The sequence below is a fragment of the Papio anubis genome, chromosome 3 (assembly GCF_008728515.1).
Source record: "Papio anubis isolate 15944 chromosome 3, Panubis1.0, whole genome shotgun sequence".
In the NCBI taxonomy this organism is placed as follows: Eukaryota; Metazoa; Chordata; class Mammalia; order Primates; family Cercopithecidae; genus Papio; species Papio anubis.
In genome coordinates, this window is record NC_044978.1 from 9,625,751 (window position 1) to 9,769,929 (window position 144,179).

Sequence of the window (144,179 nt, forward strand, 5' to 3'; positions counted from 1 at the left end):
CTTCGCGCATAAACCCAGTCTCTTTTAAGATTTAGCATTTTATTTTAGGTTCCTATCTTAGTTTGGACCACTTGTACACAGTACTCTACCTAATATAGACTATTTAACTCATTTTTTTGGTCATTTTATTTTTGACATGAAGTCTTGCTCTGTCACCCAGGTTGGAGTGCAGTGGCATGATCCCGGCTTACTGCAACCTCTGCCTCCTGGGTTCGAGCGATTCTTTTGCCACAGCCTTCTGAGTAGTTGGGATTACAGGTGTGCACCATCACCCCCAGGAATTTTTGTATTTTTTAGTAGAGAGGGGGTTTTGCCACATTGGCCAGGCTGGTCTCGAACTCCTGACTTCAAGTGATCTGCCCACCTCTGCCTCCCAAAGTGCTGGGATTACAAGTGTGAGCCACTGCACCCGGCTTAAATCGGTTTTAACTGAAGACTTCTAAGAATGAGGGTGTACATTTTAGGGAGAAGACTACATGTTCTCCAGCTGCAGGTATTCTTCAATGAGAAGCAGTGATAATGCACACTTTTACAAAGGAATGGTGATCAGTGTCAAAAGTGCTCGTGAGCACGTGAGGTAAGGTAGTGCATGATTATTCCGATTTTACAACAAAGAAAACTGGATGAAGCTGAGAAGTGATTCGGGTCTTCCAAAACCTACTATAGCACTTTCTACCACAGTGTATTCAGTGGTTACTCTATGAGCCTAATTTCAGAGTCTCAAATGACGTTGAAATAAAGGACAGGAAATCAAGAAATTCATCTTTGAGAACAGATAGCCTCTGAGACTCATCTTTGTGTCTTAAACTTTTCATTGTTACCTTTTCATTTCTACTGCTTGATATTTGTCAGTTTCCCCTAGCTATATACATCAAATGCTCGTACTTTTTTTTTTTTTTAAGAAAGACAAATACTGCTGGCGTGAAGCTAAAACTCATGCCTTAATAACTGAAACACATTTTGCAGATCTGCCAACTAAATCTCCTCACTAATTGCATGCCTTCTATAATAAGAGCCAAATTTAAAAAAAAAAAATCTCATTGTAAATAACCCTAGTTCTGAATAAGGCCATTAACCTCCTTTAGACTTTAGATAGCATGAAACATCTCAGTAAGAATTACAAAGGAAGTCTTAGCTATTTTTTATCCTTCATTGTGTTGTTTATTTAAATGAAGATTTTTTCTGAGTTTGTAAATTATGTAAATTTTCTTTTTAAAAATCTATTGTTATCATCATGCATATGGAACACTATAATGTCTTTTAACATTAAACCCAAAAATAACAGTTACTGATCTAAAAATTATAATTTATCTTCTAATAAGCCATTCATTTATTCACTAAGTTTAGGCATTTAAAATGGTTAATCCTAAGGTTAAGATTTTTCTCTTTAGAAAAACCACCTAAATTATTCTACAAATTATCTGCCAAGCAGAGCAAATCGGAATTTAAAAAAGGTAACGTCAAAAAAAATGTTAAATACTTGCACTCAAATGGAGGGGGAAAAAAAAAAAAAAAGCTTGTTTTGATGGAGCAAACACCACAATGAAATATCTTATATATTAACACCACTAGAGGGCTTGATACATTTTGCTTCATAAAAGCATTTCTTACACCAGGGCTTTTTTTTTTGGTATAAATAAAGTTCTATATGCTTATCATTCTAATCATGGTTATTTTTTAAAAAGACACACACTTACATGTGTACACAGATAAAAAATGTTCGCTTAAGTGATTGTATCAAAGGGAACTTGTATAAAGTGAACCCTGTTTTAAGCAACTTAAATAAACTGGATGGTTTCAAATATCACGTAGTCTTACATTTCATTGAAAAGTATTTCTGCAAATCTGCATTTAACAACATGGTTCTGATAAATGGCCTAACCCATGTTAGAAGAAAATTATGTTTTAAGTAACATGAAAATTCCCTTCTGTTGCAAATTACCAATGATATTAATTAAAAATAATTTCACTTCATTTAAAATCATCTCTATGATATAGGAATGTTTACCTTCAAGGAAATTTCTCTATGAATCTAACCTAGATAAATTATATTTAAAAACACATATTAAATTTTATCATCTCTCAATTTCTTTTTATGTAGGGCAAGTAACACACTTAGTAGGTTTGATTTTTGTCTTGATTGCTAACTTGACTTTAAGTCAATTTCGTTATTCAGCCGTATTGCGAATACATATTTTTATGGGACTATGAAAGAGTAAGAATTACGACTCAGGTAAAGCAAGCACATCTTACAACTTTTTCAGAAAATGTTATTTGTCCAGTCAAAATATGAATTAGATCCACCACCTGTTTTGGATGTAGGTACAATGTTACTACAAATAAAAATTTCAAAATCTGAAGTGTAAAGTGGAAGTTATTGTTACATTCTAGAAAATAAAATAACTCTAGTTTTACAAATACAAAACAAAATTTTAATTGTTTCCTTCTCAGAGACTTTTCCAAATTATATGTTCAGTTTTGGGGGAAAAAGGTAATATGATATTTAAAAAAGAGCTTTCATTATGTAAGTAATTTCTTTGGGTAATAAGTCCAAGTTAGTAAGATAATAAATAAGTTAAGAAGTCAAAATATAAAACATATTTGACATTTGAACCTTTGTACACATATTCATATTTGAACGTGTATTGTGGTGACAGACAACATATGTAGCCATCTGTACAGCACAGGTATGACCAACACGAATGCCTTACTGGTATGTTCTAGTTGACTGTCAGCTAAGATGTCTACATATGATTTCAAAATCTAAAGAAACTCCAGTTGTCTGGAGGCTTTTCTATCAAATACCTTCTCTGAATTTCCCCCTGAGGTTGTATGTTTCCTTGTCATTCACAGCATCAAAGACATTGTAACCTAAGAGATATAATAGGCCATCGTTAGTCTAACAGTGAAATGGCTATCAAATTCAACCTCTTCACCAAGGGTAATAGCACTTAGCCCAGAATTACATTAGAGTGCTGCGGGATGTTAAATTGGAAGCCTATTTCTTCATTTATATGATCGGATGAAGCCCTCAGGCCAGTTTATAAGATTTTTTTTTTCTGTTTATGAATGCAATGGTTTTGTATGATAAAATTATAGATGCATGAGTAAAGAGTACTTGATAACTTCATTAGATACAGATTGAACATTCTATTAATTGAAGTTGGTGCTATAATTTTTGGAATTTCTACAGATTCTAAAACGTCACCAAAATTTAAATAGCCTGGCTTGTAGAAGCTTCTCATTCTGTTATTTTTTGAATCCCGTAACTCATAACACATTTCTTACTCATAGCAAGATTATGATTCTTCTCAGCAAAGCTTTACAATTATTTTACTTCCTCATCAGAAAGCTGTCACATTCTCAAGAATATTCTAGCAAAGATCACTTTGACATCATAAATAATTATCATTTTGTCCTTCACTTTTGTTTATATCAAATATTTACTCGTTATAAGGGATTCTATAACCAGAATAATTTTCCCCTTCCGTGTTGCTATCCCTGCTACTTAGTATTTTAGTTTTTAGTGTTCTGCCCATTACTGCTACAATACTACATCCATTATTCTTAAATTCTGTGAAAGTGTACAACATTTGATGTTATCCAGCAACAAGAAAATAAACATTCTAAGTTCATTAGAAAATACTTACAGTGACACACGTCTATTAGCTGTCCTAATGCTTCATCCAGAATAAAGATCACGTGAGAGGAATATCCAGAGGTGATTTTTAATCTCCTTTCTCTAGTTTACATGATCACTGCATTCAAGTCTGAAAAATAAAAATTGTAGGCATCTTACTATCAAATAATTATGTCCAGTTCTATGTAATCTGTAAAACAACAAGAAAATGTTTGGCATTTCAGAGAGCACAATAAATTTCTAAATACTGAGTGAATAAATGATTCAGAATTTTAAAAACTAAATGTATATATGTAGCAAAAAACCATCAGGCCAAGAAAAATTATATTAAAATAGGCATTAAGCAGTTGAAATATCACCCCTTTTACTCCCCAAATAAGTTGGGAAATGAATCTCCACACACTCAGGGTGATCTTAATCACATTTATTCTTGTAAGTATATTTAGGATAATAAGAATGATAGGAAATATACATTATATATTTTTATATATAAAAATATATATTACATATATTATATATATTTTTATATATTTATAAATATATATTTTATATATATATATATAATTTCTCCTAGTAAGTGACTCTTGTAAACCAACACTGACTATTTGAATGAGTGAATAAATTAATTTCTAGTATACGTGCAGCCATGGAAAAGTCCATCTATCCTTCTATATCCAGTAAGCTATGTATATCCATATTATGTTTTAAAAAGAGAGCATTTTGGAGGCCGAGACGGGCGGATCACGAGGGCAGGAGATCGAGACCATCCTGGCTAACACGGTGAAACCCCGTCTCTACTAAAAAATACAAAAAACTAGCCGGGCGAGGTGGCGGCGCCTGTAGTCCCAGCTACTCGGGAGGCTGAGGCAGGAGAATGGCGGGAACCCGGGAGGCGGAGCTTGCAGTGAGCTGAGATCGCGCCACTGCACTCCAGCCTGGGCGACAGAGCAAGACTCCGTCTCAAAAAAAAAAAAAAAAGAAAAAGAGAGAACATTTATCTAAATATAGTGAGAGATTCATTAAATAAAATTATTAAAAGAAAGTATGAATTTTTCAATAAGCTGGCCATGGAGAAGACGAACATCTGAAAGTATCTTTAAATTTGGTGACCTCCCATCTGCAAAGGGAAAGGAATGTGCCTTCTTTTTGCCTCTAGTTTAGTTATTATTTGAACTCAGACCAATGACGTTAATGGAAAATACTTCCAGTGGAGTTGGTCTTTATGGTTGCTGATCCGTATTACACTGTTTCAATAAGAATCTGTTTAATATCTTCTAGTAATATCTACAAAGTTTTAAGATATGGTTGCTTTATTAAAAAACAAAAACAAAACTTTTGAGTGAAAATGCTATAACACCTTACTCCCACCTCCCAAAGTCAGAATTTAGTGGATTCGTTTCATGTGAGCCTTGAAGATTGTCACAGAGAATAACAGTAGCTGAAGTTACCCAATGTAACCTTTGTAATCTCACTCACTGTGAGAGGAGGATGCGGAAAGAATAAATAACTTGATAAAAACCCACCTCTACAAAACAAAGTCTCTACCTCTCGGTGCAATTACTAAATGTCAGTCAGCAGTAGCATTGAAGGCGTATAACCCACTTCCTTTCTGATTGGTTGCTATGCCCATTCTGATTTTTAATGTCACCCTTGCCTCTGGCCCATGACTTTTTATTTCCTTCTTGATCATATAATTGTTAGTACTTGCTGTTCAAGAATTTGAAAAGATAATTATACATTGATAATAATTGTACATAAAAATTTCAAAGTAAAGAATTGATCACAGTTTCAATTTCATATTTTCTTCAGTTATAACTTCAATTTTCCTTTTTTGTTCACTTTCTTTCTCTTCAAAGTCCAATATTATATGTAAGTTATCTTTTGCCTTCCTTTTAAATATATCATATCCTTTCTAATGACTTCTATATTTGATCCTTTGATATTTTCCACAGCTGTTATTCTACTGACGCTTTCGCATAAGTAATTGTTAAGAGGGTTAATGGAAGGGAATGATTGTTGTTTGCCAGTAGGCATACACTGCCAATCTTTTCTCCCTATTTGATTTATTCAAAAAATTATTTTTAAATGACTTGACTTGATTGGCCAATATTTAGCCTGGCTTGCTATTTAATTTTAGTGTTTTTTATTTATGAAGTAATATAGATGGCTATAGCTTAGTGGAACCCAGTGATATTTTTTCTGTGTTAAATTTTCTAAAGTTAATATCCATACTATATTAAGAAATCTGTAATTTGAGGGAAAATACATTTTTTCATAGATTTTCAAAATTCAAAATCTGCATACCATAATCCAGGAAATCCACAACTAAGAAGGAGGTCAGCACATATTTGCAAGCTGTTGATATTTAGGCATAGTATATTAGCTCTGTAACGTTTTCAATGGTATTTAAAAATCTCAGAATAGTCAACTAAAATAGCTACGTGTTGGCTTCATAATATTTTGGTAAGCATGTCTGGGAACCAAGCCACCACTCAAAACACAGTAATGGTCAGAAAGGAACACCGCATTCTGACTTCCAGTTTGAGATTCAGCATGCAGAGGCTCCTGTCCATTTCCCCTTAGCATCCTATTCACTCTTCATCAGAAGTCACTGCTCCCTTGAAAAGTGTTTACCTCCCTCTCACACACTTAAATCTACAACAGAAGTGCTTAAATACTTGGCTAAAACAGAAAAGAATTTGCATGATTATGATAACAATAACAACAAAATAACAGTAAATAGGATCTATGAATGGTGACTCTGTGTCAGGTTGACATTTTATGTGGCTTTTTTTTCATTTGTATATGAAATAAGTACTGTGATTATCATCTTCACACTGCATATCAGTAAAGTGATGCCAAGAAAAGCTAACTAATTTTCTTAGGGTCATGCACCTAGCTAGCAAGGAGTCAAACCTGTTTCATGACAAGGTTGATCCCATGTTCCTTTTATTAAATCATGTCATTTTGTGACTAAAATATTTGTGATAGAAAATAAAGTTTTTACATTAACCAAGTAATTAATGTCATAATATATAATACATTACTGGCAAAACTTCAATTTTAAAACTATATAATGTAAACATGTGATTTTTTTAAATGATAAGAAAAAATGCTGAACATGATAAGAACTGAATCTTCTGAAGTATCATAGTCACATTAAATTAAATAATAAGGATACGAATGTCAACATGCTAAAATGCTGAATTTCAGAGCTAAGTCACTGTAGAATATATATGGGAAATAAAAAGAAAATATTTAGGTGTCTTTCAGAAATATATAGTTCAAATGTATCCTGCGTTTTTTAAGTTTCCACAAATATAAATAATCATATATACCTGATTTTCCAACATTAAGGAAGATTTAAAACAAAATGTAAAAGATGTAAACATGTCTATACATTGAGCCATTTAAGTTAATACAATATTTAAGTAATAAGATTCAATCCAATCCTGTGTCATTTACATTAAAATAAGTGAAATATTGAGTCTCCAATCACAACCCTGCTAACCCATATAAAAGAAGTTCATATTTTTGACAGAAAATGTTTGAAGGCTAACAGATTTATTCTTTCAAAATAAACCAGATATGAAAAGAAAGTAGGGAGGCTGGTGTAGAAAGAATTTTAAATAAATTAAATTACAACTTCATCCTATATGCATTACTTTCTCATCAGTAGTTCACATTAAAAAATCTATATAGTATATACCTTAAATGACAATGACAATTTTAATTAGGAAGAGTTCTTTTTTTAGCTTTTTGCTATAGTTTCTTGTTTGTACATTTGCTTTATAATTCCATGCTAGCTCCTTCAATGACTAAAGAAACTCTTGGCTTTCACAAAACCCAGTATGCGAGTTGATGTAGAGATTTGCTGATGAACTTCAGGAGAAACATTAAAAATACATATCTCCGTGATTTGCAGGGTCAAATCAAGCTAATAGGCTACGAAATTGAAAGAATGCACAAATTATAACCTCAAGAAGTATGTCATTTCCTCATTAAAAGTCTTTAAAGTTAATTGTAATTCATATAAATTTTTCTTTTTTAAAGATCTTCCATGCTGAATGGTAGTTTTAATATGTAAGATTACATCTAATCTTTTTTAGGTCAGCAATTGATAAAACCTTTGTAAATGAAAAAAAAAAAAACAAAAAAAACTTGACATTTACTGTTCAATAATCCAAACAAGGACAAAGAATTTGTCTTCTAAGTATCAGCTTGGAAGGGCACAGCACTTACAGGATGAAGAATGGTGGGGGAAAGGCCAAATGCACATTGGTCCAAAATGATAAAGCTGTCAAAATGTGGAACTGGTGGGAGGTGAATTATCCTCAAAGAAAACAATTCCTTTAGTTAGAATAGTAATTGTTTTTAAAAGTTACCTAAACATTACTGGCTAATCATTATTTTAAATTGCACAGATAACATCATTATTATATTCGGAATTTCACTAGTTCTTTTTTAAAGGTATGGATCACTGTTGCAAATCTTCCTAATCAATTACTAGAAATATTAATTTTCTTCCATTTTATAATGTAACCATTTTATGTTGTGAACAATTTGTTTTGACTGATTCGTGTTTCTGAAATGATAGGAAAGTAACAAAAAATAAAATGACATTTATGATTAGAACATTTATATTTCTAACCCTTTAAAATACAAAAAAAGAACATTGTCAGGCAACTTTTTATACAACGATATAAAAGGCAGAAGATATACATTTAGAGATTTTGTCATCTCATTGAGGAAGAGAAACACACACACACAACTCACACAAAAGAACACACACAAAAGAAAACACACACACAAAAGAAAAGGCTGTTTTTTCTTAAACCAAGTCAAACTGGTCCTTGCACCCCTACACAAGAGTCGTAAAACACTTGGCAAGGTCAAAGTCTTTTCTGTACTGTTCAACCAGTTGTCCATTCTGAGTCCTCATTGGATGCAAATACTGGTAGCATCTGACCCATTGAATTAGTGGCTTCTGAATCTATCCGGAAATGGTTTATTTACTTGCCACCTCTTTCCCACCTGGCTTGTCAGGCTCCTTGGCTAGTTCTTCCTCATTTCCAGATCTAAGGCCTGCTCAGTCTTCAACTTACTCTGTCCCCTTTTTAGTCTCATGCTTATATCTGCATTGTCCAATACGCTAAAACTCACCACGTGTGGTTATCTAAATGTAAATTTAAAAGAATTAGAGTTGAATTACATTAAAATATATGGCCATTCAGGCCAAAATCTTGTTTACTCTTGTCTTTTATCTTCTATATCTAAATAGTCAGCAATCCATATGGACTCCACATTCAAAATATTTCTATCAAGAATATACAACGATTTTTTAGTCTGGGTGCAGTGGCTCACACCTGTAATCCCAGAACTTTGGGAGGCTCATGAGGGCGGATCGCCTGAGCTCAGTAGTTCAAGAGTAGCCTGGGCAACATGGCGAAACCCCGTCCCTACAAAAATGCAAACATTAGCTGGGCATGGCAGTGAGTGTTTGTGGTCCCGGCTACTCCGGAGGCTCAGGTGGGAGAATTGCTTGAGCCTGAGAGGCAGAGGTTGCAGAGAGCCGAGATCATACCACTGTACTCCAGCCCTGTCTCAAACAAACAAACAAACAAACAACAACAAAATAATGTCCAGTGTTTCTCAAAAGAAGATGATAAAAAAGCAAGTTGGGAAGCAATAGAAAATCTGAGACTATAGACAGAAATCAAAATCTGGAAGTAAATTTGTCAATATCTATCAAAGTTACATTTGCATGTACCTTTTGACTCAGCAATCCCACTTCTAGGAAATCTATTCCAAAGACACGATAGCAAAAATAGGAAAAAATACAAGCACAAGGCTATTCATTGCAGCACTATTGGTAATGGTAGAGTGGAAAGAACCTAAACGTCCATCAACAGGGGACTGGTTAATAATCTAGGACCTCCACATAATGAAGAATTTTGAGGCTACAAAATGGAACGAGGTATATCTCCATATATTACGAAGGAGCAATCTCTGGGATGTTTTGTAAATGAAAAAAAGCACCGTAAAGAAAAATGTGTATGAAATGAAAACTAAATGCATATGAAATGAAATCTATGTTTTTGTATCATATTATTTACAGTATATAAAATACATATGAAATTTAGACATAGATATAGATATATTTCCAGACCTTTTCACTTCTAATCACTCCTGAAACTATCACCCAGGCATAAGCCACCATTTTCTTGGGCCTGGATCACTAAAATGGTTTTTTAAAGACAGTAGGGTCTGCTTCCATTCTTGCCTCTAAGTCCATTCTTAAGACACAGTGACTCTTAAGAGTAGGTTGGAGTAAGATAAGCTCCTGCAAAATCCATCTAATGGCTTCCAATCCCCTTCCTATAGCTTTGCAGATGTCATTTTATCTGCTCTAGCCTCTCCCTCTCATGAACTCTGTTTCTTAGTGTACTTGAACCACAGCAGCCATGTTTCTGCCTCAGGGCCTTCACACCTGCTTCCTGCTTTCTACAGTCTTTCCTGCACCCATCATCATGCCTTTGTCACTCACTTTCCTTTAGTCTTTCGTCAAATATTCTTCTAGCTCCGGGACTTCATCACACTATAGAAATATGATCTTTCTCCCTCACATGTATCACCTTGATTTATAATTGGAATAAAGGAATTCCCTCCTGTCTTTTCGTAATTTATATGTTGATTAATTTCCAGATATATTCTCTATCATAGATAATCATACTAATATGCTTCCTTTAAAAATGCAACCACTCTATTTCATAATGTGCCTTTTTATACTACTAAATATAGCAAGGCCATAATTCCAAGTTAATAAATGTTGAATGATATAATTCATTTGAATAATATTATGATTGTTTTTGCATGTATATTCCATCAAATAGTAATAGTAGGTAAGTTTTTATCTGATTTATGAATATTAAAAACAGAACTGCAATGAACATCCTGGTGTATGGGTCTTTGAACACTGATCCAATATTGCACTAATTTCAAATCCAAATACTAGAATTGATTTGACAAATGATATGGATATTTTTGATTTGGATCAAGTATTATACAATTAAACCATTTTAGACAGTAAACACAATTTTATCTTTTCAATCATTACTAATGATGATTTTTTAAATTTAATGTTCTTGAGATTGAATATTTTAGCTGATACGGTCCTTTTTTTTTCAGTTTATTACTCAATACCCTATTCCTCTACTCATTTTTCTAATGAGCTGTTGAGTATTTTTCATTGCATTGCATAAGCTGTTTGTATATTTAGGTCTATTAACATGTTTTCTTGCTATTACACATATGCAGAGATATATACATATATCTATATATACACATTTACATAAATATCATGTCTACACATGTAATTTCATTGTCTTTCAAATATATTTGGGAAATGTACTACTTTGCCATTCAGAAGTTTCCATTTTAATTAGTCAAGTCCATTGTTTTAATTTTAAGCTCATAATTTCTGAATTTTGCTATAAGCACTGTTTTTTACTGGATATTTACCTAAATTTTTTTCTTTGCATATGTTTGCACTCTGGTTTATGAATAATATAAACATAGCATGCACTTAACACTCAAGTTATCTGGAATTAGGTTGCTATTTGGAGATTCCACATTGTGCACTTCATTTCCCATACCCTTCCCCCCAGTGAATAGACAACTGATTTTAAAGATATATTGAATATTAACTAGAGCCAGTTTCTTAGCTTTCTGGGCTTTTTTTCTTTTTTGTTACTAATTTGCCTCTCTTTTCCCATCAGATTTTTCCTTTCTATTCCTAAATGTTTACATTTCCAGACCAGTAGTTCTTAGTGGTATGTGGATACTGAGAGTAATATAATCACTTGCTGAGTTGAAAGAAGCTTCTGGAAATTACACATGCTCCTTAGAGTTTCTGATATCATTTTTAGAATAACTTTTGGAAGTAAGTTTGAAGTTACTGATCTCTAGAGGCCTATTAGTTCTTTTTTGAGTAAATTACAAAGTTTAACAACATGATGCAGATTTAAGATCCATTAATAAGGAAGTGTTCAATGTTTTTCCATAGTTTTGAAAATATAATCTCCATTCAGAAGGGTATTCCATATATATTGCGCATAGATGAAGTTTTCTCCCTTTCTTAAAAAAGTCATGTTACATGGTGATTAATCAAGTTTTTATCTCTCCTTTTTTTTTTTTTTTTTTCTTTTGAGACAGGGTCTAGCTCTGTCACACAGGCTGGAGTGTAGTGGTGCAATCATGGCTCAGTGCAGCCTTGACCTCCTGGGCTCAAGTGATTCTCTCACTCAGCCTCCAAAAGCACTAGTACCACAGATGTGAGCCATGGTGCCCAGACTTTGTCGCCTCATTGATTTTTAATCTTACCTTTATTGATTTTGTCTTTTCATTCCATTGAACTAATTTATTGCCTTACTTTTACCAAACTCATTTATTCTTGTTGATGATGATACCAGGGTTAAGTATGTAATGTGCCAACTTTACAAATATAGCCACCTAAATAACTAGGGGTACTAGAATACTCAGGGAGGTAAAAATAACAAATATGCATCTTATATTTGGGATGGGTAAAAATTACTTCATTATATAAATATAGAAAATGAAGCTCAACAAAATCTTTAGTTGTTGGGAGGGACAAGCAAAGATACCTTGATTTTCAACCAGGCTTTTTCACCACAGAGCAACATGCCATACAGTGTGGCATGCATAACTGCTTATGTTTATCAAAGTGTAACATAGACCTTATGTCTGGAGAAGCACTCACTTAAAGCAAAGCATTTCTTCTCTGGATATTTAGATCTTTTCCATAACCATGTATCTGTGTGTAAACATATATTTATACATACATATGAAGCATTCCAGAAATTGCAGGAATAAAAGTTCATGTCTCCCCAAAAATTCTTATGTTGAAGCCTAATCACCAGTGTGATAGGATGAGAAGGTGGGGCCTTTGGGGGGTGATTACATTGTGAAGGTGCAGGCCCCATGACTGGGATTAGTGCCCTTATAAAACAGGCCCCAGAGGCTTTGTTCCTTCCATCATGTGAACACACAGCCAGAAGACGCCATTTAAGAATCAGGAAACATGCCCTCACCAGGAACTGAATCAACTGGTACTTTTATCTTGGACTTCTCAGCCTCCAGAACTAGGAGAAATAAATTTCTATTGTTTAGAATCTACACAGGCTATGGTATTTTGTTATAGCAAATGCATGGCAAAGGCAAATTATAAATCATTAAAGAATTTCAAATAAATACATTTGATTATGTCAATATAAGATTTTCATAGTAAGTGTTGTTAACTATAAGACAGAGAAGTTTCATTTAATATAATTAACACAAATCCTATAACATAAAAAATAAAAAGCCTTGCTTTGTCCATATAAACTCAAGTAACACAAATATTACACCATTACTGTCATGAACAGGTTCAAAACAGGCAGCAAGAATTAAAAGTGAGAATAAATGCTATATACAGAGAACATAGTACATACAGTGTAACCATTTAGTATGTTTCTCAACTTACATTTTTCGTTTCTACGAAGCTTTGAAGCATTAACACATATACAGAATACATGTGAATATATTGGGTATAGTACAATTAAACTAATGTAAAGTTCTATCAAGGTAATTCTTATTTTACCCTTCTTAATTCTGCTATGTCTTATAATGGCACCTCTCTATGTCTGAATATTATATAATATAATGCTCCATTTTTTAAAATGTGGATATCTTATGTATTTTTGTTTGTTTCTTTTGATAACTGCTATATATTTCATCATTTTATTTTTCATTCATGAATGCAAAATGTTGTAGTTACACATAAATGTAAACAGTTAAACTATGAGGTTTGGTGTAGTGGTAGAAAATTATTTAAAATCATCTCAACAATATGTAACTGTTATAAAAATAATCATGTACAAACTCTAATTTATTAAATATTAAGTTGAATAAAAATTATATTCACATTATAATTAAAAACACATTAAAATTACCTACAAATAAAATAAGGAATAAAAGGAAAATGAAAATAAGAAAGTTAAGTCACTAAGAGATGAGAATGTGGGAATTTTTTTTGTCATTTTTATTATTTCCTATAATATTTGATTGCTATTTGTATAACGACAAAAATTTTGAAAATTATATTTAGAACTGGATTCCCAAAACATGTTGGCATTGGGTTTTTATTTCTGTGAACTTGTTGACAAAACTTCCAAAGCTATTGTTTGTAACACCCCATCCCTGGACACACACACAGTCACAGAGAGGCCCAAAGTATCACCATGAAGTATAACCCGAAGAAACAATTGAAAGTAATAGCTATTATCTTTACACAAACTACAGATGTGTACAGATGCACACAAAAGAATTTGAAAACCACAACAACAAGATCAAATTGTTACATCAAATACTCATTATGTCTTTTTTACAGGCCAGATGTATTTTAAGCTGGTACATACCTAATTAAACCTACAAGAAAGGCTTAATTAAGACTATTTGAATTCATTTCATTCTGCTAGTGTTGCATCTGTCGGTAAGATCAAAGCAAGAGTGGCAATTTTCTTTCTACTGACAGAATATACGTGTGTGTGTGTGTGTGTGTGTGTGCGCGTGTACATATATATTTTACAATACAAGTACTGAATTAATGTATATATTTCAATTTAAGTGTTCACTTAAAGTAAACACGGTTCTGTGTTTCTGGAAATTATTATATGCATAGCATGTGTAAACCTTGGAATTTCTAACAAATATTTAAATATTTTATATATCATAAATAATAAAAACAAGACAAAAGTAATATGGACAATCTAGGCCTTTTCCTTAAAACATAGCTCTTTTTTTCTATTATTCCTAAAAGTCTTCATATCCTAATAAATCTATGATTGATTTATTTTATTAATAATGCCATTTTTCTCTTACTGGTTCACTCTATGCTAATTCAAGTTTCAATAATATAATTCTAAATGGAATCTGTTTCACAAAATCAGAGTCCATTCTCTACCTAAAATTCTGTTCATGACAACCTTTCCCTGGGGAGAAAAAAATCTAGTAGTAATAATTCATTTTATAATGATTTCTTTATTTTCATGATTTTTATTTTCTTCAAAGTAATATGCAAACTTCCTACATCCCACATTCTTCATACTTAGAAACAGGATGTTACTATATAGTGAAATATTTTAGAATATATTTCATGTTGTCTCCAGTCTTGACTACAGAGGGTAAAGTGATCATACAATTACTTGCTATCAAACTGTACCTTCATTATTACCTATCTATTTATAACAACCTCAGCAAAACTATAATAGCTTTAGGTAAGCAGCATTCATTCTGGATGAAAAGTTTCCAGCTTCAGTATGGTGGGTTTCATTTGGAACATCATGGGTTCTGAACACACACATAACTACAATTTTTTAAATCTAAGACCAATATTTCTTTTCATTTTAACATGCCTTAAATTAGTATGCATACTACAATGGATTCCAAAGAAACCTGCTGGCCATTTCTGTCTTTCTCCCAGGAAAGTTGATATTAAATCAATGGTATCTTTTACACATATTGACACCTTAGAACTGAGAAAATAGAGTAAAAGCTAAGGATCTCCAAATGAGGCTTATACTAGCAATAGCATAACAGTATATTAACTCTACTACCACTGATCATTTTATTTTCTTGAATGTGTCTATATTAAGGATCGTTCAAACATTTATAATATGGGTTACTTCACCAGGAATTGTTATTTTTTTTAAGACATATCTCTTATCAACTGTAGTTAGTGGAAGATTATCAAAACAATTACCTCCCAAAGCAAATGTTATCTTAACGCAAAGTATCCACATAATGAATCAACAAACTTTGCATAACAAAACTGCTTTAGATATCGGAAACTTAAACGGATTCCAGGATTATATATATTACTTGTTTTTAATTGCTTACGCTAAAAGCTAGTAACATTTCCAGCTTTACTTTCAAATTGGATCTGGTGTTAAAGCACACATATTAGCTTATTTACATCTCAAATCTGAATTATACTAGCAAATACATCACACTCATCAAACCAGTTACACAAAGAAAAATATATTAGCGCTGTATCAGTTAGGTGGTAGAATTAATTTAAAAGAATAACCAAAGGAATGAAAGTCTTAAGAGTGATTGAAAAATATGCAAGAAAATATACATAGCTGAGTTAATACATGATACAACCTACCACTTTTTAAAAAGTAAACTATCCAGAACTTAACTGAAATAGCTATAATTTTATTAATAAAATATTCATTACCAAAATCGTTGCTCATTTAGAGAATGTTTTTGCTATTTATCCTCATAGCTTTTTAAAAATACATTAACATGCCTAACTGATAATTTTAATGGCAGGTGTGTTGGATCACAATTTATTTTTAAACTTACTATATCCAAAGTAGTTTTTGTTTTTATCCTATACTGCTTGTTTCTTTACCTCTGAATGAGCATGGGAAGCATGTGGACAGGAAGTCTGCTCAATGAGCCAGTTTTTTGGCATGATATCAGGCATTTATAAATTTTAAAAATGAACACTAAAAGTAAAAAATAAAAAAATAAAGAAAAATCAGCACTAATTTAAAATATGCATAAAATTAATAACAGTTTTAGTACAGTATTTGAAAGATGTCCAGACTAACATCCAACAAGCATATCTATTACTTTTTAATTTTTGTTACAAAGCAATTGCTACCATCAGGTCCACAGTGACATGGTGCTACTGTGTAACGAAGGTGGGCTCTGGCTTCCTGTAATTCCTGTGGACATGCATATTGCAAAACTCTGCTCTTCACTAGCACCTCTTTGGTCCTCTTATCACTGTTGCATTCCAAATAATTGTTGTTTAAGGTCACAATCACAACCTCTTTCGAATTCAGGAAACATTTCTACTTCCCTTTCTTCCATGGATGGGATTCAATGGTGACTTTATTTGTGAATATATTTTATCATACATTTTTACGGTAGAAGTCGAATTATGTCAGAAATGGAAATAAAAACAAGATTTCCAGTCTCTGCATCCAATAGACTAAATTATGTTTTCCTCTTTCCATAAGTTTAGCATTTTCTGGAAGATTTAAGGGGAAATAGTTTTTAAACAAGGAACTATTTAAAACTATGTTTAAAAAATTTTTAAGTATCCGTGTGTCATAATTTTCAGTGGAGCTCACACAATCTATCCAAAGACTGTACAGTGGAAATAAATGATATAATTTGAATCTCTCTACTTGAGCAGGGTAAAATGGAAGTCATAGTGAAGTTAGAAAGAAATTCTCCCTTCAGTAAAGAATATTGGGATTGCTACTAGAAAAAGTACTATAACATAAAAGATAAATAAAACCTAAGCAAGGCAGTGGTGGCAGGGAGAAACTAGGCATATTAATACAAAGATCAAAATAAATTATATGTGCATAAAATTTAAAACAAATAATGGGGTAAATCCTATAGATTACTAGGATTATTTTTACAATCAATGTTTATTGAAGAGATACCCAATTCAAGCAATATTGTAAGTGATTAGTTACTTACAATAGTATACAATGCACAGTTCTGTTCTCTAAGCATATAGTCATGTGAGAAGGTTAAGGAAAATCTATCTATATATCATCTATCTATGTATCTATCTTTTTATCTATCTATGTACCTATGTATCCATCCATCTATCTATCTATCTATCCATCTATCCATCTAATCTATCTATACACATAACTGCAATATGAAGCACTTGTTTAGAAAGTAAGTTTAAAAATATTATATTTGTTAACTCTGGGTGCAAACAAAAAAATCAGCCATAAAATTCTTCACAATTACACCAGGTCTACATAATTCTCTTAGGTAAAACAAGTCTTCTTCAACATTGTCAGCTGTCATTATCTTTTTCAGTACTTCTGAAATCCTACAAACACTCTTGCTTTGTTTAAAGCCATGATCAAATAATGTTCTTCTGTAACTGGGCCACACACTTCAATACATTGTCTATTAACAGCAACAACAAAACTCTTCAAAATGTATACATATATACCTTTGAATTCTGCAATTTAAAGTCTAAAGTTATTGCCTTTCTGTGATGTTTTTTATACATCTTCTTGCAAAATAAAGCCCTGATGTGTATCTTGAATGTACTTGCAAGTATCATGTTATAAAACTCAGTATTCCCTGCTTTTCATTTTCTTCAAATCCTTATCATTCAGTAAATCACATGACAGTCAAAATTTCAACACCAACTAAACAATAATATCCACATTTTTGCCCATGAATACCAGCACAAATACAGTATAAGTTGGACTTCACTGGATCGAAGGCATAATAAAATGAAGATAAAATATGATCACTCCTGAGATATGAGGAAATGAACCATGGAAATGATCATGTGGAGGGAAATTTAGTTGCATGCTTAGGCATGTGTGAAATTTGTCAGCAAGTATGTACCATGGTCAGCATTTAGTAAATTCTCAGAAAATAAGGTACATGGCATGTGTGAAAGGACAATCCATTAACAGGACAACCTTAAAAACACAAATATAACTACTTGCTGTTCTCTACTAGCACAAGAAGTGACTGGTGGTTCTGGCAACCATCTGTGAAAGGGTCACTGAGGAAAGGAAAGGGCTGCTGACAATGGTCTGCAGTGCTTTTGTTTCCTTGCTTCCATGGACGACAGGTTGAGTGGGGTGGCAACAGTATGAAAGCATTTCGAGTGTGATAGACTCTTGATCAGTCTCCTCCTTTTACCCTATCAGGAGTAACTTTACAGATATACATAAATCAGAGTACAACAGGGAGTCCTTGTTCGCCAAGCATGTTGAGTGCTCCCGGGGTGACATGCTGTGGAGGACTTGCTCCAACTCAGACTGCTTCCGTCTGATAGAGAGATTTATTTCCTGACAGCTGACAGAGTGCCCTGCAATCGCTGACAATCCCTGGTGTGGCTGGATCAGTAGCTCCGGGAAGAAGTTCTCTGAACTCTCTGAAGTTGTGAGTCTTGCTTTTACGTAAAAAATGACTATTTCAGTACTTTGAAAGATCTAAGTGGCTTATTCTTTTATGTTTTAGAAATTCAAACCACTCCTCTTTACCTTTAAGCATAAAACTTCCCTCATAGCTGTGTTCCTTATGTCTTTTTAACCTGCTGTTTTCTTTTGTGCCGGAATCTGTTTCACTGAAAAAAAGCTAATGTCAAGCTAGGCATTCCCATTCAGGATTGTAATTCTAAGGTGATCTTCCAGTATAGTGTGAAAGAGCTGATCAAAGTCTGGACTAGACAATTTTGCAAATGAATTCTTACTCAATAGCTTATTTGGAGAGATGTAAACTTGTTCAAAAGAAATATCCAGCTGAATCCCTTAATTACGAAGTATTAACATATAAGCTAAAAGACTGATGTCATATCTAAAATCATTTCGTAAAATTTAACAATTTAAAAAAACTCTAAATTTTTCTTTTTATCTGAATGAACCTAATTGTACTGCAAAACACACAGAAATTTTGGATGCTGTATCTTTAGTGAATTAGAAACAGTTGTGGTCATATTTCTTTATTGAGGAAGCTTTGATGTAAATGAATTTCAGATTTTATTGTTATTTTTAAATCTTTACTTCTCTAGAAATACAAGTGATAGTAAAAACAAAAGCTAATGTCATCTCTTCTAGTCATTTTAAACTGTGATATATTTATTATTATAATAATTACATTAAAATACATCTTCATTGAATGAGAATTACACTTTTAAAGATGTTTGTATTCCACGTTAGAAAGAAAAAAAGTAACATAGGGATATGTTAGTGCCTTAAAAGGGTCATACAATTTTAGATTTCAAACAATATTTTGAGACTTTTTTGTTTCATCTTCCATAAACAGTGAGAGTGCTGGGTGCAGGTATCAGTGATTGCCCAGTGCAACACCAGATTTTAGTGCTCAAACTGAGATGTAAATTCTAGTCTACTGACCTGTGCTTTTTTTCTGTTTTAAATATTTCATCTACAAAAGACATATTTGTTAAACTTAAACCTGGACTATTGTCTGTTTCAAACATCTGATTACTACTGTTAAGTAAATGGAGTCGCTGTATTGCGGCTCACTTTGAGGAAAAGCATAAGCGAAGGATACCTCCTACTCCAGACATCTGCCGCTAACTCTGGTCGAATTAGTGGAGCCGGTTTTGTCTTATCTTTCCCGTACTGATTACATATTGATTACATGCTGTTTGGTCTTCTATAGTGTTTCTTTTTTTAATATCATAATTGGTTTTTATTCCACTTTTTTTATTACTGACCACAGATTATAATAGTCAATATAATGATATGTTGTATTGTTAGAATCTTTATAGCCATGCAAAGAAAACCATTGTTAGACAAGACATGTGCATATTTAATACAAAATACTGATGAAAATAATAAACTACTGCTATTGCTGCTCCCACTCTCTATCTTGTTGGGAGTGTCTTGTGAGCCAATTCATAGGAAACACTTCGGAGATAGCCCTTCAGAAAACAACGTTTTCACTCTAATTTGCTACCGATATTTATTTTGTCTTATGACACAACAGTCACATCGTCATGATAAAAATCTCAACTAGTGTCTATTTTGCATCCTGATAGCTAGGATACTTTCGTATTGGAATAAGAAAAGAAAATGGTGACAATGAATAGAAAATGAAAAAAGATCTATCAGATATCCTAATTAGAAATAGTAGAGTTGAAAAATCTGAAAATGCGTGCATATATATATATATATACACACACACACACACACACGACCCATTTGATATACTGTATTTCCTCAGTATTTCTTAATTAAATAGGGTCTTGATTCTCTTTGAGAATGTTATATAAAGGCTTGTGTCTGTGCACGCATGTGTGTGTGTGTATGTTCACACATTTTCTTTCCAAGATATGTACTCCCATGTTGGGACTTCTACACATTTGCAGTTATAATTTACATAAAATTTTCCTTTTCATTTGCTATTTCAATTTACATAGAATGAAAATGAAATAAATCTAGACTTACATAATTAGAAAGCTATTTCTTCACATGATCAAAATTCATAATATTAGTATTTTTATATCTTTTTCTTTTTGTATTTTCATGTAGTTATTTATTTCTTCCAAAAAAAAGAAGAAAATTCTAAATTTTGCAAAAAAGCACTAAATAAATCCTACAAATTTTATCTCTGCACAAAAGTAGATTGCTTTGTTATCTTAAAAGGAAGCTGAAAACTTTATCTTGATAACATGTATTCCTTTTCTGGTAATCATACACGTTACATGTTTTACCACAAAAGTAAGAGAGCCACATAATTGATTTTTGTACACGATCTCAGTCCCCAAAGATAATCATTGTTAATGTTTTGATACATCGTGACAAATTTGACACTAAACACTGAAAAGCATGGAGGATGTATATTTACACAGTTAAAGTTGGTGTTTTTAAATAAAACTGGAAGCATGCTCTTTAATAGTGCTGTACCATCATTAGTCTCTTTTAACAATATTATTTGATCGGTTTTGATTTTTCATTTTAATATGTACAATTTAGAAAACGCTGACTAAAAAACCCATGTTACTAAAAAAAAAAAAAAAAAAAAAAAAACAAAACTGGGGTTCACATCGGTCACATTGCTAAAAGACCTTAGTCTCATATAAAAGGTCATTAGGTATCCAGGTTGGAAACCAAACACCACTATTTCTTTTCTCACTAGTTCAAGGAATCATACTCAGCAAGTTCTTCTTATTGCTCTTATCTGTGTCCACAAGAATTGTGAATTTACATTTCGCATTTAAAGTCGTTTAAGAATTTATATACAGAATTATTTACAGAATTTCAAGGTGTCTTCAGAGTCTGTCTGTAGATAAATGGATAAGCATTTACGGATTTTAATCCTGGCCTACCTGATGGTTAACGTTGCTCACACTCGGGAGTCTGAACTGACATCTTTATCTCATCTCGTCTTGCACAATGGCAGTTTGGTCAGAGGAGTGTATATTTGTCTTCAATAAAATGATAACCCAAATGGCTTTAAATAAAGATGATTTACCTTCTTATTTAAACAAATAAATCTTGCGTCATGTAGGTAAAATTTATTCTCTTTTTAATAGCCTGAGAACTTTACTGCAATTTTTTTGTGGTTTTGTTTTTGCTTTTTTCTGAAAAAGCAATTTTATTTTCAAATGTTAAGCAGGTGATCCGGGATGTTTTCCTGAAAGGCTTATATAATTGATCATAGCTTTAATTCTTAGCAAACCCTTAAAATGATCCTAATATTAACCACATTGACAAATTTTAGGACAGCAAAAAAAAGTCTTTAAGAATTTTTTTTATCGGGAACTCTAATGTAAATGTAGCTCCTGTAAAAATCATGATTCAGAGTTGAAGCTTCCTACTTTATCAAATAACCAAAACCAGATATTATGTCAAGCCTGTAATGGTTTCCAACGCACACAACAATTTGAGATTTTTCTTTCAAATGATGTTTCCATTAGTAAAGTAACATTTCTATTTAAAAATCAAATCAATGATCCATGAAGTTTTCAAAATGGGCTCCCAAAATATTATTCTTCATTGATTGTGTCGGCATGAATAACTGATAGATGTTAATAGTTCTTTCATTTACTTGTTGAATGGAAATTGCGTCGCTTTTATTTCTCTTTGATATTCAAAATAGTAGATGAAATGTCATTGATCTGGGATGAATGTAATAGTGTGAAGGAGATATTTATTTTTCAAATTTTCTTTGTCTCACCCCCAGGGATTGAGGAACTGAATTATTTCCAGGACACAAAGAAACCAAGGTACCTCAAATTGTTTGTGATTTTTTTTCAAAAGCTTACTACAATAAGCAACCCTGCATAGTACTTAATGATACACATTTTGTTTTGGAAAATCCACACATCAAAACAATAAGGTTCTAGACATTTTAGACCAGGTCTTTTCTATAAGCAATTCATACCTTTCAGACTGGGCACAGTGGCTCACACCTGTAATCCCAGCATTCTGGGAGGCTGAGGCAGGTGGATCACTTGAGGTCAGGAGTTCATGACCAGCCTGGCCAACAGGGCAAAACCCCATCTCTACTAAAAATACAAAAATTACTTGGATGTGGTGGTGCTTGCCTAGTAATCCCAGCTAATTGGGAGGCTGAGGCAGGAGAATCACTTGAACACAGGAGGTAGAAATTGCAGTGAGCCGAGACTGCACCACTGCACTCCAGCCTGGGCAATATAGCAAGATTCCAGAAAACAAAAAATCATACCCTTCAATGCACTTTTTCATTAAACTGTTTTGTTTTGAGGTAATTAAAGATTTCCATGAAGTCATAAGAAGTAATACCGGAGACTTTATGTAACTTTACCCAGATTTTCCCAACAGTAACATTTTGCAAAACTATGATGCATGTCACAACCAGGATATTGACATTGAAACAGTAAAGATAAAGAACATTTTAATCATCACTTGGATCCCTCATGTTGTCTTTTATTATTAAACTCCTTCTCTGCCTCACATCCCATTCCTGATTCCTGATGACCATTAATGTGTTCTCTATTTCCATAATTTTGTCATTTCAAGAATATTATACAATGGAATCACAGAGTATGTAACTTTTGAGGAAGGCTTTTTTTTTTTTTTTTTTTTTTTCATCCAGGTGCAACGCCCTGGAGATTAAATAAAGCTGTTGTGTGGTTCAGTAGTTTATTATTCTGTAATATAAAAGATGCCAGAATATAAAGGTACCAGTTTATTTAACCCTTCATCTGCTGAAGGCTTTCTTGGATATTTTCAGTTTGGGGGTATTACAAATAAAGCTCTCTGAATGTTCATGTATGGGTTTTTGTGTGAATAGTTTTCATTTCTATGGGGTAATGCATTTTTATAATGCATGGATATCCTTCAGTTTTGTTGGATTCATATTTCCTCTGATATCACTATTTCCATGAAAAGAACATACAGCTTCTCATCAATGACGAAGTAATACCACAAGTTTATCACCATGGTTTCTTAGTCACAACAAGGAACACTGATTTTCTATGATGAAAACCGAAAGGAAATACACAGAAAAGTTTTAAGGTGGTTCCGTAATCAGCAGGCAGGAGAACTAGGTTTTCAAATTGGGTGGAAACAAGAAATGCCAGGTAACAACCAGGATCATAGCAAAAACCTAACAAGAAATATGACAAAGACACTACAACCACAATCACAATGACAGTGAACTTTACGTCTTACATAGCTGCCCAAAACTCTGCAAACCACTGAACAGCTGTTCTTATATATTAGATAATTCTCTCAACAGTTCCGCTATTGCCGGAATGGATCTCTCATTATCAGCTATATATCTTAGATATCTTACAGAAAGTCCACCAAATTCTGGAAGCCCAGAGTAAATAACGTACTGTATTTATGATGTATTTATGATGCTTTTTCTGATTCACAATTGAATTGAAGACTTTAAAATTCCTTTATTGAAGAAGTATCTTCAGATTAAAGAGAAATATATTGGGCATATGATACTAACATGTAACTTACATACTGTATAAAAGTAAATTCATCCTGTTTTCCGACTTTTGAATGCACTGTGTTCCTCTCTATCAATCAATACACATTATGAATAAACTGGCACAGCTATTGATATTTGAGTGTTTAGTCTCATTTTTTATTGACTGCTTTATTGCAAAGAGTGTAGCAAGACATCAACCAGGCCACCGTAACATTTTGAAAGTACTAAAAACGGTTTCATCTACCTGTCCTTTAGATTCCCTTTCCTCTTATCTCCTCCGTGACCTTTTCCAACAATTATGTGTGCTGCCTTTATATTTTTAAAATGATGATCCATGTGTTCTCATTGTCTCCACTTCCAGACCTCCCAGTAATTTCTAAACTGCTAAAGTCTGGTTTCCGACCCTTCTATGACCCTTCCGTTCTACTGAAACCCTTCCACTACCTTTAAATTGACAAATTACTCTCATTTTTCTTTATACTTCTGCATTGTCTAACTGGCTAATCACTCACTTCTTAACTCATTTGGCCTGTTAAACACCACTCTCTCCCTGGTCTTCTTAACAGTCCTCAAACTAATTATTCTCAAGCATATTTTCAGTTTTCTGTTCTTTTATTTCTTAAATGTAGGTGTTCTCAAGGGTTTCATTTTTAGTTTTCCTCTCTCTTCTTCTATCCAGTGTTCCTAGATAATCTCATTCATCCCTGGTGATCTACTCTGACCTACTAAAAATCTATAGATTAGTAGAAGGTCATAAATCTATGTATCTGTTTAAATTTCTTCTATAGTGCCAACGAAAGTAATAAAAAATAAGAAAACCTATAGCTTCTGCCAAAAAAAATATCTCTAGATAATGTCTCATATGCTTTTCATAGATTATCACATCCCATTTTCATGGGGACAGTATACGCTATTGTAACTCTGTCAATGTGATAGATGAAGACACTAAGGCTTAAAGACATTACTAACTAATTACCCCAAGTTACACAAATTTGAAGTGGTCAGGTTGGGAGTTGAAGCAGGCAGTTGTCTCCAGGAGCACAACTAAACTGTATGTTAGGTTCCAAACATGGATTTCAAATGGTTTAGTGAGTATATAAATATTCCTCAGATACTTACAATTAAAAATCACACAGGAAATGTATTTCCCTTGAAATTTGTTTTTTTCTATTCAATTCCTTAATGGTGCACATCCCTCTCAGTCATCTTAAGCAGAACCCCAGGTTTTATTTTAAATTCCTTCCTCTGGCTCACTGCCACATCGAAGCGATCGGTAATTCCAACTGAATTCCGACTGATGAATGTGTGTGCAGCCTCTCTATGGCTCTCCTTCTGTAATACCTTCTCTTGTTTCAGGATCCTTATAATAATCCCTCTCTGGAATATTACAAGGCTTCCGAAAGAGACAGACCTTGCTCCAGTCTTTTTTATCTTGTGGTCAGTGTAGAACTTTCCTGAAATACTTACCTAATGATGTGGTTATTCGCAGGATCAAATCAAATTTCTCTGCATTACACATACCTCTGTCTGACCCCTCCCCTTTCCTCCCTCTCTTTCAGACTCTATACTCTATATATTTTCACGTCGTTTAACTTTTTAGCAAGAATCATTTTTCTCAGCCTCATTTGTATTTTTGCACTCAGTGATCCTTCTAGATTCAGTTATCATCAACTCCTCTGGAAAGCCTTTTCTGACCACAGAAGCTGTGATTGACCTTAGCCCCGCACTGTGCTCCTTTTCCATTTAAGATTTCTTTTATCTTACAGAGGCAGCATGCGCTTTGAAGTCCAACACACCTGCTTCAGATACCCATTTTCTATTTGTGAGATCTTGAAGAATTTACTTAAACTATTTGTATTACAGCTTTTACATCTATAAAATGATTGCACTTTACGTCTACATCAAAGTGCTGATGTGAAAATACTGGTAATATAAATGATACTTTTACATAGTATAAGTATGCCAAAAATGCTAGCTAGTATGAAATTAACTCTCTAGTTTGTTAGAAGCTAGACAGTTACTTTTTATCTCCCCCACTACAACGCCTGTAGCTTTTTATTACTCTGTTGAATTCTCCAGCCCATCATATAGTAAGTATTTGATCATTTTTGATACACAAATGATATTTTAATATAAATGATTTTGTTACGATTATTCATAAACTTGCATAAATCTCTCTATTATTATCCAAAACATTAACATGTTCTATTATATGTCTTTATTCTTAAAATGCTAAAATCCAAAATAAAATGATTTTTAGAAATAATTGGTACACAGAAGCCAGCCATACCAAGGTTTCCTGGCAACAGAAAGAAGAGCAAGTACCAATACTATGGGGTAGGACAACTCAGCAGGCTCAAGGAACGTGAAGAAGATCAACAATGCAGGAGAAGACGGAATCATAGGGAGAGAGTGTGCACAAGTCAGCAAAGGCCAAAGGTAATAGGTTGGGAGAGGGTCCCAGGTTTAATTAAGGAGTAATGGGATATCTTGGAGGACCAGGGTAGACATTCACTGTTTAATTCCTCCATGGAGAATGTACTGTAATGGAGGGGGCCAAAAGCAGAAAGACAAGCCAAGATGCTATTGCAGTGATTGGGGGAAGAAGCATTGTAGGGATAAAACAGAATTGACAAGAGTGACAGTTTCTCATCACTGTATTGGACTCAGCTGGGACAAATTTTTTCAGAGCCTCAGAATTTCTTTTCATTACATTATTTGTTAACCAATATTTAATCAACGTCTGCACCCTGTGTGTTAGGCATTATTTGGGGTGCTAGAGACACAAGGAGCAAAAATAGGCCAAAAAAATGGACCTTACAGAACTTTCATTCTAGTAGGGGCTGGGAAAACAAGTAAAAAAAACTAAATAAATGAATGAAACAATGTATTTGACAGTGACACATTCTAAGAAAAAGACCAGAAAATGCCACGATGGGTGAAATACTGGAATTTCAACGGACCCAACAGAGTTAGAAGTAGACACCAAGTCAGGAAGAACACGTCAGATCTGCAAATACAAAGAAATACTACAAAATATTCTAATCTGGGTTTCTATAGGTGGTTTTGGAGAGTAATCATTTGAGTTTCTTGATGACTCCCAAACTTGTTGCCCAAATTCGCCATGCTCCCATGGCTGCAAACAGAGCAGTAAAACTGGGAAGCCCAGGCTTATCCTTCAAGACACGCTGAACAAATGCTTCGTCGCATGCACCAACCCTCAGGTGCTTTCCACCACTCCACCCTGTGTTTCTATCACACTGACTTCAAGAAGAAGCTGCAAGGACTACAGTGTCAGTAGTACAACGTAGTTTTGACTTCCCTTGACATACCATGATGTGAACTTCTGTACTCAGCTTACAGAGAGGCAGGACCCAGTATGTGAATCCTTAGAGATGATAGGAAAGAAATCAGTTTGAAAGGACAACATGATCACATATTTGAAGGCAGACAAAACCAAGAGAAAATAACTCCCTGAAATATACCCAATAAACAAGTCCATTATCTCTGGTCATTTGCTGTCCCTGTCTCCCCTGCAAGTTGTGGCTATTGCTCTACCAGATGCTTGTTGTGTTTGACAGAATTATGGTTTCAGCAAAGCACCAGGACCATTAAACCAGTTGCCGTAATCTCCAGCCTTGTTCTTACACAGTTCCTGCACAAGTCAGATCCCTACAGACACTGCTATCTCCATAAGGTGCTTGATGCTGCCACTGCCCTGCAGATATCCCACTCCACACTGCAGTCTGCATTACTAAGTTAGAGACCATGGTTACTAAGTTAGAGAGCATGGCAACTACCTGCCAGTGGTCATCACTACGTCTCTGGCTATAGTTACTCCCCGATCTCTTCTGCTCTTGGTGTCTTGCTGCTACCATTCATGATTTGAGTCATGCATGCCTTTAGATAAGTTATTTACACAGCAGCTTTTAGATAAGTGCTTGAGGAAGACCTGTTCTGTCCTCTTTCTATTATTTCGAGTCATCCCAAACATCCTAATATTTTATCAAGTTTATAAGAGAATCATTTCAGTGGTTACTTACCATTCTCTTGTTCTCTGTGAACTTCAGGTTCAGTGGCAGTTTGGTGGAAAGAAATACAATTTTCAGTGACTATACTGTATTCAGAATTCTGCCTCCCTCTGAAAACTAAGACTTCCTCTCTGAGCCAAGATGCTTATGCCTGGGACCTTATTCCTGCAGGATGATTTACCCAGTGATAAATAAATCAGTATTCATGCAACACAGTTTTCTTCCTGGCCCGTCCTACTTGTTTATTAGACATTTCCAGATGTAGCACAGTCTAATACAGACTCAAACTGAAATCTCTGTTGCAAATACATGGAGGAGAAACAAAATATAAATATATTTTTATTTTATGCACCAAATAAAATAACATATGTGCAAGTTCTTATTGATAAATATTAGGAATGACCCAGTGAGCATCCACTGGTCTCTCCATTTTATTTTTACTTTCTTGCTCCAGGATAAAGGCTAAAAGGCTCAGGACTAAGTAAATCATATTACTAGTCTGTTTTGACCTTGATAAAAGCACACTATTCTTAAGGTATTCCTTCTCTCCACCTCACACTGACCATCCAGAACATTCTCATTCTAATAGCTGAGCTTTCAACTTCACCTTCATTCCAAGTTCCTGTTTTTGTAATCTACATCACACATCAGCCCCTTCCACTTTCCTAGCATGGTATTTGGAAAATATCATGCCCTTAATCAATGGTCACTGACTGAATAATGTCTTGCAAAAAACAAATAGCAGACGAGATAATTCAATTATAAAGAGAGCCCTCATTAATGAATTTGTGATCTATTCTTTCCTATAGCTCTCCGCCTTCCAGCTTTAGCCACAGAGTACGGATTTTCTTTGGATAGCTATTCTAGTTTGTCATGTCCTCCAGATATTGTAAAATGCAGTGTGATTTTTATCATATGATGATCTGAGAAAAAGAAATAAAATGTCACCAATGTCTACTTCATTAAATTTGAGATGTGTGATCATTTACCATGCTTCGGCCTAAAGGCTGCTTTAATAATATAATAAACAAATAAGTTGCTTGCAGTATATAACAGGAGGAATGTTAAACCCTTTGGAAAAAACACAGTAATTGCTATATGCCAGCTGAAGCTACTAATTATAAATAAATTTGGGTTGAGTACATCTACTTTGAAACACATTCTGCTTAACAATAGCAACCAAAAAAAAAAAAAAATGCCTTTCTTTTCAAATTAGAATTTTCATTTAATCATAGCAGATATTTTATTTATTTGTAATGGTTTTATATAATCATGAAAATTATGAACTTGAAGTTATATTCCAAATAATGTAATACAAACTCTTACTGGATAGATGTGGAAACTGAGGTCAACTGAGGTAATTTTTGTGACACACTCTGTTAAGGTCTAAGCCTGATCTTCCCATCTCAGATTTCTTACTATTGCAGGATACTTCTCTCATTCTTTCTTCTCATTAAAACGAATTTGTAAAATTTTCATACAGTCAGCACTTTTTTGAAAAAAAATTACTTTTTGACCTACATTTTATAAAATATAAAATAAAAGATAAGATTAGCTGATTAGCTCTAAAATTGTATCAGGCTGTAAAACTCAATAATTTACCTCCTCTGAAACCTTAGAACAATTTTTTGTAACTTTCTTAAGAGAATCTCCACTTTCTATCTGATGGAAAATACCATCAGATATTGGTTACATTATATATCTTATGCAAGTTTATAATTACTCTGAAACAATGTGGTTCCCTTATTTTAAGAATAATTAAATATTTGTAGAAGAAAAGATGCTGTGACCATAAATCCTACCCTGTTTTGTTTTGTGTGTGTTTCTTATTAGTTTATAAACCTAGTTCAAAAATGCTAAAATTTCAAGTAAAAAATATTTCACTGGGCCTAAGAAAAACAGATAATATTTTTTGTCCCTTTTATTCATTGTTCACATTATCTCAATTTGAGCATTTGGATTTAAAAAATACTGGAAAAACTCTTTTTATACAAATAGGAGATAAATATTTTTCACTAGATTTTTGCCTTTTGATTTTAAAAAGTTTTATGCACTACCATAACTTCAGTGTACCCATATATCCTAGTGATACCTTAGTAAAAATATAAATGAGTTAAACACCTTGTTTGCTTTGGGCTTATTAAAACAAAAACATATATATCAGTTAGTTACTTAAAATATTTTTGTCCTTAATTGTCACTAGTTTACAATGGAATATCTCATTTAAAATTAAGATGAGAAGAAAATATGCTAAAATCAGGCTGAGAAAAAAAATGTGTTTTAAAGGTTTAAGTTATGGTTTGTAAAAGTGACGTGAACTAATTTAACTTTGAGATCTTTCATACAACATGAATAAGGTTTCTGAGGCCGGGCGCGGTGGCTCAAGCCTGTAATCCCAGCACTTTGGGAGGCCGAGACGGGCGGATCATGAGGTCAGGAGATCGAGACCATCTTGGCTAACACAGTGAAACCCCGTCTCTACTAAAAAATACAAAAAAAAAAAAAACTAGCCGGGCGAGGTGGCGGGCACCTGTGGTCCCAGCTACTCGGGAGGCTGAGGCAGGAGAATGGCGCAAACCCGGGAGGCGGAGCTTGCAGTGAGCTGAGATCCGGCCACTGCACTCCAGCCTGGGCGACAGCGCGAGACTCCATCTCAAAAAAAAAAAAAAAAAAAAAAAAAAGGTTTCTGAATATTTGGCAAGTCGGCTATAGTTAAAATGAAATATTTACCCTCAGAGCATGAAATATTACTTATATTTTGGAGAGAGTATAAACAAAAAATTAAATTTTGATTTGTGTTTATATTTTTATTAAAACACTCTTGTCTAACAGTTACTAATTTTAGAAATATCTTTTTGTTTGACAGAAAATCTTTCACAACACTAAATTCTTTTCTTCCTTTGCGCTGTATCCTTCCCTGAATACAAGCTAGGGGTTGGCCCCAAAGTTATTTATTTTCTTTAAATATAAAGTGAAACAGATCAAGTACTATGAAGTTATGATCTATTGACGGAAGCGTCCATCGTTACATTTAAACTACCTGTGTAAAATGTGTGTTTGGAAGCTCCTGGAGTCAATGAGAGAGCGTGCCCCAGGCATCGTTTCCCACTCTGTGGCTGTAGAGACGATTGCAATGGCATCAAGGTCAAGCCTGTGGTTGGCAGAGCAGAGTGAAGGCTGTAACATCTCTCATTTAATCTCAGTGTGTTGGTGCTTCTGAAAAAGGAAAACTGCTTTATTGAACTGTCTCCAGACGTGAGTCAAAGTACTGAACATGCTGCCAGCCATTTGCTGGAAACTCCCTCTTGTTAGTACGTGGGGTGGAGGAACAGTGGAGAAGACTCTTCCCTGCTTTACCCTTAAGTTAATACAAACATTAAGTGCAGCAACCTTCTGGGCCTCTATTATTTATGTATGCATTTGGGCATTTTATCTCTTTTATTTTTCCTTGCCCTGCCATTTCTTTCCTTTCTTCCATTCTTCTGCCTCCTAGCTCCTTCACTTCTTACCATAAGAAAAAATGTCATAATTCATGTAAGTAACATATTCCATTTTCTCCATCAAAATATCTGTCATTCAACCAGGACAAAGCTTGAATAAAGAGAGTCAAAAGCAAAGGAAATATTTGTATAATAGCAAGTAGAAGCTCATGTAACTGACTGACTTATAATGAAATCCCTTTTCCTTTTTTTTTTTTTTTTTGTTTTTTACTAAAACTACTGCTATCTAGAGGTTAAATGCTGCTAGGAAGGAGATGAAGGAATGCGCTTAACAAGTCCATGGGCCTATCCAGAAGGAAAGCTTCAAATTCCCACACTTCTCCCTCTTAAGATTCAAACTTAGAGGGAATTGTTTAGGCAGGGTGCTCTTGACAGAACAAGCAAGAAGAATGTAATAAAACAAAGAATTAGCATATACAAGTGATTAGATCCACTTGTGATGACTAATCACTACACCAGTTTGGATTCTAGGTGTAGGTGGCAACTACGAGTTTAAAAAATGAAATTATTTCACCCAAATCTCCTAAGGCAGATGGGTAGCATAGGGGAAATCTCATGTTTTTGTTTTGTTTTATTTTTTCTTTTTCTTTTTTATTTTAGAGACAAGGTCTGTTGCCTAGACTGGAGTGTAGTGGTGCGATCATAGCTTACTGTATCTTCACCCTCCTGGGCTAAAACAATCCTCCTACTTTAGTCTCCTGTGTAGCTGGGACTACAGACATGCACCACCTCACCTGGCTAATTCTTTCATTTAATTTTCTAGAGACAGGGTCTCACTATGTTGCCCAGGCTAGTCTTGAACTCCTGGCCTAGTGTGAGCCACTGTGTCTAGCCTTTCCTCCAAGTATTCTGGGCTGAAATATTTCTGAAGGGAGGTGTATTAGTTCATTTTCATGCTGCTGATAAAGACGTACCTGAAACTGGGACTAAAAAGAGGTTTAATTGGACTTATAGTTCCACATGGCTGGGGAGGCCTCAGAATCATGGGCAGAGATGAAAGCCACTTCTTACATGGCAGCGGCAAGAGAAAAATGAAGACAAAGCAAAAGCAGAAACCCCTGATAAACCCATCAGATCTCGTGAGACTTGTTCACTATCACCAGAATAGCACCGGAAAGACCAGTCCCCATGATTCAGTTACCTCCCTCCGGGTTCCTCTCACAACACATGGGAATTCTAGGAGATCCAATTCAAGTTGAGAGTTGGGTGGGGACACAGCCAAACCATATCAGGAGGTAAAGTATTCTTCCATAAGTCTTACCCACTTCAAATATGTGAAAGCCACTTCGGCCACAAACTATCTCCTGAAGCACATCCTGGACATGCACACGGAGCCTGTTTTGGTGACCCTGTGGCTTCCAACCATTCTGTCAACAGCCATGTCAGTTTATGCACCATTGAATCATGCATGTTTCCCACACTGCATGGCAGTGGCAGGTGCATCACACGTATGATGCACCCAATTAATGTCTGCTAAATCTAAATCTAAATCATGACAACATAATATTTGCATGATACTTATCAATTAATGTGTGCTGAAGAGAAACATGAATCATGACAAACAAAACATTTTCAAGATAGAAAAGAAACGGATGTTTGAGTCTATTTAAAGTCCATACATATTTGCTAAACTGATGTATTACTACAATGCATTCCCCTATTAAAATCCAACATATTTCATAATAAACTCCTTTTAACACGAAATGTAAGTTAAGTACATTATTTCTGTTTCTCGAATCAAAATCCCCCTATCTTACAAAAGAGGACATGGAATATGTGATTTTCAACCATATTTCTTCTCTTTTCCTAGTTTATATCAACCTTTCCATTATCTATAATAGCTAAATAATTTGAATTACAGTGAAATACCAGTCAGAACCTCCTTGTATTTTGAATTGTCCTAAGAAATAAATTTTTGTTCAGTTTAGTGATGAGCTTTATGACTGCTCTAATTTCAACACTGAAAACAGAAAAGGGGGAAAAATTTAAAGTGCAGACTTAAATTTGATGTGTGAGTTCATACCTAGATTTTGAATAAAATAATCATGGGCTTTAGAAGTTGAAAAAGATTTTAAAAATAATACAGCCTATTACCTATATATTACAAATGACAAGAATGAAAGTGAGAAATGCCATACGAACTTTTCCAAGGGCATAAGGTTAACTTGGAGTAGAACCTAAATTAAAAATCAGGTTAACAAAGGCTGAATTATCACTATACTATCTAAGATGTTACTGAAAAGTTAAGTCAAGTCATTATTTAGGTCCTAAGATATTTAAGATATGAATTTCAAACTAAATGCAGACATGCTTCTAAACAATTTAAGATTTAAGAGAAGCCTATATAAATACTTCATGAAAATTTTGTGGAAAGTATGAAAAATGTCATATAGATGTACAAACATATAGTTGATAATGTGTTTTTCTCAAACTTTTTCATATGTTAAAGTTGAAAACCATGAACATTTGTTTTCTTAAGTTTTATTTTTTTGTATTCTCATATGATGTTTTTAACTGCAAATTAATGTATCCATTAGAATTATAATAATACATTTTGTTCAAATACCATGAATGTAAAAAAAGTATTTCAGAATAAATATTTAATTATTACCATATTCTTCTTTGAAAGTAAACAGCACATCTACTCAGCACATTTTTAGAAAGTTTATGAAATACAATATCATTAAAATACATGATTTAGGTCCACAGAAAGCTTGAAATCTACATATGGAAAAAAAATCCTACACTTTAATTTCCATGTTTTCAAAAAACATGCTGGGAATAAAATGTTGTTAGAATTGACATAATACCCTTACTTCTACACATTTAAGAGGAGGGATAAAAACAGTTACATCACAATGGTGAGCCCTCAGAGAGGACAATTACAGGGTACTGTGAGAGTACAAGAGATGGCCCTTCCCCTGTGTGCCTGATAAGCAAGGACTATATGAGTGAAGTGATAATCTAAGTCTCGGCTATGTAAAGTATACACTAGATGGTGGTCAGGATGGGGAGTTGTGAGAAAACAGTGTTCCAGGTGGAAGAATCAGCATATGCAAATTCCATGGAGCTTGAAGAAACCGAGAATCATTGTGGGGTTGTTAAGATTTCAGCCTGACTAGAATATAGCTGTACAGAGTACGGCTGGGAGATGCTAATACCACAGCAAAAGGAGATCACACAGGAAAGACCCTTGTGAGGCCTAATAGGAAGTCTTCAGTTTGTCATCAGAGCAATGAAAATTGGTAAGATTTTATCCACCTGAACCTAGCAAGCAACAGAATGTAGACAAATCACTAAGACTGGCTATGGTGCGGGGGAGAGGGGAAGAGGCTCCTAATGTGTTGTAAAGCCACAGGAAAGGTGAAGGTAAATGATCACCAAAGGCACAAAGTCTCCTAAGAGTAAGTAGCTTCAGGGGTGTTAAAAGCTAGGTGAATTGTCCGGGTAGTGAAGAGGAATAAGACCATTGCAACAGAATCAGACAACATGGTGGCTAAAAGCCTAGACTGTTTGTGGAATGGTAATAGAGTTGATTTGACAGCAACAGTTTTAAGAAAGAAAGGATGATAAGATAAACAGATTGGGCTAAATCACAGAAGACAGACAATGAGGGAGTATAATTATCTTTGATTTAAAACTTTGATGGCTTTTGAATCATGAAATACGGGATAGAAGGGATCAAACTTTTAACCTGGGAAATCAGTTCAGAGATGATTTCATGAACTAAGACTAGAAATTCCAAGGAATTCTCCTAGGCTTAGAAGACAGATCTGGAAAAGCTCTGAGGCTCGACAGCGGGCCTCCTGTGAGTGAGGCAGGACTGTAAACTCTTGTGTTGTTCGCATTCCTGTGACATTCCCCCCAGCAGCAAACTCTTCACTCAACACAGCAAGAGGAAAGTTTGGAGGGGAAGTTAGTTTGTCTCCAGAAAGATGATGAACTTTAACAATAAATAAATGCAAAAATAAACGCAGGTTTTGTTGAGATGTCTTTGAGACATGCAGATAACTTGGTCAGTATGTAGCCAAATACAAGAATCTCAGAGTCTGAGGAAGGATAAGAAAGAGAATAGGTAGCAAAAGTTGGGGTCCTTTAAATCACAAGAGTTCCAAGGAAGATAAAATGAAGATCTACATACTGAGGATTCCTGTTGATCCTTTAATCATCTGGACATGAGTAGGAGTATTAGGGGATATGTTGATGGAAAATTTAATTTCCCTCGAAGTAATCAAGTGGTTACAGATATTTAGCACTTCCTAGATGATAGATATGAACATGATTTCAGTAAAATTTTGCATCAGCTGCAATAGAACCTAATTATTCTGGAATTGATTTTACAGTAATACCTCAAATCATTATTTTCCCTTTATCTTGTGGCCTATTTGATAATTTCTTTCTGCTCATTAATATCTCCAAAATTAAAAAGGGAAGCAAAAATGTGAAAATAATAATAATGCATGCATCATTTCTTTCAGATCTCATAAAAATTTGATGAGAAATAAAGACAAAATTAGTCAATTCTCTACTAACTGGGAGAGATTAACCTGAGAGAAACAGTTGAAATTATATAATATTTTAAATAAATATGAGTATTATTGAAAATAACATTAAAGCATTAAAAATAACATTTGGAATAATATAAATCATAATATGTTGCCTAGCTAAGATATAGATTTTCTAATATATACATTTTAATTAGCATAGTACTTTTGTCTATAAATTTTGAATTAATTCCTGCAATGTGATTTTTGCCTTCAAATGTGTTTTTTTTTTTTTTTGAGATGGAATCTAGCTGTCGTTTTTCCTTTGAATATGTGTATTGTATTTCTATTCTATCATGTTAGTAAAATTATTTATTTTTCTTATACAAAGTGAACCTCATTTTAGCACTAATAAATTACTACACATAGTAAATTAATAAAACATGATTTAATTAAGTTTTATTATAAAAGCTTAAATGAATTTTGCCAATACATTTTAAATTTGTTTGCTCTGACTCTCAATAGTACCTGTCATCTGAAATTTGCTAGTTGAAGAAGTATACTTACACAACAAATTTGGAAATACAGGTATATATATGTGTATATACAGACACACACACATATATACACACACACACACAACAGCAATACATACAATAGCAATTTTTTGGCTATTAAACTTCATTTCAGCAATGGGAAATTTAGTAGAATATTTGGTGTTCCCTGCTAATATTTAAATTGCAAAGTAAACAATTACAGTAATGCAGAGAACTATGTGTATATGAGTGTGGAGCAACTTCTACCATCAACAAGTTTCCTATTGTTACAAAGAAATAGGGAAATAATATAGACGCTACGGCATTTAATGGGACAAACATCCTTTATATTTTTTAATTCATTCACCTTTTAAGGACTCTAAGGGCCTCAGAATAGGCACAGAGACAAGACCGAAAATTCTATCAGACTCTAACCAGAGAATTAAGGTTGAAAGGGTCACTTTTTCCATCTCGGAATGAAGCTGCTTCAACATAACCAAGTCTTCATTCATTTGCCATGCCTCCAAGGGCACTTTCTATGGATTTTATTTTTTCCAGGGAAAATACATTTTTCTGGAAGTAACAGCACATTCTCCTCTAAGCTGTTTGTTCCCTCAAAGAGTTCTTCCCACTGCAGCAGGATATTTTATCCCACCAATCAAAGCAGTTTGGTTTTCCTGCACTGGTAAGATTCATCAGACAAAATAATACTATTACCAATGCCAAAAGAACAATTAGACATGCACAGGGACATTTAAAAATCATCCAATCAATTCAACTTTACCAATTTTAAGGATTTTGCAATTTTAAAAATTATATAAATTATAAAATATTCCTCCAGGTAATCAACAAACAAGAAAGCCAACAGACAAAAGTTATTTAAAAGTATCTATTAAATGTCATAATGAATAACAATAGACAAATTATAACAACAACTCAAATGTAGAATAATATATCAGAATTTAATTAGTTTGGACATAAAATCTCTATATCAAAAACATATTTTATCTTCAAATAAAAACACACATGGTCATTAAAAGGGTGATGATTTTCCTGTACTGCTCTATACTTCTGCTTTCCCATCTTTTTTTAAATGCTAATTTTTTTTACCCAATCTCTGTATCACTGCACAGCAGAAAACTATTTTAGCAGTTAATTTTAACATAGAAGAGCAACCCTTAGTTGTTATTTTAGAAAGGAGATATGAACCAGACGATATTTGGAAGCTATCATCATTCAATTCAGGAATTCACAAGAGAACCCACACGCAAAAGCCAGGGGATATATTTCTTTGGGAAGTGTATTTCATATGATCTAAGCGCCTTTGATTGTACTAGCCAATGTGGGTGTGTAATTGGGCAGGCTTAGAAATGAGTGACAATTGGTCCTAAGAATGTAATCTAGTTAGGAATAAACTAATTCATATGATAGTGCCACTGACAGATTAATGGTCTCAGGAAAAAAACAAAAACAATTTTAAAAAAAATCTCATTTCTGCAGTTTCCCCCTGTATATGTCTCCCATTCTTTATTATATATAGAAATCTAACATGATGATAGCCTGACGTGTTATCAAGTTCAGTGGTTTCAATGATGTTTAACTCACACAAAGAATAGGCACATAATTTATTATTATTTGAGATCAGCATTTGTTGTGTAATGTGGCTTAATCTTATTGCTGCTTTTTAAAGAAACATTTTCCTACTCTTCAATTATAAGTTTTTTTTAATTGGGTTTTTAAAATTTTAAAGGCCTTTTATAATAAATTATCCACAGCATGTCTATTGCCAACCACAGATGCCATCTCACCCATTGCTGTTTTTAAAATACTTTATAGTTAATCACAAAATTAACTAATTTTATGACACAAGTTTGTTTCCATACCTAATCCATTGCTTCATCTTCTAAATATATGGATGGTTCATAAAAGATACGATAAAATGCACAGTGCAAAACCATACAGTATCAATACAAAAGTTAAATCTAATATTCAAATAATATTATACCAACAATAGTCAATAGTCAAGCATAAGCTCTAGTATGTTTCATCTTATTTTATCCACCAATTTCTAAACCCATTAATCAAGATCTGACTCAAAGTTCACTTCTTACTTGAAGATAAATTTTAAAATTCCCTTAGCAAACAGGGTGCTCTGGTACCTGGCAATAAGAATATAAAGAGAATGTAGAGCCTGACTTCAAGGGGTCCTGTCTAGATAGAAATAGATAATTATAAAACAAAGCTGCGAGTTTTAAAAAATGGAAATATGAAAATGTTAGTACTGATATAAAGAAAACAGTCTTTTATTTTGTTCTTGAAGTCAAAAAAAGGATTACTAGAGGCAGGGAGGGATCAGAATGAGAAAGTATTCAACAAGTAATTGACTGGCAGGGGACAGAGACAGGTATTTGCATTCAGTGGGAAGAAGCCAGAATGGAGTCTTCCAAGCGGACATGACAGCAAGAACAAAGGCACAGAAGTGAGTAATAGAATGACCTACAAGGGGAGCCACAAGCAGTTTGCGCTACTAAAGAAAAATGGAAATCCAGATGAAAGAAGGCATGGAGAACGAGGCTGGAGATGTATGTGCACTGAGGCTTAATCAACAGCACCACAAAAACTATATTTAGGAAGGTGAGATTTATCTGATAAGCCATGGAAGCATCAAGTTATTTTGAGTATGTGGAAATGCCCTCAGATTTGTGTGTTTGGAAATTTTATTATCTAATTACTGGAAACTGCTGGAAAGATGTATTTGAGAAGTACAGTTCAGAGGAGGGTAAGGATATAGCTGCCACTATAATATACGGTGAGTGAAATGGCAAGTTGTGGTGCTATTTGCAATGGAAAGAGAGAGAGAGAAGTCAAAGATGACACTCAGATTGTCTGCCATAGTTGTTCAGCATGTCTCCACAATGAGCACCCCACCTCCACACTTCCTAAGTGACTTTTGGCAAATTATTAAACACACTTAAATCTTAGTTCCAAAACTACATAATGGTAGTAGAGTGCTATGTGCTTTACAGGACTGTTAAGATTAGTTGAGATGTTTCATGTAAAGTACATAGCATAGTGCCCGGCACATACTACTATGAACTCAATAAATGTCAACTAGGTACTATAATTAATACTATCAGGAATTGCATGTAGATATTAGTACCATAACTTAAAAAGATAAAAATAGAAGATGTTATCAGCTTAGAAAAAAAAAGATGATAGGTTCAATTTTGGAAATTCCATTGACTACTGAGGAAGGCATCCATGTGGAAACACTCAAGATATTACAGTATCAATCTGATTTCAGACACAGTATGATGGTTGAGAAGATCAATATGACAGTAATAGAATCACAAAAATATGGAGCAATAATATTTTAAGGGCAGAAAAAAATGAGAGGTCTTAAAAAGACAGAAAAGAATGGGTAGAGGTGCCAGTGGAGAGTGTGGTGTCACAGAAGCCATGGGAACGGGAGTTTGAAGACGAGATTGGCTAACGGAGATAAACGTTAAAAAGGAAGTCTAGCAAAACAACTGAAATTGCCCAGTGGATTTGACAAATAGGTTAAAACCTTACTAAAATAATTGTGTGGACTAAGCATATAAGCCAGAAGGTAACGGGTTGAGCAGAGATTCAGGGTGAAAGGTTAGAGACAGTGAATGAAAATTGCTTTTCCAAAAAATTCCATGCAAGTAATCAGCAGGGGCCCTAAAGTGAGAAGCACGGTTCAAGGGGAGCTTTATGGTGTGTGTGAGGGGTGTGAGTTTGTGCAGCACCTGCCAGGGAGTGGTAGTTCTATTTTTACATATAGCAGAGTTAAGATTGCGTAGAGGAGAAAATATTCTTAGAACAGGGAGCGGCTCATGACACCAGAAACAATGGAGATGGACAGGGCTAGGTCTTGCAGTTAGCAGGTGAGGCATGTGTTAATAGCTTGAGTGACTGACGTGGCTTTGAAGGAGCTCTTGTCCTCTGAATCTAAAAGGAAATAGATAAGAGATGTACAGATGGGCATATATTTGTAAATATTACTGGGGACAGAGGGCTGTCAAGTGAGGTGGGAGCACTATGCCAGATGCTTGAAATGTTTTCAATAAATGAAGGAAAATATCATCTGCCAAGGGCCAAGAGATCTGATTTTGAGAAGACTGGGGAAGGTTTGAGGTAGCAGTAGGCAGAAGGAGTGCATGAGCTAACAAATGACAATGAGAAGCTTGAGGAGCACTGACAAATGTCTGGCTGACCCTAGAGACAATGAAGGTGTAATGGTTCCCAACTGCATATCTGCATGATTTTCTCCAAATGGATCCCTGTGTCTGGGTGTAAGAATGTGAAAAGTAGATGTTGTTACCAATGCTATGTTGACAGCATCATAGATTGAAGTAAAAATAGTTTTGATGATCAAATATGGAGCCCACACTGTGAAGGGTGTGAAGGGTTCTGGTGGGCATGATAGACACCCCCCCCAAAAAAATTAAGCAATTGAGGGACTAGGGAGTTCAACGAAGTTGACTAGAAATACTCATTCCTGCTCAAACTCGTGGCTCCAGTAAGAGCTGATACTCACAGCACTTCACCACTGTGGCCACTGTGGTGGCATCATACATACCTTGCCACTGTGTTCAGGCCAGGGTATTCGTCCCCTAAGCAGATCGATTTGTGTCGTTCCTGGAATGTTGCTACTGGATCTGGGGGGATCTCTCACTTTTCCTTTCTTTTTGTGAAGTTCTCAGTATGTAAGTCCAGATTCAAGAGGGAATTGATGTAATGTTTAAAAGAAGCAGATGTGGAAGAAGGACAGAGGGAGGGAGAAAGTATGGAGAAAGAGGGAAAGAGAAAGTGAGAGACACAAGAGAGAATGGTAACGATGATATAATTGCTATTAGGGGTTAATACACATATTCTTAAAAAAATAAACAAAACAACTTGGGACCCACCCAGGGATGCAGAGTCCTCATCCACAGTTGTGTGAACAGGTGGGTTTTCCCACCCATGCACTTTTTGAAAACCTAAGTCTTTATATATAGTTTAATAAAGGTAATTGCATGAAAATTAAGCTGGTTACATTATACTATATATTTTCAATACTTTGCCGAAGCATTGGAAGAAGCAGAAAGAGAGGAAGCATTATCAGCTCCCAAATGAAAATAACTTTTTTTCCAGTTAAATGATTCTTTCCATTGCATTCTCTACATTACTCTGAAACTAAGCTCAAAGTAGTCAAGTTTTAAAGAATGTCTATCTGGCATAATTAAACTATGAATTAGTGTTTAGTAGAGCTTAACGTTTAGAGTAGATAAAAGGGATAATAATTCTTGCATTTAGCTGTAGAAGTTTAAAGTGCTTTTGGGTTGTTTGTCTTAAATAGATCTTTCTGGAAAGGTTCAATTTAGAAATTATAAGAATGAGTGGAATTCTTATTTTATAGCATTGGTCCCCAACCGTTTTGGCACCAGAGACTGATTTCATGGAAGAGAATTTTTGCACGGATGGGGTGGGTGGTGAGGGGGGCAGGGGCAATGATTTTGAGATGAAACTGTTCCACCTCATATCTTCAGGTGTTAGTCTCATAGGAACACGTAACCTAGATCCCTCACATGCACAGTTCACAATAGCGTTCATGCTCCTATGAGAACCTAATGCTAATGCTGATCTGACAGGAGGCGGAGCTCAGGAAGTAATGCTTGCTCACCTCCTGCTGTGGAGCCTGGTTCCTAATAGGCCAAGGACTGGTACAGGTCCACAGCCCGGGAGTTGAGGACCCCTGTTTTATAGAACAGATCAGTCAATTCATGAAATACCCATCATGTAATAACTATTCTATGTGCTATAGTCAATTTATTTACCTCACCATGCCTATGTCTACAGATTACATCTCTACACACACACACACACACACACACAAATATAAACTTATAGAACCTTTGGTTTTGCCAAGTTTATGAGCCTAGAAACTATACTAAGATTTATTTGACAAATGTAAGTCTGAAGAGACACAGTTATTTGAGCAGACTCCCTTCCAAGCTGCACTTGTCCTTTCCTACCAGTTGAGGGTCATTTCTATACTGAGACTGAAGTATGGGGATGATTCCCCAGATCACTCTTTTATCAAATTGCTCATCTCCCAGACAGCCTCCTCTCTATACCCTCCTTCTTTTCAAAAGTTCTCTTTGAGATCAAGCAAGAAATCTTTTCTGCTATAAGAAAGCTTCTACTTTCAGTCTTAGTTGGACACAAAACAGTTGCTTCTTTTGAATTGGTGAGATAGTTCTTTCAAGAGACTTGTTAGATTTCCAGTGTCATGAGTTCCGAGGATGTAGCCCTGGTGCACTCCAACATCCACATGTCAGCAGAGGAAAATCCTTTAAGGAGACCTAGCAGGAGTGACCAGTGAGATAGGATGAAACAACCAGGTCACATGCTCCAGATGGGGCAATTAAGATGTGGACCAAGAAGTGACATTTAGACTTGGCAGTGTTGCAGTTGTTGGTGCTTCTTTACATTCGGAATTTGTAGAGACCGGTGTGGCAAATCTGATTGATGTGCACCAAATAGAAGCTGACAGCAAGGTAATTAATGATCATGGCTAAGAGAACTCAGACAAGGCATTGTGCTGAAAAGAGGAATGAAGATATGGGGCAGTAACTGGAGGGGAAAGTGGGGCTAAGAAAATACTTGTTTTGTATGTAAGAAATAACATCTGGTAAAAATGACATGTAAGAACAGAGAAGAAAATGAAACAATGAGATCAGAGAGTTCCACACTGATTGCCTTGCATAGATGACAGAAGATGGGATCTGGGCCGGAAGCGGTGGCTCACGCCTGTAATCCCAACACTTTGGGAGGCCGAGGCAAGGGGATCACGAGGTCAGGAGATCGAGACCATCCTGGCTAACACGGTGAAACCCCCTCTCTACTAAAAATACAAAATACAAAAAATTAGCCGGGCGTGGTGGCGGATGCCTGTAGTCCCAGCTACTCGGGAGGCTGAGGCAGGAGAATGGCGTGAACCCAGGAGGCGGAGCTTACAGTGGCAGGCCGAGATCGGCGCCACTGCACTCCAGCCGGCGACAGGCGAGACTCCGATCTCAAAAGAAGATGGGATTTGGTGCTTGTAATATATGTTCAATGAATGGAAGAATAAATGAATGAATAGCTCAATCAAAGAATCATAGGAAGACTTTTTAAATATTTGCAGTATTGTATTAGAGTAAAATATTTGTAAGCAAAATAAAATTATACTCCATTCACAGAGTCTTTAAAAATAGTAAAGGAACTATGTTATCCAAATATTCAATCAACTAATAAAGTCAGCGAGCATCCACTATAGAATGAGCAAAATATGTCCGACATTATAAGCATGAAAGAAAAGCCGAAGACAGGTTTCTTACCCTTAAGGTATACAATGTATACTTAAAAAAATGCAGTATGTATAACCAGCTGATAAACTGCCTACATTATTCAGTGTTTAATATATCTTAGTATATTTGTTATTATCATTAAAATATAATTAAACTACTGCTATAGGTTTTTTTTTTAAGCTCTGTGGTCCATTATTTCATTTGACTCAAAGTACAAAGATACTCTGTGAAAAACGAATCGTCTTTCCTTAGGCAGCTTCATCGATATCTAGAATGCAAACTGCTCTTAACGTTCCTAATTTTTCTCTTTTGCCTAATGTTCTCCCTGGGATTCAAAATCATTCCCCTAAGGACCATATCAGTGGAAATGTTCTTTTATTCTTCTAAGGCAAGGTACTGCCCAGGATACTGATTTTACTTTGATTGTTGATTTCCTTTTCCATTTTCCTAACACAGACATTTCACATGTAGTTTTACTGCTTTAGAGTCAGTAAGGGTTCAGAGCTCAGACTTGGAGTCAGGCTGTCCAGGATCTCATGCCACTCACCACAGGGACCCTGGCATGTGTATGAAGTTCCCTGTGCTCCAACGTCCTCATCTGTAAAATGACGCTAATGACAGCATGACTCACAGAATTTTCTTTAGGATTAAATGAGTAAACACATTGGAAATAATAGAGGGGTGTATAACACATGGTAAGTACTCACTGAATATTAATCCTTTATATTCCATAGGCCTTCTGTGACTCATGCCTCAGTTCCTGGTTCAGTCATGTTCTCTACTATTTTTCCTTGAAAGAGGAGGACAGTCTTAGATTTTTCCCAGGTCCTCGATGAGGAACGTGAGTACTATATCCAAACTGTGCAGCAAGTGGAAAAACTGAGACTCACATTCAAGATTACTTACAATTGACTATGAAAATATTCAAGGATGTATCATATTTTTCATATCAGATTTTGAGAATTCATGCATTATCATGATTTGTCCCACGACAGACAGGTGTGTAAGTAATTCCTAAATTACAGCCATGCCTTCTGCAGTCCTCTTCTCTGAGCTCTGGGTTTATTTTCACATATCTTCTTAATGTTTCTGCTGTGATGGCCTGCTGGAATATCAAGTAAAATATGCCTAGAACCAATCTTATATTTCCATTACCCATATTTCCTACTTCCCAACAAACAAGTCCTCCTTGCAATATCTTTTTTTCCATATGTGTCATTGCCCAGTTCTGAATGTTAAATTATGACATCATCTTTCAATTCACTTCAATGTCCATGCTCACAATACCCATGATGTTAATGTATCTTAGAAATCATATTCAAAAAATTGGAATTTTTTATTCAGAAAGAGAGATGTGGGCCAGACATAGTGGCTTACACCTGTAACACCAGAAATTTGAGAGGCCGAGGAGGGAGGATGGCTTGAGACCAGGAGTTTGAGATCAGCCTGGGTAACATAGCAAAACTCTGTTACTTTAATAAATAAATGAATAGAGATGTGGTATGTGGGTGTGTGTGATCTGAAAATGACAGTTTGAGGTTACGTGATAGTATGAATCAGTGAACAAATGGGTTTGGCAACTTCTAGTCATTCCTCAGGCAAATGTCTTGCAAAAAGAATCTAAGAGGAAGACATGGAACATTTCCATATAGGTCAGAGCTCAGCAACTGGAAATTTAGAAACATAACTCATGTGAAGGTACTGAGGCCCAGAGACTGTGCTTGAAGCTTTTTCCAAATGTCATCTCATTCAATTCAATTCTTAAAACAAACTTGTGAGCTATTACTGGCCCCATTTTGCAGATTAGGAAACCAAAGTTTGAGAAGCCTTATTGACAAGCAAAGAATAAACATGCCAGGAGGAAGTTTATTATGTGGAAAAAAATTGTTAAGAGTAACAACCAAATTTTATTATTTAAAGAAGTGGTGTGTGCATATAGATGTGTGTGTGTGGGGGGGTACTACATCAAACTGTTAACGATGATATTTGTGGTGTGTGCATATAGATGTGTGTGTGTGTGTGTGCGCGTGTGTGTAAGATACTACATCAAACCGTTAACAATGATATTTTCTTGTTGGGAGATTTCTGAAATTTGATCTGGGGCATCAATTCGTGTCATCTGCCATCAAATACGTAAAAATGAAGACAGACAGGTAGATGCTAAAGGGATGGCACAGAAGACAATAGAGAGAGATTCACCTAAGTGCCCATCAATGGATACATAAATTTTTAAAATGTGGTATATATACACTGTAAAATATTATTTATACATAATAAAGAATGAAATCTTGTCATTTGCAGCAAAGACAACAACAATATCAAAAAAACCCAAAGTGAGTCAGCAAGTAATTGCAGGGACACAGGCAGGGGGACTAGAGAACCAGTACCAAGACCAGAAGCACAGAGACTGCCCCATATTTGAAGAACGACTAACACAGAAAAGGAGCTCATTTCTTCATTAAGCCATAGGCTCTGATGCCCAGTTGAGAGATTAATCCGTGTGCTATTTACTCCAATATTGCTATCACTGTATTTTGCACATACCAATGGGCCATGTTGAAATGCCCTCCCTGCCAATCTAAAGCCTCTCTTGAATGTGTGAGTCAAGCCTTCCACTTTCTCAGGGAAGGCCAGTTTATAAGACACGTTTCACTTTTGAACTGCTGTAACTTTTATGTGGCCAACTTTGCCAATGTTAGTTACACAGTGATTCTACTTCCATACAAATCTTGCCAGTGCATATCTTATCCCTACAACTAAATTTTATTCTCCTTAAACATTAGGGCTTTACCTTATTTTTGCTTCCTTGCATAAAGCTTTTAATGTGGTGCTTTACTTGTAGATCTATTTGATAAGCATTGGATAATTAATATACTGAATTTTAGATGCAGAATTCTTCACAAGCAGTGAGTAGAAACATTAGCAGAAATAAGACTAGGTTATGATCTCTACAATTTAATTTGATATAATTAATGTGTGTGATTTTAAAATAAAATTTTATGTGAATAAATTGTTAGAGTTGAGATTTTCATATAACGAAAGAAGGAAATTTAAACTAAGGTTTTCCTTAGTAACCATAATTCATTCCCTTATGCATGTATTATATTTCATTACTATTAATTTACAATTAGGTTTTATATATAAATATATATGTAATGAATAACCCTGACAATAAAAAGAACATATAGACTATTAAAATAATGCCTTAATTTATAGCATGTGGTAGACCTCTCTAATATTGCTTTAATATTACAAATATTTTTGAGAATTTTCCCAAAAGTATCTCAGAATTACACTTTTTCATAACCAGCTGTGCTCACCATTTTTCTAGTTGTTCAAATCTTTTCTTTGCATTAATTTTCCCATATATTCTTCTATTACCTCAGCATTTTAATATATTTTAGCTTTTAGCTCCTAAAACCCTTAAAAATCATATTATCATATATTTATTAAATTATTTATAACATGATATTTTATACAGATTATTGCACACATATCCCACTGTAAGCTAGTGATTTGTAAAAGTGGAATATTTTCATACTAATTGTAATGGATACAAGGTAGATTCAGTGCAAATGTTAAAAGACTTACACACAGCGGAGAACTGTTAGGAGGCACAGAGAGTAACCGAAGTCATGTTTTCTGATTCCTAATCTAATGGTCTCTATTTACCAATGGGGTCTTGAGAGTCTTAGAATATACCATCTTATAATCTTTTAGACTCTTTAACATTTTGATCTAGGTGCTTTAATTACCTAGCCAGATTAAACACCCTCAGAAAGCAAGGATTTTTAACATTTTGGTTGCCATAGCTTAGCAAAGTAACAAACAAATAGCAGTCACTTGAAAAATATGTGTTATACGTTAATTCTAATGTTAGGAATTATTTCCAAATATCTGTGATGGCTCATCAAAAAGCAAAACAAAACAACAACAAAACTTCCTTTGGTGTAATTAAGTCAATTTCTAAAATAAATAATATCAATACTTAGACACATATTTGATTTTAAAATTAAAGAAAGCCCACATACATGGAAAAACAGAAAATCATTCCCCTATCAGGGAGTCTTGAAGTGGTCTCTGTATTATATGATTTGTTTATTTAAAACACAGATTGTTGGTCCCTACTGCATACTAATGAGTCAGAATCTCTGGTAGAAATCACAGAGATTTACATTTTTCTGAAGTCCTATCAAGTCACTCTTATACCCACTACATTACAAAGACACTTTTGTGAATGTTGATGTATAGAAATGTTCACACCCTCTTTTATTTTGCTTCCTGAAATAACAGTGATACTAACACATGTTGAGTGTTATTTCATTGCTTACTTTTTCGTTTTCGAACTTAAGATTTATATTTCTTTTAAGGTAACATTTTGTATTACAGTGTATAATCTAAACTTTGATTTGAGAAGACATATTTTTCCCCTAGGTGATACCTTTTTCTTTAAAAGCAAAAGAAATCTATTTCAAATATTGAATTTTACATTTAATCTATCATTCTTCAGATGACCACATTTACATTTGGCAAACCATTTTTAGCTTAAGTAATCTGTATAGGTCAGGCTTCAGTTTCTAAATTCATCTAAAATAAAAAGGCACACACTAAAATTTACACTACTTGTATGGCTAAAATACATTATATCCTCACCCAAAAACAGCTGAATGGATATTCTCTTTACCTTTTAACAATAATTTACCTTTGGGCAAAAAATGTGTGAATCCAGAATGTAGCCCCAAGCTTAAATTAGGAAAGCTGTAGGCACTTACAGTTGAATGATCTGTTAGTATTTACTCATATAGCACTAACTTTGTTTAGTTATATAAATTATGTTTTTCTTTATTTAAATGTTATATGCATTAAGTTTTTTCAAAAAATAGTTGTTAAATTAAAAATCATCCAAAGAGTTCTATATTTAGGACATAATGCAAACGTTGGGACAAATGTCCTTTTCTTCTTCCTGGGCAGACATTGGCATTTGGAGACACATTAAAAAAAAAATGTATTACCTTTACTCACTTCTGTCACAAACACAAAGAATTTCTACTAAATTTCTCCTGTGACTTGTATAACAAAATATTAATGCCTGCATCTAATGTTTTCTGCCAGATGCAGAAGCAATTAAGAAGTATAAATGATTAAAAGACTAATCAATGTAATCTGCATAATCAATATGATCCAGGATACCAGGCCCATGCACTTTTGGTCCATAGGTATAAAGACGAAGACAGAGAGGAGACAAGGAACACGAGAGTCTTGGCCCTGATTGTGTATATTTCAAAGGATATGTTACATAAAATGACATATAAACCAGATTCAATAGTTGGTTAACACGTTAAATCCTAAAGTCAGATATTATGAAATATAGATAAACTTCCACAGACACATAGAGTCAGCAAAGGTCAGTTAATACAACCTTGAATATATTTTCCGGAATAACTGATCAACGTCAACTAATAAAAGAATACGGTGTCAGTAAAGGTGTGAGTCTATCAATAGTGAGAAAACATTTGTTTCATGTTATTTTCTAGGTAAAACAATATGCCTTTCAAAAATATTGGGCTGCTAAACTATTTTGTACGTAACTTTGAAATTCATCATCTATTTTACTGCCTCTGGAAGGCTGACCTAAATAGCTTACAAAATGAGTGGATATCCTATTTATACAATGTTGGGAAAAACAAATCAAAGATAACAAACCATTTTGATAAAAGTGACAGAATATTTACGTAAAACAAAAGTTACCGGAATATATGTGATAACGGCTTCTAATGCTGTGCACTCCATATGTGGCAGACTCATCAAGAAGGTGGTTCTGCTGCAAAATCTACCATAGTGAGTGTCCAATGGCTAAAACTACTTTACTCGTTTTTTCCTAGGTAGTCTAATGAAATGGAAATACTGAGATTGGAGCCCCAGATGGCTGAGTAGAAGCAGCCAGTATGCACTGCGTTCATGGAGAAAAGAAAGAGGAACAAGTGATGCTCTGGGACTGGGGACGGAACAAAGAGCAGGAGGGCTTCACTTGAACCACCAGCAGGCCAGAGAACTCAGTCTGTCTTCTTTGTGAGCCCCCAACCCCCAAGCAGGACCTTCAGCTTGGGCGGACGGTGTAGCCGCCCTGGCTGAACATCCCACTGACAGCGGCTCTGCACTTTCTCTGGGGTGGAGCTCTCAGAGCCAAATGGAAGCCACTCCGCCACCGCTTCTGCAGTGGTTCTGCCCCTCTTGCCCTCGGACTGGGGAAGGTACAAAGACTCTGAGTGCTTTATTCACACCTCCAGTAAGCCTCAGCCGCCCTAAGGAGAAGAAGCCAGTCTGTCTTCCCCATAAGCACTCCACAGTCCTACTCATCACTCAGCAGGGCGCCCTGGCTTGGGCCCACAACACAGCCGCCCCAGTCTGGGCTCATGGCTCCGAATGGTAGCGGCTCTGGGCTCCGTGTTTCTCTGGGGTGGAATCTCAAGGGATTAGTGAAAGGTCCTCTGCCACTACCACTGCTGAAATCCCTGTCCCTGCAGCCCCCAAGCTGGGGAGGGAATATAAAGCCTGAGCTGACCCCAGGGCTGCGCTGTGGTGTGCAGCCTGGGAGTGCCAATCCAAGATCTGCAGCCAGCGTTCGAGTGGGAGGGGAGTCCACACTCAGAAACCTGAGAGGCAGCTTGACTGCAAACAGGAGGAAACAGAGAAGCCACGTGGCCGAAGGAGTGCCTACCTACCATTCATTATGCTTATCGCCATCTACTGGATAGCAACCCAAACTGCAACACCAAAAATACTCTGCACGGCTCCCAAGAAACCAAGGACGAGACTCCAACCACAAATCAAGATGCAGCACAAAGCCTCAGCCCTCTGAAAACAACCAAAAATAAAGTCAACTGACTTTACTCAAATTACACCACAGTTAAAGGAACACCAGACGACAGAGATGAGGAAGAACCAGCACAAAAACTCTGGCAACTCGAAAACCCAGAGTGTCTTCTCTCTTCCAAATGACTAGTTCCCCATCAATGGTTCTTAACCGGGTTGAAACGGCTGAAATGACAGACACAGGATTCAGAATATGAATAGGAATGAAGATCATCAAGATTCAAGAGAAAGTTGAAACCCACTCCAAGGAATCCAAGGATTACAATAAAATGATACTGGAGCTGAAAGACAAAATGACCATTTTAAGAAAGAACAAAACTGATCTTAATTGAGCTGAAAAACATACTCCAAGAATTTCATAATACAACTGAAGGTATTAACAACAGACTAGATCAAGTTGAGAAAAGAGTCTCAGAGCTCGAAGACTGGTTCTGGAAATTAATTCAGACAGGCAAAAATAAAGAAAAAAGAATGAACAAAATGTCCAAGAAATATGGGATTATGTATAGAGACCAATTTATGACTCACTGGCATCCTTGAAAGAGAGGGAGAGAGAAAAAGCAACTTGAAAACATATTGAGGATATCATTCAGAAAATATTTCCCCAACCTTGAGAGAAATTCAGGAAATTCAGAGAACCCCTGTGCGATACTATAGAAGATGACCATCTGCAAGATACATAGGCATCAGATTCTCCAAGGTTAACATGAAGGAAAGAAATATTAAAGGCAGCTACAGTGAAGGGGCAGATCCCCAACAAAGGGAACCCCATCAGGCTAGCAGTGGCCCTTTCAGTAGAAACCCCACAAGCCAGAAGAGACTAGAGGCCTATATCCAGCATTATTAAAGGAAAGGAACTACAACCAAGAATTTCATATCCTGCCAAACTAAGCTTCATAAATGAAGGGGAAATAAGATCCTTTTCAGACAACAAATGCTAAGGGAATTTGTTACCACCAGACCTACCTTACAGGAGGTACTTAAGAGAGTGTTAAACATTGAAATGAAACACCATTACTGGCCACCACAAAAACACACTTAGGTACATAGATTATTGACACTATAAGGTAATTACACAATCAAGTCTGCATAATAACCAGCAACAACACAATAACAGGAATAGATCTGAACATATCAATATTAACCTTGAAAGTAAATGGGTGAAATGCCACAATTAAAATTCATACATTTACAGATTGGATAAAAAAGACAAGACCTAACTGTATGCCTTCTTCAAGAGACACATCCCACATGCAATGACAACCACAGGCTCAAAGAAATGGATGAAGAAAAGTCTACAAAGTAAACAGAAGACAAAACAGACAGAAAAGGCAGAGGTTGCTATTAAAACAGACTTTAAACCAACAATTATTAAGAAAGACAAAGAAAGAGATTACATAATGGTAAAGGATTTGATTCAACCAGAAGATTTAATTATCATAAATATATATATATATATACCCAAAACAGGAACACTCAGATTCATAAAACAAGTTCTTCGAGACCTACAAAGAGACTTAGATAACTGTACAATAATAGTGGGAGACTTCAACATTCCACTGTCAGTATTAGACAGATCACCCAGGCAGAAATCTAACAAAGATATTCAGGAGGTAAACTCAATATCTGACCAAATGGACCTAACAAGCATCTACAGAACTCACCACACAAAAAAACAAATAAATGGAAAACCAGAATAAACATTCTTATCTACACGTGGCAATAATCTTGAAATCAACCAAGAAATTGGCTATAATACAATTAACAGTAAATCACCTCCCCCCCAAAAAAAAAAAAAAAAAAACTGAAATCATATTAACCACACTCTTGGACCATAGAGCAATGAAAATATAAATCAATACTAAGAAAATAGATCAAAGCCACACAATTACATGGAAATTAAACAATCTACTCCTGAATGACTTCTGAGTAAATAATAAAATTAAGACCAAAATCAAGAACTTCATTGAAATTAGTGAAAACAAACATACAACATACTATAATCTCTGGGACACAGCTAAAGCAGTGCTAATAGGAACGTTTATAGCACTAAAAAATGCCCAAATTACTAAGTTAGAGAGATCTCAAATTAACAGCAAAACAAATTTAACTCCTATAGGAACAAGGAAAACAACAGTAAACCAACCCCAAGCTAGCAAAAGACAGGAAACAACCAAAATCAGAGCTGAACTGAATGAAACTGAGTCATGAAAAAACATACAAAAGACTAACAAAATCACAATTTTTTTTTGAAAGAATAAATAAGATAGATCAACCACTAGAATAATAAAAAATGGAAAGAAGATCCAAATAAACCCAACCAGCAATAACAAAGGGGACATCACCACCGACCCTGCATAAATACAAAAAAGAATCAGAGACAACTACAAAAATGCCTGTGCACCCAAACTAGAAAACCAAGAATAAATGCATAAATTCCTGGAAATATGAAAGCTCCCTACACTGAACCAGGAATAAATTCAAACCCTGTAATAACCAATACAAAATTTCAAAATTGATTCAGTAATAAAAAGTCTACCAACCAGAAACAGCCCAGGTCCAGACAAATTGAAAGTCAAATTCTACGAGATATATAAAGAATAGCTGGGACCATGAGTATTGAAACTATTCCAAACGACTCAGGAGGAAGGATTCCTCCCTACTCATTCTATGAGACCAGCATGATCCTCATACCAAAACCTGGCAAGATAACAAAAAAAGAAAACTTCAGGCCAATAACCTTGATTAACATCCATGCAAAAGTTCTCGACAAAACACAAGAAAGCTGAATCCAGCAGCACATCAAAAAGTGAATCAACCATGATCAAATAGGCCTTATCACTAGGATGCAAGTTTGAGTGAACATACACAAATCAACAATTGTAATTTATCACATAAACATAACAAAGAACAAAACCCACATAATCATTGCAGTAAATACAGAAAAGCCTTCTGATAGCATTTAGCATCCCTTCATGTTAAAAAACCTCAACAGACTTGGCATTGAAGGAACATACCTCAAAATAATAAGATCCATCTGTGACAAATTCATAGCCAACATCATACTGAATAGTCAAAAGCTGGAGGCATTCCCCTTGAGAACCAGAACAGGGCAAGGATGCCCTCTCTCCCCAGTCTTATTCAACACAGGACTGGAAGTCTTAGCGAGTGCATTCAGGTAAGATAAATAAATAAAGGCATCCAAATAGGAAGAAAGGAAGTCAAGCACTCCCAGTTTGCAGATGATATGATTTTACACCTAGAAAATCCCACAGTGTCTGCCCTAAATTTCCTATATCTGATAAACAACTTCAGAAAAGGTTCTGGAAACAAAATCAATCTACAAAATCAGCAGCATTTCTATAAATCATTAATGTCCCAGCTGAGTGCTAAACTGAGAACACAATCCTGTTCACAATAGCCACAAAACAAGATAAAATATCCAGGAATGCAGATAATCAGGGAAGCGAAATATCTCTATACAACAATTACAAAACAGTTCTGAAAGAAATCAGAGATGACACAAACAAATGGAAAAACATTCCATGCTCATGAATAGCAAAAATCAATACGGTTAAAATGGCCATACTGCCCAAAGCAAATTACAGATTTACTGCTATTCCTATCAAATTACCAATGACATTGTTTTCACAGAATTAGAAAAGAAACATTCTAAAATTCATATAGAACCAAAAAAGAGACCAAATAGACAAAGCAATCCTAAGCAAAAAGAACAAATCTGAGAGCATCACATTACCTGACTTCAAATTATACTACAAGGCTCCAGTAACCAAAACAGCATGGTACTGGTACAAACACAGATACATAGACCAATGGAACAGAATAGAGAGCCAAGAAATACGGCTGCATATCTACAATCATCTGGTCTTTGACAGAGTTAACAAAAACAAGCAATGGAAACAGGACTCTATTCAGAAAATGGTAGTGGGGAAACTGACTAGCCATATGCAGATGATTGAAACTGGATCCCTTCCTTGCACCATGTAAAAAACTCAACTCAAGATGGATTAAAACTTAAATGTAAAACCTAAAACTATAAAAACCCTTGAGGAAAACCTAGGAAATATCACTCTAGACATGGGCTATGCGAAATATTTTATGACAAAGGCACCAAAGCAATTGCAACAGAAATAAAAATTGACAAATGTTATCTAATTAAACTGAGAGCTTCTGCACAGCGAAAGAAACTATCAACAGAGTAAACAGACAGCCTATAGAATGGGAGAAAATATTTGCAAACTATGCATCCAACAAAGATTTAGTATCTAGAATCTGTAAGGACTTAAACAAAGTAACATACCAAAAACAAACAACTCCATTAAAAGGTGGCCAAAGTAGATGACCACTTTTCAAAACAAGACATATATATGTCCAAGCATATGCAAAACTTATTATAATCACTAATCATTAGAGAAAAATCAAAATCATAATGAAATACCATCTCACACCAGTCAGAATGGCAATTATTAAAGTCCAAAAATCACAAATGCTGGCAAGGCTACAGAAAAAAGGGAACTCGTATATATTGTTGTTGAGAATGCAAATTATTTCAGCCACTATGGAAAGCAGTTTGGTGACCTCTCAAAGAACCTGAAACAGAATTACGAATTGATCCAGCAGTTGCATTATTGGGTACATACTAAAAGGAATATAAATCATTCTACCATAAAGACACATGCATGGGTATGTTCACTACAGCACTATTCACAATAGCAAAGACATGGAATCAATCTAAGTGCACATCGACAGTAGCCCAAGAAAATGTGGTACATATACACAATGGAATACTACACCGCCATAAAAAGAACAAGATCGTGTCCTTTGCAACAACTTGGATGAAGGTGGAGGCCGTTATCCAAAGTGAAGTGAACTAATGCAGGAACAGAGAACTAAAACTTTTAAGTGGGGACTAAAACACTGAATACGCATGGACACAAAGAAGGGAACAACAGACACTGGGGTCTACTTGAGGGTGGATGGTGGGCAGAAGGTGAGGATCGAAAAACTACTTTTTGAGTACTTTGCTTATTACCTGGGTAATGAAATAACATGTACACCAAACCCCTGTGACATGAAACTTATCTACCCCTGAAACTAGAATAAAAGAAACTAGAAACTGAAACTAGAAACATGTACCCCTGAAACTAGAATAAAAGTTTTTAAAAAGTTAAAAAGATTTCAGAATCACCTACTGCCAAGATTCTGGAAGTTATATTTTGCAAAATGGAATGTTAATCCTTTGAAGACTGCATTATATCTACATTAACATGTTCTGTGTGCTTTTATGGAATCAGAAAGTAAAGGGCTCTGTTAATCATAACTGTTGGGGTAATGCCCCTATTGTTCTACCATTCTCTCAGTCAACAAATATGGAGAATCTATTCTGCTTCTGTATTTAGTTAAATACATCTGCAAATTGTTAATTTCTAAAGATACACAGTATAAACTCAGGAGGGACAGCCAGATGAGTATTTAAATATGACAGTCATTTTTGCGTAACTCTTATAAAAATATTCCAGACCATGAATGTCTGCATCTGGATGATGAGAGTAAATAATATTTCCTAAGAATTCTCTAACATGAGCATTATTTTAATAGATGATTTAGTTCTAAAAACTAAAATACTAATAGAAGTATACCATAATCAGACATCCATATCTCATTTTGGTGAATATCTTTTCTAGTATGGCTGCTATATAAAAATACTGCTTTCAGAAAAAAGGAAAAGAGTACAAAGCAATAAGTCAGAAATAGTTTTAGGCAAGGCACAGCGTTAGTGGATTCTGAGAATTGGATCCCAGAACAAAGTTCTGAAAGTATTAGTTTCCCTTCTAAACTTGCTTCTGGAGGTCTCATATTCTATTCTCCAGGGGTCCTGTAAGCGGGACGAGAGGTCGCTAGATTGTTGAAATATTTTGGCACTCTTTTTTTTTTTTTTTTTTTGAGACAGAGTCTCGCTCTGTCGCCCAGGCTGGAGTGCAGTGGCCGGATCTCAGCTCACTGCAAGCTCCGCCTCCCGGATTTACGCCATTCTCCTGCCTCAGCCTCCCGAGTAGCTGGGACTACAGGCTCCGCCACCACGCCCGGCTAGTTTTTTGTATTTTTAGTAGAGACGGGGTTTCACCGTGTTAGCCAGGATGGTCTCGATCTCCTGACCTCGTGATCCACCTGCCTTGGCCTCCCAAAGTGCTGGGATTACAGGCGTGAGCCACCGCGCCCGGCATATTTTGGTACTCTTGATCCTTTTCTTTTATCCATAGGAGGAAAGACTTGTGAGTAAGCAGGTGCCACAGCTGTTGCAGATCATTAGGATCCTTCTCTCAAGATAACTCCAGGCCTGACTATTGCCCAGGGTGACCAAGGATGGCCGCCTATCCAGGACCATGGGACAAAATGGATTTTCACTCTGTGTTTCATCCAGCATTTTGGTCACATAAAAATGAAAGACTTTCAACATACTTAAGTCAGCAAACAACAGAAACACAGTCAAAAGAATGGGGGAGGCGTCATATGTACTGTCTTTAGTCTGTCAGAAATCTCAGAAGTAATTTTTTTCAGTGAAAAATAAAGAAATAAAATATAGAGACAAATGTGTGAAAAAAGAAAAGTTGGAGCTTTGAGAAAGAACAACTAAAATCTCTGTCCTTTTTCTTTTTTTCTGAGACAGGATCTCGTTCTGTCACCCAGGCTGGAGTGCAGTGGTGCCATCTCAGCTCACTACAACTTCTGCCTCGTGGACTCAAGCAATTCTCTGACCTCAGCCTCCTGAGTAGCTAGGACTACAGGCAAGTGCCACCAAGCTTGGCTAATTGTTTTTTGTTTGTTTGTTTGCTTGCTTGTTCGCTTTTTGTAGAAACAAGGTTTTGCCATGTTGCTCAGGCTGGTCTCAAAATCCTGGCCTCAGGCAATCTGCCCTCCTCAGCCTCCCAAAGTGCTGGAGTTATAGGTGCAAGCCACTGTGCCTGGCCAAAATCTCTGTACTCTTGAATGGAAACTGTCCCACATATTTTGAGGGTGATCTGTTGATTGCTGAGTCATTCAGGGAGACAGGCACGCTGTGGAGGTCCATTTGTAATGCTGAACCCTCCTGGGAAGTCCACAGGCCTGAAAAAAGACAATTGCTCTCTTTGCACTCCTCATCCTTAATGTCAAAGAAGACAGTTGGACATAAGAGTATCACATCTTCAACTATCATGAGGAAGGTGACACAAAGCCTAAATATTAGGGAATATACTTAGAAAAGGTGGAGGTGGGGAAGGCTTTCCACTTTTGTAGAGTATCTGCATTGCCAACAAGAGATATTGAGTTAACTACAATAGTTTGTATAAGATATTTTTAATTTGGGAAGAATAATATGAGATGGCAACAGATGCTCCCAAGATTAATGTATATCAAAGAGACACATTAATAATAATACTTAGATCCTGGATGGAGGCATGGAATTTACAAACTTCATTACACCAAAACCTTATTTGCAAATCTGATACCCACCTTAAACCCTGTATTATACAAAAGCCAAGAACATATATTTTATTCTTGCACTTCTAGGAAGAATAGGGTACTTAACAATGAATAGGTTATCTAAAAGTGCATGACAAATAAGTTAACGCATAGGTAAATACATTTAAAAATACTATAAAATTAAATTAATGAATATATTCTTACAGAGATGTGATTACATTCATTCAATTTAGTAAGAACTTAAATGAGGTCCAATTTTAACCAATAATATATAAAGAAAAAGCCAGAAGAGTACCTGTCCTCATGGAATTCACAATCTCAAAGGTAACAGTTGCATTACTAGACCATTTTTTCAGAAAGGATAAGATGGGATAAGGTAGCACTTCTGGGCCTCCACTGCCTCATTTCTAAAGTAGAGGATTTGGAATAATTATGGACATTTCTTCTAACTCTATGGTCCTGTAACTACTGTAACTACGATGATTAAGAGGACTAGAAGAAGTGAAAGAAAACACTTACTTTTTCTTCTTCATAGCCCCCAAGTTGATTAACTTAGAAAATGTCTCTTGAAATTTCACTGAGTACAGCTGTTTTTGTTGACAAGAAATAGCTGTTGAACTTTCAGAGACTGTCTACATTGCACTGTTCTTAAAAGCAACCATAATTAAATAGTGCTTTTGGTAAAGCTCATTAAGATAATCGTAAATTACATACATTTAATTGGAAGTTATTATAAAAGCATTTCTCCTTTATTTATATGATCCAATTACACTGGTGCTTAATGACTCTATCGTCCTATATCTCTTTGTCTTATCTCTGTTAACTACCTCGTCTGTGAGTCTGACACCTTGCTTTTGTTTTCACAGTGCATAACACTGTGCCAGGTACATAGTATGTCGATAATAATAATTATTGAAACTAACTTCCTTATTGGTTATACATCTATGCTAATAAGCTAAATAAACAAAAGTTTTCCACTGATAAAAACTAATTGTTGTATTTCCATGACAACATTATACTAGGGATTTCTTTCTTTTTTGTGTAATTTTTCTGAATTATCCGAAGTATTTACAATAGATATGTAGTACTTATATAATCAGTAAAAGACATTTTATACAGCATTTCTGGAAAATGTGTACACAATACTATGGGAATGTATAAAAGTTAATGACAAAATAACACAGCACTAAAAACAAAACAAGAAAGTAAAAAAAAAAATAGCAAGAGAGTAAAATAAGTTAAATATTTTAATAATTGAAGAGGAAAATTTTTAAATGCTCATAAACACTCAAAAATAATCCATATATTTCTATAATTTTAAAGATAAACCTTATTAATTCCATGAACCAAATAAAATTATTACAAATATGCATAATCCAGGTGGTTACAAATAATGGATAATGAAATCAGTGGGATAATGTTAAAGTTGTCAGGCCCAAGGGCAAAATAAATTATTTCAGTGAAAGGAAGTACATAGAATTGTGTAGGTTAAGGAAACTTGTTGATAATTTTTTCTGTCCTTTATAGACAATGAAAATAAAATTCATTGTCATGTTTAACACTGAGTTTCTCCATCAGATTATGGTCAAATAAGTGTCAGTGTGATTGAAAGGTATGTGTGTCAATGGATTAGAAAAACTTACATTCAAAGCATAATTAAATATCAATGAAGATGAATTAATCTTCATATCTCACCTTCCCAAACCAATAGTATATATTAGTATTCTAAGGATAAGTTTCCCTAGAGTGGCTGAACGTCACAATTCCCCAGCTACTCAGAGACTTCCAGAGAGTCAATATTCTTCCAACTCACCATTCTTATCCCAAGAAAGGCACAAGATGAAGGATGAAATGCTCAGACAGTTTTTAAAGGAAATGTAGGAACCAGTCCTGTGATTAAAGCTTATTCCACTATTTTTCACTCACTTAGCAACTCAGATTATGATCTATAGGGGAGGGAAAATAAAAGTCGGTGCACAGTGGAATCCTGAAACAGAAGCAGGATTATTTGTGTCTTCCTTGCAATTCTGTCCCACACATAGAAAGTCTTGACAGGCTGAAATTCAGAATGATAAAGATAAGTACATATATATATATATATATATATATATATATATATATATATATTTCTTCTCACAAATTCTCCCTTCCTCTTTTGTGACTAAACGAATGATCTATGTAAATCTTCATTTGTAACAAAAGTTACTTTTATCTACTCACTCCAGTTGGAAGTTAGATTCAAAAATAATTAATAGCATGGTATCCTTTACATGTTTGACTCTTCATAAATATTTACTGGATGAATGATTAAATGATACTTAGAAAAAACAGTATTTATTCTAAGTTATCATAACCATATAAATGTATTGTGTATTAATATATATTGCTAAAGCCATCTTAGATGCTATATATAAGTATCAATGTTTGTTTGAAACAGCATTTTAAAATTTTGTTATTTTTAATTTTTCTGGGTACATAGTAAGTGTATATTAAACATATCACTTTTGATGTAAAAGACAGATTGAAAGGATATTTATAAACAACTGAGATTTTAAAAAATAATTGCATTTTTCAAAATACAATAAAAATAATTTTGTTGAAATACTAAGAATATTTCTTTTTTGCCATGTGAGTTTCAAAACAGTTATCCAAAAGCTACAAGAAATCATATTCCAAAATTTATGTACACAATTCTCTACATATGGTAGCTTTCCTGAACCAGAACGTAGCAGAGCATGAAAAGGTCTATTTTATGAGTCAGAACCCAACTCCGGCCACTGCTGGTATATCAACTTCACTCCAGTTATTTGATAATACAAGGCCACCATGGTGCCAGTGGTCGTTTCATGCTCAGTGAGCCTCATGGGGCTGAGAGAGCAGTCTATTTCTCCAAATGTCATCTTCCAAGTTGCCACTTACACTCTTAAGCTGGTTATATGAACAGTAAGTCAGCTGAATTTTGTAGTGTAGTAAAACTTAGGAAAGCGGACATAAACAGGCTGTAACTATTTATTGTAGTTGCCTTTATTTTTGAAAGCTTAATGAAATGGCCACCATTTATAATTTTTTCTGAACAACCAAACAGTGGAAGTATTTGCTTTGGTAATGATTAGTCTTCGATTAAATGAAATAAAATCATACTGATTTCAAATGTATTTTTCCTCCTTTTACTGGTCAGTGCTATGGAATCGAGATATGTAGGCTTTTGCCAAACACAGGCCTAATCACCAGCATTTTGGAAAATGTTGGCAGGACAGTATTATTATGTAGACTAAATTAAAAGGAGAATTGTATAAAACAACTATGTTTTGAAATGCACCATAATCTTAGGATTGCTTCAAAGGAGACACTGTGTATGCTCTAGCTTGGATCATATATCTTTTTATCACTTCATGGCTATCAGTGTTATCTCTCTAAATTTAATGATCTGTATGAAATAAATGAAAATATTTCGTATAGCATCCGATGGTATGAATAAAGAAATGTTTTTTATAAAGAATGACCCAATAAAAGTCAAATATAATGAGAATATATTGTTATTGGTTCTTCCATGACATTATGTAATGTTTCTTTTCTACAAGTAAGAAGAGAAATACTTGGGGACATGCTATCAAATATCTTAAACAAAAGCAACCAACAACATACATATAGACATCTGAAACAAAGCAGAATAAAAAAATCAGAGTATAGTTGATACCTTATCTTTTAATATATGATGTACATATGAAAATATGTGTTTATTCTCTTTTAAATAATGAACCTCAAAACATAGACATGTTCCCAGTTTTTTCCAGTAGGCTTATGGTCACATAGAGTACAAGGGAAAGTTGATGATACCAAAGAACATAAAAGTGAGAAGTAAAAAAATAAAAAATAAAAAAGCTATACCATGGTAAGCAATTTTATACTCAATTATTTTGATTTAATTACATTAATTCGAGTACTTTTTCCTATTTAAAATTGATTCTTCTTTCAATCAATAATGACAAGTTAAAAATCATAGTGGACAGAAGAGTTAATGGTCACCAAATATGCAGGTAGGAGAAACCATCTCATAATGTTTGCATTTTAAAATTCTTGATTGTTTCAAAGCTCCAATTACAAAGATATTGTAGCTGTACTGAATAATCAATTACTGCATTTGTAAAATTTAAAGTTTTATCTCAATTTATTAATATGAAGCCAGTATTAAAATGCTAATTAAAATAATTTATAAAGTGTCTGAAACATAGAAAATGATTTTAATTTAAAAATTCATGAGAGATAAAGGAAACCTCCAAGGAGAATCTTCTTTCCTCCCCTCTTTATGGTCATCAGCTAAAAGCTGATGAAGGCAATATAATTCCAGTAGGCTTAATTTAGCTAGTTCTGACTTTCCTTAGCAATCTAAACCCGGAATCAGCTTCATGGAGCAAATTATAATTTTACATGCCAGAAATATTTAACCTGAAGATTTGGCCCACTGAAGTACTCAGCATTCAATGAAATCCTAGATTGTCTACGGCTAAGAAGTCTAGACAATCCTAGATTGTCTAAGGCTGATTGTATATTGGCTTCTTAACCAATATACAATTATAAGCTAGTATATAATTCAAACTATAGTAATTCAAACTAGTCACTCATTACTAATCAGGGAACTCTAATATCATCCAAGGAAGAATCAACAGCATAAATATATTTCCACAATGATTCTACTTTAATACAGCTGCCAAGAAAACAGAGCAAAAATTCAGACTCCCAATTTTGGCTTCATTATTAACTACATGTGTTGCTGTTGGACAAGATTATTATGTCTTCAATTTCCTTACCTGTGAAATAAAAATACTAATAGCTATATTATGGTGCCATTGCAAGTATTACAAATCACAGTATTTTTGAAAATAGTGAACTGTTAAATAAATGTCAAATTTCATCACAATTTTATATACAGATAATAAAATTACAATTGTATCATTACTCCAAATTAAATAATCTATGTATAGTAAAAAATTATCGGCTGTTTGTTTTAATAGTTTTTTTTTATCTTTTGAAAATGTATTTGAATATTAGGGAATATTACTTGGAACCTCAAGTCTTTAAAAATTCCTGATAGATGGTAACAACTTATTTGATGATATATAACTGATTGTATTGGAAAAGAAATCTTTAAAATCATAATATAACCTTGCAGAGATATAGGAAATCTAGATGATTATTCTAAGAAATAACTATCATGGATTAAAGTAAAATTTCTCATCCAGGAATTAAGTAATGAAGGACAGCTGTCTTAAACTTCTTCCCCATCTTTTTTTCTAGTCTCATATCTACTCCGTCTCTACATATATTTAAAAGACAGATGGCAGGAATCCATAGAACAAGAACCTGAGGTGTGCATCACAAAAGGCTGCCTATGAAGAAATCCAGATATTAAGCTTAGATATCTACATCGATATATCTTAGCAATAGCTTTTAGAGCCATCTCTGATGTCATCCTGATTTATTATTCAATATTGCCACTTTAGCTTTTTTTAGGCAGAAACTACAAAATAAGTAGATACGGTCTCGGGACAAACCCTGAGCATTATTTAAGTGGCATCAAATGCAAATTTCAAAGAAGTGAAGCTTGTTAGCTTATTTCATGTACTACCCTCCAACACAGGGCTCCTCTGTGTTCCAGCTATTGAAAAAGTGAGAAATTTCTTCATGGTGCATGAAACAGGCAGAACCCCACTACCCCCCAGAAATGTCCAAATCCCTGGAGCCTGTTAGTTTGTTACTTCACGTGGCAAAACAGACTTTGCAAATGTGATTATAAGACAAGAAACTTGAGAAGAGTTCTTGAGAGAAGAAACTTCAGAACAGTTAGAGAGATACAATGTTTGACTTCCAAAAATGGAGGAAGGGGGCCTCTGGCCAAGGAATGTCCTCTAGAAGCTGAAACATACAAGTGAATGGATTATCTCCTAGAGTCTCTAGTAAGGAATATAGCCCTGACCACATCTTGATTTTAGACCATTGAGACCTCTGTTGGAATTCCAGGTGACTGTAAGGCAATAAAATTGTGTTGTTTCAATCTACTTAAATTTACAGTAATTTGTTACAGCAGCAACAGTAAACTAATATAGTGTAAAACCGTCCTGAGCGGTCAGATAATTGGCATCTTTGCCCCTTTACATCTATCCCAGAAATATACTCCTTGGTTACTGCCACAACTGACAAGTCCCTCCAGGTTTCCAAGTGCCCTCAGGTAGTAGAGTACTAGGCCTGGCTGGAAACCACTGCATGAATGGACAGTGACTTGCAATAAAAATTGATAATGATATGATTAAATTCAAAGATAAAAATTAAAATATTTTGATAAACCTTATAAACCTTTAATTCATTTCTAGGCTTTATTTCCTATCATCAATAAAACTTCTGCGTCAAAACCATTTCACACTATATTGTTTATATCTTTCAGTGAAATCTGTGGCAAGCAATTTTATTTTCAACTTCCAGGACAATACAAACCCATTTATCAAGGCAGCCATTAAGAAACCATTGCTAGAAGGGAATCCAATGGAGGCCCAAAGGAAGGAGAGGTGTATTTTGACCCTAAAGAAATATGAACACTATTTTAAAACTATTTAAAAACAAATGTAGCATGATTAACATTAAAAGCCCAGACAATTTTGAATTGTGTTGATTCTTAATTCCATATACAAAATAAATAAATAAAAGATTCATTTTATTCTCCTAAGTAGTTGATCAGACAGTAATACTTTGCTATTTTAAAATGCTATAACTAATATTTTTAAATATTAAATTATATATCATTTGTATCTTACAAACATAACCCATGTTAATCACAGTTGTATAGTTTTTCAAACAGCAAGACTTCAAGCAAGCTCTAATAAGCAACATCAAATTTCAAATAACAGTGAGTATTAACCATTCAGTTAAAAAAATATGAGCCAAGAATGCTGGAGTGAACACATGAATTGTTTCTTGTTTTCTCCTTAAAATATGTATCTTATAAACCAGTATGAAAGTGAAAGTTTAAAAATTACTCATATTTTCCTGATGTTAAATATGACAGATTTTGACATGTATTTAGAGTTTCAAATTTTCAAAAATTTTAAAATTTAACTTTTAATTAAATTTATGTAGTTTTTGGCAGTTTTCTTAGTTTACTAAAGTTTCAAGAATTCTGGATACCCTCCAGTAAACTAAGCAGAAAAAAATTAAAATGTTGTTACCTGCTTTGTTTCAAACCTTGATATAAACAAAATACTTTATGTGATAAACTATTACATATTTATTATTTTAACTATAAGTAATAAATACATCATCTCCTAAAAATACATATGCTTCTCACTCTTCATAGGAATAGGCAACACGTTCTATTTTCTAAGTAATTTATTCTCTATTAATCAGATAGAAATAAAGATAACCTTATAACCACTTTGTCCTAAAAATACATAGCGCTTGATCTATACTTTGAAATATTCTTAATCAGCTTCAGGCAATAAATAACTCAGGAAACTAGCACTATAATTTTATTTATCTCCATGTTTATTATGCAGTCAGAGAGTTTTCATCACAAAGGTCTAATATACTTTCATCTTCACAGAAAAATAGAAATGTCCTTTGAAATCAAACAGACCTTCCAAAGACATCAGTCAGTCCATTGTGAAAATATTACAGCTTTGTCACTTTCACCCAAGAGATTTCTGTCAGTCGCCAATCTGGTGTCACTATAGAATTACAGCTACAGTACACTATCAATGCCTGCTGTGTCCTTTGGGAAACAAAGCTTTTTTGGTTGAACTTTATGATTTAGTCCCAAAGGCAGAAGAACAAAGCTTTGAAAAGCATACAGAAAAAGTCTTATAATATTCTAAACAGACAAGATAGAATCTATTTGCAATTTTTTGGTGTATTATAGATTAAATTGAATATTAAACAAATTTGTTTAGCCCATAATTAGTATTAGCTATCTGTTTTGCTTGCTGCAATAAAATATACTGTTTCAGAATTTTCAAAAGTATGTTTCCATTTTTAATGTGCTTTTTGCTTTATTGCACAATTATCAATATCGTGATGATTCCCTTTATAAAGATACTACAGGTAAAAGGAATAAACCTTTCCTCCTTTCTATTCTTAAAATCCCAAAGATCACCTCTTAAGTGTGTTTTATTTCAAATTTTTTATGATAAAATATTAATGAAAAAATAAATATAATTTCCATTTTAAATGTCCTTTTTCTATCACTTTACTACCATAATTTCAATGACAAGGATAACCTAAGTTTAGAAAGAGTTACTTGGGTGAGAGTAGTGTACATTTTTTTTTCAAACAGAAGGTGTTATAAGTGCGTTCTACTACTTACAGGAAACACATTTTTGAATGGAGCAGAACAATTTTTTTCTTCTAGATATGGTCAGATATTATATATCTTGAATCCTGAATCATATTTTTTTCTTTTCTATTATATTTCTCCCCAGACTTAGTCTTTTCTAGTTCAGTCACTGAGAAAACCATATTGACTCGAGACCTGCAAATGAAGGGGCTTCTCATTAATGACTACGTATTACTTGCAAGGTTAAGGGAAATAGGATTGTTTTCTACTAGTCAATTAAACAAATCCGAAGAAAGACACCAATCAGCACAGGACTCTTTTGTTTGTATAGAAGAGAGATACTTCCTGATCCTTTTCTACTAGTATTAAATCTCCGATAACATGCAAAAATAACATTTAAAGTAAAAGATTTAGAATTAACATGAATTAGAGCATTGAGGAAAACATTATATGATTATTTGGAGATGAACATAAATTAAGCTCATGTATACACAAACTATTTTCCTTTTAATTCATAAAAGAGTGACAGTTCTGTTCTATCTGAAATTGTACATTTTATATACATTTATACTATAGCCACTTTACTTCTATGTGAATAAATGCAAGAATTAAAGAATCTAATAAGCAAACTGCCTCATGAAATTGAACACTTGTTTTTCTTTTGAATATTTAATAAAGTTAAGGATAAGGGATTTTTATTATTTTCCTATTTTATATTTAACCATGACCAGTCACTATACGGTTTTTGGATTTAGAAGTTAAAAGTGCCCTTAATGATTAAAGATCTGCTAATTTAGCAAAAATATAGAGAATGTAATGAAAATCTTCAAAGGTATAATAGGATGCTGCATTTTCAGAAAATGCCATTTTGCCAGAGCATTTAAAATATCAGGAGGTGGGTAATTTTTCAGCACTTTAAGAATTATACTTTCAGTTGATTGAGATATCTGGGACTTCCTTTGAGTCACTTTTCTCTGTAGATCTACATATTGATTTGCAACAAACATTGTATGTATGGCTATGTGTGTGTACATATGTGTGTCTGTTACTTTACCACACAAATAGAACTTCTTGTAAGAACTGGTGATCACCTGTGATACGATTTTTATAGTGGCTCAAAGCCATGCCTCCACAAAATATATTTCCAAAGCAGCAGGTAAAACTCCTACCATTACAGAAATAAGTTATTTTGGAATAAATCAATTTTAGAGTAACTTTAAATCATGCACGCTTTAATACATTCTAGTGGCACATTAGCAGAGATCAAGATCAAAATACAAGATTAATTATCTACACTGCACTCCCCAGTCTGGCAGTCACCAGCCACATGTGGCTATTCAGCACTTGGAATTTGGCCAGTTCTGGAAATGGAAAACACACTAAATTTTGAAGACATAAGATGAAAAAATGGTCTGTAAACGATCCCATTTATTAATATATTAAAGTTATAATATTTTAGATGTATTGATTGGATAATTAAATTGATTTCAACTTTTTCTTGTTACTTTTTTAATGTGGTTACCAGAAAATATAAAATTACATATGTGGCTCACATTATGTTTCTCATCAGGAAAATATGTCTATACATCTGAAAAACTGATACAGCTTAGAGGAAAAAGCCAGAATAAGCACTTCAGAATATGCCTAAGAAACAATAAACAAACAAAAAGAAAAGCGACAACTTTGGGGCTTACAAGGCACTGGCTGCAGGTCATTCTATAAATATCTGGAGGTTTTTATTTTGTTTTAGTTATTTTAATAATATACTAACTGAATGGATAAGTAGGAAACAGCATGAGACCGAGGAACAGGGACCTAGTCTCATCTCTGGATACATGGTAAGGAGCCCGTGGAAACTTTCAGAATATCCCTACCTGAGGCCAGGCGCGGTGGCTCACGCTGGTAATTCCAGCACTTTGGGAGGCTGAGGCGGGCGGATCACCTGAGATCGGCAGTTTGAGACCAGCCTGGCCAACATGGAGAAACCTTGTCTCTAAAAATACAAAAGTAGCCAGGCGTGGTGGTGCATGCCTGTAATCCCAGCTACTCCGGAGGCTGAGGCAGGAGAATCGCTTGAACCTGGGAGGCGGAGGTTGCAGTGAGCTGAGATCAGGCCATTGCACTCCAGCCTGGCCAAGGAGAGCCAAACTCTGTCTTAAACAAACAAACAAACAAACAAAACAACTATCTATCTATCTATCTATCTATCTATCTATCTATCTATCTATCTGAGTCCTGTGCCCACAGATTCTAATTTAAAAGGTCCAGGCTGGGACACTGAAGCTTTTTAAAATATCTCCCTGGGTGTATAAAAGAGGTTCGAGCCAGAGTTTCACTCAGGCATCAGAACAAGAGTGAGGTACGCATGCGCTTCATCTCATGAGCCAATTCTCTGACTGCCTGAGCGCTGTTATTTGGAATTTGGAAGATGCCTTCGAATTTGGAAGAATCTAGTTCTGTGGTGGATCAGCAGTATCTTCTATGGGGTAATGGAGTGGGAAATGGTGTTAACTGTTTCAGGAATGTATCATCCAGGTCCACATATTCACTTATGTGATTTCTAACTATTTTTAACCGCTTTAATGCCAGGTCTAAACTGAAAGTAATTTATAATTGATCATCACCCCTGATACCACCGAGGCCCCTTAAAAGCCATTCCTGGATTCCCTTCCTCTCAATCTGCATAAGTGACAACTTTCCATCATTCCAGGTGCTGCTTAACATCATCTCCTTAGTAAGTGCTTGCCTAGTGAGCCAACGTGTAGCAGTCACAGAGTCACCTGACTACTTAGCCCTAATTCAAGACATTGCAGAGCTTGATGCTAGAGATATTATCCTTCCTTATCTACTTAATTTGTATAAAGGGTCTCCACAACCAGAGGTAAGACTCATGAGAAAATGTAAGTCTCTGGTTCACGGCTACATACCTCAAAAAGTACCGGCACAATGGAAACACTGAATAAACATGCGCTTAAAAATGAATAGTACTTTTTAAGGTAGTATTGACTTTGAAGCTGAATGTTTTATTTGGAAGGATGATAACAGTTTTTTGTTTTTTTTTTTAATCTTCTCTTAAATAATACAGTTTGTGATTTGAATTGTTCCTAAATGAATTATACTTTCCAGCAAAGGAAAATCTTTATAAGGGTTTTCCTGATATCAAACTCTAAGTTATTGAGATCCTATGGATGCTGTAATGATTTCAGGTGCTGACTTTTACTTTTTTTTCTTTCTTTTGAGACCAGGTCTCACTTGGTTGCCCAGACTGGAGTGCAGTGGCGTGATCAAAGCTCACTGCAGCCTCACTCTTCCAGGACAAAGTGATCCTCCTGTCTCAGCCTCCCAAATAGCAGGGAGTCCAGGTGCATATTACCACACCTGGCTATTTTTTCTTTTTTTCTCACTATGTTCCCAGGCTAGTTTCAAACTCCTGAGTTCAAGTGATCCTCTGGCCTGGAACTCCCAAAGTGCTGATATTACAGGTGTGAGACACCATGCCTGGTCCCTGATTTTTACTTCTGAAATCACAGACCTTCTAATATTTCTTTCAAAATGTTTGACTTTGAGCTACTTCACTCATGATTAAAAATTTTATCAGAGAGTGGGCTAAGGCTATAGAGATTAAATCCAAATGAGACATTTTTGCATCTTCTTAAAAATACAAATAAAATGTAATGAGAAACAATGCTGATACTGTATAAAATCAGAAATTGTATATTACCTGAATCCTCATTACCATAATCATTCTGTCGTTATTTCAATTATAAATTAATAAACTCCTACTCATTCTTTCTAAATCCTGAAAGTCCTTTGAGCATAACCAAAATCTTAAGTCACATATCAAATATAACTTTGGTTGAGGAATGAGGAGAAAAATGTATTATACTATGACTTTGAGTTAAAACAGTTCATTTTCAAATGTCTTATTTTTAACATATATCTAATTTGGTTAAAATATATAAAATATCTAGTTACAGAACTTTTAGAAAGACAAATTGTATCATGTTAATGAAATACTATATAGCTGTGAAGGATTCTTCTGAAGATTTGACTTTCCTTTATCTTCTTTGGAACTACTGTTTAATACATTTAAAAGAGATGTGGTAAACGTTAGGAGACATTTCAGGAGAGGTGAATCAAACTCTCACCAATGAATGGTTTGAGATTTTATTAGACTGGATCGTCACTGGAAGAAAAATTGCTGTGACAAAATGCCTTTGAAATTGCTGTGACAAAATGCCTTTGAAAGATGCAAAAATATTAGGATATATCAGGAAAAATATTTACAGAGTGAAGTATTAAATGTGATTGTACATGCATAAAGTACATTTACACGTTTTCTAAAGCAGTACATCTAAAAATGTATTCCGTAAGTTCAGGTAATTCAAAGGTTATTTGGTTATACTATGGACTTTTAAATGCCTTTTTACATTGATGTAGGCTTCTGTGTTAGCTGGATCCTTAGTTTCATCCCATAATTGCATGCTGTATTTTTTAAATTAACTCTTTAATATATGCCAAATAGCTTAAAATAACACTGTAAGCTCTTTATTACATGGTCTCTCAGCTGCATTTCATGCCATTAGGGTGTTTAACTTTCCAAGAGGAAGAGATTTAAAGCCATAAAAATTTTGTTACTGTTGATAAATAATTCTTACCAGAAATAAACTATTGTCTCCCTAACATAGTCTGCCTATATGTCATAATCTGACTATATGTGCAAAAGAGGAAAGGGTAGAAGTACAAAGGGAATAGAATCATCCAAAGGAATCTCAATCTGAGAGCATTAATTTAGTATTTAAAAACATTGCCATATGTCATATCTTCTACTCCCAGCAACCCCATAGATAATTAAACAATAAATAAATGCGTTCCAGTTCTTGAACGAGGTAGAGTCCTCCCATCGAAACAATTAAGGAATGAAACAGTCAATACTGAGCTGTCAATTACATATTTTTTCCAAGTAACGTATTTTTAAAAGGAAAATTATAGAATTCGAATGAATATAATACATTTGTTTAAAAATATAAACCCAATAACATATATTCATCCCTGTTCTTTAAATGAATCAATAACACTTCCCAACTTTAAGGTCACCTGCCTTATATGCCTTGAGGCTTATCCGGTTTTAGAAGAGTAATAAGTAAGTGATTCACTACCTGGTTGGATTTTAACCAGAGAGAGGAAATTATCAAAGAGAATGCCCCACAATGAAGCACTTTAATGTGATAATTGAACAACTAGGTAAGATAGATGAAGTGATTATTGACTATGAGAAGCTTTCCATTCTGTAGAAAATGACTTTGGATAAGAGGCCTCCAGAGTTACAGAGAGGTTATGTTTTGGTTCTTTAATGGTGAGAAAAAAAGGACAGTAGGAGCCTACTACAGTACATGGAGCACAAGTGAACAAATGAAACTGCTCCGTTTCTCCCCCACAAAATTTAAAATGCTTATCATTAAAAATTAATTAAAGGTGAAAAAGATACTATAAACATATGTGTGTATGTGCAATTCTGTCACATAGAATTATGAAAGGACAATCACTTTTTTTTATATAAACTACTCGGAAGTATCAAAACTTTCAGGTTAAAAAGGGTTTCCTCCAAAATGCCTAAATGCATTCTACATTATCTATGGAAACAACAACTATTTTTTCACACAATAAAAATATTAGTGACAATGTTGTAATATACTTTAAAGTTATCATAGAAATAATGGAAAGTACAGTATTTCTAAAAATAAGATAAAACTGATGAGTTCACAATTTCTCACAGAAAAACTTAGCTTGAATAAAATTATACTATCAATTTAAGAGCAAACAAAATTGGCAGTTTCTCTGTTACATTTTCACTCTGAGCACCCCAAAAAGTGCTTTCTTTGTAACAGAATTCACAATCTGTGAACTGAACTCTTATTCCCTATTTCTTGTTGCCAAAGGATTTTGGATTTCTCTCTACCCTACTCAATCTCTCTAACAAGGGAAACTAAGAACAACATCTCTGACCTTCTGAGGTGTATAATTTAGATTCTCATTTAGCAAAGAAGGCATGACGGACTAAATGGTCTCTGAAATTTTACCAATAGAGTCAAGAGAATTTGATTAAGCACTGTCTTTTGATTTACCTCTCACCAGCTGCAGGGATTATTTAAACCAATGTCCTTGGTGCTCTAATTTCCATCTTTTCAACCAGAATCAGCTTATTTGCTTCTTTGAATTAATTAACCCTCTTGCTCCGAAGACTCATCTATTATGGTATACAAAGAGTTTGGGTTTAAAACATAAACAGATCGTAATTTAAATTGTGTCTTGGTTATGTACTAGTTGTCCCCTTTGATCATAACTATATATTCTGTGCCTTAATTTTTGCCATCTGAAATTATCATAATAATACAGAGTATAGTTAGAAGATGACAAAATAAATATGTGAGAGTTTCTGTGCTTGACACATACTAGGGATACAAAATAAACATTTTCTAACTGAATGAACTCCACTTTATTCAAGGATATTTACTTCTAACCAGAGCTTACAAAATGAATCTCAGCTTCTAATAGTGAAATGCTAAGCAACAAATACTGAAATGTGTACAAAATGTGTACAAAGTTGTTTGGCACAAGGTAAGTTTCTTCAAATCTCCCACATCACTTTACCTGCTCAGAATGGTCCCACTCTCCGGGACTATTAAAGTCAGTTTCACCTGGAGTTTCCACATCTAACAATTTTTTTCAGTCATTAGGCATCTATCTTCTTGATCATATATACCTCTTGAAAAGAACAGTCAAGGAGGGAAGTTAAAATTAATTGAGAATTATGACCGTAATGGCAAAATAGCATTTAAAGAAAACGAGTTACATTCATTGGCTGAGGCCATAATGAGATTATTTTCCCAAAGCAGAGTCTTGAAGAAAAATGAATAACTAATTTGGGGGCAAAAAGTCTTAAGGAGAATATATATGCATCTCTAAAACCAAATATCATAACTTTATTTGCTATAGATAGTGGTATATTTTTTCTGCAGAATCACTCCAGAAATCAATAGAAGTTCACAGCAAACACTCTCAGGGGAAGAAAAACCTTTACAATTACAATCTTAATATTTATCTTCCTCTTAAAAGAAATACAGTGCATTTGAGCATGGCTTAAATGAAATGCAGCAGGTTGCTTCAACGCTTGTTCACTGCATTATGCTTAATGTATCTTCGTTTGTTTGTTGAAAAGAAGGGTACCCATAGGTCCTCACCAGAAGTAAAGCACATAATTTGAATCCTATACTAAATTCTCTCCAGCCTTAAATTTAGATGGTGCTATATTGCAGTCCCTTATATCTGTAAATTATATCTGTAATTATATCTGTAATTAATTATACTTGTAAATAATTATATCTGTAAATAATATCTATAAATTATATTTATATCTGTAAATAATTATATGAAATTATATCTGTAAATTTATATCTGTAAATAATTTTATGAAAGTTTCTGTAAATATATTATATTTATTTATATATATAGATATATTAAAATAAGGTATTTACAGATATATTAAAATTATATCTGTAAATAATTTTATGAAAGTTTCAAACTGTAAAAATGTTTCATTTTGTTTGTAACATTTTCATTGGTCCATTCCACATTTACAAATGACATCTCACCTTTCTTTTTCACACCATATATGACTAAAAAGAACATAATATCTATGGGCAATATGCTGCAGGAATATATATATATATATTCCTTTTTTTGAGACAGTGTCTCACTCTGTTGCCCAGGCTGAAGTGCAGTGGCACTCAGCCTCCTGATGCATAGCTTGGATTACAGGCACCCACCACCATGCCCAGCTAATTTTGTATTTTTAATAGAGATGGGGTTTCACCATGTAAGTCAGGCTGGTCTTGAACTCCTAACCTTGTGACCCTCCTGCCTTGGCCTCCCAAACTGCTGGGATTACAGGCGTGAGCCACCTCATCTGGCCAGGAATTCTTTTATTTTTTTAAAGTGAGTAATTACAATTGAATTTGAATGCAAAAAACAAAGACCTGGCTCACTAACGTCTTGAGCACCTAAATGCTTATGACAGTGATCCTACATAATGTAAGAATTTGGCATCTGGGATATGAATGAATATGTATATTTTAGAAACTTCTCGAAATAATGTTTCTCCAAACTTGGTTCATAGACCACCTTCATCAGAATCATGAAGGCTGATTTCTTGCCCGCAAGTGCAACCCCCTAGATTAGAATCTCTAGGCATGGATCTCAGATGAATGCATTTTAAACAAGCTGCTTGGGTAAATCGCTTACTTCGAAATGCCCGTTTATAGACAAAGAGACAACAGACCTAATTAGTCCAGCAGTGGATGGGAACCTCATGAAAACAAACTAGATGACACGTAAAACTTCTCACCTTAGGCCCGAGGCCCTGCAGGATGCAGTCTCTTTGCATCTCTCCAGCTTTCCCCAGCCCGTGCTCCCCATTTTCTGATGCACATGCTTGGACCACACTTGCCAGCCTCCCCCAAGCCTAAATTCTGATTAACCTCAAGCCCAAAGGATACCCTCTACCACCTCCTTTCCTGACAACGGCCAAACCTTGACCTCATACCCTCGTCCCCTGCTTCTCCCACCAACCCCCCCACCCTGGGTAACATGCGTGTTCGTATGACTTCTTTGTTAACAGACATCTTTACTTACATATAATAAACTGCAACTATTGAAAGTGATTCACAAGTTTAGATTTCTATCACCCTGGAAAGAAACCTCCTTCACATTAAGGTCACTTCACATCCTACTTTCCCCTCCCTAGCCCTATGTGGCCAGGAATCTCCTCTCCCCTGTGCTTGTGATGGATGTTTATATGAATGCCAGCTGTACAGACGTCCATCACGGCACTCGCAGTTGCAACTACCTACTTACACGTCTGCCTCTCTAACCAGACTTACAGAAACTCAGTTTCCAGGGTCTAGCATTGTGCCTGGCACTTGAGGAATAATCAATAAATACTGGATTAATTAATACATATCTCTTTTTCCTCCTTTTCACAGGCAAGGAGGGGCAGAACTTGCATGTGAAAAGGAGGAAATGCAATAGAAAAGACTGCAGTTTTACCTAAACTGGGTGTGGGGAGTTAAGTTCAGACAGGACAAAAGGAACTTGATGAACCAAGAAGTCAAAATTAAACACTTTCCAAAGTCACACTGATCTGTTAAATTTGGCATTAGCAGTGTTTAATATGAGAGCAACTGTCCATGAGATTTCCTGTGACACATAACCACTGCTTCTACATCTCAGGGAAAACTACCCATTTTCTGCTTTTGTCCTTTAATCCTTTCCGAGCACCTCTTGCAGCCCCTGTGTACTCTTCCTTAGGGCAGGGTCAACAGATTGCCCAAAGGTTTCTTCTGCCAGGAATGCTAATTTGGAAAAGAAATACTCCTTTCCTCTGGCAGTAGAAAATTTCTATTGCCTGAGAGCTATTTACATCACAGTTAAGTGATTCTGAACACATTAATCAATAGGTAGCATTGGTTAAAAGATTAGGCAAGTATGGGTCATTTAATTAAAATACAATAGCACATACTCTTGAAGAATCCTCACAGTGAAGCAGGTAAAAATAAATCATTAAATCGCCCAAAATACCAGGGGGGTGGGGGGAACCAGGGGCGGGCAAGGGGCGGTTACTGTTCACATTTTTCTGAACATTCTTTATGGCAGCTCTCTCTGAGGACATATACATGTATGAGTGTGTGTGCATGTGTGTGTGGGAGTGTGTGCGTGTATACTCACTTTGCAATGCATTGTATAGAGTTTTTCATTTCCGTGAACACAAATCTACAGCATCCATGGATGGCTACATGGCATATTCCATTGTGGAACATGATATGATTCATCTAAACTATCTCTTACTCCTGAACATTAAGGTTATTTTACTTTGTTTTTTTCTCTGGGTAATATAAACAATTCTAAAAAGACTATGCACATTTATCTTTGCACAATTATTTTTCTTATTAAAATAAATGTTTACAAAGAAACTTTCTGTAACAGAGAATATCCAGGTTTTATCTTTTGATCAATACGGTAAAACTGTCCTGCAGAAAGACCACATACATTTATGCTCTGATCCACAGTGTATATGTGTCTATTTCCCTACACACAGGAAACAATTGCATTTTCATAATATTTTGAGATTTTACAATAAGCAAAAAGCAAATCACGGCCTTCTGACACTGCTGTGTCGTACTGGACAATCAGCATTTTGTTAACCTTTATTACAACTGATGACTGCAAAACAACTTCTGAAACTTTCATCCTCCTTGACCATCTCTCTATCTCTGACCTCTATCCTTCCCCAGATCCATGCCCCACCTTAGTTCCTTAAACTGGAGTCATGGAGGCTGAGGAAAACACACATTCCCTAACAATCAAACGTATAGAAATTGTAATGGTCTATTTTTTAAGCAAAATAGAAACACAATATTCATATTCTATTTGTATTTCAGTTACTAGGAGATTTAAGCATATATTTATTGATCCTTTGTATTTCTTTTCTGAAGTCCTGTATCTATTTGCCTTATAAGAATATTTACCTTGGTTGTTATGATAGTTTTTCCACTGATGTTAAGAACCTTTGTTATCACATATTAATATTCTATATATACATAGACATGTTTATTTCTGGACCCTCTATTCTTTCCATTATCTTATTATCTTAAATAATATAAATTTATGATGAATCTCAATATCAATTAGGGCATAACCCCTCTTCCAATATTGCCTAATAGCATTTTACTTGTTTTATATATATTTTCAGAAGTACTTTAAAATCACTTGACAAATTAAAAATTCTAATAGGTTTTTGCTTGAATTTACATCGAATGCATAAATTAAGTTTTAGTGATTTCATATCATTAGTGTTTTAAACTTCCTCACTGTAGCAGTAGAAGTATTAGTAGAAACAGTCAAATAGTTAGCAAATGAAACTAAATGCTTAGTATGTATAAGATGATTTCCAAACACTTGAGATCATGTCTTTTATCCATCAGGAAAATCTTGTAGATAGGATAATTTTTAGTATCATCATTATTTTGTAGATAGGAAAACTGAGGTATAGAATATGTAGAAAACTTGATAAATGGTCAAATAATCAGTAAAGACTACAGCTAGAATTCCACTCAAACATTTTGAAAAGAGAGCCCCTATAATGATAACTCTGCAACTGAGGTACATCCTTCCATTAAAGTGTTAATGTTTTTCAGATTTAAAACATTTTTTTAACACAGGGCCTGTACAGGTCTTGTTGAATGTATATCTACACATTTTATGTTTCAAGGTGCAGTTTTTAATTATTAGATTTCCTTATATTTCCAAAAATTTTGGCATCATAAATACTATAAATAATTTGTTTTGTAAATGTCTAATGTATTGAATGCTAATTGTTTCTGAACATAAACAGAAACAATTTATGTTTTGTTTCTGTTTTGTTTGTTTGTCGCTTCAGGTTTTCAAAAATAAACAATAATACGGCATTCTTATTTCTAATTGTTATATCTCTGAATTCTTTTTATTTTCTAATTCCTTTGAATAATAATTCAATAAAAATAAAATTTTTATTAAAAATAGACATTAAAGCTAACTAAATGTCTTTTTTTTTTTTTTTTTTTTCCAGATGGATTCTCACTCTGTTGCCAGGCTGTAGTGCAGTGGCATGATCTCGGTTCACTGCACTCTCCGCCTCCCGAGTTCAAGCGATTCTCCTGCTGCAGCTTCCCAAGTATCTGGGACTACAGGCACTTGCCACCACCACCGGCTAATTTTTGTATTTTTAATAGAGACGCGGTTTCACTATGTTGGCCAGGCTGGTCTTGAACTCCTGACCTCATGAACCTCCTGCCTGGGCCTCCCAAAGTGCTGGAATTACAGGCATGAGCCACCACTCTGGCCACTAAATGCCTTTTCAATAGTCATATATATTTTTCCAGTTTTAGGGTCATTGATCATATTGATTTATATAATTAATTAGGATAATTTTCTTCTTTCTTTATAACCTCCAACACTTAAAATGGCATAGCCTTCTTGATCATAGAAGAAATTCAATAACAAAATTTTCTAGCCATAGTGCTTTTTATTTTTAGGATAGCTCAAAAGCTATCTTCCTACTGGAAAACTTACAGATTTAATCACTTACTGAGACAATTCTTCTCATTTATAGCCCCTGAAATATTATTAATTTGATGCATATTTTCTTGCTGTCATTTCTGATTCTATTTGCTTTCATAATTTTTGATCAAGCAAGTGTTCTGTATTTTATTTATTGGTTTCAAGGAACAGGTTTCTGAATTCATTTTCAAATTCTGCTTTCCCTCCTACTTGATTAATTTATGTTTTTATATGTACTAAACCATTAATTCTAATTGCGTGAATTTTGTTGTGTTGATATTTTTCAGATGTTTAAGTAATTCATCATTTTATTTTTATTTAGTAGTTATTTAAGATATTAAGTTCCTTTTTATTATGGTTTTGTGTACTATCATAGATTCCATATGTGGCATATTTTTACTGCTATTTTCTACAGAATCTGGAATTATAGTTTTAGTTTCTTCTTTTTGCATATGTTATTTCTCAATTTGTTACATTAGTTTTATACCAGAGACTAGTCTATCATTAGAAATTTGTCATAATTTACTGAGTTTCTGTGTGTGAGTGTGTATTTGGCTAAGCATATGGTAACATAAATAGTATATAAAGTTTGCTTGTCAATATATTTCACTTCTTTGCTTGTATAGTACAGAGCTTGCTCATCTCTTGAATGATATTTATTAGTTATATCAGTACAATCATTCTTGCTACAATTCAATTATTGCATTATTAGTTTTTCACAAATTAAATAAAGTAAGCTAAACTCATCTACTCTTCATGTTTCTCTTTTTTGCTCTATATTTATCAATTTTGTTACATATTTTAATTGTATGTAATAAGATGATATTAGAGACCGATATTTTTTGTTGTGGTTTTGTAGGGAGAATTTCAGAGTATAATCAAAAACTCTTCTCCCTCATTTCCACTTACTTTCCAAGAAAATATATAAAATTTTGTGTTTGCATCTAAATAAAATCTACAGCTATGAAAATTGTTAAAATAAAGTCATTAAAAATTCAGCAAAAGAGCAGCAAATATTTTAAACCATAAATCACATATTGAGAAGTGTGAGATGTGTCTTGAATTAATGTGCATTTTTTATCATAACAGTATCCTTGAAATCTGCATCATGGAGTGATAATCAAGTCAGAATATATCAAATTGAGTTTCTCATACTTTAGTATTTAAACTGTACAAAGGGGAGCCTAAGAAATAATTTATATTCAATTTTCTTTTTTACAGTGCTATGATTTCAAAGGTTATATGACTAATGTTAGTTTCCAACATTGTTCTGCAAAGAATAAAAGCTTTGTGCTAACTAGAGAATATTTAAAATTCACTAAACTCAAAATATACATATCAGTTTCTGGTCCCCACCCACCCACCCAATTTAAATAACTGCATCTATTGAGAAAGAATGGGACAAGAATGAAAATAAAGACAGCACCATTTTCATATGCCAGAAACTGCCAGAATTGCACTGTTCTATATAAGAGCCAATAAGAGGTTATTTAAATTCAAGTTAATTAAAGTTAAATACATTCTGAGTGGAAACTATGTGGCTAGTGGCTACTGTTTTGAATAGCATAGGTAGAGAACAATCCCAGAATCACAGAAAGTTCTTTTGGACAGCACTGAGGGCAGTTATTTTTCTTCCCAAGAATAATGAAAACTAATTTCTTTTTATTAATCTCATTTCTGATGGGACAACTGAAGTTCAGAAGAAAAAATAAACAGCATATTCAAGTTTAGAATAGTAATAACTGGTGAACCAATGAGTTTATGTCAGTTCAGTTTGGTTTCTGAGCTCTGCTTTTTCCACTTATTATGAAGAATTGACTGACGGAAAGAAATCCTTAACATTAGGAATAGCTCATGGAAGGCCCCTCCCTAAGCTAAACACAGCCTCAAAAATCTCACCAGAGGTAGCACTGGCACAACTTGTCCCTGGAATATTTAATCCTTGTCCTTTCTATATTCCTTATCTTATGCAAGATTCTCTGAATTGTGCTGAGTTCTAACTAGTGTGTACATTTTTTAATTAAATTCACATTGCAACTCAGGTTTCCCCATTACTTCTTACCTCTAGCAAAGATTTAGCAACTGTGCCAAATAGTATATTTATATTTTATACCACCTACTAAGACAACTTGTGCAGGTGACACAGTCTAAATGTCATGTCCAAACTTAACTCTTTAAGTTCTACCAACATTGTCCTTTTCCACATTTGTGGATTGAATAACATCTCCCAAGAAGATACGCCTAAATCCTAACCCCCAGTACTTATGAATGTGAATTTACTGTTAAAAAACAATTTTTGCAGATGCAATTAAGGATCATGGGATGAGATCATCTTGGATTCAAGGTGAGCAGTAAATCCAATGACCTATGTCCTGGGAAGTGTAAGGAGAGGGAGGTTTGAAGCACACAGGGAATGATCAGAAAATACAGAAATGAAGGTCAAATAGAGATGGGGGCAGAGATTGGAGCGATGTGAGTACGCCCAGGAACAGGAAGGATTCAGTGCCATTACCAGAAGCTAGGAGGGAGGGATGGAACCGAATGTCTCTCAGAGCTTCCAGGAAGAATCAAAGTGCCGGCACCTTGGTTTTGGACTTCCGGTTTCCCAAACCATGAGAGGATACATTGCCATTTTTGTAAGTCACCCAGTTGGTGTAATTTGTTACAGCAGCTCCAGGGAACTCACAAAGCCACCATCCCTGTCAGTACAACTTCTTTTCAGTGCTTTGATCTCTTCAAAGCAGTAACTGTTCCTTCCACATCTCCCAAAGATATAATCAAGAATTTCTTGTGATTAAATTCCCAATTAATGCAAACAACTAAATGTGATCTGGGTGAACACCTGAAGAAAAATGTCAAAAATACGTAAATGTTAGGTTATGGGAAAATGATTTTGCCTGTTAAAATTCGGCTGACTGGCTGGGTCTAGACCCACACTACTTCCTTTTTTAAAGTTCTGAACAGGCTCTGAGGCACTAGAAACCTAAGGAGACCGAATGACATAAGATGTGTAAAAGTGTACTGTTGATCAAACAATGCTACAGGAGGAAAATAGCTTAATCTAACTGACAAATAAAGGAGTGTTTCATTTAATGTGACATACAGGTAATGATATGTGAATTAACTATTACCGTGCATGGTGATAAGAAAAAAGACACAGAATATAACAATTTACATTTTATTATTTTATATGGACAAATCAAATTAGATGATCTTAGCTTATATTTCTCTGGCATCTGCAAAACCAAAGTTTACTAATTTTCCATATCCTGAATCTTTTTAATGGTTCTTGCATACAGAAACTATTTAGAAAGACTCTCACAAAGTCAAACATTGTGTTTTAAATTGCCCCAAATTCCCCAATTCTATAAAAGGTAGCTGTTTTCCTCCTAAGGTCTAGTGCTGGTAAGTAGAGTTATTTTCCCAGGTCATATTCACCTAGGTGCTCACTAAAAATAAAAATGTGGATTGATCACCTTAAGGACAGAATGCTGTAGGTGAAAGGCCATGATGGAAGTGAAATCTCAACCAGGGGAAGGAAGAGGAGCAACCTCAGTAATTAACAGTAAGAGTGATCCAAGGAAGAGAAAGGGAGGACGTGACCTGTCTTCTGGTAGAGTGCAGAAGGTATGGGCCAGCCAGGTGTTGGCTTCAGAGCCAAGGGAGCTCCTGACCCAGACATAAGATATCTCCTTAGTGAAAGACTTAAAGACTTAAATAAAGAAAATAACATACTGCCCAAAACTTGCCTACAAATAATTGTCATAAGTAGTACCGCATCATTTACTTGTGGGGTGGGGATAAGGAATCAACATGTATCCAGTCCCAGAAAATGAAGCAGGGGGGTTAAAAAATATAATTGTAATTTGAAAGAACAAGCTTCTTCAGCTTTTGCTAGCAAGAAAACAGCATCTTCACCTGTTGAGAGGAAAATGATCAGAAGGCATTACAAACTAACCTGTTATCATTTTTCGTTTATTTTTCTTTAGATGTGGTCATCAATAACAGGTAGTAGATGCAAAGGGAACCACTTAAAACCACTTAGCCTAATTAAAATTTATGCTATCCCCCAGTCTCTAGGTTTCTCCAGTTAAGAAAGGTCTTGTATTCAGGGGGAAAAAAAAAACATACTGGGGGCAGGAGGGGGAAGAGAAAGGAGAACAGAAAAAAGGACTAAAGTTTAACATCAAATGATGTATGTGCCTAAGACTCTCCATAGTATACCAATCCATTCTTACCTGAGACTTCCATTATATACATTAGAGACTTTTCACTGTTTGCTGACAAGAGAATACAGATGATCAGAATTATCACACCTTGACTGATAGGAAATTTGCTGCCGAAGGTTTGCAGCTAATTTTCTAGTCTACATTAAAGGTTTTTATTCTACTAATTTAAGCCTACAATTTAAAAACATTATTTTAAAAGCGCAAACTTCTAGAAAGAGCATTTTTTACAGACCTGGAGAGAGAGTGGCACTGAAAGAGGAAAGATTATCTTTGATAATCTAGCCCGGGATAACCAGGTTCAGGTAGGGGCCAAAATAACTGGATTTAAAACAACAAACAAGGACAAATTGAATTCCTAAGCTAATTCAATAGTGATGTGTTAAGTGCCTGTAAACTTTATTTAGAGAAACAACCAAACTGACCGGGCACGGTGGCTCACGCCTGTAATCCCAGCACTTTGGGAGGCCGAGACGGGTGGATCACCTGAGGTCAGGACTTTGAGGCCAGCCTGGCTAACATGGTGAAATTCCATCTCTACTAAAATTACAAATATTAGCTGGGTATGGTGGCAAACACCTGTAATTCCAGCTACTCAGGAGGCTGAGGCTGAAGAATAAATTAACCCAGGAGGCGGAGGTTGCAGTGAGCTGAAACCGCACCACTGCACTCCAGCCTGGGTGACAGAGCGAGACTTATCTCAAAAAACAAAACAAAACAAAACAAAAAGCAAACAAACAAAAAGAAAATTTTCTTTTGTTTGTTTCCTGGAAACGAAAGTGATTGGAAATAAAAGTTTTTAAAACTGAGCAGTGACACACATTTGAATATATTTAAATATACCTAAGATATGTATTGAAATATTGGCCTATAGTATACATTAATAGAATTTATGTAAGTTTGTGCAAGAATGAATATACACAGATGTACTTACACATGCAAATATCTATTATTTCTGCAGTGGAAATAAAATAACAGAGAAATAACTGCAGACATATGTGACACTATCTATTTGCCTATATTTTAAAATATTATGCAGATAGCAATGAAATTCTTTACCTGAAGAAAACTAAAAATTTGTTAGAAATCAGTCCAAATAACTGGTGTTTTGTTAAATCTATCTGCAAGACAACTGATCCAAGAAAATCTTGCAACCTTACAATTAATTGGCAGCAAGTGAGTTGATGTTGATAAATCATGAAAATATACAAACATGTTTTTATTCCTATACACTACTTTATTTTCTTCCAAAATCAGAAGTAGAGTTATAATGATAAAACATCAGTGTTGGTAATATTCTCTAAGCATTGTTACAAATTCCTTGGTTTGCAAGTGAGGAAACTGGAGCTAAGAGATACTCAATAACCCACCCAAGATTACACAGCTTTGAATGAAAGCCAGATCTCAGATTAGGCAGCATTCAGTGTTATATCTATGATACTAGAATATCAGAAATAATGTTTTCAGGCAATGATTCCCCAAGACTCAACCACAACAGTATGGAGGGTTCTATTATTCAAGAAAATGCTTATGAAAGCTGTTATCTCAATTATACTAAAAATAAAAAATATCCAAGCATATGCTAATGTAATTTAACTTTTTAAAATTTTTCCTAAATAAATATTTTTTGATGTCAACAAAGATACAAACAATAGTAAAATTGTTCACCTAGCTTTCTTTCTAATATGAACATTTTAAATAACTGAAATCTCCAACCATAACAAACTGTCAAATAACTTCTGCTAGATTCATAGAAGGAAATAACATGTGACTATGAAAATTATGCTGCAGCAAAAGATTTAACGGCTTCAGAATTTTAATTTTAAAAAATTTTATGCAAAATGTTATGATAAATATAGCATCATCGACATACATAAAATATATATATATAATATACCACAATACCACATTTATCTTATAGAATTGTGTTTCGTATTGTATTTTGCATTTGTAGTTTGTATTTTAATGCACTATCACACTTAAGAACTATTTCAGAAGTCAGAAAAGAAATGCTGAAATTGTGATTTCATCAAAATCATATGATGGAATACTGAACAATGGTTATAATGAATGAACTAGTTCTAAATGGATGAACAAAGAAAAAAATTTAAAACCACGAAGAGCAGAAAAGCAAACTGTAAAACGATACACAGAGTGAATGCATGATGAATGTTAAAATGTGACTTCTCTTCTAAATTGATCTTTAAAATTTCACTTAATAAATATTATAAAGACTATAGTTTTAATACTGAATATTGGTCTGTGGGGGCAAATAATTAAAAGCCCTAATAAATACTACAATACAAATATTTTTGAAGCATCTTTCTTCTGACCATGCTACTTATCCCAAATTTTTATTCCTTTTTTGTTCCCTCAACTTTTTTTTTTTTAATTTTCATGCTATTTTAATAAAAAGAGTATTAAACCAAAAGAGTAAGTATTCCTGTACTCCATGTCTTGTCATTATAGTCTTCAAAATAAATGTTCTCATTAGTGACATGGGGCTTCTCTCAGAGGTCGCTGATGAACAGGTCTCAGGTTTGGCCCCATTTTGGTGACCTTGGTTTTACAGGTTTGGTTTATAGTATGTGTCAGTGTTACAGATCTAATCAAATTTGAGGATGATGACTCGACATTCACATGGAAATGAAATGTATAACCTATTATGTCAACTTATTAATTTGTAATCAAAATCAAATAGGAGCCTGAAGTCTTGCCTGCTGCCTGCAGAAGCACCCTGAACACCTTACTTCACTAAAGAAAATGGGCAAGAGTAAACAGATTATCTGAAGGTGGCATGGTGAGCATGAATTAGAATACATTATTCTATTTATGAGATATACTCCTAATGCCATCAGAACATGCAGGTCTGCAGCATCGAGTATTCAGAAAGCTAGCATCTACTTTCTTTCCCGGAGGGCACCCTTGTGAGCATTACCAAACGATGCCCTTCAGATTCTGGTTCAGTTTCCATGTTTTCCATACACAATTAGAAACATTTATCTCATAGACATTGTTAAGACTGTCAATATGATTTGAGCTGCTGCCTTGGGAATATATTCTATCCTTTTTGATAGAGATTATTTTTTCACACAAATCTATAGATTTTTTTCTCATATTATGTATGAGGTATCTTCTGATCCATTATTTCTTGAAAAGTTTTTGAAATTCGAAGAGATTTCTGAGGTGACTTGCTTATTCTTTTGCCTAGAAGCATGTTTTTTCTTAATTGTATATAAAGACATTATTTATGAAATGTTTTGCATATTATTCACATTTTAAACTCTTCTGCATTACAAAATGGAAAACATTTTACAAAAAAATCTGTCAATACATAGTTATTGAGAACATCAGAAATAGTGCCTGAATTGATATGTCAGTTGTAATTCTATAAATGATGTTACGTACAGAGCGAAACCACTGTCCCTTATTGTTATAGATGTTGGTCTTCTCAAACAATTTAAAAATTAATTTTCTATAATTTCTTTAGGGTTGTGAAAAGTCGATCCATGCAAATAGGAAGTGTTGCAAATCCTCTTCAATTTTATTCTAAAGTTGCTAATCACACACTGATTCCAAATCAAAACTCACTAAAATGAAATGACCAAGCTCCAGAAACAGGATAATGCAAATAATCTTACCATACAATGACATTTTCATTCGAGATTTTTCCCAAATCACATTACCTGATATTTAAAAATTAACTAGAACATAAAGCAGATAATCTTATTCATGTGCAATTCATGCTAAAGCAGATTTGAATGTGAATTCTGTTTCAAAGGTACTTGTAATTTCAAATTTCTGTCTGTTTTTGTTATCTCAAAAACAGTATCACTATGATAATTTGTTTCATTTGCGTTGTTGGTACACGCACTCTTTTATTTAAATATATCAACAACAAAATTTTCAAGTGCTATAAATTTACATTTTAAAATAGACTAAACTGGAACTACCAATATTGTATAAAATAATAGAGGCTGAAATAAGACTTTCTTTAAACATAAATTTATAAATCATTCTATGTAAATATTACTAGCATAACAATTTGAACATAAACTTTGCCAAAGTCAGTAATAGAGACCAGAATATTTAAGACTATTGTTAACGTTATTTCTTATACTTTACTATTTCAAGGTTAGTTTTCCCTCAAAATTTCTGAAAATACTGAGATTTTTCTCTATTTTATAATTTGTAGCATCACAAAATTTTCATTTCTTGAAATTTAATTTAATATGTGTATGATAACCATTAAATTTTTGCTTTCTTTGTTCAAATTAATCACTGTGAACTGTTTTAAAAGCAAAAATTTAAAAAACAAGATTCACAAGTAATAAGAAACACTGCTTTGTTGAAAATACTAGATTTCTTAAAGAAGTAAACAAATTGTAAACATTAAAAAAAATCACTGACCTTTAATTATATGAAAATTAACCTTTTTGGTTTTGATCCCAGAGTTACAAATAAAATTTTGAAGAAATCACTAACAAATTTGACTCATATGGATAATTTTAGAAAAATATATATTATGAGTGTTAATACTTTGTGAGTTTAACATATTTTAAATCAAAATAAAATAAAGTTGGCAATAACTGCAATATTGTCAACTCTGCTCTGAATATAAAAAGCAAAATAATTAAGTTGTATGGAAAAGTATTAATGTAAAAAGTATGAATAAAAAACTTCACAATGATAATACAAGGGGACCTGTATTTGGGAAAAAACCTACAATATAAATAATGACACATGCAAAATATAAATTTAATACTTTTGAAACTCAAATCTATAGGCAACACACTTAAGAACTGAAGACACTTTAATGTATTTAATTTTATCAAAAAAATTATTTTTTCATAAGGAATTGTTATATGCTACATGAAATTAAATAAATATGTAAGACAATGAGAAAAAGAAAGTATGAACATCCCATCACAAAACAAATATTTTCTGGTTGTTAACCTCTTAGACTATCTTGCATCTATTTGTTATTAAAAGAAAGAGATCAGTGTACTGATTTTTATTTCATAATAAGAAGAGATCAAAGATAGATCTTAATATTTATTGAGCACTTAATTTGACATTTATGTTTAAAAAATTTTTATCAATATTATAGATGCTGTTCAAATTTAGGTAAATATACTTCAGGAAAAAAGCTTAGAGGTGGAAAGTAAATTGGCATGTTTATTTTTCAATAACAACTGCTTAACCTTTAAATCTATGTTCAACAAGATACCATTATCTTCTCAGAATATTCTATTCTACTGATAGTACATATTAATTAACACAAAATTCAAACACACACACACACATATACACAAGAAAGCCAATTTGTCATTTCTAGTTGACATGTTGGTTGAAATACGGGATTATTTATTCTTGCTGCTGTTCATTTTATATACAATCAAAACAAACCTATAAATACTTATCTTCTAAATAACAAAATTAAATTCTAAAAACTACATCAACAGCTTATTCTTAGTTTCTTTCTTATTTTGTTTAATTTTATTTTTAATAGACAACTATTAAAAATCAGCCTACCATATAGCTGCTGAAGTATTTAAAAAAGGTAATGTGAATAAATCTTTCTGCTTAATGAATGATGGATTGAGCTATAAGATGAAAAAATATTAAGTACTGATGTAATCCATTAATGCACTGATATTTGTGACTATGACTAGTTCTCATTAAAAGTGTCCAGGTTTAAAAAAATGTTAAAATAAAGTTTATTTAGAAAACTGGTGGTATAAACTGGAGGGAAGACATTCATGGAAAGGTATCTCCTCACTTTCCTCCCTCTATCATATAATTGAGGCTGACATATGGACACTCTTTGTTCTCACATGCCCATGGGCACTCATTTAGTAAATTCTATAGATCCACAGCAGAGATTGTTTTATTGTCTGTTTTGCATAACAATGTTCTAAATCTAATGTTACCAGCAAAGATCCCTGTCATACAATAATTATCAATATTTATTACTAAAGCAAGTTCTTGAACATACTGTAATTTAAGCATGGAAAGTTGAGTAAGAATCTAATATAATTTATATTCATAATAAAAGTACTAGCAAAGTATTAATAACACTGATTTAGGGGTATATAGGAAATAACATCAATTTAAACTTTTGCAACACCATTATTCAACCTCTCAATTTGCCAACAGTATTCTATCGCTAGTTGCCCTTAGTTTAGACACAGAGTTCTGATAATTATAATTAATCATACATTTCAAAAACTTTAAGATACTCATATTGGAAAACACAGTATAAATCTATGTGTTAGGGGTGCTGTGAAATAATCAAAATCATGAAACATATTCCTATCAGAATGAAAATACTAGTTAGACAACTGTCTTATTCTAATAATATTAGGTACCTTTAATTATGCCTCTCCAATCTCCTACCTTTGGAAAACAATAATTAGAAAGGTATGCTTATTATAATAATTAGTAAGTGTGATTCTCGTAAATAATTTTTCATTCACTTGATATCCACTTTTGATCCATCCACCTTTTCCCATAGTAAGTTCTAAAAATAGGCCCTTTAAAACATGAAAGATAGTTTTTGACCACTATAAAGAATGACTATATTTGTCTTGTCCCATGGTTTTAATCCCTTGGTAACAACATAAACAGTTTATATAACATATTATATTTAGAGGTTATCACAAGTTTCATGGTAATTAGGTGAATAGTAGGGCAGCTTATCCAATTATATTTCTATGACTAAATATCTCTAAAGCTACATGGCAGAACTGTCCTATACAGTAACATACAGAAAATTATTTGAGGACTCTGGGGCTTCAAAAAAAATTCGGGACGTTCAGTGAAATAAAATCTATCCCTGAATACTGTATGAGCAAAACTGTACTCATGTTAAAAATATGTTTCATGAGATATGTATCAGATACCATATGCCATAAAACAATCATATTATACATATATAATTAAGCTATATTCTTTGTAGCCTTTTATACAAAGAAGTGGTAATTAAAGAGAGTTAAAGGTAAAGGTGTTTGTATCCAATACAACATTAACATATAAAAATTAAATTACAGTAATACTCAAAGTTGGAAATATTATTTAGGATAAATCTTGCATCCTCATAATTTCTGCTGAAATTTATATCCCAAGATACATTTTTCACTCTTTTACTCATCTAGAATAAATTTTTTATAGTATGATTTTTTTCCTTATATATAGTGCTAAAAACTTTTCCTTCTTATTAAAAACAAATGGTGCCTCCCAATAAAACACCCAAGTTCCAAATATATATTCCTTTTTTATAAATTATAAGTGAAAGTCATGCTCAGTCATACTTTACACTATAAGAGAAACCAAACAGGCAGGTGACAAGACAGAAACTAAAGAATAAAAGGTTTCATCTTTTGCTTGATCTTCACTGACTGATAAACCCATGTTAACTCCTAGAAGATAACTTAATGGAGAAAAAAACAAAATCTCTGCTTCTGCATAATCTCTCAATCCCTCTATATGAGTTTCAAAAGCTTAATTCAGTTGAAATATTAGGTTGGTGCAAATGTAATTGCGGTTTTATATTTAAGTCTGAACCCAGTGGCTATATTTCATGGTGCTGGAAGAAAACTACCTAATAGAGCTATATTATAGCTCTATTAGAACAATGTCCTAAGGAGATGGAATGAAAATACAAATAAGCAGAAAGTGCATTAAAATTACTGTAATAACAAGTGCAAACCCTTGGTGAATGCCAAGCTTCAACTATTATCATGAGGGTTAGGTTAAATACAGATCCTCTATTTAACAGGTATCTATTTTTGATTACATTTTTAAAATGAGAATTTAAAGTTGATGATTAGACTATTTTCCAAAATTCTTCAGTATGCACATTGCCACTCCCATTACCAAGATTCCCAGTGAAAACTGATTACCCTTATGTGTATGTATATACGTATGTATGTATGTATGTATACAATATTTCCCTCCATAAACTTGAACTCAACTTCAGTAGCGTATTACATGATTGTATCAGTCCAATAAACTTAACTGAAGAAGCTCAGTATTGTACAAAGAGTATTTAGTGATTATATTTTTAAAGTCTCAAAACATGTAGAAATATATTAAGTCAAAGTTATGTCAAAATTATGTCAATCTTATCAACATTTCATTTATATTGAGTTTACAGAAAAAGTTACAAGGCACCCACTTTTCTCTGAAGATATATATCACACGAGCAATGACCATAATATACCTACTTCTAACCTATTTTACCACATTAACATTGCTTTAGCTGATTTTTAAACTGTCAATAAGAGTTACAGTGGAGGAATTTAACACATTTAATAGGGATGATAAAATAGTAAATGTCTGGTTTTCATATTTTTAAACATTTAAAAATGGCATAAAACTTTCAGCATCTTACACTGAAACCCTTTTGTTCTTGCCTGTGTAAAGGGGCATACATTTAGAATGGAATAAATTTAGAAAAATCTATAATCACTTAATCTGTGTGGCAACAGGCGGGATAAAATTAGTTCCTTCAGAAAGGTAGTTATACTATTTTATAACACTGGGAGTTCCAAGCCTTCTTGGATATTATGCGAATGTGAAAGAAATACAGTTTCACAATGCAAAAGTAAGTACTTTGCTACAGACGTTATCTGAAGATTTAGAAAACAGTCACATATATTTTATAAACATGTGCCCTCAGTGTAAAGCATGTTGAATTCAAAGGATTGCTAGTGCTACATTTTTCAATGCATCATGTCTCTCTCTAAATTCCTTAAAATGTTTGCTGTATGGCTGTAACTTTTAAATTGCTAAATAATGACATTAAAGTAAGACCTAATAGGATTTTTTTCAAACTAGTTAAGCTCAGTTCTCTGCCACGGTAAAATCTATGATAAAACACAATGAAAGAAGCAAGAGATGGGAGATGAACAGATTACATTCGAGAAGCAGTTCTTTCCTGAAACAGTGCAACAATACAGAAGCCTAAGTCTTTGCCCTTCTGTCTGTGAAATGGGCAGCCCATTTGTCTCTGTCCACTTTAAAGCTATTTTTTCAGATGAATGACTGATTGCAAAGTTTTAAAATTTTTAGAGGAAGGCAGATTCTCTCATCATGTTATTATTGTTACCATAATATATCAATGTAAGAATTTTTAAAAGTGACTTTTGAAGAATTTTGCCTCTGTTTCTAAAGGCAAAGTGAATGTGACCAGATCACACCAGATGTAAATTTCATGAAATTTTGAAGAAGAAACATCAATTCACAAGAATGACCAAAAAGTTGTATAAGCTTTTGTCCTTAAATTTAAGCTGCAGTAAATTATTTGAAGAAATAAGTATATTTAGCTATCTTAACTTTGCAAAACACAAATTCAGGTGCATTCAGGATACTAACAAGTATTCAAAATGATGTTTGCTTACTTTCAAATGCAAGTTTTTATGCTTTTTAAAACTATAACACAATAATTAGAGTTTTATTATGGCAGAATGCATTGTTTTTCATGGCTTTGTGAGTCACCACAATATATAACCAAAGGACCAGTTGACATTTCTGACATGAATGAATCATACTGTACTCTAATATGCACAAAAACTATTTTCAAATGCTTAATGAATGAAAAAAAGCTTAAAGAATTGAAATTTCCACAGATACAATCCAATCATATTTCAGATGACACAAAATTTTTTTCAAATATGACAGTAAAACCAGCGTCTCCCCTAAAGTGAGCTCCATACACATTTATTTGGCCTCATTGTGATTACATCGAGATAAATGAGTGTTATGCAGGTTCTCGAATAGTTTTCCACTGCTCCATCTGCTGGAATGTCTACATCTCCTGCACCAAAGTGGTAACCTCTGAAAAGTAACATGAACTAATTCAGCAGGTGGCTTCAAAAGGCTCAAGCACGTTGCTTGAAAACTTACTATGACTTGTAAATTTTTGTTTCACTAAAAACTTCCTATTTCACTGTAAGAAAAAATAATAAGAATGAACCTATAACCATTACTAAAATAGTACGGCACGGAGGACACGTTTCCCAGTAGGTGGTACATTACAAACAACAAGGCACTGGGCAATTCATTGCAGGTTTGCACACCGCTCCGATCTTAACTGATTTTGGCATTGATCTGAGAGGTTTTAGAGTCGTTCACCTAATCTAGAAATGGAAATCGTATGCAAAAAAGTTTTAAAGAGATTTTTAAGCATGCCTGTTATTAAGCACATAAATATCACAAAAGGAAATCATGCCTCTCCAAACACGATTTACCAAGGATCAGGGAGCCCTTAGCATTTTCCCCCGCAGCGTCTTTGCAGGCAGCTCCCGAGTTGCGCTCTCCGACGAGGCAGCCCCACTTTTCCTCCTTCTCCCAGTCACAGACGGGACAACGTGCAGCTGCCACCACCGGCCAGGCCGCTGTCACCGCTGTCATCGCTGTCACCGCTGCCGCTGCCGGCGCCACCGCTGCTTCAAAACCATAGCTGCTACTGCAAAGAAAGGGTTACTCCTCTCTTGGAGTCAAGTGGCTGCAAACTTCACCTGCTTTTCATGTACCTTCTCTTGTAAACTTGTACGTCCTTCCGTGCAGAAGGAGCAAGGAAAACCATTACCAGCATCACAGGGAACGTCATAAAGAAGGACACCCCCGGAAGGTAAGACCTGCGAGTTATTCCGAAATACGATCTTAATCCAGATGGGAACCACCGCTGCCAGCAGATGCTGCCCCCCCGCCCCACCCCACCCCCGACTCGGTTCCCACCAGCGAGCGGAGCCCACGCTGCCAGGGAGAGCGGCTGCAGCAGCCGCCGGCATGTGCGAGGTGGAGGTAAAGTTTGACAAATGATGACCACTCGGGGAAGGGGAGAAATCTAGGCAGCTAAAAATCCGCGCGGGGTGTGCTAGGGGAAAAGCCGCGCCGGGAAGCGCCACGTACCTTGCTGCGGTGCCAGGCGCAGAGGCTGAGGAGAGAGAGAGTCGGTGGAGGTGGCGGGGCGAGCGTCCAGCCCTGGCCGCGGGCTCCCTCCCGGGGTGAGCGGAGCCGCCGTCGCCGCCGCCGCGCCCGGGCGCAGGGCCGAGCGGCCGCCGCCTCGCCAAAGGCGCTGGGCAACGCCACTCACTTGGCCCGGGGAAGTTGGGCAGCCTCCGCCGCGGCCTCGGCACCCGGAGAGAGCAACACGTTTAGTTTGAACTTTCCAGCTCCAGTCCCGGCAAATCCACACTCACGCACACACGCGCGCGCGCGGACAGCCTCTCAGAGGCGCGCGAGCGGGCCCCGGTGGCTTTCTGGTCGCGTCTTGCTCTCTCCCTCGCTCTTATTGGCGCGGAGGTTATTGTTTTATTTATTTATTTCCTCCTCCCGGCTCCAACCCTCCTCTCTGCGCCTCCCTCCCCGGCTTCCCCTCCTCCTCCTCCTCCCCGGTCTGCGGGGCCGGCCGTGGCGGTCGCTCCAGCTGCAGCGTAGCGGGGCTGCGCGGCAGGACCCGGCGGGGGCGCACCGGGTGGGGGCGCTCCGGGCGGGGACGCTCCGGGCGGGGACGCGGGGCGGGCCGGGCGGGCGGGGACGCCGGGGCTGCCGCCTTGGCTGAGGTGAGGGAATGTGGGGAGGCGAGGGGAGGACGCTGCCGCCTGCCGCACTGTGCTGTGCCGGGGGCACCCAGAGAAGCTGGGCGAATCCCGCGCCGCGGCCGAGGAACTGCGCGAGGGGCGGCTGGCTCGGCGCGCCCGGACCCGGCTGCCTCTTCCGCCGGTCAGGCGAGAACGCTCAGTGCCTCCTAGCCACCGCCACCCCGCTTCCTTTCCTGCTGTCCCCGGGGCTCCCCACAGCCCCTCGGGGACGCTCGGACGCGCGCCGCCACGGTTTATCCACGGAAGCCGGGGGTTTGCATTTGTGAATGGTGGTTTCAGCGCTACGCGGTTAGGCTGCCTCCGCTCTCCAGCCGCCGCTGCCCCGACTCTCGGGAAAGGTGCAGCCACCGGCGGGCGAGGCGGGCTCAGCCCTCCCGGGCAGTGAAGTGGGAGTCTGCGGACCACGGCCCCCGGCGCGAGTTGGGGTGCCTGCGTGACACTCCAGAGCCACCTACAAGAGCCAGGGCGGCAGTGGCTCTGCTGCTACCATTCGCCCCCAAAATGAGCTCTAAAAGGGCAATTGACCGCTGCTGCCACCGCCTTTCAGTAACGGCCTACCGGGCTCCCAAACCTGCGGGAGACGCGACCTGAAAGCCGGCCGCCCTCCCCCACCCCAGTCACCCAAAGGCCAGGCTGAAAAGAGCCCGGGGCAGAGACCCGAAGACCGGTCGGCAGCGCGCTGCTGCCTGCCCCGCTTCCGAGCGGCTTCTCCAACGCCAGCCCTTCCAGGCTTCCCGTTAGGTAAACCTGTTTTGGCTTTTTTTTTTTCCTTTGGTTTGCTGTTTATTTATTTTTAGGAATTCATGATTTCAGTCACAAAAGGGGGAAAATAAAAAGGAAGTAATTCTACAATAGGTCTCCCTAAATACACACAGCCAGTTAACTAAGCAGCATCGCAAAGGCTGCAATGTAAATCTCACGCATTGGATTTGGAGGCAGGTTGGTTTCCTCAGCATTTTGCCCTCGGAAGTCCTCACAGCCTTGGACTGCATTGTACAAGGTCTTCAGATACAAGAGCATGGTGACACTGGAGTGCTTGCCCTGATCCGTCACAGTATGCATATGTATGTAAACTGTGCTTTCCTTTCTAGCCAAACCTTCCAATTTCCCTGAAATGTATTCATTAGATATGCATTCCTCAGTCTTCTCCATCTTTTCTCAGAAATTCACTGTTAAGGGTACACATACTACTTAAAGAGCCGGTTTTACATACTTTACATTTTCCTTGACATCCCGAGTAAGCCCCCCAGAGGTCAGACGGGGAACAGGTGAGGTCAGAAAATGGGAGAAGGTGGGAAAAAAAAATGTTTATCTTTTCAGCATGTTCCAGTTCTCTTGCCCCAGCATAATCATGTGCATTTGCCATTTTCAAAGAAAGGAAACAGGAAATGCCCGTTTCTGGACCTTTAGTACTCCCGTACTCATGAAACACCGGCTTATCAGTGAGAAAAACGGCCTCTCATAATTCAATTTAAGACCCTTATTGAATGGAGGAATCTAGAGATAATCTCCAAAAGGCAGTAAAGTGCCTTACTAGTCAGCTGAGTGGCGGACATGAAGATGTGCCCGTCTCTGATGACATCTATGCCAGTGAGGTCGTAAGAGTTTCACTCAAAATCTGAAAGAACCACGTGCACTTTTAAAGCCAGAGCTTTGGAAGCAAATGTATTTCTCCAGAATTATTGTCCACTGCTCCAGAAGTAGCCAGCCTCTAGCATAGGGAAATGCCTATCTGATATTGATAGCTTCGATTGTGTTTTACATACAACTTTTTCTGTATATACACACACGCACACACACATATATACATATGTATCTAACACACATATACATGCACACATATACACATATGTATCTAACACACATATATACATACATATACACATATACATATGTATCTAACACATATACACGTAAATATACACGCACACATATATGTATGTATCTAACACATATATACATACGTATATATACACACACACGTATTCCTCACCCCATCACCATAGTTTGAACAACTCTTAAAATGGTATACTTTTTCTAATTTTCTCTGAGAGAATGCAACTGTTCTCCTTGTCCCTCCTCCCCATTTCCCCACACAGTTGCACCCAATATGCTTCTCTTCTCCAGTGTCCAGAGGTAGCAGTGTTCACTGAATTTTGCAATCCATATTATGATAGCTGTATTCACTCTTACTAGAGAAACACACATTTGATGCTGGGAATGATATTGACTCTAGATGCAGCAAACATCATTGTCACAGATATTAGATGGAGAAAAGATGAAACCAGGAATAGATTTCATCATCACAGTAAAGAAGTGAATATTGTATGTACACATCATCTGTTTCAATGATTGTGTTTATGTTTGTACCCACAGCCTAAGGCCTGATTCATAGAAATTTAAAAATATGTGTTGGTTGAATTAAAATTATGAATACATAAGGAGGGTGGATAGCCTATTACTTTGTTAAAGGTCACTAAATCAGAAGGAAAATGATATTAAACATAGATAGTAAAGGATAATGTTTTCAGAGGTTATTGTTATAAATACCAAAAAACTACTATCTTTATGTAGAATATAAAAATGTATAACTGCATTGAATTGATTAAGTTTATTTAAAAATATTATTTAATCTCTTACTAAAGGAATAGAAAATAAAAGGACATAGAAAGGTTCTAAAGGGGACAGAGGGATGAAAGTTGTGACTGTAAGGGAAGGAAGCTGCAGTGGTGGTAGAGAAGGGGCATGATAAGAAGATGAGAAACATGGAGAGAAAGAAAAGTATGAGAATCCCTTAATTTCTGGCCGAGAACATCAACAGTCATCAGAAAATCCCTCTTAAACCCTGCTTAATATCCTGATTTGTGAAAATTTGCCTAAATGGTTGAGTTGCTTGTGTTACCAGTGATAGAACTACATCATACAAGAGAGTGAAACCAAACCAATAATTCTCGCTTCCACAATCAAGAACTTCACTTTTCCCACTTTTTCATAAAAGGTACACTGAGTCATGAATTTATATGGTACAACAATTTTAGTTCAATTTTTTAAAATTTATGAATGCGCATTGGCAAGTCACATAACTCCATCTTGTCCAGAGTCCCTACTGGTAATTTGCAACCCGTGATCTATTTATTTGTGTGTGCGTGTACATATGTATGTGTGTACAGACATATTATCAACATCTAACCAAAGGCACTGCCGTGTGTAATCATCTAGGTTACACATATGCAAACTGAAGCTCATAAAAAAAAAAAATCTGTTATTATTTGTCCCTGCTGGTAAAAATATATGTAAGCGTTGCAATTTTGAATGCCTAGGGTTGATACTAAACCATTTGCATGTTAGAAAATGACTACCAAAAAAAAAAAATCACTTAAAAAGGTGTTCTTGGCCGGGCACAATGGCTCAAGCCTGTAATCTCAGCACTTTGGGAGGCCTAGGCGAGTGGATCTCAAGGTCAGGAGATCGAGACCATTCTGGCTAACACGGTGAAACCCCATCTCTACTAAAAATACAAAAAATTAGCCAAGCCTGGTGGCCGGCGCTTGTAGTCCCAGTTACTCAGGAGGCTGAGGCAGGAGAATGGCATGAACCCAGGAAGCAGAGGTTGCAGTGAGCCGAAATCACGCCACTGCACTCCAGCCTGGGCGACAGAGCAAGACTCCATCTCAGAAACAAACAAAAAAAAACAAAAAAGGCGTTCTTGATCTGTAACATGTTTCATCTCTTGCTTCTCCAAATTCTTCAGCATTTATCATTATGGCTAATCCAAAAAAATCACTTACATAATATACTCATTTTTGATACATATTTGCACTTTATAAAACATAGATTTTCTAACTCTCCTACGTTTAATTCGCTTGTTAGAGTTGAAGATAAAGGTTCCTCTTCCCCATATACCCTTCATCACCACCCCCTTCTCAGCTTTTTTTTTTTTCCCCTATATCTGACATATTCAATATGTACATTCAGGACATTGGAACAAAGACAGGAAGCCTTTGTACAAGCTCTTCAGTTATATCTCAAGTCAGGGAGAAAGAAGGGCAGTAGATTAGCTATTAGGGAATTTAAGGTTATAGAAATTCTGGGCAATGTAAAAGTTAATTTGCCAGAGGGACAGCACCATTTCCCTTTATCTGTGTGAAGACAAATAGAATCTGTGTGCCAAGTGTGACTGTCCTTAAGCCCATGGCTATGAGCTCTTGAACACAGTCATTCTTACAGATCAATGTGTCTGGGTGCTCTAGCTTCACTGTCACCAATCTCTTCCTTCCTATCCCACAAAGAGGCCTCATTTGATTTTTTCTTATTTTCTTCCTTCCAATGCAGGATCCTTGCAAATCCTGTTCCCTGTGCTTAGACCGCACCAACTTCCTCCACCATTCACCTAAGGTAACTCTTATTCATCTCTAAGCTCCAGGTAAAGGCATAAGCTAAGATAACAAACACTTCAGTGATTGGTTCTGGGGCCCCATATTCGTTTTCATGACACTTACAGTTTTCCAATAGATTATACCAGACTACTTGCAGTTCCATAGGTCTGAGATATTGTGTTTAACGGTGTATTTTCTCTGGCAATGGAATATTTCCATGAAGGTTTTTTTTTTTTTTTTTTTTTTTTTTTTTAACTGTATCTTCAGCATTCAGGGCAGTGCCTGACACACAGTAGTTGTCAAAAGTACATACTTGTAAAAATGAATATAGGAAAGAGAAATCAATACATTTCAGGCAGGCCGTATTCTGGACAGTGGAATGCTAGACAATTGGGATATGGTAGGGTAAAAAAAAGACAAACTACTTAATTTTACCCAAGTTCATTCTTTCTTCACCATTATTATGAAAACCCTTGGTGTTTTTCAAAGATCTATGGTCTATGCAGATACTATCAAAGTAAGAAGAGAGACTTTGTGCTCTGTAAATTGCAACTTGTTTTTTGATAGCTGCATTTAAAAATTGGATTAGTGTGAATGTTATAGTTGAGAATAATTTGGCATTAAACAGGGATGAAAACCTTAAGTTTAAATCATTTGAGATAGCCTTGATTTTACAATTCAGGGGGTTAGGGGTATCATTTTCACCGAGGATACTGCAAAAGTCCTATACTCTCAAATGCAGTTTACACACTGATAAATTCATGAATATTCAAACATAAAATGAAGGATCTATATACTTTGAAACATTAATTTTTATTTTCTCTTTTTGATATGGAGTTCTTCACATGCATTTTAAGTAATATATTTATCAAAATTTTTTTAAACATTATTTCTCCCTTATATGTGGTGATATTTTATTTTATTTAGCAAAAAATAAAGCCAATTTCAAAATGTTCTCCTTCATTGATAGAGGGATCAAACATGCTAACATTAATCATGCCAAGAGCTAACCAATGTCTTTGTAAAAGGTGAAGTTTCTCAGAGCTTTTGAGATAACCTTTCAGAAAATTACTTTAAATATTTATTTCTATTAAAATAATTTTAAGACTAAGATTTTGAAAGCAATGAAGGAGAGGTGAATAGAGAAATCAAACTCGATAAAGAATTGAAATCTTACAAGTGGATCCCTGTTACCCAGAACCCAACACAGGGTTCTCAACTTGTAATTGAAGTACATCTTAATCTGTCTTACAAAAGAACAAACAACAGGAGTTTGAGGGTGGGGAGAAGGGGAAAGAAAGAAAATAGCATGTTATTTTATGCTGTATTCTATTGTCTTAGTCCACTCAGACAGATGTTATAACAACATGCTCTAGATTGTGTAAGAACATTATTTCTTGCTATTCTAGAGGCTGAAATGTCCAAGATCAAGACACCAGCAGATTCCGTATCCAGTGAGGACCCATTCCTCCTAGACAGTGCCTTTTTACTGCGTCCTGACAGGGTGGAATGAGAAAACAAGCTCCCTCAGGCCCCTTTTATAATGGCACTAATCCCTTTTAGGAGGACTCTGCCCTCATGACCTAATCATCTCAAGGCTCTGCATTGGGGATTAGGTTTCAACATACGAATTTGGGGGTCGGGGAACACAAACATTCAGATCATAGCATCTATGAGCCAAACAAACACGGAAATTTTCCAGGGCCAGGGCAAGGGTGAAGTTAGTAAAGCACTCTCAGGCAGAAACTTTAAGTGAGTTGAAGGAGAGGTAGCGCCAATAATTGAGTTGGATAATATTTACGTGCAATATTTTCTAAATTGTGTCAAAATATTCTTCACATACATGTTACTATTTTATCCATTTTTAAGTCTGCAGTTCAGTAGCATTAAGTAATTCATATTATTGTGCAACTATTACATCCACCATCCATCTCTAGACATTTTCATCTTCCCAAACTGAAACTCTACATAGTTTAAACAATTTGCCCCCATTCATTCCTTCTTCTGGACCCCAACACCCACTATTCCACTGTATTTATGAATTTAACTACCCTAGAAAACTCATATAACTATAATCATATGGTATTAGTCATTTTGTGACTAGCTTGTTTTCACGTAGTAAAATGTCTTCAAGGTTCGTCCATACTGTAGGATACATTAGAAATTCCTTTTTTTTTTTTTTTTTTCCTAAGGCTGAATAATGTTTCCTTGGATGTATATACCACATTTTGTTTATCCATTTACCCATTGATGGACACTTGGATGGATTGTACATATTGGCTATTGTGAATAATGCTGCTATGAACTTGAGTGTGCAAGTATTTTTTCAGGTCCCTGCTTTCAGTTTTTTTGGGTATAAACTCAAAGTGGAGTTGCTGAATCCTATGGTAATTCTGTTTAATTTTTGAGGAAGCACCCTACTGTGTTCTATAGCAGCTTCACCACTTTACTTTGCCACTAGCAGGGCACAAGAGTTCCAGTTTCTCTACATTCTCAGTGTTGTTTGTTATTTTCTGTTTGATTTTAACCATTCTAATGGGTATGAAGTGATATCTCATTGTGATTTTAATTTGTATTTCCCTAATAATAGTACTGTTGAGCATCCTTTCATGCCTTTATTGGCCATTTGGATATCCTCTTTGGAGAAATGTCTATTCAATTTCTTACCCCATATTTTAATTGGGTTGTTTGGTTTTTTTGTTTGTTTGTTTTTGAGATGGAGGAGTTTTAAAATATATTCTGGATATTAACCCTTTATCAGCTATATGATTTTCAAAGATTGTCTCCCATTTCATGGTTGCTGTTTCACTTTATTATTAGTGTTCTTTGATGGACAAAAGTTTTTATTTTGATGTCATACAATTTATCTATTTTTAATGCAATACATTTTTGAAAGCAAGAATTAATTCAAAAACCGTGATGAACAAAACATCCACATTTTAAATATAGATAGACCAGTATTACTGACTTTGTCTTTTGCCTCAGGCTCCAATATGGCTAAGCACAGCAATGCTGTGTGCATTTTCTACACTATGCATCATGAAACATAAGAAGTCCTGTGGATTCTAACACTTCTAGTATCACAAGTAGATAAATCACATAAAAAGATTCTAGAGATGTTCTGTATTGTGCAATAAATAGCACTTGATTAATGTAAGTTCACAATTCTCTTTGTTTGCATTTTCTGTATTTTCAGGAGAGGATAAAGAGCAAAATTCAGGTCTACACTTGCAGCTTGCTTTTCTGAATAAATGTGATTATTCTTGTTAGAAAGAAAATGGTCTCATCTCTTGATGAGAATTATAACTGGAAATGGTGCCCCAGGAGAGTTGCTGAGGGTGGGGGCAGATAAACTGCAAAGTCAGTGAAAACCTATCTTCTGTGTATTGTTGTGCCTAAAGCTTTTACTAACCCAAAGAAATCATGTTTTTATGTTATATAGGGAAATCACAAATCAAGAAGTCTGTAAATGTTCTAAAAGCTCATAGAAAGTTTCTAATATTAATAGATTTAACACATGTCATTTAAATTTTCCAAATGTCAGCATATGATACTCTAAAGATTCCTTTCATCTTAATCACCAGTGACTTTATGTAGATTTACCTTGCTGAACAGAGCCCAAGCATTTCACATTATTCTACAACTGTGTACCTCTACTTTTGTCAAAAGAAAACAGGAAGCTAGATTAATGTTCTTTGTAGTGTTTCCTATTGTCAGCACTGAGACCTTCTTTATTAAATAGTTGGTTCAATGGTTGACTTTGTTTTGAAGCATGTATTTAAGAAAGTATTTAAAAATAATGAAGTTCATGCTCTTAACATCCTTAGAAATCAGTCCTCAGGCCGGGCGCGGTGGCTCAAGTCTGTAATCCCAGCACTTTGGGAGGCCGAGACGGGCGGATCACGAGGTCAGGAGATCGAGACCATCCTGGCTAACACGGTGAAACCCCGTCTCTACTAAAAATTACAAAAAAAAAAACCTAGCCGGGCGAGGTGGCGGGTGCCTGTAGTCCCAGCTACTCGGGAGGCTGAGGCAGGAGAATGGCGTGAACCCGGGAGGCGGAGCTTGCAGTGAGCCGAGATCTGGCCACTGCACTCCAGCATGGGTGACAGAGCAAGACTCCGTCTCAAAAAAAAAAAAGAAAGAAAAGAAATCAGTCCTCAAAGACCATTGCACCACTTGTCAATCTAGGGGACATTGCCATGTGACAACAAAGATGCACCATGAAAGTTGCTTGTAAACTGCTTTTGAATTGAAGCAGTTTACTTTTTCGATAAATGAGAACAGAGGATTTTTTTTTAAATAAAATGAAATTCAGTTTTTTAAAGCTATCTGAATCTTTTTAACTGCTTTCTTTAAACACGCATAGTAAAATCTTTCATGTGAATTTCATTAAGCTTCAAGGTCATTCAGGAGAAAATGATAAGCATATCAATGACAGAAGTGCTTTGCATTTAATGCAGGTGTTTGCCTATCAAATGGATTCATTAAGACAAAAGACTCATTTATTCATTTTCTGTTATTACTATTATAATATTTAGAAAGAAATCTTAATATATATTCTCTCACTGTTTTTCATAACAGCATATCTACCATACACAATAAATAAATGCCTTCATATCACTATTGTTATTTTTACTTTCAGTGAGTTAGAAACAAAATAGTCCATAATTCCTTCAACTAATTTTAATTACATCTGAATGTCCAGGATTTTTCCATTAATATGGATATATATATATGTGTGTGTGTGTGTGTATATATATATATATATATAAAACATTGAACATTGGACTTTACATTGGAATGATATTTTAACAAGTATATTAAAATTGTAGAAATTCACAATCTTCACTTATTGTGTTTTTATAATATATTTTCAGAATTTTAATTGAAACTAATGTTCACAGTGAAGAAAAACATTTGAAAAGTAAAATATTGGCCGGGCGCGGTGGCTCACGCCTGTAATCCCAGCACTTTGGGAGGCCGAGGCGGGCGGATCACAAGGTCAGGAGATCGAGACCACAGTGAAACCCCGTCTCTACTAAAAATACAAAAAATTAGCCGGGCGCGGTGGTGGGCGCCTGTAGTCCCAGCTACTCAGGAGGCTGAGGCAGGAGAATGGCGTGAACCCGGGAGGCGGAGCTTGCAGTGAGCCGAGATCGCGCCACTGCACTCCAGCCTGGGCGACAGCGCGAGACTCCGTCTCAAAAAAAAAAAAAAAAAAAAAAAAAAACACGAAAAGTAAAATATTCCTAAAAGTTTTTTATTAAATTCATCTACTTGTTAGTGCAAGAATTTAAGTTTTTACTTATTTTTATATGCTCATCTCATGAAAAATTAGCTTTTGACAACACTTAATTATATGTATTAATGTACTGTAATATTGATTGAAATTCTGTTCTACAGACATGTCAATATATTGACTTTTTAAATACTTGGGAATTTCAGATATTATTTACTGGTATAATTTACTGGAATTTCAACAGTGATCATGAAAAGAGAAGACTTTCTTCAAGTAAATAAATAATTACTGTTTCCAATAGATTTGTAGTATGCTGTCTACACTGTATTGTTTACAATCTATGTTAGTTGCTATGCCTTGCTGATGGTGAGTGTGACTATGCAATTCTGAAGATGCATGGCTAGCAGAAAAAATGTGTACATTGAGGAAAACAAAATCACTTTGCCAGAATAATGAATAATTACAAAAATTACATTTTGCATTGAAGTAATTTCATGTGATATTTCTCCAAAACAAAAGGGTAGTTACAGTAGTGTCTGGATTAGCTAGAATTCTCCAGAATAGCTGTGTATAATTAATTAAATTTTTTATTAAGAGTTAATTGGCATAGCTGTTGTTTCAATTGTTCATTAAATTTCTGTAAGTGTATAATAGTTTCACCCTTAGTAAATAAAGGATAGAAAACATTCTTAGCAAGATGATTTCTAGTCGACTTTATGCATTATTTAAGCATAAATTGTGCTTGTACTGTGTTATGAAATGCTTTGAACATTGTAAATACGAAGATGAATAAATCTTAACTTCCTAACTATTGGCCTCACACATTTAGAACCCATCAGAGATGTTGAGAATGGCTGTGCTACATACAATAGCAAAACAGGCATTACCAACTTTTAAAACATCATTGACAATCTAATAGGTAAAAAGGATATTTATTATAATTTAATATTAATGTATTTTATTAGCATTAGCTTGTTCATTTTTCATCATTTAAAGTTCACTTGTGGTGCTCACATTGTGAGCTGTCATTTCATATCCATTGCTCATTTTTTGGTTATACTGTTAGTTTCTTCCTAGTAATATGTGGAAGCTCTTTATGTATTAGACGTGGATTATGGCGACTTCTTTGCCTTACATGTTTGTTATTAAAAAACTGGTTAAACTTATAGTTGTTTTCTTTTCTCGCCTTCAAGTATTGTATTACACAAAGAGAACCTTTCTTTGCTCTAACATTTTATATAATTTCCCCAAAATTCTTGTCACCTTTTGTAAGATTCATTTCTTTTATATTCAAATATTTAGTTTTTATGGTACAAGGTGGCATTGTGGATCAAACTTATTTTTTCCCCCTAGTATTTTCGCATTGGTTTGAAGTGTCCCTTAAATTCTCTTATGAATTTGCCTGCTTCTGGATTTCTAGTTGGTTAAATTGATTTGACTTTCTATTCACATCCTATTATTTCCTAATTTAATTATTATTTTATCATTATATCAACATTAAAATTTGCTTTACTACAAAAACAAATATTGCTTCTCTTCTCATCCCAATTCCAAGACATTTGCTTTTTCTGAGCTGCTACAAGTAATGCATAACCCTCTGAAATGAGGTCTGGAATATTATGGGGATCCCAAAAGAAAACCGGCTTGAGGCAGCTTCTCCTGACTGTTGGGCAAACATGTAAATAATTGAATCAAAGATCAAGGTCAACACCTAGTGATCTGCAGATTCTTGGCAGGGTTTATACAGCAGAGACTTTCAAAAACCCACAGGGAAGATCAGAATTGGCCCCAGGTTAGCATGTTGAGCTTCTCCTATTATCAAGAGAATAAAACAATAGTGGAACCATGGGCAGATTACTGTATCAGATGAGACTGAAGATGTACAGAGGGCACATGCAGAGCCGCTTTCTTCAGTTGTCCCAAACATGGATTGATGTCTTACCTACTTCACATCACTCTTTATTACCTTTGTGACTGCTCAACCTCATTGTAAACACAAATCCACACCTAAGCCCCAATGCCTTGAGAAAAAAGGAAAATTGCTGCATATTTAAAAGGCTGTGTATCAGTTTCCTATGGCTTCTGGAACAAATGACCACGAACTATATGATAAAACAACCTAGTGTTATCCTTATACGGTTCTAAAACTTAGAAGTCTGAAATAGCTCTTAGAGGGCTAAAACCAAGAGGAGAGCAGAGCTACACTTCCAAAGCCTCTAGGGTAGAATCTGTTTCCTTGCTCTTTCCAACTTCTTGATGCCAACTGTGTTTTTTGACTCATGGCGCCCTCCTCCATTTTCAAAACCAGCCATGGAGCACCCACTAGTCTCTCTTTCTTTTTCTGTCTCTCCCTGTCTCCCCTCCACCCCAACCCCTTTGCTTCTGTCCTCACACCACCTTCTCTCCCTCTGCTTCTATTGTCACATCACCATCCCTGACTAACTCCTCCTGCATCCTTCGTATAAGGAACTTTGATAATCGTTAGGCATACTCAGATGATCCAGGATCTTGAACTTAATCATATATGCAAAGTCTCTTTTGCCATGTAAGGCAACATATTCACAGATTCCTGGGATTAGGGTGTGGACATCTTTGGGGGACATTATTCAACCTACCATAGATAGGACAACAAAGGAAGTTCAGTCACAAGATGCAAAACATATTCCCACTGAAATACAGCTCATAGAGGAATAAGGCGAAAACTTCAATAAAAATAGGAGTAACTGAGGAAACACAGGAGCAGTAAAATGTATACACACACACACACACACACTAACATACATGTAGACTTTTTTTCATTAAACAACTAAGTCGAATATTTGGAAGGAAAGAAAATCACATATATTGAAACAATGATTATAAACAGAAAATGGAAACTATAAGCAATTGTCAAATGGAAAAGGCAAGAAATAAAAATAATAATATCAGAAATTAAGAATTCCTTCAATGAAATATCAGTGATGTCAAAAATAGTTAATAACAATCATTCAAACTAACAAAGAAAGATGATAAAAGAAGGTGAAAAAATGACCTGAACAGCCAAGAGCTGGGGGACAGTATCAATGGTCTAATATACCTTGAGAATAGTTCCAGAAGATGTAGAAAGAGAGAATGGGACAGAAGAAATATTCAAAGAAAAAATAGATGAAAAATTTTGGAAAGCAATGAAAGGCGTCAAATCACAGATTCATAATACTCAAGATAAATACCCCACCTTCCCACACACATATATATTAACAGCTACATACACCAAAAGTAAACAGTACATTTTGAAAGCACTCAAAGAAAAGAGACAAAGAGGACTACAGGAGAACAAAGAGAACTAAGCATTCTCAATAGTCCCTTTAGTGGTTATAAGTGACTATGCACCCATCAGAAACCCACTGCTGAAAGAAAGAATACGGAGACAAAAAGAGAACAAATTGATGATTCTGCTTATGTAATGTTCAAAAATAGGTAGAACTAATCTATGTTGATAGAAGTAGAAGTGTGATGTCTTTCAGGGTATTGATTGATAGCAAGCACAGGGAATATTCAGGGGTACTGGAAGCATTTTTATGTCTTTATTTTGTATTTGAATTTGTCCACTTTGATTTTTTTTTTTTTTTTTGGTAAATTTGGATGACTTTTTCTTTTTTTAGTTTTATATATTTTGTACGTTAATCTTTTAAAAAATTATGTGTTGAAGGCTGGGTGCCAGTGACTCACGCCTGTAATCCCAGCACTTTGGGAGGCCGAGGCAGGCAGATCACAAGGTCAAGAGATCGAGACCATCCTGGCCAACATTGTGAAACCCTGTCTCTATTAAAAATACAAAAATTAGCTGGGCGTGGTGGCACACACTTGTAGTCCCAGGTACTCGGGAGGCTGAGGCAGGAGAATCTCTTGAACCCAGGAGGCAGAGGTTGCAGTAAGCTGAGATCACACCACTGCACTCCAGCCTGGGTGACAGTGAGAGACTCTGTCTCAAAAAAAAAAAAAAAAAAAAAAAATCATGTATTGAAATACAGTCTTCAACTTATTCTTGTAACTCTTTTAAGTTTTTTTTCAATATATAGTGATTCTTAATATTAAGAAAGCTCTGTTTATCATATTACATTTTTTCACCTTAAACTTAAGATGTATAAAATAAGTAAATTGCGTAAATAAGGTATAACTGAATTAAAATTGAATAAATGTAAAAGGGAAAAAAGCCTAAGAAATATCAAGGTCTCAATATAAATAAAATAAAAACCCAAGAAAAATTAATACACACTTTAAATTCTAATTATATTCTAAATAGTCTGTATCAAATTGACAAAGTAAGCTGTTGAGTTTGTATTGAAGAGTAAATATCTAGTATTAACAATGCAATTTATGCAAAGAGAAGACTGTTGAGCAGAGATATGCCTTACCACATATGAAAAAAATAACAAACCCTAGTAATCAAGTCAGTATGCTGTTGGCATAGACTTAGCCAAAGGTGAGTGGAAAGAACACAGTTCAGAAATAGATTTCAGAATAAATAAATTCCATTATGTGAAAAAGAAGGTATTGCAATTAGGCAGGAAAATATTGGCTAATTTAATACTTGTGGCTGGCACAAATGACTATTTGTTTGAAAGAAATTTATATAAAAGCCTACTCTATACCATATAAAAACATATTGTGGATAAATTAAACATTTCAATATGAAATAAAAGCATAGAAATGTTGGGAAATTTTAGGAGACCAAACAAATAAACTAGAGATTAGGAAATCTCTTAAAACATGTTAGGAAGGCCTGGTGCGGTGGCTCACTCCTGTAATCCTAGCACTTTGGGAGGCCAAGGCAGGCAGATTACGAGGTTAGGATATCGAGACCATCCTGACTAACATGGTGAAACCCCATCTCTACTAAAAATACAAAAAATTAGCTGGGCAGGGTGGCGGATGCCTGTAATCCCAGCTACTCGGGAGGCTGAGGCAGAAAAATGGTGTGAACTCAGGAGGTGGAGCTTGCAGTGAGCTGAGATCATGTCACTGCACTCCAGTCTGGTGCCAGAGCAAGGCTCTGTCCCCCCCCCCCCAAAAAAAGAAAACTTAGGAAAATTATTGACTATCATGAAACTATCAAAATATTTGTTCTATTAAACATAAAGTTATAGGCAAGAAACATTGTAAGTATAGTCAAAGGAAAACTGTAGTTTGGGAAAGTATTTACAATGCACGTACTTGATATATTTACAATATTTATATTATCTCTAATATTCATTAGTGCTACCTTATTTCATAATCTCAGTGTATATAAATTACATTGTGGTTTATGTAACCCCTAGAGACTGTAATGTGAATAGAAGAAGGGTTAGGCTCACAAGAGTTGTTCACTACCACAACCCTATTGCAAAGAGTTCCTACATGTTCATATGAGAAAGAAGGCCTTATAGAAAAGTTTGCAGAGGGTCTTTAACAGATCACATATGGAAGAGACAGCCAAATACACACTAAACACAAAAATATTGTGAGACTCATTAGTAGACATTCTTTAAATTGTATTAAAAGAATAACAGGGTAACTGTATACAGGTTATAAAAAATAAAATAATAATCAGCACTGGCACCAGTAGGGACAAAGGGTGAACACACACATGTGCTTAACTGGTGAAAGGTGATTTCGTAGAGCTTTTCTGGAATATAATATGGCAATGCCTGTTTATATAAAAAACAAACACTTATGTAACACAATAAGAAGATTCCAAGAAATCTACAGGTTTACTTGCATTTATTTGTTGGTAAGGTAAAAATCTAGGACAGGGGTCATTAACCCTAATGCTAAAATACAATTTTATGAGGATAAATCTAGAAATGAGCTAAAACACTAGTAAGCAGGGAAGCTGTTGACAAAATTATGGAACACTCACGGCACGGAAATGTGAAGTCTTTGCAAGGATGAGTTAAATGTGTATGAATTGTCTTCAGAAGATTTTATAATATAATTCTAAGTGAGAAAATCAAACTGCAGTAATGTATATATAATATTAGCTCAATTTAATATACAGATAAGGGAAATTCCCATGTAAAAATTTTCACTTGAGTGTATGAACAGAGAATTTGGTTTAATGGAAAGAGCAAGGAGACACCACAAAAAAAGGAGATGATTAAAAAAAAAAAACTGTATTAAAAATGTCAAGACAAAAAGCAAACTTGTTAAAGATAAAATAAAGAACAATATATGTGTATATATGCATATATTTATTTCTCTCTTGTGAAAAGGTTATTGCTGGTTATCTCTAGTAATTGAAAATTTCAAGTGATTTTGACTTTCCTCTTACATTTTGCTATATTGTTTGAAGTATTTATAAAAAGCATGAATTATTTATATAATCAGAAAGAAACAAGGAAACATTTTTATTTAAAAAAGAAAACGTGTAATCCGTGTGTAATATGTAAATTTGTATGACTCAGAATAAGTTAATCATTGTAATAGCCTACTTCTATTATTTGTCACATTGGAGAGCTTCATGCATTGGTAATTCCATATCTACAACTATCTAGCTGTCTTTCTGTCTATCTCTGATACATTCCAGGCTTTGCTTGTTGATGAGGGTAAACAGGTCATATCACAGCAATTTCCCAGGACAGACCTTGAAGCCACTACCCACTTGATTACCAGATACTGGGCCACATAGGATAAATGGTGCTGCTGTGCAATCTTCTGCTTCTAGGTTTGTGATGCTTTCTTTGGTTTCATTAAATGCAGTTGCTCTACTAGTACTGACCTCCCCAGTAACCCCAGGCCTGTTCTCTTTTATGTAGTGAACAAGTTATTATTATTTAAGTAATATTGTACAATAGGATATTCTGCAATAATGGGAATGTTTACCTGAGCTGTCAGTGTGGTGGTGACTAGCCACATGGAGCTCTTGAGCAGTTGAAATGTGGCTAGTGACACTGAGAAACTGACTTTTAAAATTCTATTCAAGCTTTCTTTATTTAAATTTAAGTAGCAAAAATGTGGCCTGTGGCTATTATTATTGAGCAGTGCCACTTTAAAATAAAATTTTCAGTGCTATTGGGTTAGTAATAGCACTTTTCACCTATGTCTCATCTTTGGCTCTCCCAGACACACAAGCCTTGCAGGTGTGACTGTGCTGAGAGGTCACAGCCAGCTTGGATCAGGGGCCCCCAAGTCCCAGGCCATGGACTGGTCCTGGTCCGTGGCCTGTTAGGAACTGGGCCGCATAGCAGGAGGTGAGCAGTGGGCAAGGGAGCATTACTGCCTGCGCTCCGCCTTCTGTCGGATCAGTAGCGGCATTAGATGAGCACAAACCTTACTGTGAACTGCACATGTGAGGGATCTAGGCTGCGTGCTCCTTATGAGAATGTAGTGCCTGGTGATATGAGGTGGAAAAGTTTCGTCCTGAAACTGTGCCCACCCCCCACCCCACCCCCATCCCACCCCCATTCCACCGCCATCCCACCACCATCCCACCCTCATCCCACCACCATCCCACCCCTATCCATCCATGGAAAAATTGTCTTCCATGAAACTGGTCCCTGGTGCCAAAAAAGTTAGTGACTACTGCTCTGGATTACTCCCAATTCTTCCTCACTAGTGGTTATTTGTTTTGGGGGGTCCACATTATCTCCTCCAATCCAGAGTCCACTGTGGAACCTCTACCATATAGAGCGGTTTGTTAATTTCCAAATTATCATATGGATTGAATATGAATTCTTTTTCATAGCGATTCTGAACCCCAACAACTTAAGGGATGTACTTGAGAACATTTTTAATGGTAATAAATATCTTGTCAATTATAACAACAATATCCTAAACATTTTCTGAAAGAAGTTCATCTGCCAAAAGCATTCTAGAAACTGATGTTGTCTAATTCTTCCTCCAAGCCCATTAGAGCTTAGTCTCTGAGCCAGGCAAAATTATACACGCACAACCACCCCACAATTAAGGAGCCCCACACTTACCTTTGGATCAGGGGAATTAAAATGTTTTCTTTTTTCTGCCCTCAGCACAAAGGCGAGCACCAGCATAGGCACTGCAGCCCTTGTCTAAAATTCATTTTCTCTGTCTCTATTCTGTCACCTCCCAGGAGGAGAACAGATCCCACATGCAGGGTCAGAATTTGCTCATGCATTTACAGCATCGCAAATTCAGAGTGTCATTCAATTTCCCTTGCTCTACTCCAGGACACATGATGGCTACTTCTTTTAGATTCTGGAAGCACAAGTTGTCCACCCCTTTCTGAGCAACACAGAGGTGCTGCATATAGCACAGAGGTTCAGTGTAAGAACACTGGAGCCAGACTGCCTGCTAATGAGGGCGGGTTTCTCCACATCCTAGTTCTGTGTACTTGAGCAAATGTTGAACACCTGTCTCCCTGCCCTCATCTTTAAATGGGGAATAACAATAGTATGTGGACTCCATAGGATTGTTGAAAGGGTGAAATAAACTAATACCTAGTCATCCTTTGATACTTATGGGGGATTGGTTCCAGGATCCTCCTGCAGATATAAAATCCATGGATGCTCAAATCCCCTACGCAAAATGGCACAGTTTTTACTTATAACCTACATACATTCTCCCATGTACTTTAAAAAATATCTTGATTACTTATAATACCTAATTCAATGTAAATGCTGTGTAAATTGTTGTCATATGTATTTTTATTTGTATTAATTATTATAGTATAGTTACTTTTTATTGTTTGTTTTCTAATATTTAAAATCTGACGTTGGTTGAATCTACAGGTGTGGAACAAACGTATACGAAAGGCCAACCACATAAAGCATTTGTAACAGTGCCTGGTAATACTACTGGCACTACTACATACAGTGTCTCATCATTTCCTCTCCACTTGCTAAAGTTGGCTGCCCTTTTAACCTTCAAGAAGGAAGCCATATTAACAAGGAATTTTCCTTCTATGGGCAAGTTACACATACAGGCATATGCTGGGATATATTGCAGATCGGGTTCCAGGCCACTGAAATAAAGCCAATAAGGCAATAAAGTGAGTTACACAAATATATCTTGTTTCTTTCTCAGTACACATAAAAGTTATTTTTACACTGTACTGTAGTCTATTAATTCAATAGCATTATGCCTAAAAATTTACATACCTTAATTAAAATATGTTTTATTGCTGAAAAATGCGAAGTATCTTCTGATCCTGTAGCAAATTATAGTCCTTATGCTGGTGGAGGGTCTTGCCTCAATGTGGATGGCTGCTGACTGATTAGGGTAGCTATGGTTCCTCACGGTTGGGGTGTCTGGCAATTTCTTAAAACAAGACAACAATGAGATTTGCCACATTGATTGACTTCCTTTCATGAAAGATTTCTCTGTAGCATCTGATGCCATTTGATAGCATTTTACCCAAAGTAGAACTTTCAAAATTGAAGTCAATTATCTCAAACCCTGACACTGCTTTATCAACTGAGTGTATGTATTATTCTAAATCCTTTGCTGTCATTTCAACAGTGTTCACAGCGTCTTCACCACTGGTGGATTCTATCTCAAAGAAGCCACTTTCTTTGCTCTTCCATAAGGAAAAACACCTCATTCTCTTCAAGTTTTATCATGAAATTGCAGCAATTCAGTCACACCTTCAGGCTTCACTTGTAATTCTAGTTATCTTGCTATTTTGGCCAAATCTGAAATTAATGCCTGCACTGACGTCATGAACCCCAGAAAGTCATCTATGAGCACTAGAATAAACTTCTTTCATTCTCCAGTTAATTGGAATATTTTGATCTCCTCTCATGAATCACTTATGCTCTTAAGGGCATCTAGACTGGTGAATCCTTTCCTGGTTTTCAACTGACTTCTCCCAGATCCATCAGATGAATCACTATCTATAGTCTTCTGAAATGTATTTCTTAAATAGTAAGAATTGCAACTTGAAATTACTCTTTTATCCATGAGCTGCAGAATGGTGGTTGTGCTAGCAGGCATGAAAACAACGCTGACCTTTTTACCTCTCCATCAGAGCTCTTGGGTGAGTAGGTACATTGTCAATAAGCAGTAATATTTTGAAAAGAGCTTATAATTCTGAGCAGTAGGTCTTGAAAGTGGTCTTAAAATATCCAGTAAACCATGCTATTAACAGACATGCTGTCGTCCAGGCCTTGTTCTTCCATTTACTGAGCATAGGCAGAATAGATTTACCATGATTCTTTAGTGCCCTAGGATTTTTAGAATTGTAAGTGAGCATTGGCTTCAACTTAAAGTCACCAAATATCTTAACCTCTAACAAGAGAGTCAGCCTGTCTTTTGAAAGTTTTAAGCCAGGCCTTGATCTCTAACTATGAGATTTCTAGGTGCTATCTTCTTCCAATAGAAGGCTGTTTGATCTACACTGAAAATCTGTTGTTTAGTGTAGTCACATTCACAATGATCTTACCTATGATTTTCTGGATAATTTGCTGCAGTTTCTACCTCAGCACTTGCTGCTTTACCTTGCACTTTTATGTTATAGAGATAGCTTCTATCTTTAAAACCCATGAACCAACCTCTGCTGACTTCCAATTTTGTCTTCTGCAGCCTCCTCACCTCTCTTAGCCTTCATAAAATTGAAGAGTGTTAACACCTTGCTCTGGATCAGGCTTTGGCTTAAGGGAATGTTGTGGCTGGTTAGATCTTCAATTCAGATTTTTAAAACTTTCTCCATATCAGCAATAAGGCTGTTTCACTTTCCTGTCACTCACGTGTTCATCAAAATAGCACTTTTAATTTCCTTCAAGAAGTTTTTCTTTGCGTTCACATCTTGGCTAAGTGGCACAAGAAGCCTAGCTTTTGCCCTGTCTCAGCTTTCAACATGCCTTATTCACTAAGCTTAATCATTTCTAGCTTTTCATTTAAAGTGAGAGATGTGTGACTCTTCCTTTCACTTCAACACTTACAGTCCATTTTAGGGTTATTTATTGGCCTAATTTCAAAACTGTTGTATTTCAAGGAATAAGCAGACCTGAGGAGAGGGAGAGCCAGGGAAGAGCCAGTCATTGGAGCAGTAGGAACACACACAAAATTTATCTGTTGAGTTCACTGTCTTATATGGTGACATTTCTTGGTACCCTAAAAGAATTACAATAGTAACATCAAAGATCATTGATCACAGGTCATCACAACAGATATAATAATAATAATAACATTTTAAATATTGTAAGAATTACCAAAATGTAACAAAGAAACTAAAAGTGAGCACATGTTATTGGGAAAATGGTGCTGATACATTTGTTCAAGGGAAAGTTGCCACAAACCTTCCATTTTTGAAAAACGCAGTATCTGTAAAGTGCAATGAAAGTATGCTATATTACAGGCATACTTATATCTTTCATCTTTGGCTGGCAAAACACCTCTGAATACTCACATAGCATCTTATCAAGGTATATCACTGGGGTGTAACTTTTGTAAATAAGTTGTGATATTTCTATTATGTCTGCCTTTTGAGATGGAGAATATTAATGCTAAAAATATGCTTTAATTCAGAGTAATTTTTCAGTTTTTCATGATGAACTTAGCATCACAGTTTTCACAAATGCTATACTGATAAATGAATGATCTTAAAGTATTAGTATAGCACAGAAATTGTTTTGTAGAATCAAATAAATTCAGGGATGGGGTGTGGAAACCATAATTTGTGGTCCTTTTTATGTTCACATAGAATTATTTTAAAATTCTTTTGCCATGAAAATTTCTCTCTTGACTCTTGTGATTGTCCTTATAAATTGTGATGTAAAATATGGCTAACAGGTACATGTAATAGTGTTGCTAATGAATAATTGATGCCTTAATAGTCTTTGAAAATCTCATTACCTGATTGTTGCTAAGAATTTTCTGGTAAGGGCTGCCTATGAAGCAGAGAGGGAGGCAAGACCTGATTTTGGACTTAATGTCTAAAAGGCAGATGTTTACTCAACTGATCCAACAAGCTATAGGGTCAATAGAGAAGTAAAATAAGAAAATGAACGAGGATTGCCAGAAGAGAAGACATGGGAGAGCAAAGAAGACGCCTATTATGAGTAATTCCAAAGCAATTTTATGACCCATGAATTGTTCCTTTTCTGTACCAGGACGCTTATTTCCAGAGACCTTAAAGGTGTTATCAAGTTTGACTTATCTGTACTCCCTTATCTCTCAACTTACATCTGGACCAAATCTTGGTTTATTTGGTGTGCAGGTGTCCCATAGCAGGAAATAAGACTGAGAGGAGTTTATACTTATGAGATAAACACCCAGCTGTAGATCTGCTGCTAAAGAGGTTAGGGTAAGGAGAGGGGCTGGAACTCAGACTTTCTGAAACAGAGACTTGGATGATTCATTATAAAGCTGTCTGTCTCTCAAATTTCTCTTGGGTGGATGATGAGAATAGACAAGGCCAGTGTGGTATTTTTGGTTTGGAGTGAAGACTTTGAGTAAAGATGCTATAGGAACATTCTTCTTTTGGTGAGTAGTATAGCAATTCAACAGGTTGGGAGGTTAACACCTTACTTATTATTACTTACTTATCATTACCAGACTTACCTACCCTTCCACCAAATTGTTCACACACTTCTCTGGCAACACATCTTAAGTGTCTTGTAATATACAGGCTCATTAGGATAGAAGTATCTTAATTAAGAACCTAAAGGAATTGACATGAATTGTGATACCTGGGATACCTGAAATGAAATGATGATACTGAATAATCTACACAGTGAAACAGCTGGAAAAAAAATAGAACCAAGGTGTTCAGGGATGAAGAGCATCCAGCATAAACCAGGATTGTCTCCAGGAAATGGGACTTCCCTGTTTTAAAACCGGAAAAACCCTGGGCAAACTAGGACAAGTTGTTCACTTTAGTCAAGCATCTAACACTAGACTATTATCAGAATGACTGCCGTAACTAAGATGGTTTAATGGACCTACAATAATAAATGACCTGAAGTCGGGTCAAATGAGGGGATCTTCCAGAGCCATCCAAGAAATAGAATCTTGCTCTTCCAGTTAGCCAGACAGCTTCCTCTAAGAACCTGTAATACATATTGTATCTGGATTTCTAATATTTAGACATTCCTATAAGCCTGACTGAGTTTTTGAAAATCTACTTCCTGAGAACTGAATAGAAGAAATCGAAAAGTTTGATGTAAAACATAATCTGGGTTTCTAAGGTAGGAATTCCTTTATGATAGCCTAATACAAGATATGCCTGTTGGTAATAGAATTGTTTTCTAATATCTTGGAAAGATGTTTGCTGAAATGATGTCCTGTGAGTAAAACACCCTAGAATCTTGAAAGTCTGAGTACTTAAAAAAGTCTTGGAAACACAAAGATTATGAAGGATAGATGAATACTCATAAAGCAAATACATGCCAGGAAGGTTCTACCTCTATCAGGGAATTGGGATTTTCGTGGTATCTCATATTTGGGAGAGGAGATTGTCTATGAAGTGACTATCTTCTTCACAGAAGCTTGTCTATGAAGCTTACTGGGACAAAGTACTCACAGTATGAATTTCTGCTGTCATAGCTAAGAATGAACAGAGGATTTCTTTTTATTACAAGCTCTCCTCTTCAGCTGTGTGTGCTGTCTGCACCTGCAATATGGGAGGGCAGTTGAGGGAACATGATTCATTGTATTTTGCCACTCTGCTAGCCAAAGTGCTAGATTATCCCACAATTCCTTGAGAATTTTAGCAAACAGGATCACACTTGTTCAAGCTTAAATCATTTAGCTAATTAAATCCTTGGAAAGAATAAATAACAGCATCTAACAGTTCCCCGATCCTGCCAGAGTAGAGTGAATTACTTAATTTGTGCTCTCTGCTTGAGATGGACACCAAAAATCCTGGAGAGCTCTTTTAGGAATATCTTATAATATATGCCAGGAGAGATGTGTGGAAGCTTTTCTTCCCTCCCTCCCTCCCTTCTGTCCTTCTTTCCTCCCTCCCTCCCTCCCTCTTTTCCTCCCTGAAATATTGTTTGCGCAAGGTACATACAGGCAGAAATACAAAATTTTATAAGAATACAGAGAGAACTGCATGGAATCAAATTCCAGTTGACTTGCCGATATAAATCAACATGCTGTGATATTTCCTATTGAAGGGTTTCTTCATGACCTGTGAAAAACAAGTTGGAGATCACCTGCTAACAGTGGTAAGGGTAGCAAGGGTGTTTGATGTTGGTTAAGTAGGAATGTATGGAATCTTTGTAGTGCAATTGTATCAAATAAATATTGAACAATGTGCAAGCCATATGGGAGGTCTAGTTACGGTGTGGGATCTTTGATTCATAGTAGTGCTAATTTGTTAATTTAGATGACTTTTTCTAGCTATGTTCAGCTGCCCAGAAGGCAAAAAAAAGTCAGAAGAACAAGAGAAAATTATTAAATAATGGACCATATAATTGAACTCCGGGATAAAAGTGAAGACAAAATAGAAAAATAAGAAGGAAAAAGTATCAAGATGGTTAAAACATTAAGTGGAATTAGTTTGGTCAAGTGAGGTAGAAGGACAGAGAACATGATACATAAATTAGTGACTTGGGAAATAAAACAATGTTAGGCCCTGGAATTAAGGGCATAGAGGAATTCACTCATAATCCAGCAGAAGAAACTGATGTAGAGGGAGGTAGGAATAGATATGAAGGTCAGAACCCAGGAGGCTAAGGAGCATTGTACAATGACAGTGTATTAAAGAACAGGCTGCCAGCCTAGGCTGTGAGCGTGGGTGGGTGGAGACAATGTGGAAGTGTGTTAATAATGGTTCTCAGGCCGGGCGCGGTGGCTCAAGCCTGTAATCCCAGCACTTTGGGAGGCCGAGACGGGCGGATCACGAGGTCAGGAGATCGAGACCATCCTGGCTAACACGGTGAAACCCCGTCTCTACAAAAAAAAAAAAAAAAAAAAAAAACCTAGCCGGGCTTGGTGGCGGCGCCTGTAGTCCCAGCTACTCGGGAGGCTGAGGCAGGAGAATGACGTAAACCCGGGAGGCGGAGCTTGCAGTGAGCTGAGATCCGGCCACTGCACTCCAGCCTGGGCGACAGAGCGAGACTCCCTCTCAAAAAAAAAAAAAAAAAAAAAAATGGTTCTCAGATGCAAATAATAGAACTTACTTGGGTTAACTTGAACAGAAAAGGATTTAGTGAAGAACCAGAGAACTATAGTTAGATCCTGTATAACTAAGAAACATACAGGCAGGAACAACTCAGGAAAAACATACAGATAATGACATCTCTAGTATCAGTGTCCATGCTCAGAACTTCTGATGCTAGTGACTGGAAGCTAAAAAGAAAAAATCAGTTACCTTGAATCCCTGGATGCCTCTGTGATGCTGGTTGCTCTCTGGAAGAAGCTCCCGTGTCATGTTGATCACTTCTACATCTGAGAACAACGCAGATATATCTGTGCTGAGAAACCTATGTCACATGCAGAATCCTAGCTTCCCAGAGCTCTTTCAGCTTTCCAGCCCTCATAATACATTAGATAAGGTGAGAATCGGGGCTAAGAGTGAACCTACCATATCTGTCCCAGAATAGTTTATATTTGAATGTTAATTGGTAGAAAAATAAATGAGACTCATGATGAAGTTAGAGTCAAATGGAGAGAACTCTTTGCTTCCCAGCTTTTTTACTGTTGGCCAGACACAATACAATACAAGTGGTCACATGACAAAAGATTCATTGTAGTGTATGTGCTCGGTTTTGACTTTTCAACTTTGGACACTGCCAGTTCAAGTCTCTGTTTATATATATGAAGTATGGCCTCTTTTCGTTCTCTTTTTTATGTGGGGCATAAAGAATTATATGCATCACCTTGTATAAGAATTAATCATAGGTTTAAATATAACAAATAAAACTAAAAAAATTTAAAGGAAATCATAGGAATATGTTACCATGACCTTAGGTTAGGCAATTGTTTCACATATTTGACACATGTATAAGTTACAAAAGAAAACAGCGGACAAATTGGACATCATTAAGTTAAAAGATTTTGTAATTCAAAGGACATCATCAAAAAAGTGAAAATATTTAGTCATTAATTTAGGTGTCAACTTGACTGCATTAAGAAATACCTGGAGACTTGCAAAGAGTTATTGCTGGGTGGGTCTGTGAGGGTTTTTGGAGGTGATTGGCATGTCACTGGACTGAGGAGGAAAGATCTACCCTGAATGTCAGCAGGAACCATCCAATCAGCTCGAGACCCAGATAAAACAAAAAAGGCAGCAGAAATGTGAATTCACTCTCTGTCTCTCACACACACATACCCCTACCCTGACCCATCATTGCCCTTCCTCCATGGGATGACACAGCAAGAAGGCTCTCACCAGATGCCATCTTCTCAATCTTGAACATTCCAGCCCCTAGAACCATAAACCAGTTCATTTCTGTTCATTGTAAATTACCCAGTCTCAATATTCTGTGATAGCAGCACAAAACAGAATAAGACAAAAGATAATCCAAAAGTTTGTGTAAAATACTTTAAAATCATATTTTTGATAAGGAACTTGTATTTATATATGAGTAATTCTCAAACAATAAAAGTATGCATAATATAAAACCAATTTTTATGCGATTGGATGTTACCTGGCAATAAAAAGGAATTAAATATTTATACATGCTATGTATCATGGATTAACTTTTAAAGTATTATTCTCAGCAAAAGAAGCCAGTTAAGGAAGACCCCGTATTGTGTGACTACATTTGTATAAAATGTCCACAATAGTCAAATTCATGGTGACGAAAACTCAATTAGTAGTTACTGGGGGCTATGGAAAGGTGGGAATGTGAAATAATTACTAATAGGTAGGGAACTTCCTTTTGGTGTAATAAAAATATTTTAAAAATAGATCATGCTGATGATTACACAATCCTGGGAATATAATAAAAGCCACTGAAATGCATACTTTATAATACATTGAAAGTATAAATATGATGAAGCGATTATTAATATTCATATCTGTGTACATGTATATATACACACATATGGAATTTATATACATATACACATATGTACATATATACACATATATAAATGCACACATATTAATAACAGGCATGTTACCTGAACACTTCAAATATATCTATATATTATATATTTATATAATATATGTAATATATATTTATATAATAGATGTAATATATGTAATATATATTTATATAATATATGTAATATATGTAATATATATTTATATATAATATAGTAATATATGCAATACATTTTTATATATAATATATATAATATATCTTATATATACTTGATGTGCTCAGGTAACATGCACTTACACTCCTCTAATGTGAACTAACAAAATACTAGATTCCTTGATAATTTTGGACATCCTTTATTTCCATACTCTTTCTGCTTTGGTACCATCTTTGCCTAATTACAAATTCTGAACTCTGTCTTTACAATCTTTCTCCTGGACCCTTGCCCTTTACTTTCTTCTTAGTCTGCATTTCATTCTTCTATTTTCTACTTGTTAACTTTTGCTGTAGAATGTTCAATAATTGACCCACGGTCAGGTGTGATGGCTCACAACTGTAATCCCAGCACTTTGGGAGGCTGAGGCAGGTGGATCTGTTGAGTCTAGGAGTTTGAGACTAGCCTGGGAAACATAGAGGAGACCTCATCTCTACAAAGAAAAAAAATATTAGCCAGTTGTGTTGGACACGTACCTGTGGTCCCAGCTACTAGGGAGGCTGAGATGGGTGGATCATTTGAGCCTGGGAGGTAGAAATGCAGTGAGAAATGATCGCATCACTGCACTCCAGTATGGGTGGCAGAGTAAGAATCTGTCTCAACAAAAAGAAAACAACAAACACAAGTAATTGACCCACTAGCTTAGGACCACTTGTGTAATGTAACTTACTCTGATTTTCTCTGTAGTATCTGTATCTTTGCCAGCTACTTTTTTTCTGACATTCTGGTATCAGGAACCTCCTGCTTACAATAGCAACTAGCATTCTCTAATCACTATTTCCAATGACCACTGTGTTTACTGAGGAAACTGCATCCCAGTCTGTTGGGAGAGGGAAGAAATACATGTCAAAAATACTTATCTGTGCATATCGATGCCATACCCTTCAATTTACAGGAGGGTTCTCACATCACCATTGTGCCACAGATTTTAAGGAATTGGAAACTGTTCCCTCAATATCTATTTCCCTTATACAGATGCAATACATTGTTGTCATGCAGGGTGTCAATTTGTATGAAGACCTGCGTATGTGATCATTATAATATCTTAGTATGGGAAGGTGATAACTGAGCAGTCCCTCCTGTGTCTTCCTTTGAGGATATTTCAAGAACATTTTTGGCTCTCCTTGCCTTTACATTTGATGTACTTGCACAGATGATTTGTGGAATACACCTGTTAGTGGCTCTGCCTTGAGGAAGAGGGATCTACTGCCAGGGCAACATGGGAATGATGCCATTCATGATATATTTTTGAGTAGGCATCTCAAGATGAATGGCCCCAAACTACTGAATATAATTAGTCTGTGGTAGACACAGCTCATAACATTCTCTGCTGTTCATTACCGTGGAAAGAGTCACTTCCAAAGAGGAAGAAATAAAAAGCAACATTGATGCCTTGCCAATTGACATCACCAAAGCAAGCACATTGCGAGGTAGAATGGATATATGTGTACTTTGGTGCTCAAGAAACATGCAGGTTTCTTGTACTCCTTCTGCATGTACTGGGCAAGAGTACAACCACTGCCTAGATATGACATTTCAGGAGTAACAGGGGAAACTGTGAGATTCAGCCTTGTGCTATCACTGAGCCTGATTCTTTATCGTCAACTAGCAAGGATTTTAATTGCTGGCCACATTGCACGTATTTTGAGCTCATGCAGATTCTTGTCACAGTGATTTTAGCTGTGTTGCATAGGGTTGCAACTTTGAAGTTTTTCAACTATTTTAGCTCCTGAAAAACATGTTATAATCATTAATATTTCTTTTGTTTCAGAGACACAAGACCATCACACAACTAAATGTATTCAAAAGTTCCTGTAGCTTGCCAGGTACCTTAAACACCACCTTTTTTTTTTGCGTATAATTTTTATTAATGAGATTGCTTAAAAAGTAGTTTGTCTTTAAAAAGAAATATGTATTGCTGCTGCCATGTGACAGACTCTAGAATCAGGCTCTGTATTGTGCAAACACCAGATCTGCCGCATATTAACTGTTTGTCCTCGAGCAAGATATTCTTTTTGCCTACCTTGATGCCTTTCTCATCTGAAAAAAATACACAGAAGGAGAATCATAGTTCTTAATAAGATTGTTGTGGTGTTAATTCGATTACTAAGGTAAAGAACATTTATTAAGGCATTTGATAAGTGTTCATTGTAATTATTTTGCCTATTATTAATGTATTGGCCTTTACATTTGGTTTCTCTAGTGATTTTTCGATCTTCGTTTTGGACTATGGTACAAATCTTTCCCACAAACTCTTCCCACATTGAATTTCCTGTAATGGTTCTTATTCAGTTCTAGAGAACCAACCCTCAGTCCAATCTATGGTTTATCTTGTTAATTCCTAGCAAGAACTAAGGGGGAAGGCATAACGTTATTAGGTAGAGAAAGCAGGAGACGTTTTCGGACTCAGATACTATATGGTATAAGTACTGTTCTAAGCGCAGGAAACACACAGCATCCACCAGGGGGTGCTTCTCTTGTATAGATTGGTTAATTTTTGTCCAGCTCAGGGAAGATCCTTAAGAGACCCAAGTTGAACAGACACAAAAATGAATGTGTTCTTGAATATGATGTGGAATTTTGTGCTTGGTGCTCACTTGCCTGGACATATAACTATTTTTGCAGCCTGAAATCACATAATGAAATTTTAATAGAGGCATTAGAATAGCATGAATACTCCATATAAGAGAAATATGTAACCATCCTCTCCTTTCAGCTCTACTTACCCAACACATAAGCTCACACACACACACACACACACACACACTTACTAACCTGGCCCATGCAACCCTACTTATTTATGTAAATGATTTATTTTGTATGCTGAAAACTGTGATGTTTAGGACCCACTGCAACTTCTTATTTGGCCTCATTGAGTCAGAAACTGCATGGTGCCTTTGTTCCAAACATAACCACATAATGCCATCCTGAATTTCACAAATACATCCTTCATATTTTATTCTTTCATTAGTCATTTGAATTTTCTGAATAACCTGTAGCAAGTTCTTTTGATTATTTATAAGATACACTACACTAATAAGATAAATAGACCTGTGGGCTTTTGCCCTGATGGCACAGAAGGAAATGTAGTTTCAATGACTAGATTAGGAAGGACTTATCGCTTTGTTTCTGATAAGTATTTATTAGAGACAAGCATTTTACGAAATTTAGAAAATTAAACTAACCCCTGTTTTAGTGGGTTGATTAAACAATTTTTTATAGGAATGTATGGATTTGAAATGCTTTTAAAATCTTATTTCATTAATATAATTACCATTCAAAATTAAGTTACTCAGAGTATCTCAATTTGTTGCACATGGGATATGATCTCTCTTAGTTTAAAATTACATTATACTCAGGAAAGCTTCAAACTATCAGGTTAGCTTGTTTGGCAGATTGTTAGATTAATTCTCTAATTCACTGAAATATCTATTACAATTTTCAAAAGAATTGACTATAATGAATTAGAGAGCTAATCTTAACAATTTATCACTCAAATGAGGTCATCACAGCTAGCGGAATATTCAAGACTACCAGCCCATTTCTAACACTTTTTTAATATGGAAAAATATATTTTACATTATGTTTTATCATACTTTTAATGAATTATAAAATATACTAAAGGGCTGCTCTGTTATAAAATAAAAATTACTCATAATCAGCCTGCTGTAAATTACTTTAAGTTATTAATTATAATCTTGGCAAATAGTTAATATGAGAGTGTGATGCATTGATAAACAGGGAGCAATGGGATACTCAAGTTCTAAAATTTTAAGCATTTATTAGAAAATCCAGTGACAATTACAAACTACATTTGTTCACTGTGGGTATATTTCATTTAAAATAACAATAGTGATTGTTAGCATATTTTTAAATAGTAGTATAAATATTTAACTGGTTTGTTAACTTTTAAAATTCTCAAGTATAAATGAAGTTTATAAAGAAATATTGGTCCAGATCTGCTTTTTTTGAATTTGAGAGATTTATAGGGAAACCTAGGAGACTAAGTTGCAAAATGGCATGTTACCGAAACATTCACAATGAAGAGAAAATGGCCAAACAAACAACAATAAAAAATAAAACTAATCTTGATTTAAGCCAGACTAATATACTTCAAGCTCTGTGTCTTGGGAATCAGCATTGATTTATCAGAAAGGTTAGCTTGCTCTGTCAGTTTGGACCAAAGCTTATACATTATTTTCTGCTGTTGTTCTTTGGAGCTCCCATCTTTTTACAAATGCTGACATGTGCTTGTGTCCTGACAGTCTTTCCTGATAAAATGTGCATCCTATGTCCTGTACAGTACAGTCTTTTTGTGTTTAGACTAGTCCTACTCTTTTTTTTCCCCCCTCCTCATTCTCTACAGAAATTCGTCTACCTCCCTACTGGGAACATAGCCTGCCCCAAGTATCAACCAGGAGCCAGGCACTGTTATGCACCCGAGAATAGCCTTTAAACTGCTTGTCTTCATACATTTTAATCTGCTTTGCTCCTATATACGATGTTTACCTAAACTGCTTGCCAATCAGAATGTTGTATATTATGTATCCCAAAATCCGATCTATATAGTTTTGTACAGTCTGAATTTACTGTGTTTTTTTTTTCTTTTTTTTCAGATAGCCCTCATTCAGTGTGTTTTAGTTCCTCATGTTTCGTGATGTTTTCATCATAAGCTTATGTTTATTAAGCCTCCAGATGAGAGCTGAGCCCTGGTGGCACCTTGATTATAGTCAGAGGACCTGGCTCAGCCGTACGTAGACTCCTAACCCACAAAAACTGTGGGATGGTATATGTGTTTGTTTAAGCAACAACAGAAAAAATGACATAATTAGCTTATCTTAACTCATATAAAATGCAAATACAAATAATTTAATGGAACAGAATAGTAGGTGCAGTAGCTGAGTCACACAGATATAAGAAAATTTGAATCTTCAAATTATAGCAAAGAATAAACAATTCAGTAAGAAGTTTCAGAAAATAATATCCATTTGAAGAAAAATTATACTATATTCATACTTAATATTATATAGAATATAAATGAGGTGGATTTATCTAAATGTAAAAAATACAAAACATTTTTACATGTATGCATTTAATACATTTATATATAATGCGGAATAATCACAAAATGAGATTTTTATAATATTGTGATGATTGAAGCATTATTAAGATATGAAAAGGATGTTATATCTGACAATATTTAAAACTAATATGCATAAGCATATATTTCATTAATGCTTTGGTGGAAAAAGCATTCCTTTTATTTTTAACCTTTTATTTTGAGGTAATTATTGCATCACATACAATTATAAGAAATAATAGAGAGAAGCTCAGTATACCCTTCACCCGGTTTCCCCATTGGTATCATCTTCCATAACGATACTACGATAACACAACCAGGAAAAGGCATTTGACAGTCTCTCAACCTTATTCAGATTTCACCAGGCTTATATATGCTCATTTGTGTGGCTGTATATTTAGTTCTATAAAATTTTAGCACATATGTACATTTATTTGGTCACCTCTGCAGTCTAGATAAAGAACATTTCCATCAAAAGTATCAGTTGTGGTACCTTTCATAGCCATACTCACTGACTCACTGCGCTTCCTTCTCTAGTATGTTACCCTCTAGCAACTACTGCTCTCCATCTCTATGATTCTGTCATTTCAAGAATGTAATATAATTGAGACTCATACATTGTGTAGTCATTGGAGATTGACTTTTTTTTTTCCACACAGCATTATTCCCTGAGAACCATCGAAGGCTCCCATGTAGATAGTCCATTCCTTTATATTGCTGAGTAGTATTACGTGGTATTGGATTTGTTTCCATCCCAGTTTGTTAAGCATTCACCCTTTGAAGGACATTCGTGTTGTTCCCAGTTTTTAGCTACTAAAAATGAAACTACTGTGATCATTGATGTTTTGTTTTTTTTTTTTTTGTATAATGTAAGGTTTTATTACTCCAGAAACAATATGTAAGTGTGATGATTGTTAGGTCGTAGGGGAATTGCATGTTTAGTGTTTTTTTGTTTCATTTTAAGACTTGCCAAAATGTTTCCCAGAGTAGCTGTATCATTTTGCAACCCAGCAGCAATGCATGAAGTAATGCATCTCCACATTCTTGTCAGCACTTGCTGGTGTCACTATTTTTATGTTAGCCACTTTCATAGGTATATAGTGATATCTCATTGCTGTTTTGATTTTCATTTCGCTAATGGCAAATGATGTTGAGTATCTGCCTAACTTCAGTTAAATGCTTATTAAAGACTTTGCCCATTTTCTAATTTTTTTTCTTTCAATTTTTCAGAGTTCTTTATATATTCCAGATATAAATTCTTTGTTAGATATGTGGCTTGCAAATGTTTTCTTCCAGTCTGTAACTTGTCATTTCATCCTCTTCGTATGCCTTTTCTAGAGTAAAATTTTTGAATTGTGATGGGGTACCATTTGTCAAGTTGACTTTTTATGAAATGTGCTTTTGATAACAGTTGGAACTCTTCACTTAGCCCTAGGCCTTAAAAATACTCTGTTTGTTGTTGTTGTTGTTGTTGTTGTTGTAGAGTTTTACACTTATGCCTGCTATCTATTTTTAGTTAATTTTATGTAAAATGTGAGATTTGCGTTAAGGTTCATTTTTAACATTTGAAAGTCTATATATTTCCAGTTTCTCCAGCAACTTTAAAATGGCTACTTTTCCTCCATTGACTTGCTTTTGCAGCTTTGTTAAAATTCAGTTGAGTATACTTGTATGGGTCTATATCTGGATTACATATTTTTTCCATGTGTTTATGTGTCTATCCCCTCCAGCAATACCACAGTGACTAAATAGTAAATCTTCCCATTATGTAGACTGATTCTTACACTTTATTCTTTTTTCGAAAGTGTTTTTTTTTCTTCTATCTAGTGCCTTCCATATAAATGTTAAGATAAGCGTTTCTATACCTATGAAAGTCCTTACTAGGATTTAGAGAAACAATTGAATCAAACCTATACATTAATTGGAGAGTTGACATCTTTATTATGCGGACTTTTCCAATTGTGAACCAAGTGTGTACATTGATTTTTCCAGTTCTTGCTTGATTTTTTCTCATCAGCCTTTTGTAATGTCAAATACGGATCCTGCACCTGTTTTCTGACATTTATACATAGGCATTTATTTGGGGGAGGAATGATTGTAAATGGTATCATGCATTCCAATCTGTATGCCTTTTATTTACTTTTCTTGCTTTACTTTGCTGGCAAGATCTTCCAGTACTACTTTACATCCCACGTATTTTGATATGTGTTTTCATTTTCATTTAGGTTTACGTATTTTTAAAAAATTCCCTTTTGACCCAAGGATTATTTAGAAGTGCATTGTCTAATACCAAATGCTTCAAGATTTATCGCTCATGTGTCTGTTATTGATTTCTAGTTTGATTCCATGGTGGTCAGAGAATATATTCTACATACAGTTTCAATTCTTTTAAATTTGTTACTGTTTGTGTTATAGCCTAGGATATGGTCTATCTTGGTCAGTATTCTAAAAGCATTTGAACAAAATGTATGAATTCTGTAATTTTGGGGTGGGGTGTCCATCTATGTTGATTGGATAATATTGTTTGATTCAGTTAGTCCGTATTCTTGCTGATGTTGTCTCTAGTAGTTCCATCAATTGCCAAAAAGAGGCGATGAGATCCTGAATTATAAATGTGATTTGTTATTTTATCCTTTCAATGTTATCAGTTTTTGCTTCATGTATTTTGAGGTTCTGTTATCTGAAAGTCATCCATTTAGGATGGTTTTGTATTTCTGGTGGATTGATCTTTTTATCATTATATAAAATGTCTCCTACTTTTCTTTCCTCTGAAGTTTATTTTGTCTCATATTAATAAAGTCATTTCTGGTTTGTTTTGATTAATATTTGCATGTTATGTCTCTTTTTATTCTTTTACTTTTAAATTACTGGTGTTATTACATTTCATAGTGAATGTCTTGTAGATAGCATGGAGTTGGGTGATTTTTTTTTAATACATTGCCAACATCTTTCTTTTAATTAGTGTATTTGGGCCATTTATAATTAAGGTAATTGATGATATTGTTAGAATTTAAGTCTGCCATTTTATTATTTGTTTTCAGTTTGTTTCCTTTTTTCTCATTCCTGTTTCTCTTATACTTGCTTCCCTGTGTTACTTAAACATTGTTTAGGGTTGCATCTTGATTTGTTTATAGTGTTTTAGTCTATAACTTTGAATAATCATTTTAGTAGTTTTTCTGGATAATTTTAAATACAAGTGTCACTTATCACAGTTGTCTTCAGTATTTCTTTTACCTACATTGAGTACTACATCAAACTATAATTTTTGCCTCAACCTTCAAAGATGATTTAAAAGCTCATGAAAAAAAAAAAAAGAGAGCCTATTATATTTTATCCTTATTTTATTTATTATGGTATTCTTTGCTTTCTGAAATTCCAAGCCTTCTGTTGTAATTGCTTTTCTGTTTAGGAAGTTTCCTTAAGCCGTTCTTGGAAGGTAAGCTTGTTATTACAACTTCTCTTAGTTTTTTTTTTTTTTTCTTTTGAAAATGCCTTTATTTCCCCTATCATATCACTAAAATATATTTTTTCTGAATGGTATTGACAATTTTTTCAGCACTTGGTTTCAGGTGACAAGTTCCTTTCATTCAGTTGATGTTTGTCTATGAGTAATGTGTTCCTTTCTGGTTGCTTTTAATGTATTTTATTTATATTTTTGCTTTTAGTCTTCAGAAGTTTCATTGTGCTTCGTCTTGGTGTGGATTTCTTTGGGATTATCCTATTTGTGGCACAGTCAGGTTCTGGAATCTGTAGGTTTATATCTTTCATAAAATTTGAGATGTTTCAGCCATCATTTATTCAAACACTTTTTAGTTCCACTCTCTCTCCTGTCCTTCTGGAGCCTTTACGATATAAACGTTAGCTGTATACTTATTGTCTCTCAAGACTGTGTTTATGATTCTTTCAGTCTCTTTTTTCTCTGATGGTTTGTGTGGATTCTCTTCTCTCATTTCAATTGTGATTTTCCTCCTACCTGCTATGACAAGTGATTTTCAGTTGTATCTTGTACATTTTATATTATGGGACTCTGGATCCAATGTAAGCTTCTTTTTTAGTACGTAGTTCCCTTGTCGAAGTGTAGTGCGAGGACCAGTTAGATATATATGTTGAGCGTCACATCTGCAAATAGGGAGCTTTGTTTAAGAAAGGTGAGTTGGTAGTGCAGCTCCCCCATGGCCTTTATATTAAGGACCTGTATTGAAAAAGACCCAGGGAACTCAGCACTGTGTCTTCCTTTCTCAAATCACAAAAGTCCTAGGCAGCCCTTCTTCCCTCCACATTTCAGCGCTTTTCTATTCTTTGCTTTTATCTTGTTGGGGGATTGTTAGTTGTAAGAGGGAGAATCTGGGAGGAATGTGGCTGCTCCATTCTAGTGGGATCCTTTTGAATTTTACTAGGCAAATACCAGAGTATGTGCATATCTTGCAATACAACTTTTTAAAATTAAAGCTTATTTATGAAAAAAACATATATTTACATCTTAAAATCACAGTAACACATTTTAAAGAAAGTTATCTAGAGATAAATCTTGAATTACATTTCAGAAACAGTTACTAGAATGTCAAAATCACATGTAAACATTTTGCAAAGCACACTGATGGTTTACAAGGAAATTTGAATCAGATCTTGTTGGCACTTTGAGAAAGATTTGTAGTAGATGGGCTATGTAGACGCAAAAATAAACACTTTTCTGAAATGTTATGGCAATGAGATAGGAGCTTTCCTTTAAAGCAAAAGACCTGTTTTGTCTTATAGTATTATACAAAGAGAATGTGAATGTTAAAATTGGAAGTGCAAGCAAAGTTTTCTTTTGAAATTTTTCATCGTAAAACTATATCTACATCACTGAAGCTTTTCTGTTCAAAAGTTTTTACAACAGCACCAGAATGACAGAAGATCTGTTTTGGGTTCTGAGTTGGATAGTTACTACCTCTTCACCTGACTTGTCTACACTGTCAACTTGCATAACCAGTGAAAAATAATGAAATAATGGCGATCAACCCTCTTCTGCTCTTGGCAGCTCAGCTTTTCCAAAGCCTTAAATCTCCATCTCAACTGGTAAGTTACAGTTTATTACAGGAAATTGCTATTTTATTATAAATTTTCATATGCAGTTTTTCTAGCCAATTTATTTACTGCTATGTGTTATTGGCCTTTCCATATCATAAACAGAATGTTTATGGTGCGACATGTAAACTGTACATTTTACTGCAAACAAAACAAATTTAACAACCACATTAATTGTTTGATGATCAGGAAGCAAGGTTTTAAGCATTTTTACATTCAAACATGATCGTTTATAAGTAAGCGTTTTGTTGCATTTAGTGAAAATTTAGAAAACCGGTTGTGTGTTTTGATTGAGGTATATAATACATTGTATTTTTCCCTGTCTAATTACGGATAATAGGTCATTATTCCCTATCATTCTGGTAAATATCCACTCAGGTTTTTGGATTTTAAAATCAGATTATTTACATGAAGTGGGAGATGCTTGCCTTCTAAAATAATATCTTGCAACAAAGCAGTTGATAAAATCATTACAAACAAACTTTTAACTACAGAGCTAAGCTGATAAGTAGATAAGGTTTCAGAATATAATGGGAACTTTTATCCCTAGTTTTAGGGTAAAGTTGAAACTACGAGGGCCCTTGAAGGGTGTTGTATTTTGTTTGCTTTCACAGTGCCCTTGGTTTGTAGTCTTAGGGTTAAGGGATTCAGTGAACAGGAGGAAAGAGTTTGACTCAGCGTGGCAGAGAATGAATGCTTGTTGCCTGCCCAATGTGCTTTCCCCATTAATCTTAATTACTGAACCTCAATTTTATTTTGGTGGCAGTGTGCCCAGCTACAGACTAAATATCCAGCCATTTTCCCAGAGGGAAGTAATGATAAGCACATAAATTCCAGCCAGTGTGACGCAAGTGGTAGGTATTGGGTGACTATGATAATTCATCTCTTTATAGGAGTCAGCTGTTAGGAGCATAGTTTTCCCTTGCTTTCTCTTCTTTCTGTCAGGAATAGGGAGCATGAGGTTGTGTCCATCACTTGCAATTAGTAGCCTTCATCATTAATGCTTTGTCTTAAAGCTGGGAGTGTAAATGTAGAAGAAAACTGGGTTCATTACAACTGTGGAATCATCATGTCTGTCCTGCACTAACTACTTTCAGATTACTTTTTCTGGGAGAAAATTAACCTATTTGTGTTATTTGTGTCTATGTATATGTGTGTGTGTAACCTACCACTATTTGCTTTTTGTTGTTGTTGTTGTTGTTATTTATCACTGAGTTTATTCTTCATTGGTATAAATCTGAGATTCCTGCATAAACCCAAGGCTGTCAGACTTAGGTAAAGGGAGGCCTAGAATCAAATAATCCTCTTTTTGACATAAGAGAATGAATGCCTGAAAATTTATCATTTTCATACTAAGGTCTAGCATTCATGTACTGGGAACCCATGAGTACTTGAAAGCACAAGTCTTCTTTCCCCTGAATACCTATCATCATGCTGGTGATTCTGTGAAACCCCAGGCCAGGCCAATAACGTACAGGGGTCCTTTCTACAAACTGATTCACAAATGGAAAAATAAATAAAAATGGCAATTAAGATGAAAAATAGGAACAGTTCAGAGGAAAATGGTCTGCTATGCATCCAGTTGCAGATCCACATGAAATTAGAAAAACTGAGAAGAGGTCCTTTTGAAAATGTAGCAACAAGTATTTTCAGGAACCAATGGCGTTATGACTCTTTGGATTTAGGAAGTCCACATACTGGAATTCACTCCTAAACAAATCAAAGTAAAATTATTGAACAATTAAGGACATTAGAAACACACAAACAGATGACCTTACAGAAGAAAGACAATTACCCTGAGAGCTCAATTCCAAAAAACAATTTTGGAATTAAGGAGACAGTGCAAAAATACCTTAGTATTGCTGAAGGAAAATATTTGTTAAGTTAGAAGTGTGTATACAGTTAAAGTATAAATCCAAGAGGTTGAAATAAAGGCAATTCAGACAAACAGATACTTACCAAAACAACTTCCAGTAGATGAACTTCAAGAAAGAAAAATATCGGTAAATGGATAGCAAGAAAGAACAAGTAGGAAAGTTACTAACAAACAAGGATAATTTCAAGAAATACTGATTTTATTGAACAAATCCCTTCATATGCAATTTTTGCAATAAAACATGGAGGAAGTTAAATATTAAACAATGATGTGGCTGGGCGCGGTGGCTCACGCCTGTAATCTCAGCACTTTGGGACTCTGAGGCGGGTGGATCTCTTAAGCCCAGGAGTTTGAGACCAGCCTGGCCAACATGGTGAAACCCCATCTGTACCAAAAATACAAAAAATTAGCTGGGTGTGGTTGCCAGGCACCTGTAATCCAGCTACTAGGGAGGCTGAGGCACGAGAATAGCTTGAACCCAGGAGGCAGAGGTTGCTGTGAGCTGAAATTGCACCGCTGCACTCCAGTCTGGGCAACAGAGTGATATTCCATCACAAACAAACAAACAAAAACCCAAAACCAATAATAGCATGTAAGATTAGGGTAGATAGTTATTAAAGTTAATATATCCAAAATTTCTTTAATTTTGACCTCTTTGGGTAGATATATTGATTAGCTTTTTGATTTATTTAGTGAAATATGAATGAAACTTCATTTGCAAGCATAAGGTAGACAGTGTTTAATTCAAACAGTTACTAGTAAAAGTTCAATTTAATTTAAATTATAAGGAAGGAGAAGCATGTAAGCATAGAAAAGCACCACTAATATTAAACAAAATAAGGTAATTCAAGTATATCCAGGTGCGTTAGTAATCACAAAACACATAAATAAAATTAAACTGCTTTTTAAAATGGAGAGATGGTCAAATTGGTCAAGAAAACAAAAGCAAACTATGTTTTCAATAGATACATTTAAAACATAACAAGAATAAAGTTAAAAAATGATGAGGAAAGTATCTGACAAAGTAATTAATGCTTTAATAACAGGTATCATGGACAAAACAAGTCAAACCCTAATGGTAAATATTCCCATTCATGTGGAAAAATTTAAAATTCACAAATTTTGTGCATTTAGTACAATAAACATATAAATAGAAGATTACATAAGATATAAATTTAACCTTCAGAAAATTGAGGTTAATGAAGAAATCAAAAGAATTTGACAAATATTCTAAACTGAACAACATTAAATATACTATGTCAAAACACCTAGAAGTGTATGTATATACATATGTGTGTAAATCTAACAAAATTTTTGGAGCCAAGGGTGGTGACTTACACCTGTAATCCCAGCTACTGGGGAGGCTGAGGTGCTGGGATCACCTGAGGCCAGGAGATTTAGACCAGCCTAGACAACACAGCCAGACTTTGTCTCTAAACAAATAAAAATAAATTAGCTGAGCATGGTTCCACACCCCTCTACTCCCAGCTGCTTGGGATGTTGAGGTGGGATGATCACTTGAGCCCATGAGTTCATGGCGGCAGTGAACTATGATTGTGCAAATGTACTCCACCCACAGGGTGATAGAGCGAGATCTTATCTCAAAGATATAAGAAATTGTGGAAGACTTTTATAGAGAACCTAGAAAAATTCAACTGAAAAATATTAAATAAGTCAAAAATTAATGAAGATCTATATTATGTTCACAACAGGAAGACACAACAGTTTAAGCTAGTGATCATTTTCAAATTGATGCATAGATTTATTTCCAGTCAAAATTCCAACATTTTTCTAAACATATAAAATATGTCACTAAAAGTTTTAAAATACTTCTTAAGTGCTAAGAAAAATAATTTATGATTAAAAAACTAATTATGTTTTACCTCAAAGTAAGATTAAAAAAAAAAAACTTAGAAGGGAAAATGATGAACTTACATAGTGGAGGAAGAACTTAAGCAGAATATATTCCAATTAATAGCTAACAGTATCCAGTATGTAATATACCACAGGTACTCAAAAACTGATTGCTAATGATTACCTGAAAATTTCAGGATAATTTTAGTTTCAGTTATTCTAAAATAGTTTTACTTAGTCATTAAATTTTTCAGTGGAAAGGGAAGAAAGGAATGTCTCATATGTCTTGAGATAAAGAAGATTATTCTTTCCATTTTTCTTCCAAATGAACAAGCATGTAAATTAAAACAAAAACTTTATTTTCTAACATAGTTTATAAATGTTGAATCTTCTAATTAAGTGTGCAAACCATTATAAGCAGCTATGTTTTTCTAAGTATTTAGCACCTAATATTGAGAGATAAGAAATGAGATGAAGTTTGTTTAACATATATTCTTTTAATGTAACCTACATGAACTCAATCTCACTAGCAGGTGGGTACCTAGGAGGTCATAATAATAGTAATACTCAGATTTTCCTAAGATATTGTCCCATTGGCAGAGTGTAACTCTTCAGTCACCTAACAATGCCTGCCTTAGTTGTTTTGATAGTTTCTAAGAAAAACCTGTCCTACTGGAGTCAATTACCATTTCTTCTGCTTCAGTATCTAAATTGACAATGGCCTCTCCCCTGTATCCTTTGTGCCAGTAATGTCTAGGGGAGTATTCACTCCATGGTTACCATAAAGCCTCAAAATGACGAACGGACCTATCAGTTTACAGCAAGAGAGAACTATGCTACGTCCCATAAGACATTGAGAAGAATGATCACTGTTTTACAGTGGATGCAAATTGGAAGGCTAAGGCATTAGTCCCATTGTTGTTTGGACCACAGTGGAGCCAAGAAGGTGAAGAGAAATGAGTGGGTATTAATATCTGTGTCATTGAGTCTTACAAAGTTCTTTGTAAAAAGGGCACCCAGATATAAAATTCATTGATTTTATTTTAGAATCAGGGACCAGATCACCACGTGTCCCCTCTTCTTAAAATTTGAACTTATTTTTGGCCTAGTAATTGAGAACGTTGAAAAATTATTATTAATCTAGCTAAGCTAATTATACTATATTCATATGGCTAAACCATGGATTTTTAATGATTACTATAAGTAAGATTACTATAAATTCCTTCTTAAGAATGAGGTGCCTAAGGCTCAAAAATTAAGGAGGCAGAATGCTCAGGATTCTGCAAGTACATGGGTGTCACCTGGGTGAGAATGTCTCCTTAAATTTAGAGTCCTTGTGCCAGGTTTGCTTCATGCTAGTCCTGACACTAAGTGTCATAATGGGCATATATATTCAACAAAGAGCTTCTTGTAAACCAGGCTGAGACAGCAACTAATAAAAATAAAAGGATATTTTCAATCATTATTTTAAGTGAACTACACATCGACACTCTTCTAAGGCAAAGAAGGAAATAAAATAGAGTCATTTTCCAAATAACTTCATTTATATAAATGATAAACCTGGAAAATGGAGGTTCCAAGCCTCTTACTCTCATCTAATACAATTTATTTCTAGACATATATATCTGGTTTATATTTTTATTTCTTGTGAAATTTAAAGTCAGGAAATTTTTAAATTAGGCAAAGGGAATTTAGTCATTATAAGTGAGAGACACAGGCTTGTGCCAGTGGTTGGACGTTCACATGCTTTCAAGGGACAAGCAGTCCTATAAATCAGCCCTGCAGGCTAAGGAGGGATTATAGAGAACTGCAGAAGTCATGCCTAGCCTAACGACACTCAACTTCAAAATTTAAATACTGTGCTGGAAAACAAGAGTTCTAGTGATCTCGTATTTTGCTTTCCATGACTACTCTTTTAAAACCTGCCTATAAGATATATTATTAAATGTTTGTATATTTTCTTTATTCAACCTCTCCTCCTCCACCGACACACATCAACCACAGAACAGCAATAAAAGCAAAAACAATAAAAACAGCCTTGAACCAGAGAACCTGAAATGATCCTAGTTTGTGGTTTTTCTCCTGAAAGATGGGAGATAGGAAGGTGTTATTGACAATTTAATGTGATTTTTTTCCAGCAATACCCAGGCAGTCACCCAGAAGGGCCTTGAAGGAATGAGAAAAATCTGTAGTTACGTGGGTGTGAGGACAGGTACAGTCCAGAGGCAGGCCCTAATGGGGTGCCACCAGAGTGTCATTAAGCACTAGAACAGCAAGAGGATAAGGCCAATGGCTAACTGAAAGGAATTGTTTGGAAAAACAGAAAGAGAGAACAAGGAAGAAACATTTAGATGGTTCCCTAAATAGTCTTTAATTTATTCTTTTTTCTAGAACTGGTTCAATGCATGCAGTCACGAATTTATGTTCTCGTTTCTGCGGTAACTATGTTTTCGTCAGAATAATTTGTCTGAAATAATACTAGCATGTGGCAACACCTAACATAATTTTTGTAACTAATTAATTCCATTACTTACCGGGGCACAATTGGCCTTGATGTAGTGATAACATTGTCTACAGGAAGGACATGGATATTGTAGATATTTTTGTTTTTAAATGAATTGGTGATTAAAACATAAAAATAACCACGCACTTTTTTTGGTGCAAAACAAAACCTTTAATTGCTTTGTGTCAAGATCCATCACAAGAAACAAGATGGCAATGGGCACCAATAAAATGATCATTTCTGCCATGGGTCCTTTTACTCAGTGGTGGAAATGTCTTTCAGGGAGGATGCACTGAAAAGGCTTAATGCAATCATTGGAACATTTTGTAAGGGTTACTCAGAAATCAAACCACAAGATCTTTCATCCCACCACCACTACCCTACATGCAGCATTTGGTAGCTTTAAATTCCTAATCATGAAACATCGTCAAAGATTGGATCCCATCAACTTCCTTCAGTAGTTCTACTAAGCATTAATGCTCAGGCTGTCACTACATGTAGCTAAATTCAATTGAAAACTCATATTTATTCAGGAAATAAACCATGTACATAGCCATGAATGCCAGTATCTCATTTAAAAATGTTCACTCTTAAAAATAAAGTACTTGTGTTTTGATATCAAAACTGTTATAAGAATGACTAGGATTGTTCCTGTATGAGAACAAGTACTGACTATCCTGTCACTTACTATGACTCAACAGTTCCATTGAAAACTTCATTCCTCATTGGTTCCCTGGAGGCCAGAATTTCCAATAGCCTTTATAACATTTACTAAGAAGTGAGAGATCATTGTTCTCTTGTAACACGTTATCATTTTAAAGTAGAATTTCAGCACATTCTGCATCATGCAATAGAACTTCATTTGAACCCATTATTCAATGTAAATATCATGTGCTATTTTTTCTCTAAGTATTTTCTGATTCCAGTTTTTCCCCAAATTTCAGTAATTATCATTTTTTTCAAAAGTATTCTTTCCAAATTTGTAATTTATAAGGAATTCGGATTAATTTATTGCATGTTAGTGCTGAAACTGAGGCACTCGTGTGTGTGTGTGTTTATCAGAGATGTGACTGCTTGCTTTCAGTGCTTAAATTTATTTGACCTCAATATGCCCAGTTGGTAAAAGAACTGGAATGAAAGATGAGAGATATTCGTGGATTTTTAATTTCATTTCTTAGAGTTGATAAATATGTGACACTGTTTTTGTTTTGTTGAATTGCTTGTTTAAGTTTTTGGTTTCACTAGCAGAATTGGAGTTACTTTCTTACACATTTTTATATTTACAGGAAATTACAATTAAACTACGTTAATTATTTTAATTTATTAATCAAGCTGAAATTCACTCAAATTTTTTCCTTTTGGTTTGGATTTTTTAAATCATATGAATGTTTTAATTATTTATCTGGTCAATTTTAATTTCCCTTGTGTTTTTTCCCACAACTTTGAAGTTTAGAATGTCATGTTTTTGCATATGTTAGATAAACACTAATGTGTTTCACCTATTTTTATGTTAATTAATAATTTGAAATTTATTTTGGAATATGGCATCATGTAAAGGTATAAATATATTTCTTCATAAATTGCTCATTCATAATTTCATCATTATTTACTGAATTATTCACCTCTTTTTCTTTAATTTCAAAAACTTCCTACTATGCTTTAAGTGAATCACCCATAAAGGATGCGTTGGAAACTGAATCCTCAATACAACAGTATATTGGGAGGTGGGACCTAAAGGGAGGTGACTTGGTTTATGAGAGCTCTGCCCTCCTGAATGGATTCATGCTGTTATCCAGGGAGTGTTTCTATTATTGCAGGGGTGGGTTTGTTGGAGCAAGTTTGCCCTCACCTCCACACACGTACGTGTGCTATTTTCCTCTCTAGTTTTCTGCCATGAGATGACATAGCCAGAAGGCCCTCACAAGATGCCAGCCTCTTGACCTTGGACTTCCTATTCTCCAGAATCATAAGGAATAAATTTATGTTTATAAGTTACTCAGTCGGTGTAGTCCCAGATACCCAGGAGGCTGAGGCAGGAAAATGGCGTGAATCTGGGAGGCGGAGCTTGCAGTGAGCTGAGATCCGGCCACTGCACTCCAGCCTGGGCGACAGAGCGAGACTCCCTCTGAAAAAAAAAAAAAAAAAAAAAAAAAAAAAAAAAAAAAAAAAAAAAAAAGTTAGTCTGTGATTCTGTTATAGCAGTTCAAAATGGACTAAGATACTTCTCTTATAAATATTAAATATATGTAACAAGGTTACATACAGCTTTCCCTGTGTTTTTGCCATGATTAGATGCCTGTTAGCTTTATCTTCCTGGCAACACACTGTACCTAGTTCCCTGTTCATCAGTGGTGCTGGTGATCACCCCGTTTGTTGTTTCAGTCACTCACCCACCTTTAATAAAATAGGATAGTTTCAAGAAGAAAATAATTTTTAAATTGAAAAATCTATTACTATTATGTGCTGAGTGATCTAATAAATGTGATTACAGCAGATAGCCAGAAAGACAAAATTCATTCTCTTGTCACTTATCTAGTGCAGAGCATTGAGCTAGTATCAAATTGATGAGCAGGAAGAAGGAGAAAGGCCAATTGGTTTGGGAGATTATTACAGGGGCATATTTCTGAGAAGAAAATAATCAGAAAAAAGCTACCCGAGGAAACATATTTATATGGGAACTTTAAGTATGAGAAGGTGTTGGCAAATTGAATAAGAGTGTGTAGTGAAAATTAAACAACAAAAATGCATGATGTAAGAAAAAGCACATTAAAAATTTTTATATAATAGCCCTCATTGAAAAAAATATAGTACTGTCAAGTTACTGGAATGTGTGAGGAAAATATATGTTATCCCTCACTGGAAAATAATAAATAGCTATGAACTTACCAGAATGTGCGAGGAATTCCTCACAGATAGAAAACAAATGTGATCAGAACAGCAGAGAACAAGCAAAAAAGGAAACCAATCATAGGTCTAAAAATGCACAGAACACTGCTATGGAGGTGGGAGTAGTTGCATCAGCAATTGGAGGGAGACTGAGGACAATTGTCAGGATTACAGACTCAAGAGTAGCTGGGCAGATTGGCCTCACTCTCTATGCTGGACAGCTGGTGGAAACAGTGTTTGTTACTAGGCACAAGCAATGTCTGGAAATAGAAACAGAACAATGTTTTAAATAGCTACTGACTTCCAGGATCCACAGCATCCACAGCATCTGTGGACAGGTGAACAGCAATCCTCCAATAAAATAATGAGCAGCAAATTAAGGATCAAGAGGAAATTGAGGACACCTGGCACCATAAAATAATTCACCATACTCAACACAAGACAACATTAGTAAAAACAAAGTTATTACAGGAAAAAAAGGAAAACATTTGAAACTAAAATATAATGAATTACCAATTTCCTCAGAGGAAATTGGATGCATGATGGTGGAATGAAAGAGGGTAAAGATAATAGAAAATAAAAATACTTTGAAAGAAAAAGAAATTTAAAATTGGATTATTAGATTGAAGTAGAGGAAGAGGGAAATCAGAAGGCAGAAAAAGAAGCCAAATGATTCTCCCAGAATTAAAAGCAAAAGGAGAATGGAAAGTATGACAAAAAATGTTCAGAAGCAATGAGGATAGAAAAAAATTCAAAAGCCTTTTAAATAGGCATTGCAGAAATCAGAGAGACATGAAAGGAAGCAAATAATCAAATAAAATGCAGAAATAATTATCAGAGCTTAAAACAAGAAAAATATCTTTTGAAGAAAGATGAATAAAAACAAGCTCATATCTAGTGTTACCGCAATGAAATTTCAAAAGGCCAAGGACAAATAGAAAAGTCTGAAAGGAAGACATGATAGGACAAAAATTATTACTTGTTTTTTTCTTTGTTTGTTTTTACCTTTCATTTCCACTTCATCACTAAGGATTTTGACTTTGACTACTGTGGTAGGCAGAATAATGACCCTCCAAAGATGTCTGCCTCCTAATCCCCAATACTGTGAATCAGTTTCTTTATAAGGTAAATGATACTTTGTAGTCATTAAATGTAGAATCTTGAGGTAGGAAGACTATGCTCAATAATCCAGGTGAGCCCAATATAATCACAAGGATCCTCATAAGGGAAAGAGAGAGTCAGAGAAGGGCATATGATAACAGAAGCAGAGGTTGGATATATGGTTGCTGGTTTTTAATATGGAAGATGGTCATGAACCAAGGAAGGTGACCAGCCTCCCAAAGCTGGATAAGACAAGGAACGAATACTTTCCTGGAGCCTCCAAAGGATTGCAGCCCCGCTAATTTATTTGTTTTAGCCAAGATAGACTTCTGTCCTCCAGAACTGTAAAACAATAAATGTGTGTTGTTTAAGCCACCAGGTATAGGGAAACTTTTTATGGCAATGATAGGATACTAACACAAAATCTCAATTTCTACCTCTCCTCTGTTCTCACAGAGCTTGCTTTCTGCCTTTGAGGATTACCTGTTGGGCTTCCATGATAAATAGTCAAGAAAAGTGGAGGAAGAGAAAGAAAAAGCTTGTGGGATGCCCCAGGCATGGAATTTGGGGAAAAGTGGTGAGAGCGTGTGTGAAAACTTGCAAAAACAAGATGCAAGAAAAATGGGGCAGAGTGAAAAAGGATGTAAGAACATCAGGGTTTTTTGGAGGCGATTTATCTTGTTTGGTATTCTCTGAGCTTCCAGTATCTGTGAACTTACATGTTTCACCAATAGTGAGATGTTTTCAGCTATTATTTTTTAAAAATTTTCCCCTAACACCACACTCTTTCCCCTCCCTTTCTGAAATTTCGACGTCATGGATGTGAGATACTTTATTATTGTTGCACAGTCTCTGAAGATGTGTGTTGTCTGTTTTCAGTTAGGTAATGTCTATTGATCTGTCTTCAAATTCACTGATACTTTGCTCTGTTATTTCCATTCTTCTATTGTACTGAATCTTTTTCCTTATTGTGCTTTTCTGTTATATAATTTCCATACTTCTTATATAGTTTGTTTTTTTACTGATGCTTCCGGTTGTTTTATCGATTTCAAGAGTGTTTTTGTTTGCTTGTTGTGGCACCTGTATCTGCCTTAGAACCTTTTGTCAGATAATTCCAACATGTGTGTCTGAGTGTGTATCTGAGGTTTCCTTCCTCCTTGCCATTACTAACATTTGATATTGGTTTTAATTTTTGAAATTAAAATTAGTGTGAAGATGTATCTCCCTGCACTAGCATTTACTCCCTGTTTAAAACTGAGGCATTAGCATACTTCCATAGGTTTACTAACCATTTAAACCTGTTGGTTTTCCTTGTTAGTTATTTCTTGTTTTTCACATATCCAGTCATTTTAAATTATATCTTGATCATTTTTAATATAAAGTTATAAAACTCAAAGTCTTGTTTGAGCCCTGGATTATATATATAACATATTTATGATATATATCATGTATCTGATATATATATAAATATGTGTGTGTATATATGTGTATATATATGTATATATATGTGTGTGTGTGTGTATATATGTTGGCATCTATGTTTCAACTGGAAGTTGACTCAGTTAAGTAGACCACATATTCCAATCCCCATTCTGTGGTTCCAATGCCATGTCAATATTCAAAGACTTGCAGGTCTGTTTGAATCTATCCTGTGAATGTAACAATTTGTTAGTTCAATTCTCAACATCTTTGATATGATGAATAGGATCAGAGTCACGTGCAGTTGTGAGCAAATGTATGAATTCATAAACATCATTAGGCATGACTCACTATTGCTAGTTCCTTCCTTTCCACTATCTCCATGGCACGTTCTAGTTCTTCAGTGTCTTGCCATAGGCCAGGAAGCTGGGGGTTTAATTAGCTTACTTTGCTGCACATGCTACATCTACACCTGTGCCTGGAGTCAAGTAAGGAAGAAGAGAAAGAAATAACATAAAATGGTTTGCCTCATCCTCTTGGGGCTCTGAATGGAAAGGCAGATTCCCATCTATCTCTCCCTATTTTAGCTCCAAAGGCTGTTGTTGCCACTGCCACCTCCTTGCCACTGCTACCTCCTTGAACACAGAATTTCTTGGGGTGTGGAGGGGCTTGAGAGGTGATTATACACTCTCTCCAAGCATTAACAGTATCTTGTCTGGCTCCTCAAGCCAGAACTGGAGGATTTTCCTGGACCAGTTTTGCACTAGTATGATCACTGATGTGTGATCACTTAAGGGTGTTTGGTACTTCATTTTAGCCCAGGGACCAGAGGAAATAAAAATGGTAAACTCACCATGGTTTGAGGGATACTTTGAATTCCTGTCATCTCCTCAATCCT

General features: G+C 35.2%; 1 long non-coding RNA gene across 1 annotated transcript; it reads right to left on the bottom strand.

The window, feature by feature from the left end:
• Nucleotides 1–885: 885 nt before the first annotated feature.
• Nucleotides 886–94,152, bottom strand: LOC103884815. Its single transcript, XR_002522319.2, has 2 exons — nucleotides 94,041–94,152; nucleotides 886–3,770 (listed from the first exon to the last, which is right to left on the bottom strand). It is a non-coding gene; the product is annotated as an uncharacterized LOC103884815 (long non-coding RNA).
• Between the last annotated feature and the right edge of the window lie 50,027 nt (nucleotides 94,153–144,179).